This window comes from Haliotis cracherodii, unplaced genomic scaffold (assembly GCF_022045235.1).
Source record: "Haliotis cracherodii isolate W230 unplaced genomic scaffold, xgHalCrac1.p SCAF_7, whole genome shotgun sequence".
NCBI classification, from domain to species: Eukaryota; Metazoa; Mollusca; class Gastropoda; order Lepetellida; family Haliotidae; genus Haliotis; species Haliotis cracherodii.
In genome coordinates this window covers 41088276-41197553 of record NW_027266330.1, presented here as the reverse complement: position 1 = coordinate 41197553, position 109278 = coordinate 41088276, and the positions used below count along the sequence as shown (strand labels likewise).

General features: G+C 42.1%; 3 protein-coding genes across 4 annotated transcripts; 1 reads left to right on the top strand and 2 right to left on the bottom strand.

Annotated features, from left to right (window-relative positions):
• Positions 1 to 4832: 4832 nt before the first annotated feature.
• Positions 4833 to 16506, bottom strand: LOC139447849 (uncharacterized). 2 transcript variants are annotated; one of them, XM_071229326.1, is made up of 3 exons: positions 16334 to 16506; positions 6273 to 6364; positions 4833 to 5239 (listed from the first exon to the last, which is right to left on the bottom strand). In XM_071229326.1, exons 1-3 carry the CDS (start codon positions 16372 to 16374, stop codon positions 4851 to 4853), a joined length of 522 nt encoding a protein of 173 aa, XP_071085427.1. In that variant the 5' UTR covers positions 16375 to 16506; the 3' UTR covers positions 4833 to 4850. The 2 variants fall into 2 exon arrangements, with proteins under 2 accessions (XP_071085427.1, XP_071085426.1); XM_071229325.1 differs by lacking the exon at positions 16334 to 16506 and having other exon boundaries at positions 6273 to 6450.
• Positions 16507 to 27833: 11327 nt separating this feature from the next.
• Positions 27834 to 62660, bottom strand: LOC139447972 (integrator complex subunit 4-like). Its single transcript, XM_071229473.1, has 19 exons — positions 62425 to 62660; positions 61425 to 61737; positions 60328 to 60437; positions 56438 to 56611; positions 54962 to 55101; positions 52925 to 53048; positions 50804 to 50875; positions 50386 to 50560; positions 49803 to 50008; positions 46252 to 46394; positions 39614 to 39729; positions 38547 to 38680; positions 38110 to 38264; positions 36318 to 36411; positions 34970 to 35041; positions 33287 to 33474; positions 28802 to 29102; positions 28567 to 28687; positions 27834 to 28035 (listed from the first exon to the last, which is right to left on the bottom strand). The coding sequence occupies exons 1-19, from the start codon at positions 62476 to 62478 to the stop codon at positions 27902 to 27904; spliced, it is 2826 nt and encodes a 941-aa protein (XP_071085574.1). The 5' UTR covers positions 62479 to 62660; the 3' UTR covers positions 27834 to 27901.
• Positions 62661 to 62986: 326 nt separating this feature from the next.
• Positions 62987 to 91119, top strand: LOC139447450 (uncharacterized). The gene is made up of 7 exons (XM_071228798.1): positions 62987 to 63076; positions 69846 to 69986; positions 70344 to 70444; positions 74330 to 74438; positions 76455 to 76620; positions 88907 to 89104; positions 89745 to 91119. The coding sequence occupies exons 1-7, from the start codon at positions 63059 to 63061 to the stop codon at positions 90002 to 90004; spliced, it is 993 nt and encodes a 330-aa protein (XP_071084899.1). The 5' UTR covers positions 62987 to 63058; the 3' UTR covers positions 90005 to 91119.
• Positions 91120 to 109278: the final 18159 nt, after the last annotated feature.

Below are 109278 nucleotides of genomic sequence, written 5' to 3'. Positions count from 1 at the left end.
TTGAAATTTGATGATAAAAAAACGAAGCAGATGACAATAAAAACGATCGCCCAAACGCATCACGTCAACGGCCATGGTAACCCGATGCACGTGAGTTCCATGCAAATTGAAATGCACATGCGCTTCCCCATTTCTTGCCCTATACAAATTTCCCCAGATGGGATAACATTCATTCGTTATTGAATTGCTACCACGTGCCAAGATAGACAAGAAATCAGCGACACGTTATTCGGATGCTTGTGTTTTTGAGAGAGACTCGTTGCTTGGTCCGAGGATCATGGTGTGGGGTGGAATTGGTCTTGCACAGGGGGTCGGCCCTGTGGTCTTCCAGAACATCGGTCCAGGGAGAGGCAATGGTGTCACAGCAGCTCGGTACATTGATCAAGTCTTGAGACCACACGCCATACCTCGCCGCAGCTTGATATCGCCCATGCCCACACTGCGAGAGCAACAAGAGACTTCCTCCAGCAGAATGGCATCAGAACCATGCAGTGACCTGCCCTCAGTCCCGATTTAAACGCCATTGAGCACATGTGGGACGAGATTAAAAGACGGCTGAATGACGTCCGACTAAGGCCGACAACTGCAGCTGAACTGCGTCAGGCGTTCCCCAGAGTGTGGGCTCAAGTGCCTATGGCCTTCATCAACCGCCTCATCCATTCCATCTATCGACATTGAACGGCAGTCATCAATGCACATGGCGGACACACGCGTACGAGATACTGACTTGTGATGCAATTTTCTCAGAGACTAATGTTTCACTTTAAGAACATTTGACACCTTAATTTCAACCTTGATGATCAGTTTTACCAAGATTCATCTTTTGAATATGTCTCAAAGTATGTTTACAGTGTTTGGACAAGTAAGGGTTCTCACATATCTACCCATGGTGATGTTTTTTTTGCGGTTCAGTATAATTAATACAATAGATTACAAACATAAGGCTATATATATATACAATGATCACTTTTTATAAGGATATGTTGACAGGTTGTTTCCGGTGTATGTGCTCACGTCCATGTCTCTGTGTTGCATGGGGGAACACATCAAAACTCATTATGGCGTGTATCATGCCCCCGCCCCTCTACACAACTGTAATATTTCGGTGGAAAAGTGCTCACAATACACAATAGAAAATACTCTACACCTATTTTGAAGTCTCTATGGGTCCCCCGAGACATTTTTTTTAAATCCAGAGACTCGAAGATGCTCTTTATCCCCTTATAGGTACCCTTATCTGGTAGCGTGTGTAGCAAGTGTGATCATTCCGGGGGAGGCACGATGGTATCGCCACTGAAGCCACAATTTGGTGTTTTGTAACAAATATATTTTTTACAATAACCGACCGATTACATGTAGTTTTCACAGAAGATACCCAAAACAATTTTATTAAAATAAATTAGAAAAGATTAATCTGTGCCGATGTATATAATGCTCACAATTGAAACTCACAGTAAAGAAGATAAAACCGTTGTGTATTGCAGTAATGTTATAGATTGTTACATGCTGCTTGCATTGTTGTGGGTTGTTATTGAATATTTAATATCACAGCTGGCAGTAGCTATGTTATTGTCTATATGTGGTTATATGCAGTACAATAGTATTACACTGTTTTGTGGTGTAACTGGGAATCCTTCATCAAGGAAAGGAGCTACCACTTATCTGAGCAAGTAATTCTGAAGCAATGTCCAGGTCACGGCTGTTGATTTCCCAAACAATGTCAAGGACTGTAGGTAATCAGAGAGCAGCAATGCTGGGCAATGATAACGTACCGAGGAACTGAAGTCAAATCAACCCGCACAGAGAGCCCCCGACCAGCAGCGTGTGAGAAAAGTCCAGAGGAAGACACTCCATCCACCGTTGTGTCCTGGTGGAAGCATGCGCTGTATTCACTATGTTCAGTGTTCAAACTCATTAGACGAATAGTAGTGAGTCGTGTCCTGCCATGCGTGATGCTAGCATGGTGATACTGGCATGCGTGATACTGGCATTCATGATACTGGCATGCGTGATACTGGCTTGCATGATACTGGCAAGCTGATGCTGGCATGGTGATACTGGCATGCATGATACTGGCATGCGTGATACTGGCATGCGTGATACTGGCATGCATGATACTGGCATGCGTGATGCTGGCATGCGTGATGCTGGCATGCATGATACTGGCATGCGTGATACTGGCATGCATGATACTGGCATGCGTGATACTGGAATGCATGATACTGGCATGCATGATACTGGCTTGCATGATACTGGCTTGCATGATACTGGCATGCTGATGCTGGCATGGTGATACTGACATGCGTGATACTGGCATGCTGATGCTGGCATGCGTGATACTGACATGCATGATACTGGCATGGTGATACTGGCATGGTGATGCTGGCATGCGTGATACTGGCATGGTGATGCTGGCATGCGTGATGCTGGCATGGTGATGCTGGCATGCTGATGCTGGCATTCGTGATACTGGCATGCGTGATACTGGCATGCATGATGCTGGCATGCGTGATACTGGCATGGTGATGCTGGCATGGTGATACTGGCATGCGTGATACTGGCAAGCGTGATGCTGGCATGGTAATACTGGCATGGTGATGCTGGCATGGTGATGCTGGCATGGTGATACTGGCATGCGTGATGCTGGCATGGTGATACTGGCATGGTGATGCTGGCATACGTGATGCTGGCATGCTGATGCTGGCATGGTGATACTGGCATAGTGATACTGGCATGCGTGATGCTGGCATGCTGATACTGGCATGCGTGATGCTGGCATGGTCTTACTGGCATGGTGATACTGGCATGCGTGATGCTGGCATGGTCTTACTGGCATGCGTGATGCTGGTATGCGTGATGCTGGCATGCTGATACTGGCATGGTGATACTGGCATGCGTGATACTTGCATGCTGATGCTGGCATGGTGATACTGGCATGCGTGATTCTGGCATGGTGATACTGGCATGCGTGATTCTGGCATGGTGATACTGGCATGCGTGATACTGGCATGCATGATACTGGCATGCGTGATACTGGCATGCGTGATGCTGGCGTGCATGATACTGGCATGCGTGATACTTGCATGGTGATACTGGCATGCGTGATTCTGGCATGTGTGATTCTGGCATGCGCGATACTGACATGCGTGATGCATGGCATGGTGATACTGGCATGGTGATGCTGGCATGGTGATACTGGCATGCGTGATACTGGCATGCGTGATTCTGGCATGCGTGATGCTGGCATGGTGATACTGGAATGCTGATGCTGGCATGGTGATACTGGCATGCGTGATACTGGCATGATTCTGGCATGCGTGATTCTGGCATGCGTGATGCTGGCATGGTGATACTGGCATGCTGATACTGGCATGCGTGATGCTGGCATGGTGATACTGGCATGGTGATACTGGCATGCTGATAATGGCATGCGTGATACTAGAACTAAAGACTAGATTTATCCATTTGTGATGTGCACAATGTATGCCTTGCTCGATGTTGATGTAAACACTTATATAAGGTAGTGTTGCAATGCTTATTCATTGACGTTGATGGGTTAATGGATACAACTTGCCATAAAACGCTAATATATGTATTGCCCACGCTTACCAGTGAGATACTTATAGAAAACATGTTATAGTTAATTCGTACGCAAGGAAACACCAACAGGTACAGGAAATTTGTCTTACCCATACACAAGAGATTGCATAGTTACCATTGTGTCAGGACCAGGTATGTACACGTATGCGAGTGGGTGTCTCCAACAAACAACACATAACTTGGATCTCCTTCACCACTCACCTCACTCTTTGTTTCAGGCCTAACAGAGGATACCTTGGATGAGTTGTTATAAGAATACATTATATATATGGTGTGGTTTCCAAACATATATGTGTACAAATAATAGTAACCTAGTCTGTCTACCATTCGCGTTCAACAATTTACCATTGTTGTTCAATGTCCAATCTAATGGTACTGGTTGAATGAACACGTGTAAAGCCAATACTATGGTAATGATAAATGAGAAATGCATAACATGAATATAAAATCTTCTATTTATTTAATAAGAAATCATCTATTTATTTATGTAATAAGAAAATGCAAAAAGTGCTCAAAGATAAAACGTTTGAAAACTTTGAGAAATAACACAAATACGCACGAACGCACGCACGCATGCACGCACGCTCGCACGCTCGCACGCACTCACACACTTTTCATAAATTCTCAAAGGCTGACCTAAATATTCTGTCATGGTTAGGCTGGTATCTGCGCATGTGAAGGGCGAACTTTTACACTGGTAAGACGTCCAGCACCTGCATCGATACCTTCCTATCGCGCCTTACTCATCGAAGTGTGTTCGTTCTAGCGTGTCGGCATGTGTGTATGACTTGTCCATGACTGTATGAACCCATAAGGTCAAGGTAGTGCTGGGGCAGCGGCATGCACAGCACGCGGTACCGCCCTGGCGCCAGTTGGAGTCAAAAGGGTCGTATGCCCTCAGCTATGGCATGTCGGCGTGTAGTTTTATGCAATAATAGGAAGTATTCTTATGGTACGAGTTTTGTAATTTCCATAGTTTAAGATGGACTGTCGAAGGCTGCAGAACCGAACCAAGGTGGGGTCTTACTGCGGCGTAGCACCCCCAAAAACCACTTGGGCACCCACCCCCTTTGTTAGCATGGGTTCCTGGACTTGTTAGTTGACAATAATGTTGTGTCAAGAAGACCACATGGGTTAAGACTACTGGCATACCTATATCCCTAACTTCCACAGATGATCTGACTTCCATCGAAACTTTTATTACCATGTTCTCCAGTAACAGAGGCGGTACGAAAGGTATTAAAATTTAATCAAAAACGTGAAGATGTAAAAGGTGCAAGAATTATGAAACAAGTTGTGAAGACATATGGGGAAAACACAAGTGACTGTGATGCGGCGTTGATGTTAACATTGGTGCCGGAGAGGCAGCGTTTGTAGTAGAAGCCGTCCACCTCCAAACAATAGTGCATCTTATTACAACAGTCGGACGGTCTGCGGCACGTTCCCCAGTAGTTGGAGCAGCACTTGTTGTGCGAGCCACACTTGAGTCTGTCCTCGCATTGGTATGTGTAGAGACAAGGCTGGTGCAGCACGCTCTTGGTGCAGCGGGCGTCAGTGCCGGGGTGGCCTTGTTCGCACCTCCCACTGCAACACTCTTTGTCCGAGCTGCAGCCTTCGTTAGACCATTTGCACAGAAAGCCTAGAAAAAAACACATTTAGCGCCGAGTATTGTTCTGTTTCAAAATCACATCACATCACATCATTATGTATTATGTATAGGAGAAAACACGCTTACGAGGTTTTGGTAGACAGGGCATGCCCTGGGGGTCGGGAAAAACCGCGGATGCCCTGGGGAGAGGGAAAAACCAAGGGGGCAAAGCTCCCGCGGTTTTTTCCGACCCCCAGGGCTTGCTTTGTCCACCAAAACCGAGGGAAAGTGTTTTTCCATACTTATAAACCGAAAAAAGAAACTTAAAACAACATTTACCAACATTTTTATGTTTCGGATATACTTTCCATGAACCTTAGGAAACGCGCGTAAAATATCTGTTGCTGGCGTACGGATCTTGAAAAGGACATTCTAAAAACCAGTGTGGCACTCATGGTACACTCACTGGGCTTCAGATATGAAGGTTGCGAGTTGTTTGATTTTACATTTCATTACATGTTACAATCTGAACAGAAGTTACATTAATAAAATACCCAGGACATTATATAAAATCCCTGGGATATTATAGCAAATATGACTTGAATATCCTATAAAATCCCAGGGACATTACAACGTCCCTGTTTATGAGATTTAACCCGACTGGTAAGTAAAACCTCACAATAGGTTTTAATGCCTATAGAAAGAAGTCTCTTACTTAATAGAGATCCCAATGAATAGGTTTATAAGTAGTTGGCAGGATGAACATTCTGACTAGTGGAGATGACCGGACACTTTAGCCGATGAGGGAGACAGGGAAAAAGGACAACGGATCTCTGACGATATAACCCTTCTAATCTTTTGCAACACATTACACCATACAACGGATTAGACATATTAATCAAGTCACTCAGTTTGACATTTATTTTTACATTGTAAACCTACGCCATGGCCAAAGATAATTACCACGACTAGCTTTGTCCAGTACATATACTGTCACACAGTGACACGGTGTAATCTACCTTATTTGTTACTGCTGATGTCACATTTGGTTTTGATCGTATTACTACAATGATGAGTTATCTACCTTCTACTGGCAGGATGGTGAAGGCCAGAAACACTGTCACCTGCAATAGCACCGTGGACAGTCGCATCCTGGCAATCTGGCCTCCAGCATAGCTGTAACAAGACAATATCAAACATACTAAACAACTCCAGCATAGCTGTAACAAGACAATATCAAACATACTAAACAACTCCAGCATAGCTGTAACAAGACAATATCAAACATACTAAACAACTCCAGCATAGCTGTAACAAGACAATATCAAACATACTAAACAACTCCAGCATAGCTGTAACAAAACAATATCAAACATACTAAACAACTTCAGCATAGCTGTAACAAGACAATATCAAACATACTAAACAACTCCAGCATAGCTGTAACAAGACAATATCAAACATACTAAACAACGTAACGAGACAATCTTAATCACATTATACAGCTGGACACATAACACAGCTGTAACAATATTAAACACTTTACACAGTTTTAACAAGACAACATTTAAAGCATTAAATATCTGTAGCAAGACAATAAATGACACAATACATATTTGTACCATGACAATACTTAACACATTAGATATCTGTAGCAAGAAAATTGATGCCTTATATATGTGTAACAAGACCATAATTGACACATTACCTTGTATTTTAATATCCTGTAGCACAACAGTGGGCATAATGTAGGGTTGTAACGAGACAATAGTGGACACTGTGTAGAGTTGTAACGAGACAATAGTGGACACTGTGTAGAGTTGTAACGAGACAATAGTGGAGCCCGTGTAGAGTTGTAACGAGACAATAGTGGACCCCGTGTAGAGTTGTAACGAGACAATAGTGGACACCGTGAGGAGTTGTAACGAGACAATAGTGGACACTGTGTAGAGTTGTAACGAGACAATAGTGGAGCCCGTGTAGAGTTGTAACGAGACAATAGTGGAGCCCGTGTAGAGTTGTAACGAGACAATAGTGGACACTGTGTAGAGTTGTAACGAGAAAATAGTGGACACTGTGTAGAGTTGTAACGAGACAATAGTGGACACTGTGTAGAGTTGTAACAAGACAACGGTGGACCCCGTGTAGAGTTGTAACGAGACAATAGTGGACACTGTGTAGAGTTGTAACGAGACAATAGTGGACCCCGTGTAGAGTTGTAACGAGACAATAGTGGACACTGTGTAGAGTTGTAACGAGACAATAGTGGAGCCCGTGTAGAGTTGTAACGAGACAATAGTGGACCCTGTGTAGAGTTGTAACGAGACAATAGTGGACACCGTGAGGAGTTGTAACGAGACAATAGTGGACACTGTGTAGAGTTGTAACGAGACAATAGTGGAGCCCGTGTAGAGTTGTAACGAGACAACAGTGGACACCGCGTAGAGTTGTAACGAGACAATAGTGGACACTGTGTAGAGTTGTAACGAGACAATAGTGGACACTGTGTAGAGTTGTAACGAGACAATAGTGGACACTGTGTAGAGTTGTAACAAGACAACGGTGGACCCCGTGTAGAGTTGTAACGAGACAATAGTGGACCCCGTGTAGAGTTGTAACGAGACAATAGTGGACACTGTGTAGAGTTGTAACGAGACAATAGTGGAGCCCGTGTAGAGTTGTAACGAGACAATAGTGGAGCCCGTGTAGAGTTGTAACGAGACAATAGTGGAGCCCGTGTAGAGTTGTAACGAGACAATAGTGGAGCCCGTGTAGAGTTGTAACGAGACAATAGTGGAGCCCGTGTAGAGTTGTAACGAGACAAAAGGGGACACTGTGTAGAGTTGTAACGAGACAATAGTGGACACTGTGTAGAGTTGTAACGAGACAATAGTGTACCCCGTGTAGAGTTGTAACGAGACAATACTGGACACTGTGTAGAGTTGTAACGAGACAAAAGTGGACACTGTGTAGAGTTGCAACGAGACAATACTGGACACTGTGTAGAGTTGTAACGAGACAATAGTGGAGCCCGTGTAGAGTTGTAACGAGACAATAGTGGACCCCGTGTAGTGTTGTAACGAGACAATACTGGACACTGTGTAGAGTTGTAACGAGACAAAAGTGGACACTGTGTAGAGTTGCAACGAGACAAAAGTGGACACTGTTAAAACAAAAACAACAAAGTGAAATACCATGTTAATTCGTCTTGTCGTGTTAATACAGGCATCATGATGTACAGCGACCACTTACATATCCTGTAACCACTGCAACTAATATAAACCCAATATTTAGCATCACCGAGCAAGGCATGGGTGAAAGTGAAATGATGTTTAACGTCGCGTTTATTCTACTTATAATGCGCGCGCGCGCGTGTGTGTGTCTGTGTGTGAGTGAGTGAGTGTGTAAGTGCGTGCGTGCGTGCGTGCGTGCGTGCGTGTGTAGAGTAACAACAAGTACCATCTTTTGGATCGAACCCCTACTTTCTGCTTTCCGGGCGGACGCTCTACCACTAGGCGGTCGCAAGGCATGGGCCAGAACTGTCAGTAGATTACCATGTCTCAGAACAAAGGAATGCTTCTTTTTTCCTTAGACATCTCCCGCTCATACATAACAAAGCGGAAATTGAATTTTCACGCCGAATCCTTTGATGTGTTTTGCCATCTCCATGTCTTGGTCGGCCTGCATTCCCCAGCGTGTACACATCAGCTTTAGTGTACAACCGCCATGACCCACTGACCATGTTGCATGCTATTAAAGGTATTGAAGCTATGTTTAAGGCAGTCCAACATTATATGTGAACGACAAAAATATTTTTGTAAATAATGAAATTTGTTAATACCAGGGAGAGGGCAATCTAAGTTGGAAGAACCTGTCTCCCAATCCCGTTTACTTCTTGTTAATGTATTATGTTTAATATATAAAGAGAGTGATACAGACTAGTGTACATACAATCCTACATGTATCCCATTCGATACATACAACACACTGGTGTGCATGCAATCCTACATGTATCCCATTTGAGATATATACAACACACTGGTGTACATACAAGTCCACATATATCCCATTCGATATATACAACACACTGGTGTACATACAATGCCACATATATCCCATTCGATATATACAACACACTGGTGTACATACAATGCCACATATATCCCATTCGATATATACAACACACTGGTGTACATACAATGCCACATGTATCCCATTCGATATATACAACACACTGGTGTACATACAATGCCACATATATCCCATTTGTGATATACAACACACTGGTGTACATACAATGCCACATATATCCCATTCGATATATACAACACACTGGTGTACATACAATGCCACATATATCCCATTTGTGATATACAACACACTGGTGTACATACGGTCCTACATATATCCCAGATCGGATCGACGCGTTGTGCAAAAAGCAACAGATATAAAGATGGTAGCTAGAGTTAGTGTGAAGTACTGACAGCGATAAAGCCAGTTGGACCCTTTTTCCTGTGTATTAGGCATAATTACTAGCAGTGGCAGCAGCAGTCTGACATCTGACATGCAGTCGTTTTCACCTGAAACTATACAGCGGGAGTCACAATACAACACTACAGTTGGACAAGTCTAGATTATACCATGAACTGAATCAATCCATGCATATGGATGACGATGATGAGGGTGAATATCAGTGGCATAATTGGTCGATACCAGCATCACATTCCACCGAGATACCGAGTAAAGAGATAATTGAAGCTGTGTTGTGTGTCCCACATGGTTGACTGCAGCTTCAGCAGTCGGTCGATTGTGACGTAGGGCTGTTTTGTGGATATGAACATCCCAGGGACTCTCCACCATGACCACGTTGGAAACTAGAATACACTTACCGAGGTCGTCATCATTATCGGCTAAGGTTATCACGGTTTTATTGACAACTTGTGTGTTCCTTGGGGAATGGGTTTCCCACAAAGAGGACTGGCAATAGAGATAGATGGTGATGCTGTAGCAACATGACAGGGGCTGTAGAGAATCAAACAACCTCAGTCCTCGATCAATATCCATATGCTGCTGTAGGGAACAAACAGGTTTACGTCCAAGTCATTGAGGAACCTTCTGGTCCGCCACAGGGATTTGAATAAACACCTTCTCTCATTGGCGGCATGGCTGAGTGAAATCCTAACTCAAGATTAAAGCAATATCCAGCCTCTGACAATGAGGGCTCCGCTGAATCTCTGTCCACCCCGACCTTGGTGTAGGCAGGTTCTCGTCTAGACATTGGTTCATACATAATACAGACATATATAAAACAAATTGACATGTTGGCGTCTTGTTTGTATGTCTACATCATCGTTTTCAGTTATGTCATGTTGATGATAATGTGTTATTGGTCACAGGAAGATATAGAGATTACATCGTTTTCAGTTATGTCATGTTGATGATAATGTGTTATTGGTCACAGGAAGATATAGAGATTACAATATAATGAAAACAACATGGCATATTCAAAGTAGATGACATGGGACAAGCTAATTTTAACACCGGTCGCATGAGTCCGTTCCCCATTCTTGCAGAAACCTTCAAAACTGTCTGGATGTGTCATACAACAAACTGGCGTTGCCTGGAGATCACATGACCAGAACAGGAGTTTCCCAGATATATCGTGAATGACAAGATTGGCATGGTCTATAATGTCATTATATGACTACAGTACAGTACAGTACAGTACAGTACAGTACAGTACAGTACAGTACAGTTGACTCGTGCTCATGGAGCTGGTGAGATGTAGTCTGCTTACTGTCAATACCCAAGAGCCAGGCAGTCACACGACCCAGCTTCAGCAGCCATTGACAAGTCCTGGACCTGTCGATATGCGACGTACACTGTGATGACAGTGGCAGCGTCGACTCCTACCCACACCACGAGGAAGGCAGGATTCCTTAATCTCAAAGAGTCATTGTCAGATGTCACGCCACACAGTTTGAAATGCCCATGTATCGTTAACTCAATAACCAGTTGCTGGAGGCCCTGTACTTCTCTGACATTTCCTCAGTGAACAATGTACGGGACATTTTGGGCCAAACACGCATCTAGAAACAGTAGAGATTTGCAGCCAGCGAGCTTCAGTTTGTAGCAATGCTGTGTCACGCCCATTGATCAACTAAAACAAGATACGAATAAAACCAGCCATTACAAAAGCTATAGCGTAACTGTGTGTTCTCAAGATGTCAGCTAAACACATTCCTTCATCAATATATCACTAATATTTTTACACAACCGTTTCCCCCGTCTCAGTATCCCCGAACTCTGATCAAGCTGCAGTTGTCATGCGACGTTTCTGCATCGCCAATGTTATCGGTCTTGTTTTCTACACAACAAGCAATTAGAAGGAATGGTTTCTTTTAATAATTAATCTATTGAGCTACCTGTCAGCCAGTTTGCACGCAGGTGTGCAACAGCGACTGTTTAACGACATGTTCTCCACAAACACATGTAAACCTCTTTATATCTGTAGATAATATAGCATTTCCTTGTTTCAAACATACAAGTCAACCTAAATATAGCGTAAATCTACATATATGTTATCCCTTATATAGCATGCATCTCTAACTCAACCCTGTATAGCGAACGATCTATCGATCGTATAGTTATGTGTAAACCTGTATATATCGATCACCTCTTTACTTCAATATACTTGTAAAGCTGTATATATCGATCACCTCTTTACTTCAAATATACTTGTAAACCTGTATATATCGATCACCTCTTTACTTCAAATATACCTGTAAACCTGTATATATCGATCACCTCTTTACTTCAAATATACTTGTAAACCTGTATATATCGATCACCTCTTTACTTCAAATATACCTGTAAACCTGTATATATCGATCACCTCTTTACTTCACATATATGTGTAAACCTGTATATATCGATCACCTCTTTACTTCAATATACTTGTAAACCTGTTTATATCTATCACCTCTTTACTTCAAATATACTTGTAAACCTGTATATACTAGTATCAATCACCTCTTTACTTCAAATATACTTGTAAACCTGTATATATCGATCACCTCTTTACTTCAAATATACCTGTAAACCTGTATATATCGATCACCTCTTTACTTCAAATATACTTGTAAACCTGAATATATTGATCATCTCTTTACTTCAAATATACTTGTAAACCTGAATATATCGATCACCTCTTTACTTCAATATACTTGTAAACCTGTTTATATCTATCACCTCTTTACTTCAAATATACTTGTAAACCTGTATATACTAGTATCGATCACCTCTTTACTTCACATATACTTGTAAACCTGAAGAAACGATCACCTCTTTACTTCACATATATATACTTGTAAACCTGAATATATCAGTGGCCCGTTTACAAGAATAATACAGTACACCATCAATGAGATATCAGGCTGGTATATGTATAGGATATTGATAATCATTAAATTTTGATCACTCATTGAAAGCTCGTTGAATTTAAGGACATTATATAATCAAATATCCTGTTTAGACAGGAGTTGTTGCCTCACATTTAGGGCTTTATGGAGCAATAATTGTAACGCTTCAATAAGAGACATATTTTGTGAAAAACATAAGATTTACAAAGGAGTGTAAAGAACATTGTGCAATAATGTTTACAGGGAGTTGCTGTTCTCGAAGACTTTTATAAACTGGACAAATCATACCCAAAATAAATCCTCCAGCCAATTTTAAATCACACAGGACACATAGGCGCTTACTTTTAATGGCACCGGCATATTTTCGTTGCCCCACAGCTAACCTGACATACATATATGGAATTTTGCCAACAAGCGACGTTAGAATAAAGCAAGTGAGGAATCTATAAAATACCACTCAGGTTCTAACTTTGATTGCCCAGTATAAATCATATCTACCACTAGATCGTAGACTACTTAGCTGTTCTTGAGTTAAATATCTTTGTTAAGAATCAAACAGAAATACAGTAAAACTCAGAAAAGTAGAAAATGTAAGGACCCCGAAATAATCTCTATTTAGCGGGTTTTCTAGTTCACCAACTACAAGCTGCGTGTCATTACTGAATCATCTCATTGTGGACTAAGGATAAGAGGGCAATCAGTGTCGGGTGGGGATAAGCACTTCCAATTGTCAGTTAATTACTCAATTGAGTAGTGACGGCTTAGTCAGTAATGCGTTTGAAATCAAACTAACTATTATTATTCTTATCATGTGAAATTTACTGTTTAACTTCTCTCTGGGTACAAAGAGTGTATCTAGATAACAGATTGATTCTACTTAAAGGGTTCTACTTTAGAGATATAAAATAATAATAATTATATAGTGATAATGTCAGGACCAAAAGAAAGTATCTACATTAGAGGAGTTTCCACTTATAAGGTTCTACTTGGCGAGAATTCACTGTATTTCAACACTATCCACTTCGAGGAAGATCCAAGCAAAACCAAAAACACACATTCTTGACAGAAGTTGCCCACGGACGACAATTAGCTCAATCCAAGACAACGTGTTTCAAATGCCTTACGAGTACTGTTGAGTAGATCCTTATCCCAAAACTTAATACATCTCGGTAAAGAATTATAATATACTAGCGGAAAAAGTAACTTCATATACATAATATTTGGTCATTCGTCTGATCCATGTTTTATCATAAGACATTCATTGAGAAAACCCATACCTGGCAACAGGAGACAGAGCGACACGCCCTAAAGAGGGGTGGTGTAACACCTCAATGAACAATGTCAATATCGGGTGTGACTATTTGCGTTGATACAGGCAAGGAAGTGGAGGCGCATTGAAGGCCCCATATGATTGAAACAGCCCATTTACTCTTGTTCCAATTGACAACCAAAGGTTTGACAAACTGAGCTAGCTGGTTCCGGTCCTGTCGTAAGCGGCGCTCCATCTCATCCCAGACATGTTCTCTGGGGGAAAAGGTCTGGAGAAACAGCCTGCCATGGCAGTACGGCAATGTTTTGCTGCCTCAAAAAGTCTGTTACAACACATGTGACATGTGGCAGGGCATTATCCTGCTGCCACATGTTACGTGACTGCACTTGCACAAAAGGTAGAACATGATATCGATTGATGTCGCCCTGGTAGCGATTGCCATTCAAATGGCCATTAACAATGAGTTGTGTTCTCCCATGCATTGTGATGCCACCCAACACCATTACACGCCCACCCCCAAACGGACGACGTGTTGTAATGCAAGCGTCGCGAAAACGGTCTTCTGGACGCGTGTAAGTCCTTACATGACCATGAGACCTGTCTAGATGAAATGTGTCCCAGTCATGTCTTCTGAACCTCAGATGCTGTCTACACGAAGCTAGACGTGCCTGACGGTGAAAGCAAAATTGGACGTTAGGGTGATGTTGTGCTCCCTTGGTTGTGCGCGGTTCTGCCTCTGATTGGTCTCAACCCAGGAATTGTCTGAGCTGTATATGTGCCAATTTGGCATCGATTTCGTAGATGTACCAACCGAATATGGTTGTGTTCTTGTCATACACGTGGAAGACCGACACGAGTCATGAGTGCTGCCCTGCTGTTGATAACGCCTCCAAAGAGACAGAAACAGTATTGTGCTCGAAACACATTCAACAGGTTCATCTTCTGTGTGGGCCCATTTTTTGGAATGTGCATACATAACAATTTTAAAGTTGTGATTCCATGTTGGGAGGAAGCTGCTGATGATATTGTGGTCTATATCTGAATAACCGAGAAAGGTTGTTATTGTCAACAGCAGAGAAGTCCCATGTGATAATATGACCTTAAAGGGTGGTAGCAGTATGATGAGTCTGAGCAGCCACAGGTAGAGGAATGTACATCAGCAGCTGTCAAGTCAACGATTCTGCAACACGTTCCTATAGAACAATCCGGAGGAGATGGTGTTCCTACAGGAAAATGAATGTTACTTTTTTCCTTAAGTATGTACAGCGTATCTTCCACATTCTCAAAAACCATGGCATTTGGAGTAGTCTTATATATATTCAGAAAACGTTTGCAAGTAATATTATGTACCTTCTCTGTGCACTCCTGTCTTTGGTAGCCCCATATTTCTGAACAGAAGAGTACAATTGGCATTATTTGAGACAACGAAATGTTAAAGGAAACATTGAATGAGAACTTATCTTGGCAATATATTGCCCTTAGTACTTCAAATAGCAATACATTTTCCTTAGTACTTTAAATGGCAATATATTGTCCTTAGTTCTTTAAAAGACAATGCATTGTCCTTAGTACTTCCAGTGGTAATATATTGTCCTTAGTTCTTCAAATGGCAATGAACTGTCCTTAGTACTTCAAATAACGCTTTCTTGGAATTTGCTTGCAAGGTATCTTTAACTCTGAGAAAGACTTGTGACTACTATACGAAGATAATTATATAGATTCACAACTTCACAATTACAGATATGTCCATGTGTCCACTCGTGCTGCTCCCACCTCTCCTGAACACAATTAATTTAGGTTTTGACAAATCAAAGGACAAAGGACGGGATTTGCAATAATTGTACAATACATTTAACAGTTTCTATACTCAATATGCAATATTTGAAATCAGAACCACATATCCATGAAAACGTAATAGAAATAACTCCAATAAATCTGGCGATCACTGATACTGAACACATGGTTACAGCACTGAAAGTAGGTCACAGTGCTACTCAAGTGACAAGCGTGACGACGACTGTACAACTCGTTTGGTGGTGATTTGTGTGTTACCAATCCTGTCGCATGTACCAGCGAAAAGGCAGGCTAGACAGGACTTCATGTGTCTGCCACCAACAGGCTGTAAGCTGTCGGCGCAAAACATATCCAGCAAACCTATTAACACGTGGATCGAAAGCGAAATGTGCATAGTCAGGTACATGCCATTCGGTGTGCAGGATGGCGTGACGCGTGTGAACTGATAGTTTCAACGACTCCCTATACATGGTAAATATACTCAGGTCTGCAGGCCCCCGTACCACTACGACACTCGTAAGTCTATGTTAAAGTATGGGAGTTACGATCCTCTTAGCGCAACGATCGCTTGTGTGGAACGAGTTTCTGTTCTCTGGTAATATGACATATCCCTCCACGGCCCGCGCAACTCCCTCAACTACACATGGTGATGTGACTCACTTGGGTTGATGAAGTGAGCTACATAGCTTCAGTGCGACCATCACAGGCAGTCCAAGTTGTCTGGTCTTCTGTACAGGAGTGAGGACCGATCAGGTATCATGTAATCTACACCTGGGCGTTGGGATGCTTCTCGGTCAGCCAGTTCATGGAGCCCCTGCTGTGTGCTCTAGGCCTGGGATGTACAACGCTGGTGTTCACAGCTGTCACACACTGTCAGTTAATTACTCTCTAGGCAGCTACGCATAATCTACATACATGGCAGCGTAGATATTGTTTCTCCATTTATTTCTAATATAGAGGCAGTGTCGCATTTAGCATGATGAGATTGGCAATACGTTTTGGGCTCTGCGAGATGGCCATGTTCCTACTTGGTGAAGGTCTGATACTGTGATGTACGGCCGGAGCAGGAGATATCAACGCGGACGTAGTCACGACTGATTCCCGAACACGGCGACTACAGTGACAAAGTGACATATTTCTACTCAGTTGACAGGAACTCTGTTTAGCAGCAGCGGAAGTTTCCACATGGACCGATTACGGCATTGATCGTGTTCTGACAGCATTTCTAACATTGGAAGAAGGGAGACATATTTCATTGCGGAACGAACACCGCCTTACCTCAAATCAAATAAAAGTGATGGTTTGTTACCGGTCAATTCCACAGATCTTGTGTTTTACTCAATGATTTACAAGATATTGGCTTTACCTTTGACCAATCATGGCATTATTTGTGGACTGACTATTGTATACACTTTTAGAACATGTCATCGGGGGACATCAAATCGTGACATTTCCAATGTCAACAACTCGTGAGAAAAGCCAAGAGCCTTAACCCTACCTCAGTATGAAAGTTTAGTCCCTCTGGCCGTATAAATCCATGGTGTGTAGATGTTTTTCGACCAGGTGTAGGAGTAGGGCCAGCGACAGCGACTGCAGGAGGGTGAATGAATCAAGGGCGAACGGAGGACACGAGTGCCGCGAGATGTTTCCCGCCACCGACTGCAGTCTGGTGCCTACAACCAGGGAGTCAAGATGAGCGCACCATCGATCGATGCAGCCTCCACTGATATATTCAAATAGCATTCAGCTGGACTGGCATGGAAATCGGTGGAGAATAGGCCGTTGTCCACGCCGTGGTGACCTAACTGCTGTACTGGATTGCTTAAGCAGACTGATTGTGCTGACCTTATACACAAGGTCCCTAAAGGGCACTGCCGTCCCACCATAGAGATTGCTACCTGGCCTCCTGCCACAGAAGCACTTTGTATCGTTATCGTTTTATTACTTTAAGTAAAACGTGAAAACGTATCTGATAGTTTTCACTCTGGTCAGGGATATATTGGAATCTTAGAGGTGAGGTGAAATGGGCTTTAACGTCGCGTCCAAGATAATTGCACTTTTACAGCGACGTGCATGGACGTGTGTGTGTTTGTGTGGCTGCTTGTACTAGTCCGGATTGATGCCGATTTATAGTGCTAGCTCACTGAGATACCATGCCGCAGTTTAACATGAATACCCCACTCAGACACAGTATACTGACTCCGAGCCGACCAGTCCTAAAAGCCCCCTAATGCCGAGCGCCAGACAGGGTAACAACATGTACCATCTTTTAACGCCTTTTGGTATGACGCGGTCGGGGATCGAACCCCGGACCTTCCGCTCTCCGGGCGGACGCTCTACCACTAGACAAAGGAGGCGGTCTTGGAATCTTAGAGTGTTAGAATAGTTGAAAGTTACATGGGAATGTATTTTCTCGTTCAGGGAAACGAGTGGACACGCACAGACACTGGATGGTGATGGTCATAAATATTTTCTTATGTTCCCCGACCCGAAGTATGCATAACTATTACCCCGGCGTCACGTTTAAGAATGAATATTCTGTGAGTTTCCGGATATGAAGAGCGGCCACTGTTATAAACCGGTAGTGACACAGGCTGGTTTACATTGACACAACACAGTAGCAACTCCCAACAACACAGTAGCAACTCCCAACGTATCTGTTCTTGTCCTGCCGCCATATTGGTGGTTATGTTCTCCATTTGCTTGTTGACAACTTTATCAACGTTATACACCAGTGAAGTTAGTTAGTCCGTTTCATTTAACGCCGTTTTTAACAGTATTACAGTTATACCACGGCGTGTAAGCTTGATGCGGGAGGAAAGCCCGAAGTGATGCAGGTCGAAATCTATGATCGTGGATTCGAATCACGGTTCACCCCGATCATGTTTTTAGGTTTGTAAATGTCTAAGCACTAAGTCAAATCAAAGTCAGTGTAAAGCGCTGGACTTTTCTTCTTCTTAGGGTAAAGTCTCGTTCACGGTGTACAAGTTTGGTTATAGTTTTGCTGATTTAACATGTATCAGACATGGGCAGTGGTGGAGGCTGAGTGGCTAAAGCGGTGGCTCTTGGTCACTACGGCTATATCCTGCTAAAACCAATCATAACAGGTAGAGCTTGACATAACGGTATTTCTAGGATACGAGAGCTCCCAGCATAAGTCTACAACTTACACTACAACAACATAAGTCTACAACTTACACTACAACAACATAAGTCTACAACTTACACTACAACAACATAAGTCTACAACTTACACTACAACAACATAAGTCTACAACTTACACTACAACAACATAAGTCTACAACTTACACTACAACAACATAAGTCTACAACTTACACTACAACAACATAAGTCTACAACTTACACTACAACAACATAAGAGTGAGGCACAGGCACACTTACAAACGCAAATGTTGCGTTTTCAACTTGTTTCAGTATATAAGTAATGTATGCTTTGATTCTTTGCAGTTTAACTGTTATGGGCATGGAATTATAATATATATTTAGACAGTTAGTATGAAGTCGGGTCATTTATCCTCGTAATGTAGAGGAAATAGATTGCGAACAATACTAAGAGTGTTTAGAGGGAAATGGTCGAGCACATGGGAGTACGTGAGTGTATGGGTGGGACTCCGGCAAACGGGAATATAGCTTATCAGGATGAGGGTAATAAGGGATGAACACAGCACCCGAACTGTCAGAAATAGGCAATGTACGTGAGTGTATTATAGGTGGGACTCCGGCCAACGGGAATATCACCTATCAGGATGAGGGTAATAAGGGATCAAATCAGCAGAAATAGGGAATCTCTAGCCAGTGACCTTACAACGAATCAAACATAAATGTCCTGGTCCAAATTCCTGGAATCCACCTTACAGAGCGCCAAATAAGGGATCGGGGTAAGAACGACTAGAGGGGTGGAATAGTGTATTGCAAGGGTAAAAGGTTACCAACCAATGGTTAATCATAACGATAGTTGTGACGTAGGGACCTGGGTTTTTTAACGAAGAGCGCACCTCAAGTTAGTCAGTCTTGTGCCCGCCCGCTCTCGTCCTTCTGTCACTAACCCTCGCACTTAAAAACAGTCTCAAGGCACCAGACTTTCGACCGAGACTGCAGCTTTGCGCCCGAAGTCCCTTAATTAAGTGACAAGTAGAGTTGGTAGACCAGCGACACGAAGAGCGAATAAGAGCTGTTTAAAGGAGAACATCCCCTTGTGATTGCTGGGGGAACTACGGTAAACGTTCAAGGGCCCTCGGGTACTGACACCGTACCTCTCGCACATCCCAGATCGCCAGGCCCGAAGAACGGGGATATGCCATCGTTCAGGTGAACGAACTTGTCTCCAGGTGTTGGCTATGACTAAGTCAGAACACAAACAACCTCCCAATTACCGTTGATTAACATCCTTAAGCATCTTGGACAAAACTACTTCTAGACACGGAATAAACACAATGTGCTACTCTTTCATCTAAAACTGAAAACTTCGTAAGTTAGTACCCAAGTTAGTACGGTATTCAGTATACCGGCATGATACAATCTGTTATAATATTTAAATAGGGCGTGCTTACCTTAAAGTACACACCATACTCATTCCAAATGAAATAAACAAACACTGCGAGGAAAGCGGGAAAGTCCTGCACACATTTTTGTCACTGACCTGTAGGCTGGTCACACAGCGAGCATCGGAAGCTGACCAGTTTATGACAATGGGGGCAAAGTGGGGGCTCCGATCTGGACACAAAAGACGTGGACAGTAAAACAAAGGGAGAGGTGGCCGCGCTTTATACGGACAGTTCAGGTGAAGGGGTGGTCTCATTCCTATAAACGACACGCTATCAATATTGGAAATACACACGAATTCGATTTAAAGCATTTACATATGAAACCGTATGTGCGGCTGTACAACAAGTATACAAAATCTATCAATCTTACTATTTGCAGGGGGGCGGGGAGGAGGTGGCCCAGTGTTGCGTCCCTTGGGCACACCAGAAACCTATAATTGTGGGTTCGAATCCCGGTTAGCCCCGATTATGTTTCTAGGTGTGTCAGCACCATACCCCTGCTCTTCGGTTGAGAACGTCTGAGACCTGTATCACTTCGGGCTTTCCTCCCACATTAAGCTGACACGCCGTGATATAACTGGAATACTGTTAAAAGCGGCGTTAAACCCAACTCACTCACTACTATTAGCAGACGATGTAGCCATTGTAGCGGATTCGGCGATTCTTCTCCAGCGCAAAACTGATATCCAAAATGTCTGAAATGGGGATTAAAAATCAAAACGGGTAAGACCAGAATAATAGTCTTTAAAAATGGAGGTAGGGTATCAAAATGTGGAAAATGGTTTATCAATGCTAAGAGAATTATCATGTTAAACATATTTAGGTAGTGTATTTTCGCGTAGAAATATATTCACTAGAGCCGGTGAGACACTTGCCATGCAAGGTGACAGAGTTGTACACGTCATTACAAAGTTTAGATTTAGGGATAAAGATTTGCCAAATGCATCTTCATTCAAACTGTTTCATGGGAAAATCCAACCGATCCTGTTATATGTATCAGCACTGCGGGGTACAACAATTGAAAAAGTTCAAATAACATTCTGCAAGTTTTCACAACACAAAGCTGCAAAAAACAAAGGTTACCAAATTGCAAATGAAGTTGTATTAATGTGTGTCCGTCTATAAAAGTACCATCACACACGAAATGGAACTGTCTGTGCGTCTATACAAGTACCATCACACGAAATGGAACTGTACGTGCGTCTATACATGTACCATCACAATGTATAGAACTGTATGTGCGTCTATGCAAGTACCATCACAATGTATAGAACTGTATGTGTGTCTATGCAAGTACCATCACAAACGAAATGGAACTGTATGTGCGTCTATACATGTACCATCACACGAAATGGAACTGTACGTGCGTCTATACATGTACCATCACACGAAATGGAACTGTATGTGCGTCTATTCAAGTGCCATCACACGAAATGGAACTGTATGTGTGTCTATACGAGTACCATCACACGAAATGGAACTGTATGTGCGTCTATTCAAGTGCCATCACACGAAATGGAACTGTATCTGCGTCTATACGAGTACCATCACACGAAATGGAACTGTACGTGCGTCTATTCAAGTGCCATCACACGAAATGGAACTGTATGTGCGTCTATACGAGTACCATCACACGAAATGGAACTGTATGTGCGTCTATTCAAGTGCCATCACACGAAATGGAACTGTATGTGCGTCTATACGAGTACCATCACACGAAATGGAACTGTATGTGCGTCTATTCAAGTGCCATCACACGAAATGGAACTGTATGTGCGTCTATACAAGTACCATCACACGAAATGGAACTGTATCTGCGTCTATACGAGTACCATCACACGAAATGGAACTGTACGTGCGTCTATTCAAGTGCCATCACACGAAATGGAACTGTATGTGCGTCTATACGAGTACCATCACACGAAATGGAACTGTATGTGCGTCTATTCAAGTGCCATCACACGAAATGGAACTGTATGTGCGTCTATACGAGTACCATCACACGAAATGGAACTGTATGTGCGTCTATTCAAGTGCCATCACACGAAATGGAACTGTATGTGCGTCTATACAAGTACCATCACACGAAATGGAACTGTGTGTGCGTCTACACAAGTACCATCAAAATATATAGAACTGTATGTGCGTCTATACAAGTACCATCACAATATATAGAACTGTATGTGCGTCTATACATGTACCATCACACAAAATGGAACTGTGTGTGCGTCTAGTCAAGTACTATCACACACGAAATGGAACTGTATGTGCGTCTATACGAGTACCATCACACGAAATGGAACTGTATGTGCGTCTATTCAAGTGCCATCACACGAAATGGAACTGTATGTGCGTCTATACAAGTACCATTACACGAAATGGAACTGTATGTGCGTCTATACAAGTACCATCAAAATATATAGAACTGTATGTGCGTCTATACAAGTACCATCACAATATATAGAACTGTATGTGCGTCTATACATGTACCATCACACAAAATGGAACTGTACGTGCGTCTATACATGTACCATCACAATGTATAGAACTGTATGTGCGTCTATGCAAGTACCATCACAATGTATAGAACTGTATGTGTGTCTATGCAAGTACCATCACAAACGAAATGGAACTGTATGTGCGTCTATACATGTACCATCACACGAAATGGAACTGTACGTGCGTCTATACATGTACCATCACACGAAATGGAACTGTATGTGCGTCTATTCAAGTGCCATCACACGAAATGGAACTGTATGTGTGTCTATACGAGTACCATCACACGAAATGGAACTGTATGTGCGTCTATTCAAGTGCCATCACACGAAATGGAACTGTATCTGCGTCTATACGAGTACCATCACACGAAATGGAACTGTACGTGCGTCTATTCAAGTGCCATCACACGAAATGGAACTGTATGTGCGTCTATACGAGTACCATCACACGAAATGGAACTGTATCTGCGTCTATTCAAGTGCCATCACACGAAATGGAACTGTATGTGCGTCTATACAAGTACCATTACACGAAATGGAACTGTATGTGCGTCTATACAAGTACCATCAAAATATATAGAACTGTATGTGCGTCTATACAAGTACCATCACAATATATAGAACTGTATGTGCGTCTATACATGTACCATCACACAAAATGGAACTGTATGTGCGTCTACACAAGTACCATTACATGAAATGGAACAGTATGTGCATCTATACAAGTACCATCACACAAAATGGAACTGTGTGTGCGTCTACACAAGTACTATCACACACGAAATGGAACTGTATGTGCGTCTATACAAGTACCATTACACGAAATGGAACTGTATGTGCGTCTATACAAGTACCATCAAAATATATAGAACTGTATGTGCGTCTATACAAGTACCATCACAATATATAGAACTGTATGTGCGTCTATACATGTACCATCACACAAAATGGAACTGTATGTGCGTCTACACAAGTACCATCACATGAAATGGAACAGTATGTGCACCTATACAAGTACCATCACAATATATAGAACTGTATGTGCGTCTATACAAGTACTATCACACACGAAGTGGAACTGTATGTGCGTCTATACATGTACCATCACACGAAATGGAACTGTATGTGCGTCTTTACATGTACCATCACACGAAATGGAACTGTATGTGCGTCTATACAAGTACCATCACACGAAATGGAGCTGTACGTGCGTCTATACAAGTACCATCACACGAAATGGAACTGTATCTGCGTCTAAACGAGTACCATCACACGAAATGGATCTGTATGTGCGTCTATACTAGTACCATCACAATACATAAAACTGTATGTGCGTTTATACAAGTACTATCACACACGAAATGGAACCGTATGTACGTCTTTATATGTACCATCACAGAAAATGGAACTGTATGTGTGTCTATGCAAGGACCATCACACGAAATGGAACTGTATGTGTGTCTATGCAAGGACCATCACACGAAATGGAACTGTATGTGTGTCTATGCATGTACCATCACACGAAATGGAACTGTACGTGCGTCTATACATGTACCATCACAATGTATAGAACTGTAAGTGCGTCTATACATGTACCATCACACGAAATGGAACTGTATGTGCGTCTATACAAGTACCAGCACACAAAATGGAGCTCTGTGTGCGTCTACACAAGTACCATCACACGAAATGGAACTGTATGTGCGTCTATACAAGTACCAGCACAACATATAGAACTGTATGTGTGTCTACACAAGTACCATCACACGAAATCGAACTGTATGTGCGTCTATACAAGTACCATCACAATATATAGAACTGTATGTGCGCCTATACAAGTACCATCACAATATATAGAACTGTATGAGCGTCTATACATGTACCATCACAATATATAGAACTGTATGTGCGTCTATACAAGTACCATCACAATATATAGAACTGTATGTGCGCCTATACAAGTACCATCACAAGATATAGAACTGTATGAGCGTCTATACAAGTACCATCACAATATATAGAACTGTATGTGCGCCTATACAAGTACCATCACAAGATATAGAACTGTATGAGCGTCTATACATGTACCATCACAAGATATAGAACTGTATGTGCGTCTATACAAGTACCATCACAATATATAGAACTGTATGTGCGCCTATACAAGTACCATCACAAGATATAGAACTGTACGAGCGTCTATACAAGTACCATCACAATATATAGAACTGTATGTGCGCCTATACAAGTACCATCACAAGATATAGAACTGTATGAGCGTCTATACATGTACCATCACAATATATAGAACTGTATGTGCGCCTATACAAGTACCATCACAATATATAGAACTGTATGTGCGCCTATACAAGTACCATCACAAGATATAGAACTGTATGATCGTCTATACATGTGCCATCACAAGATATAGAACTGTATGTGCGTCTATACAAGTACCATCACAATATATAGAACTGTATGTGCGCCTATACAAGTACCATCACAAGATATAGAACTGTATGAGCGTCTATACAAGTACCATCACAATATATAGAACTGTATGTGCGCCTATACAAGTACCATCACAAGATATAGAACTGTATGAGCGTCTATACAAGTACCATCACAAGATATAGAACTGTATGTGAGTCTTTACAAGTACCATCACAATATATAGAACTGTATGAGCGTCTATACAAGTACCATCACAAGATATAGAACTGTATGAGCGTCTATACAAGTACCATCACAAGATATAGAACTGTATGTGAGTCTTTACAAGTACCATCACACACGAAATCGAACTGTATGTGCGTCTATACAAGTACCATCACAATATATAGAACTGTATGTGCGTCTATACAAGTACTACCACACAAAATGGAACTGTATGTGCGTCTATACAAGTACCATCACACGAAATGGAACTGTATGTGCGACTATACAAGAACCATCACAATATATAGAACTGTATGTGCGTCCATACAAGTACCATCAAAAATGAAATGGAACTGTATGTGCGTCTATACAAGTACCAGCACACAAAATGGAGCTCTGTGTGCGTCTACACAAGTACCATCACACGAAATGGAACTGTATGTGCGTCTATAAAAGTACCATCACAATATATAGAACTGTATGTGCGTCTACACAAGTACCATCACAAGAAATGGAACTGTATGTGCGTCTATACAAGTACCATCACAATATATAGAACTGTATGTGCGCCTATACAAGTACCATCACAATATATAGAACTGTATGTGCGTCTATACAAGTACCAGCACACAAAATGGAACTCTGTGTGCGTCTACACAAGTACCATCACACGAAATGGAACTGTATGTGCATCTATACAAGTACCATCACAATGTATAGAACTGTATGTGCGTCTATACAAGTACCAGCACACAAAATGGAACTCTGTGTGCGTCTACACAAGTACTATCACACACGAAATGGAACTGTATGTGCGTCTATACAAGTACCATTACATGAAATGGAACTGTATGTGCGTCTATACAAGTACCATCACAAGAAATGGAACTGTATGTGCGTCTATACAAGTACCATCACAAGATATAGAACTGTATGTGCGTCTATACAAGTACCATCACAATATATAGAACTGTATGTGCGCCTATACAAGTACCATCACAATATATAGAACTGTATGTGCGTCTATACAAGTACCATTACATGAAATGGAACTGTGTATGCCTCTATACAAGTACCATCACAATATATAGAACTGTATGTGCGTCTATACAAGTACCATTACACACGAAATGGAACTGTATGTGCGTCTATACAAGTACCATCAAACGAAATGGAACTGTATGTGCGTCTATACAAGTACCATCAAAATATATAGAACTGTATGTGCGTCTATACAAGTACCATCACAATATATAGAACTGTATGTGCGTCTATACATGTACCATCACACAAAATGGAACTGTATGTGCGTCTACACAAGTACCATCACATGAAATGGAACAGTATGTGCACCTATACAAGTACCATCACAATATATAGAACTGTATGTGCGTCTATACAAGTACTATCACACACGAAGTGGAACTGTATGTGCGTCTATACATGTACCATCACACGAAATGGAACTGTATGTGCGTCTTTACATGTACCATCACACGAAATGGAACTGTATGTTTGCCTATACAAGTACCATCACAATATATAGATGCTCTGTTTATTGTCTGGCCTTTTGGAAGATGGTCCACCACAGAGACACCCTAAGCATCCCAGAACACGGAGGCTATAACTTTTGCCGCTGATGGGACAGTCTTTGCCTTTTTGGGTGGTGTCATATTCTTCCACTGTTTTGATTGTTGTAAAGGCTAGAAATGGTGAGCCATGTTTTCATCCATAGTAACATATTGATGCAAGAACCTTTCTGGATCACCTTCAAACAGAGCAAGGTTATCACGAGATATGGTGTACATAATGCCATAGTGCTTTTTCTATCAGATGTCAAAAGCAATGGAACCCAAGGGCTGATACTTTCATTACCAAAGTGTCTGTGATAATGGAATGTACTGTCTCCACTGAACTATCATTTGCCAGTCGGTCATCACCACATGTAACCACATTCATTTCTGGTGTTGATGTGACTGGCCTTTCAGGACGCCTCTCTTTGACACTCATAAACTCTGCTGTTCATCTCTTTACAGTGGCATTGGTAAACGAATCCTTCCCTAGTGCTGAACTCATATTTTCATGGATGGCTTTGGTACTGGAAGTACTTGATCACGGCACATTCCTCAAGTTTATCCATTTTCCGAAGGACACAGACCCTTGCTTATTTTACTGACTTGTCACCGCAAAACAATATGCTCATCTGTTTTTTTTTATATACCTCATTATTATCAAATTCCTGGCCTAGTCTTGCTCAGAACTTATCAATCAACCATCATAAATTCAGTTTACAACACAATGCTGATTACTTAAAACAAAGCGAGTTTCAGTGGTCAAACAACTTCTCCCATGGTAACCTGCAGTGCCATAAGCCCACATGCCTCTAATACTGAAGGAACAAAATAATACTTATATTCAATTTCAAGGGTTTATTTATTTCATCTTATACATAAAAACTGCTTTGGGGACATGTTGGACATGTCTTGAGTGGTCATCTTTTGGTCATCTTTTGGCCGGCTTGGTAGAAACCAACACTTGGACTGGAGAACACAAGTCTACAAGATCCTGTTTCTTTGAAAAACGCTTCCCCTGGAGATTAGGCTCCAACACTAGGTTCAACTCAACACAACACGACTCTGAAAACAGAAGATGGAAATTGTGAAAAGCGGAGTCAGTGGGTGAAGCAGTGCCCATGTAATGGCAGCCACACTCCTATGGAAACTGCTGATGCCATGTCCATGTAAGGATAGCCACTTCCCGACTGAAACTAACACTGATGATGCTGTGCCCATGTAAGGATAGCCTCTCCCCTACTGAAACTAACACTGATGATGCTGTGCCCATGTAAAGATAGCCACACCCCTACAGAAACTAACACTGATGATGTTGTGCCCATGTAAAGACAGACCCTCCCCTACTGAAACTGTTACTGATGATGCTATGCCCATGAAAAGATCGCCACTCCCCTACTGAAACTGTTACTGATGATGTTATACCCAAGTAAAGATAGCCAGGGGGAGGGGAATACATTTTGCCACATTATCCCAGCATGTTCAGATAAAAATGAATACTGTGTTGTTCTGTAAAGCCTGATTACTTTTTCTAAACATTCCCAGTTCTCAACAGAATGTCAATATCAGTCCCGAAGGAGAAAAGGACATAGTTACCTGACCACAAGGCATGTGAAATGACCACCTGTGTCTGCAGCCTGTGTCGGAGTGGACTCAACTTCTTCCAGTCTGAGGCACACGGTGTCAGCAGCTGAACCTGCTGGTCCGGATAACGTACCTGCAACAGTCAACCCCATTATATAGCCTACTATGTGGCTAGATACAATAATAAAACTACTACTGATTAGCTGCAGAGATACTATTACAACAATGTACACAGGCTCAGTGTTACCTGTATCTTAAGTCTGTGAACATCAGGTAAGTTCTCAACAGTCACATCCAGGGGAATGGCTGCTGTGAGGCCTGCAGCAAACTTGACCGGAATGTCCGACACATTAGGCCCTGGTTCATGTATTACAACCTTGGCCTTGCGCACTTGTTGGGTGGTGGGAAAGGCCACCGGGCGAATCAGTGGAATTGCCGACTGAATGAGGTGGCGTACTGAGTTGAGCTTGGTCGGGTCGAGTGTGTTGAGGCTTGACAGAATCTGCTTTGTGAAACTGTCACCAGCAAGGCCATTGCATTCCAGGAACCTTGGAGAGAAGTAGAATTGTGAGTGTACCACTGATCATGTTGATGAGCTTCACACTCGGACGCAGGCGAGGTAGACACATCAGTGGGGTAACCATGGTACTATCCATTAGAATAAAACTTAGGATATTCATTTTTACTGTAGAACTGTTCATATTGGCATGATTTCCATCCCAAAAAATGTAGGAAGAACTTACAGCACTTCTATTACCACATTATGTTACATTCCAGTAAAGTGTTAAGTGTTAGTATAGTGATGGCATAATTCACAAGTCACCATTTTTGTATCATCTGCTGTAGTAGTGGAGAGAAATGATTCTCGTCACTCACAATATATTATGTTCAGCATTTGTAGGAAGTGAGGCAACATTACATAATCAGAGTATTATGTCTATTTTATATGCTTATCCTGCATTACATATTGCACATTATTCTTACTAATGAAGTCCTACCTAGAAATGCCGAGCTATAGTCTGGAAGGTCATTTAAGGTACCGACGTTTACTACAATATCTGAAAAACTATCGGACCTACTCCAGTCAAAGTTGGTATGAGATTATGAAACAGTCATACATAACTGGATATTATATTTAAAGACAATCGGTGCATGAATAAAAAGTCAGTCTATTTAGCTATCACTATATTTCATCAACAACTAGACCTGTTCGTCACGAGTGGAACGAGCATTCATTGTAACAGCCATCTGCATAATGCTACTACCCCTGCGTCACAGGGCCATATGACACAGTTGAACCAATCAACTCAACTCGAAAGGTTGCACGGGAATCACGCACGCACGAATACGGTGTTAGCGTTGGGCGTCTCAACATTAACGTGCGTGATTCCCGTGCACCCTTTCACAGTTAAACCAATCAACTCAACTCGAAAGGGAGCACGGGATTCACGCAGGTTGAGACCTATAGGTTGGGCTTGCCCGAAGTGGTTAGTCTCTGCTATGCCTTCTGCAGATGACCCAGGCATGAAGTTTGAACTGCTTGAGGGTCATGATGGAGGGGGTGGCTGTGAGGCTCCAGCTGTAGACTGGGCCACTCTGGAAGCCAAAAAGCTGGTTGGCCGGCAACATGTATAAGGGTCAGGGAACCAGGTATTGTGCCAAAAAAATAAGAAACAAGCTGCTGGTTGAGTTGATCTTTTGGATCACCTTATGCAGGAGTGCCGGAAGGGGAAACTTTTGTTGGTCCAGTTCCTCTAAGGCCTTCGTTTCCAGCAAGGTTTGATACTGGTGGCAAGTAGCTGGGCATGCTCTGGACTGTACTCCACTGACGCCAGCATGAATGTCAGTGGGTGGGTCCTCTATGAGAGTGAGTTACCTGTGTTTAAATATATTTACTACAAACATGTCCCCAAGGAGAGTCAAGTTCTGCCCTATCCAAGACAGTCTTCCCTCTACTCGTGAGGTGTGGACAGGTACAACTGGGCGGTGGAAGATCCCAGTCATGCCTGCCCTCTGGGAAGTCACATCTGTCACAACTGCCTCTCCACTTTTGGACCCAGCTCTGGGATAGACACCACGCTCCATTCAATGAAAGGAATCCTTGTTACATCTTATACTTAGGTATTTTGGTGAAATCCCGGCAAGACTGGTTGGCACCTGGACGGACGCTGAAATTGTCAATCATCGCCCTAAGGGTAGAAAAAGTGGCTTGTCTGTCCTGGATGCTCTCCACTTGCTCAGCCACTAGGACTATGGCGTTGTTCAATAGAGCTGATGATTTTCATAGTTGGTTAATCAACACTGGTTTAAAACTTTAGTAGAGTCAGTGATGCCAGCATGTGAAGAACGTGGTCCCTCAAGTTCCCCAACTGATTCAGCTGCCTGGACATTACAGACTGTAATTGCTGTTTCTTGTCAGTAGGGTATTCACCCAAACCCATGTCTATGGCTGCAGAGGACAATGCCAAAGCCGACAGGTGTGTAAGTATATCTTCTGTAATTCCCCATCTAGAGACAAGATCTGGGGATCTGTGATCTTGATGGATAAAACTCTGGAAGAGCCAGTCATTCTGGACAAGTCCTTGACCATTTACGGCGCCTTTTCTGCATACACCTGGCCATGTGCTGGTTGCTTCTTGGCATGCTTAGGAGGTTGGAAGGAAGTGGAATGACTGTCTAATGCCAAGAAATCATTGTCTAGGTTAACCAATGCCTCTTTGATGAGGCAGAGTAATGGTCTCCAGGCGCCTCCATGTAGCGTACCTTCTGGGAGTCTGCACCCTGTGTGGGTGATGCCGCTGCTGGTGAAAAGTCAGCTATCCATAGCATCTGAAAATCTGAGGCAGGCATCCGGTTCTTCTTTGTCTAGCTTTGAAGATGGTTCACTCTCTAGATTGGAGGACCCCGTCTTCCTAGAGTGTCTGGGGAGGTGTAACTGACCTCTGCCTTGTGGCTTGTCAGACTTTGAAGTCTTAGGCTCGGATTCGACCGTCCTATCATTACATTACGTTGAAGCAACAGAGAACAGGTCAGACATCCTGTGACAAGCCTGTTGTTGTTTCCTTTTGTTAACTACGCTTAAGATATGTAAACAACTCTGCGTCGGAAAGAGAGAAATGAAAACGGGACACTTGTTGGTTTGGAGAAGCAGTCCAGACAGTGGAGGTGAGGGTCCTTTCGCTAATTTCTTGCCTTTACAGAGATTGCAGTTGGCAGCAAACATCTGTAACATCGGAATACAAGGTAGACCCCATAATTATTCTAAAAGCCCACTAAAGTCTAAACATTTGTACTGTGATGTGACATCACAGTGAAAACATTTTGAGCAAGGTAAATCATATATCACTGGACAAAAAATAAGCTAAATAAAGTGATAATATGGAGGAACCTACAACAGGAGCGAAAAGATTAATAATTAAACAAGGGTCTCACCGATGAGAAACATTTGCGCCCAGTGGTAACTAGGGTAAAAATGGCGGTCAACACGAAACACCACGAGCCGCGGCAAGCGCATGGAAATTACTACCATGAATAGAAAACACAGAATACCAAAGTCTGCTGGATAACACACCCAACAAACTCAAAACAGTTTGACACACAAGCATCAAAGGATAGATTCTTCAGAAATCAGGTAAGTGATCGTCTCTCACATCCTTTGCGAAGAAGAGAATGATGACATTTAGGGGGGTGTCCCCCGACACCTGATGTCATGGTGGTCATGTTGGGCAAAAGAGTCCAGAAGATGCAACTAGATCGCCATTTCCAGGTGGCACTTCAGCAGTAAAAGCAATGTGCAATATGTAATGCAGGATAAGCATATAAAATAGACACTCTACTCTGATGATGTAATGTTGCCTCACTTCCTACAATTGCTGAACATAATATATTGTGAGTGACGAGGAGCAGGATAAGTTAAACATATGTATCCTTCAGGGCAAACATGAAATGCAGTGTTGGTCGTTCAAATGGTCTTTGAGTGAGTGAGTGAGTGAGGGAGTTTGGTTTTACGCTGCTTTTAGCAATATTCCAGCAATATCACGGCGGGGGACACCAGAAATGGGCTTCACACATTGTACCCATGTCGGGATTCGAACCTGAGTCTTCGGCGTGACGAGCGAACGCTTTAAACACTAGGCTACCCGACCGCCCCAAATGGTCTTTGAAAGCTGATAACCATGGATATTTTCTGTTGCAGACATCTGATTTTTTTACAAACATCACATTTTCATAATATTTCGACAAAATTATCAAGATAACAGAAACAGAGACACTATGATCATGTGATATGTTAGAGTTTCTGACGGATATTCTTATGGATATTCTGGCATTGAAGTTTTTATATCCACAATTGATATGCAGCTGTTTTCATGATTGCAGCATATTAGTTGCACATCCATGGACATTATCAAAATCAACAACCTGAACATTTAAAGCTACTCAATTTGATTTGCAAACTTAAAACACAAGTGATGCCAACAATTAACCCAATAACCTTCCAACCTGTCACCTTTGTCTTTCTGGGACTGCCGGACAGTTTCTCTGAACACAGTATATGATGTAAAAATGAAGTCATTACTTATTGTGTAGGCCAATACATATAATAACTGGACATTGCGTAAAAACTGATGTGATGTGATGTACAATGCCAAAGCTGTGGCACTAACAGTTTGGGATAACATGAGCATAACAGTAACTTACCTGTAGACCTCACTACCTGTAGTAAAGCACTTACATGTGAATTACTTGAAGATACTGCTTGTAGGCTTCTGTTGCCCTGAACTGTTCCACCAGTGAAGACTTGCTGAGGATGACCCTCAGCTGCAGTGTGATAGCCTTGAGTTCTGTCTGCTTGATGAGCCCAATCTCCGTGTTGCTCAGACCTAGAAACAAGGTCTGCAGGCAGGTTGTCAGCTCCAGCACCTGCAGCACAACACGACCTATGGCATGAGTGTACACAATACCTGCAGCACACATCTACTTACAACACTTGCAACACTTGCAACACAACATGTATACAGGGAACTTGATACACATGACTCTCCCTATACTCTATATATAAACCATGTACACAGAGAACTTGATACACATAACTCTCCTCATACTCTACATATAAACCATGTACACAGAGAACTTGATACACATAACTCTCCCCATACTCTACATATAAACCATGTACACAGAGAACTTGATACACATAACTCTCCCCATACTCTACATATAAACCATGTACACAGAAAACTTGATACACACGACTCTCCCCATACTCTATATATAAACCATGTACACAGAGAACTTGATACACATGACTCTCCCCATACTCTATATATAAACCATGTACAGAGAGAACTTGATACACATAACTCTCCCCATACTCTACATATAAACCATGTACACAGAGAACTTGATACACATAACTCTCCTCATACTCTACATATAAACCATGTACACAGAGAACTTGATACACATAACTCTCCCCATACTCTACATATAAACCATGTACACAGAGAACTTGATACACATAACTCTCCCCATACTCTACATATAAACCATGTACACAGAGAACTTGATACACATGACTCTCCCCATACTCTATATATAAACCATGTACACAGAAAACTTGATACACACGACTCTCCCCATACTCTATATATAAACCATGTACATAGAGAACTTGATACATGTGACTCTCCCCATACTCTATATATAAACCATGTACACAGAGAACTTGATACACACGACTCTCCCCATACTCTATATATAAACCATGTACACAGAGAACTTGATACACGTGACTCTCCCCATACTCTATATATAAACCATGTACAGAGAGAACTTGATACACATAACTCTCCTCATACTCTACATATAAACCATGTACACAGAGAACTTGATACACACGACTCTCCCCATACTCTATATATAAACCATGTACAGAGAGAACTTGATACACATGACTCTCCCCATACTCTATATATAAACCATGTACAGAGAGAACTTGATACACATGGCTCTCCCCATACTCTATATATAAACCATGTACACAGAGAACTTGATACACATGGCTCTCCCCATACTCTATATATAAACCATGTACACAGAGAACTTGATACACATGACTCTCCCCATACTCTACATATAAACCATGTACAGAGAGAACTTGATACACATAACTCTCCTCATACTCTACATATAAACCATGTACACAGAGAACTTGATACACATAACTCTCCCCATACTCTACATGTGCACAGAGCACCCTCAACATGAGACAACTCTTATTTTATCGAGCACCTTGTCACTGATACTGTGTTGAATTCCAAGTAAATGGAACATCCATATAGGTTTCTATGACAAGTATATAACATTTGACATAAGATAGTATATAGGACATGCCCATGGTTCCAGCACAGCTCACCTTGTCTATAGGAGCCAAGATGTTGTCGGAGGCTGTCAGACTCCCCACACATGCCTGCATCTGGGACATGATCTGGAAGCAGACCGCCAGCAATCAGGTCACAGCAAACAGAGCGCACAATGAACACATGAAACACAGTTTTCCTCACCTGATGAAGGGGCAAAAAGGAGTCCTGGAAAGTTTATTAAAAACAAAATGAAATTGTTATTCATAAATGTTTCATGTCTTCATGTTCTTCCACCTTCTAGTTCTAAATGCCCGTTTAAGACTTAAACCACACAATGTATTGAAGAACATAAAAGTTTCCCTGGATAATGAACATGTACAATCTGGCTGATAGACTTAATTGAAAAGCTCCTAATCTGTAATAGCTGATCACACAATCAGGCCCAATGATGTAATCAGCCATTTGGAGATTTCTTGTGGGCACTGCATCACACTCAGTCCAACCTTGTTCACACACACAGCTGTGTGCCTGCAGCTAATATACTGAACAAAACAAGTTAGGGATCCTGAATATATTTGGGGATATTTTATGAAACTGTGTGCTCAGTTTACACAATAAAAAATATCCCCAAAATATTCATGATCCCTAACCTTTTTGTACGGTATTTACTTTTTATGCCGTGAATGTTATGAAAGTGGTATCCGTACCACTGATAATAAGGTGAGGTGAAATAGGGTTTAACGTCGCATTCAATATTACTGCACTTACATAGCGATGTGCATGCACGTGTGTGTGTTTGTGTGGCTGCTTGTAGTAGTGCAGACTAACGCCAACTTTATAGTGCTAGCCCACTGAGATACCATGCCGCAGTTTAACATGAATACCCCTTCCAGACACAGTATACTGACTGCGAGCCGACCAGTCCTTGTTTTAGCCACTTAACGCTGAGCCCTAGACAGGGTGACAAGTACCATCTTTTAACACCTTTTGGTATGACGCCGCCGGGGACCCTATCCCGAACCCTCTGCTCTCCGGGCGGACTCCCTACCACGAGACCAACTGAATAAAATGTAGGTGTTATATAATTTGATGACTAGCCAGAGGGTAAAGGAATGTCCTGAGGGGCATTACCTGGGTCATGACGGAAGAAGAGTGAATGTCGTCGTGTGGGGTGTTAACTGGCTCGTGACAGAAGAAGAGAGTGAATGTCGTCGTGTGGGGTGTTAACTGGCTCATGGCAGAAGATGAGTGAATGTCGTGTTGGATGTTACCTACCTGTGTCATGACAGGATGAGTGAATGTCGTGTGGGGTGTTACCTGGGTCATAACAGGGCGAGTGAATGTTGTGTGGGGTGTTACCTGTGTCATGACAGGATGAGTAAATGTCGTGTGGGGTGTTACCTGGGTTATGATGAGCTGACTCTGCAGGAAGGTGCATGTGCACTCTGCAGATGCTGAGACCCGCTCGTCTAGATCTTTCATCCTCTCCAGATCCCTGACAACATAAAGCAGGCACATTCACTGATCAGGAAATACAGAAACATGTACATGAGGCTTGTGTGTACTTGACAGAGGTGATGGAGCCTTGTGTGTACCTGACAGAGGCAATGGAGCCTTGTGTGTACCTGACAGAGGCAATGGATGCTTGTGTGTACTTGACAGAGTGAGTGAGTGAGTGAGTGAGTGAGTGAGTGAGTGAGTATGGTTTTACGCCGCTTTTAGCAATATTCCAGCTATCACCCCCCCGGGGACACCAGAAATGGGCTTCACACATTGTACCCATGTCGGGAATCGAACCCGGGTCTTCGGCGTGACGAGCGAACGCTTTAACCACTAGGCTACCCGACCGCCCCTACTTGACAGAGGCAATTGAGGCTTGTTTATACTTGACAGAGGCAATGGAGGCTTGTGTATACCTGACAGAGGCAATGGAGGCTTGTGTGTACCTGAAAGAGGTGATGGAGGCTTGTGTGTACTTGACAGAGGTGATGGAGGCTTGTGTATACCTGACAGAGGCAATGGAGGCTTGTGTTTACTTGAAAGAGGTGATGGAGCCATGTGTGTACTTCACAGAGGCAATTGAGGCTTTTGTGTACTTGACAGAGGCAATGGAGGCTTGTGTATACCTGACAGAGGTGATGGAGACTTGTGTGTTCCTGACAGAGGTGATGGAGGGTTGTGTGTACTTGACAGAGGCAATGGAGGCTTGTGTGTACCTGACAGAGGCAATGGAGCCTTGTGTGTTCCTGACAGAGGTGATGGAGCCTTGTGTGTACCTGACAGAGGCAATGGAGCCTTGTTTGTACCTGACAGAGGTGATGGAGCCTTGTGTGTACCTGACAGAGGTGATGGAGCCTAGTGTGTACTTGACAGAGGCAATGGAGGCTTGTGTGTACCTGACAGAGGCAATGGAGCCTTGTGTGTACTTGACAGAGGTGATGGAGGCTTGTGTGTACCTGACAGAGGTGATGGAGCCTTGTGTGTACCTGACAGAGGTGATGGAGGCTTGTGTGTACCTGACAGAGGTGATGGAGCCTTGTGTGTACCTGACAGAGGCAATGGAGGGTTGTGTGTACCTGACAGAGGTGATGGAGCCTTGTGTGTACCTGACAGAGGTGATGGAGGCTTGTGTGTACCTGACAGAGGTGATGGAGGCTTGTGTGTACCTGACAGAGGTGATGGAGGCTTGTGTGTACCTGACAGAGGTGATGGAGGCTTGTGTGTACCTGACAGAGGTGATGGAGGCTTGTGTGTACCTGACAGAGGTGATGGAGCCTTGTGTGTACCTGACAGACGTGATGGAGGCTTGTGTGTACCTGACAGAGGTGATGGAGCCTTGTGTGTACCTGACAGAGGTGATGGAGGCTTGTGTGTACCTGACAGAGGTGATGGAGGCTTGTGTGTACTTGACAGAGGTGATGGAGCCTTGTGTGTACCTGACAGAGGTGATGGAGCCATGTGTGTACTTGACAGAGGCAATTGAGGCTTGTGTGTACCTGACAGAGGCAATGGAGCCTTGTGTGTACTTGGCAGAGGCAATTGAGGCTTGTGTGTACCTGACAGAGGCAATGGAGCCTTGTGTGTACTTGGCAGAGGCAATTGAGGCTTGTGTGTACCTGACAGAGGTGATGGAGCCTTGTTTGTACCTGACAGAGGTGATGGAGCCTTGTGTGTACCTGATAGAGGTGAGTACCTGACTGTTGTTGAGAGTAGCTGTGAGGCTGTGTCGTTGTCAAGGGCAGCCAGACTGGACAGTCTTCCCAAACACTCAGTACGGAAGGGGGCAGTGCTCACGTCAGTCTCCGCCATTCTAGCTGTCACATCACCAGGCTCAAGTCTTTCTATACCCTGTGAATACATCAATCGGCTGTCAATAGCCACACAAGACCAGTGACATCCTCCATATTATTTCTATCCATCAAATTTAGTCAGTTTGGGTTTAACACGGCTTTAGTCACTAGTTTAGTTATATCCCAGCTTGATGTGAGGAAAGCCCACAGTAATGCAGTTCACATGTTCAGCACTTTGGTGAAAGAAGGGGTTGAACCAGTAACTACATGGCAACTACCCATGCCTAATACCCTTGGTTCATCAAATGAATAAGCAACAGGTTGTATGAATGCATCGTACCGACAAGACTGGCACCAGGTGGGGCTGGCTGTCCCGCAGGTAGGTGTAGTGTCTCAGTGTGTGGTCTTGCAGCAGGGGGATCAGTGTGGGACAGTCCACACATGCATTGAACATCAGCACCAGGATAGCAATATCTGCTGGCATCAAGGAGAATGTACTCATGGCTCACTGTCGATCAACATCCAGATAGTTTTTGTATGTAAGGCCTCCAGGCCATGTATGGAGTTAAATAATACACTTCACAATGATAACCTTGATAGTCAGTGATAGTCAGTGGTTCCTTAAAGGTGACGTGCATGCACATGTGTGTGTGCGTGCGTGCGTGCGTGCGTGCGTGCGTGCGTGCGTGCGTGTGCGCTAGCTCTAGTCCAGCCTATTGCTGATTTTATGCCATGCCGCAGTTTAACATGAATACCCCACACAGACACAGTATACTGACTCTGAACTGACCTGTCCTTGTATTAGCCCCTTGATGTCAAGCGTCAGGCGACCTTAATGCCAAGCGTTAGTTTGACGTGGCCTGGGACCGAACCCCTGACCTTCCTCTCTCCGATTTAATGTCTGAAGTCAGGTGGTGTCTTTATTAGTTACGAATGTTTCCAGAATATACTACTTCCCCAACACCAAAATGCATCAATGCAAATAAACAATGTGTCAGACATCCACACAGGACAAACCCAAAATGTCTGATTGTGACATTTTTCTACCGAGGTTAGTGAAACAAAAGTTGTGAATATTCTTGCTCATAAATGAAGTTCTAAAATGACACAACCAACAACCATTTGTTGCTTGGCAGGAAATCTTACTCCGATCATTCATTGAATGAACTTTTCTCCAAAATTTGAATGAATTTATTCCCGCTATAACACAGCATTCCATAAATAATCAAGCCAGCAAATGAAACTAATTTAGTGACATTGTACGACAAGATATGGCGTGCTGTGGCCATATTCTGAGCCAGGTCCCTTCAGTCTTCTATATCAGTGACATACACATCAAGTTGAACATGCATCACATGAGCACAATACATTCTGCTAAGAGAGCTGACACTGTCAAACGAAGGATACAGGCTGGGTCGTCCATGTCCGGGACTGGTGTGTTGAAGTAGGGGTGAATACACAGCAGTTCTCGCGCCTGGGTGAGGCACAGCTGGGGGTGGTGCTTCCCCAGAAACATGGAGCATCTGCAACATGCCAGAGGCACAAATACAGCAATTTCTTGAAGGATGAAACGTTACTAAACAGACAGATCATTCTAAGACTGATGGTCATATCCACCATTATCAGTTGGGGACTGTGCACTGTCATCTCAGTAAAGATACATGTACACACGACCAACTATGTCTGAGCATACAAAAAACATCTTGCTGCTATGTCTTTATTACTTGAGTGTATCTCAATGAACTACTATCTCAAACTATCCTCCATGTTTCAGGCCATTGTATTAAAACAATGATTTCAATTGTGATGTGCATAACACACTAGTTCACTGTACTATGTGAATAACACTGGTTCACTGTACTATGTGAATAACACTGGTTCACTGTACTATGTGCATAACACTGGTTCACTGTACTATGTGAATAACACTGGTTCACTGTACTATGTGAAGAACAGATTGGTTCATTGTACTATGTGAATAACACTTGGTTCTCTGTACTATGTGAATAACACATTGGTTCTCTGTACTATGTGCATAACACTGGTTCACTGTACAAAGTGAATAACACTGGTTCACTGTACTATGTGCATAACACTGGTTCACTGTACTATGTGAATAACACTGGTTCACTGTACTATGTGCATAACACTGGTTCACTGTACTATGTGCATAACACTGGTTCACTGTACTATGTGCATAACACTGGTTCACTGTACAAAGTGAATAACACTGGTTCACTGTACTATGTGCATAACACTGGTTCACTGTACTATGTGAATAACACACTGATTGACTGTACTATGTGTATAACACATTGGTTCACTGTACTATGTGAATAACACTTTGGTTGACTGTACTATGTGAATAACACTTTTGTGCACTGTACAATGCGTTTAACACAAAGGTTCATTGTCCTACGTGAATAACACTTGGTTCACTGTACTATGTGAATAACACATTGGTTCACTGTACTATGTGAATAACACACTGATTCACTGTACTATGTGAATAACACATTGGTTCACTGTACTATGTGTATTATTGGTTTATTGTACAACACTTACAGCACACTGGTTTATTGTACAACACTTACAGCACACAAGTTTATTGTACAACATGTACAGCACACTGGTTTATTGTACAACACGTACAGCACACAGGTTTATTGAACAACATGTACAGCACACTGGTTTATTGTACAACACGTACAGCACACTGGTTTTGTTACAACACGTACAGCACACTGGTTTATTGTACAACACGTACAGCACACTGGTTTATTGTACAACACTTACAGCACACTGCTTTTGTTACAACATGTACAGCACACTGGTTTATTGTACAACACGTACAGCACACTGGTTTTGTTACAACATGTACAGCACACTGGTTTATTGTACAACACGTACAGCACACTGGTTTATTGTACAACACTTACAGCACACTGGTTTTGTTACAACATGTACAGCACACTGGTTTATTGTACAACACGTAGAGCACACTGGTTTTGTTACAACATGTACAGCACACTGGTTTATTGTACAACACGTACAGCACACTGGTTTTGTTACAACACTTACAGCACATTGGTTTTGTTACAACACGTACAGCACACTGGTTTATTGTACAACACGTACAGCACACTGGTTTTGTTACAACACGTACAGCACACTGGTTTATTGCACAACACTTACAGCACACTGGTTTATTGTACAACACTTACAGCACACTGGTCTATTGTACAACACGTACAGCACACTGGTTTTGTTACAACACGTACAGCACACTGGTTTATTGTACAACACGTACAGCACACTGGTTTATTGTACAACACGTACAGCACACTGGTTTATTGTACAACACTTACAGCACACTGGTTTACTGTACAACATGTACAGCACACTGGTTTATTGTACAACACGTACAGCACACTGGTTTATTGTACAACACGTACAGCACACTGGTTTATTGTACAACACGTACAGCACACTGGTTTATTGTACAACACTTACAGCACACAGGTTTATTGTACAACACGTACAGCACACTGGTTTATTGTACAACACGTACAGCACACTGGTTTATTGTACAACACGTACAGCACACTGGTTTATTGTACAACACGTACAGCACACTGGTTTATTGTACAACACATACAGCACACTGGTTTATTGTACAACACTTACAGCACACAGGTTTACTGTACAACATGTACAGCACACTGGTTTACTGTACAACACTTACAGCACACTGGTTTACTGTACAACACGTACAGCACACTGGTTTACTGTACAAGACTTACAGCACACAGGTTTATTGTACAACACGTACAGCACACTGGTTTATTGTACAACACGTACAGCACACTGGTTTATTGTACAACACGTACAGCACACTGGTTTATTGTACAACACGTACAGCACACTGGTTTATTGTACAACACGTACAGCACACTGGTTTATTGTACAACACGTACAGCACACTGGTTTATTGTACAACACTTACAGCACACAGGTTTACTGTACAACATGTACAGCACACTGGTTTACTGTACAACACGTACAGCACACTGGTTTACTGTACAACACTTACAGCACACTGGTTTACTGTACAACACGTACAGCACACTGGTTTACTGTACAACACTTACAGCACACAGGTTTACTGTACAACACGTACAGCACACTGGTTTACTGTACAAGACTTACAGCACACAGGTTTACTGTACAACACTTACAGCACACTGGTTTACTGTACAACACTTACAGCACACTGGTTTACTGTACAACACTTACAGCACACTGGTTTACTGTACAACACGTACAGCACACTGGTTTATTGTACAACACGTACAGCACACAGGTTTACTGTACAACACGTACAGCACACAGGTTTATTGTACAACACGTACAGCACACTGGTTTATTCTACAACACGTACAGCACACAGGTTTACTGTACAACACTTACAGCACACTGGTTTACTGTACAACACTTACAGCACACAGGTTTATTGTACAACACGTACAGCACACTGGTTTACTGTACAACACGTACAGCACACTGGTTTACTGTACAACACGTACAGCACACAGGTTTATTGTACAACACTTACAGCACACTGGTCTATTGTACAACACGTACAGCACACTGGTTTTGTTACAACACGTACAGCACACTGGTTTATTGTACAACACGTACAGCACACTGGTTTATTGTACAACACGTACAGCACACTGGTTTATTGTACAACACTTACAGCACACTGGTTTACTGTACAACATGTACAGCACACTGGTTTATTGTACAACACGTACAGCACACTGGTTTATTGTACAACACGTACAGCACACTGGTTTATTGTACAACACGTACAGCACACTGGTTTATTGTACAACACTTACAGCACACAGGTTTATTGTACAACACGTACAGCACACTGGTTTATTGTACAACACGTACAGCACACTGGTTTATTGTACAACACGTACAGCACACTGGTTTATTGTACAACACGTACAGCACACTGGTTTATTGTACAACACGTACAGCACACTGGTTTATTGTACAACACGTACAGCACACTGGTTTATTGTACAACACTTACAGCACACAGGTTTACTGTACAACATGTACAGCACACTGGTTTACTGTACAACACTTACAGCACACTGGTTTACTGTACAACACGTACAGCACACTGGTTTACTGTACAAGACTTACAGCACACAGGTTTACTGTACAACACTTACAGCACACTGGTTTACTGTACAACACTTACAGCACACTGGTTTACTGTACAACACTTACAGCACACTGGTTTACTGTACAACACGTACAGCACACTGGTTTACTGTACAACACGTACAGCACACTGGTTTATTGTACAACACGTACAGCACACTGGTTTACTGTACAACACTTACAGCACACAGGTTTATTGTACAACACGTACAGCACACTGGTTTACTGTACAACACGTACAGCACACTGGTTTACTGTACAACACGTACAGCACACAGGTTTATTGTACAACACTTACAGCACACTGGTTTATTGTACAACACGTACAGCACACAGGTTTATTGTACAACACGTACAGCACACTGGTTTATTGTACAACATGTACAGCACACAGGTTTATTGTACAACATGTACAGCACACTGGTTTATTGTACAACACTTACAGCACACTGGTTTATTGTACAACATGTACAGCACACAGGTTTATTGTACAACATGTACAGCACACTGGTTTATTGTACAACACTTACAGCACACTGGTTTATTGTACAACACTTACAGCTCACTGGTTTACTGTACAACACTTACAGCACACAGGTTTATTGTACAACACTTACAGCACACTGGTTTATTGTACAACACTTACAGCTCACTGGTTTACTGTACAACACTTACAGCACACAGGTTTATTGTACAACACTTACAGCACACTGGTTTACTGTACAACACTTACAGCACACTGGTTTATTGTACAACACTTACAGCACACAGGTTTATTGTACAACACGTACAGCACACTGGTTTATTGTACAACACGTACAGCACACTGGCTTATTGTACATGTACAGCACACTGGCTTATTGTACATGTACAGCACACTGGTTTACTGTACAACACTTACAGCACACTGGTTTATTGTACAACACGTACAGCACACAGGTTTATTGTACAACACGTACAGCACACAGGTTTATTGTACAACACGTACAGCACACAGGTTTATTGTACAACACGTACAGCACACTGGTTTATTGTACAACACGTACAGCACACAGGTTTATTGTACAACACGTACAGCACACAGGTTTATTGTACAACACTTACAGCACACAGGTTTACTGTACAACATGTACAGCACACTGGTTTACTGTACAACACTTACAGCACACTGGTTTATTGTACAACACGTACAGCACACAGGTTTATTGTACAACACGTACAGCACACAGGTTTATTGTACAACACGTACAGCACACAGGTTTATTGTACAACACGTACAGCACACTGGTTTATTGTACAACACTTACAGCACACTGGTTTATTGTACAACACTTACAGCACACAGGTTTACTGTACAACATGTACAGCACACTGGTTTACTGTACAACACTTACAGCACACAGGTTTACTGTACAACACGTACAGCACACTGGTTTACTGTACAACAGGTACAGCACACTGGTTTATTGTACAACACGTACAGCACACTGGTTTATTGTACAACACGTACAGCACACAGGTTTATTGTACAACACGTACAGCACACAGGTTTACTGTACAACACGTACAGCACACAGGTTTATTGTACAACACTTACAGCACACAGGTTTACTGTACAACACGTACAGCACACTGGTTTATTGTACAACACGTACAGCACACTGGTTTATTGTACAACACGTACAGCACACAGGTTTACTGTACAACACGTACAGCACACTGGTTTATTGTACATGTACAGCACACAGGTTTACTGTACAACACTTACAGCACACAGGTTTATTGTACAACATGTACAGCACACTGGTTTATTGTACAACATGTACAGCACACTGGTTTATTGTACAACCCTTACAGCACACTGGTTTATTGTACAACACGTACAGCACACTGGTTTATTGTACAACATGTACAGCACACTGGTTTACTGTACAACACTTACAGCACACAGGTTTATTGTACAACATGTACAGCACACTGGTTTATTGTACAACATGTACAGCACACTGGTTTATTGTACAACACTTACAGCACACTGGTTTATTGTACAACACGTACAGCACACTGGTTTATTGTACAACACTTACAGCACACAGGTTTATTGTACAACATGTACAGCACACTGGTTTACTGTACAACACGTACAGCACACTGGTTTATTGTACAACACGTACAGCACACAGGTTTATTGTACAACACTTACAGCACACTGGTTTATTGTACAACACTTACAGCACACTGGTTTATTGTACAACACGTACAGCACACTGGTTTATTGTACAACATGTACAGCACACTGGTTTATTGTACAACACTTACAGCACACTGGTTTATTGTACAACACGTACAGCACACTGGTTTATTGTACAACATGTACAGCACACTGGTTTATTGTACAACACTTACAGCACACTGGTTTATTGTACAACACTTACAGCACACTGGTTTATTGTACAACACGTACAGCACACTGGTTTACTGTACAACACTTACAGCACACTGGTTTTGTTACAACACGTACAGCACACTGGTTTATTGTACAACATGTACAGCACACTGGTTTACTGTACAACACTTACAGCACACTGGTTTATTGTACAACACGTACAGCACACTGGTTTATTGTACAACACGTAGAGCACACTGGTTTATTGTACAACATGTACAGCACACTGGTTTTGTTACAACACGTACAGCACACTGGCTTATTGTACATGTACAGCACATCGGTGTGTGGAACAGTGTATATGATATGTTGGTCGACTGTACTACGTGTATGGCAGGTTGGTGTGAGTACGTACTTCCAGACTGAGGTCCTGTCCTGGGGGTATCTGCGAAGGTTGTCTAACAGAGCCAGCACAGTGTCGTTTAGACACTCCTTGTTAGAAAGACGCATGTCACACAGCATATCTCGCAGGTCTGTACGTGTTCCTCCAGAAAAATCCTGTGAAAAGAAAGTAAAGTTGTGTTCCAGCTGCATTTACCGGCAAAGGAAAGAGATACGCCATATATTGGACCAGTGACAACTAGTTGTGAGTGATAAAGGATGACTTCTAACTATTTCAGCTTTTTGGTCACAGATCTGTGAACCTACCTACAAGACAGATCTGTGAACCTACCTACAAGGCAGATCTATGAATCCAAGAATAAGACCAATATGTGAACCTACCTACAAGGCAGATCTATGAATCTACGAATAAGACCAATATTTGAACCTACCTACAAGGCAGATCTGTGAACTTACCTACAAGGCAGATCTGTGAACCTACTAATAAGACCAATATGTGAACCTACCTACAAGGCGTATCTGCGAACCTACCTACAAGGTAGATCTATGAATCTACGAATAAGACCAATATGTGAACCTACCTACAAGGCAGATCTATGAACCTACGAATAAGACCAATATGTGAACCTACCTACAAGGCGTATCTGTGAACCTACCTACAAGGTAGCTCTATGAATCTACGAATACGACCAATATGTGAACCTACCTACAAGACAGATCTGTGAACCTACCTACAAGGCAGATCTGTGAACCTACCTACAAGACAGATCAGTGAACCTACTAATATGACAGATCTGTGAACCTACTAATATGACAGATCTGTGAACCTACTAATATGACAGATCAGTGAACCTCCTAATATGACAGATCTGTGAACCTACTAATATGACAGATCTGTGAACCTACTAATATGACAGATCAGTGAACCTCCTAATATGACAGATCTGTGAACCTACTAATACCGTATTCAACATAATTAGCGCCCCGCTCTAATAAGCGCCCACTGCGATATTTGCTAATATATTGGCAAGTGAACAATCCCAATTAGCATTCCCTTTTAGGTCCCTTCTGATTGATCAATGTACACAAGACTTATTTATTTGTGTATAATACGCACTCGTGCGTTATATGCACCCTTAATTATGGGCAATTAAATTCTGGAAAGATATATCTGTCGTATATAAAACAGTTCAGAACGTCAGCATAAACCACAAAATTTATCTTTCAACTCTGTTTTTTTCTGCCAAAATAATATTCTAATAAGAGACCCCTATTTCTAATTTTGAGAGCGCCCTGGGCGCTTATTACGTCGAATACGGTATGACAGATCTGTGAACCTACTAATATGACAGATCTGTGAACCCACTAATATGACAGATCTCTGAACCTACTAATATGACAGATCTCTGAACCTACTAATATGACAGATCTGTGAACCTACTAATATGACAGATCTGTGAACCTACTAATATGACAGATCTGTGAACCTACTAATATGACAGATTAGTGACCCTACTAATATGACAAATCAGTGACCCTACTAATATGACAGATCTGTGAACCTACTAATATGACAGATCAGTCAACCTCCTAATATGACAGATCTGTGAACCTACTAATATGACAGATCTGTGAACCTACTAATATGACAGATCTGTGAACCTACTAATATGACAGATCTGTGAACCTACTAATATGACAGATCTGTCAACCTCCTAATATGACAGATCTGTGAACCTACTAATATGACAGATCTGTGAACCTACTAATATGACAGATCAGTGAACCTACTATATGACAGATCTGTGAACCTACTAATATGACAGATCTGTGAACCTCCTAATATGACAGATCTGTGAACCTACTATATGACAGATCAGTGAACCTACTAATATGACAGATTAGTGACCCTACTAATATGACAAATCAGTCAACCTCCTAATATGACAGATCTGTGAACCTACTAATATGACAGATCTGTTAACCTCCTAATATGACAGATCAGTGAACCTACTAATATGACAGATCTGTGAACCTACTAATATGACAGATTAGTGACCCTACTAATATGACAGATCAGTGAACCTACTAATATGACAGATCTGTGAACCTACTAATATGACAGATTAGTGACCCTACTAATATGACAGATCAGTGAACCTACTAATATGACAGATCTGTGAACCTACTAATATGACAGATCTGTGAACCTACTAATATGACAGATCAGTGAACCTACTAATATGACAGATCAGTGAACCTACTAATATGACAGATCTGTGAACCTACTAATATGACAGATTAGTGACCCTACTAATATGACAGATCTGTGAACCTACTAATATGACAGATCTGTGAACCTACTAATATGACAGATCTGTGAACCTCCTAATATGACAGATCAGTGAACCTACTAATATGACAGATCTGTGAACCTCCTAATATGACAGATCAGTGAACCTACTAATATGACAGATCTGTGAACCTACTAATATGACAAATCAGTGACCCTACTAATATGACAGATCAGTGAACCTACTAATATGACAGATCTGTGAACCTACTAATATGACAAATCAGTGACCCTACTAATATGACAGATCAGTGAACCTACTAATATGACAGATCTGTGAACCTACTAATATGACAAATCAGTGACCCTACTAATATGACAGATCAGTGAACCTACTAATATGACAGATCTGTCAACCTCCTAATATGACAGATCAGTGAACCTACTAATATGACAGATCTGTGAACCTACTAATATGACAGATTAGTGACCCTACTAATATGACAGATCAGTGAACCTACTAATATGACAGATCTGTGAACCTACTAATATGACAGATCTGTGAACCTCCTAATATGACAGATCAGTGAACCTACTAATATGACAGATCTGTGAACCTACTAATATGACAGATCAGTGAACCTACTAATATGACAGATCTGTCAACCTCCTAATATGACAGATCAGTGAACCTACTAATATGACAGATCTGTGAACCTACTAATATGACAGATCTGTGAACCTACTAATATGACAGATCAGTGAACCTACTAATATGACAGATCAGTGAACCTACTAATATGACAGATCTGTGAACCTACTAATATGACAGATCAGTGAACCTACTAATATGACAGATCTGTGAACCTACTAATATGACAGATCAGTGAACCTACTAATATGACAGATCTGTGAACCTACTAATATGACAGGTCTGTGAACCTACTAATATGACAGATCTGTGAACCTACTAATATGACAGATCTGTGAACCTACTGATATGACAGATCTGTGAACCTACTAATATGACAGATTAGTGAACCTACTAATATGACAGATCTGTGAACCTACTAATATGACAGATCTGTGAACCTACTAATATGACAGATCTGTGAACCTACTAATATGACAGATCTGTGAACCTACTAATATGACAGATCTGTGAACCTACTAATATGACAGATCTGTGAACCTACTAATATGACAGATCTCTGAACCTACTAATATGACAGATCAGTGAACCTACTAATATGACAGATCTGTGAACCTACCTGGAGGACACCTAGGATGATCTCCAGCTGGTCTTGTCGGAGCACGATGTGGTGGGAGATTTTCCTCAAACTGTTGATGGCATTCAGACGCACGCTCTCAATCTCATCGTTGAACATGTCAATGATGCTATCCTGGGACAGGTTGGCAAACACCCTGGACTGAGCGGCCAGCTCACACAGTGAGTCAAGAGCTGCATTACGCACCTCTACAACACACCACATGTACGGTTTGTCACAAAAGGTTGCTCTGACAATACATTTTCAATTCACATATTGTATCAATTCAAGATTCAGGGGTATGTGTCATAAACTGCCATCAGAGGAATGGAGCCACAGTGTATGTCAGTGTTCACACTTTGAACTAGAACTACTGACTATAACGCAAGGTGTTGTTGGTGTACCATGCATCAGCATGATCCCTTCCATGCCTCATGTCTCTCCGTGTTCTGCAACAGGGACACCACCACAAACATAGCCACATCACATCCCTCAACAAACTGGACTTTTTTATCAGAAACAAGTTTCAAAGAAACAAAGTAGCCTTCTAGGATAAAATTCATACCTGGCTACCTTTGAAACTTACCATAAAACTCATCCTCAAGCCCATGTATGAAAGCTCCACATGCTCCAATGTTCATGAGGTTGATATTTTCCGGATCTATTTCTTCCTTGGGTGCATCATCAGCCCATTTCTGGCCAGTCGACCATTCCCCAGACTGGAAGTGCTCCTTGGCACGTTCATGTGCACTGTGCTTCCTCTATCAGCAACAAAACACAATGATTGCTTGAATCTAAACTCATCAAATCTTGTTTCTTGAAAAAGATCAAATGAAGAACATAGAAATAGGCAATAACCATTTATTCATAATTAACAAATCATAATGCTCTATGGATTTCTTTATGGAAAGTTCAAGTCCTAAGGTTAGCTCTATACCAGGACAAGACAAGGCAGGCAGTACAGTACAGGATTTTATTGACCAGGATTGAATGTCCCTACTTACCCTCATGTTAGACATGAGTTTTTTATCCAGGGTTTGTTCCAGGAATCGAGGACTGACTTGATGTAGAGAGCCCTTGAAATACCAAAACATGGAAAAATGTGTCTCGCAGTGACAGAAGGCTTGAATGGCAGAAAACATAACATATAGGCAAATACATTTTAAACAATTCATATACTGCTGAGGCCTCATACATGACTGAAATCATAAAACGGCACTAAAGTACTGTCGGAAATGCTAGAAAACTGCTTTTCTGGCTTCATGTAATAAATACGAGACATAGGACTATAAAAAGAGCATATATATCAAAATAACCGAATTGACCTAATCTAGCCTAATTGACATTGTGATTACCCTTAAAATGTACTTTTACAGGTAAAATGATGATAAAGTTAGAAAATATTTGTGTGTTGTCATGCATGTATGAAAAGTCCAATAACCTGAGGTAATTACCTAACACCTGTCCCGAGGTGATGACCTCACACCGGCCCGTGCATTCTCCCAGGTGCAAATGTCACCAGAGTTGGGGGTGGTCTCAAAATATTGCTGTTATTGTTCTTAATTGACATGCATTGATAGGGTAGCAATTAAGGATTTGTACTGCATTATATTTGCTTGGAAACATGATGGACTAGTTAAGAGCTATGAAATGGGATGAGTATTGGAAGTTTGCTTTTTTGGAATCAATAAGTATTTGTTATTCTACAGATGATTTCTTGAGGAAGCATCTATCCCTCCTGATGATGACTATGAATCTGTACTATCACCCAAAGGTATATATGATAACTGGTTCAACAAGGCTGATGTCTAGCAAAGACTGAGTTGATCCTCCCTTTGACATGTGTGAGCTTGAATGCTGTGTTATGTCTTGCCACAAACCACCCACAGTAATCGAGGATAGGCACAATAGGTTAGAGCTCACAATGTCTGACTGGCGTACTTAAGACAATATGACAGTGTTGTGCCGCAAGCACACGTCTTGTACTTTACTGGTTTCTTATTCAGCTGGTCTGAAGTCGACAATGTCATATATTCCTGTATGGTCGCCTTCAGACTAATCATGGTTTGTGTGACAGTATTTGATTCCCAAACATTATATAAACTGACATTATCCATGACAATGACACTAAGGTTGTTTAAAATGGAAATAGCTGATGTTGCAACCAGACAATGAACATATCTCCTCCTATAATCTCCTTATGAAAATCACCAGTTTTCTTTTTCAGTCTTGCGGTGTGCAAGACAATGCCATGATTACCTTGACCTGATGGTACCATAGGTGCTTTTTGTCCATCTGCCGATAGCCATGTGTAGTGAGTGGAATGATTCATCAAAGTAAATGATCTGGAAGCCCTGACTTCGATGAATGGTGAGGAGATAATGTGACCTCATCGACAGGATGGAATATTTTCCCATGAAAACTGCTCTCCATGTGCAGTGTATCGAAATTGGCAACATTTAGTGCAGTCCGAAAACATTAATTGTAACTTTAATTTCCTCCTGAATTTTACAAGTCGGGGATACCTTCTGCTCATAAGCTTGTACACTATATCCTTTTATGTCCAGGTTTCGTTTTTGAGACCACCCTTAAGTATTATGTAAGTATAATGTAACATGCATCATGGGAGGAGTGTTGACAAAACAAACGCAGCGTCATTTTGTTATTGTAGATGCACATCTAGAATTTTCTCAATATGATTTCTTTTGTGTGTATTAGATATTTTATGAAGACTAAATTATTATCATTATAACGTAGTCACATGCTCAAATTTCTATAGTCTGTTTTAGACTGCCAACATTGGACTTAAAATAAATGTGAACTTACTGTTTTTGTTCTACTTGTTCTCCTGTAAACTTGTCGATAGGATTCCTTGTGACTGAAATACTTCCAACCACATGTAGGTCGATTGGTAGTCACTCAATATTACAATAGCAAAAGACTATTTTTAACGGGAAAAAAGCATTTTCCCAGCATTTCCGAAGTACTTTAGGCCTGGTACCAGCATCAGATCTCAGATTTATTTTGCGAAATAAATGATTAGCCTTTATACAAATAGACAATGTCAGATTCATCTAAGGGAGTAACATCCCACGTTGTAACCATGGTAATTAGGGGAAACTTACCAGCAGAGAGGCAGCTTCTACCCGAACCTTCACAGAGATGTCGTTGATCATGTTACAGATTTTAGCGAAGCCATCATCCACTAGGCGCAGCTCCTCCATTGACGATTCACACACAGGCACCAGACTGAAACACAGACACGGGCACCAGACTGAAACACAGACACACACAGGCACCAGACTGAAACACACACACAGGCACCAGACTGAAACACAGACACACACAGGCACCAGACTGAAACACACACACAGGCACCAGACTGATACACAGATACACACAGGCACCAGACTGAATCACAGACACACACAGGCACCAGACTGAAACACAGACACAGGCACCAGACTGAAACACAGACACACACAGGCACCAGACTGAAACACAGACACAGGCACCAGACTGAAACACAGATACACACAGGCACCAGACTGAAACACACACACAGGCACCAGACTGAAACACAGACACACACAGGCACCAGACTGAAACACAGATACCGGCACCAGGTTGAAACACAGATACCGGCACCAGGTTGAAACACAGATACCGGCACCAGACTGAAACACAGACACACACAGGCACCAGACTGAAACACAGACACACACAGGCACCAGACTGAAACACAGACACCGGCACCAGACTGAAACACAGACACCGGCACCAGGTTGAAACACAGATACCGGCACCAGACTGAAACACAGATACCGGCACCAGGATGAACCACAGATACCGGCACCAGACTGAAACACAGACACAGGAACCAGGATGAACACGGATACAGGCACCAGGATGAACACAGACACACACAGGCACCAGACTGAATCACAGACACACACAGGCACTAGTACCAAGGGTTTAAATTATTTTTTCAAATATCATAAAATAACTTTAACAATTATTGAAAGACATTTTTTTATAAGTAATAGATTATATTTTGTCCGCCTGCCCTCTAGTTAGTTGAGGCTTAAGGGGAGAAACACATACAAAAAATATGGATGGCCTTATGCAAATGACATTTGGCATGCCAATCAACAGGGACCTGGATCACTTGGACCCACCAACTTTCACGGATCGAGTTACTTCGGCATGAGGAGCTTTGGCTTTTCTGACTTTGCCAAAACACATTGCTACTGGGCAATGAAAACAGGTCCCGAAAAAGACAAAAAACTACTTTCATCACTAGAAAATATTTTTGACCATTACCAGGTTTTGTTATACGATTGTTGTCATCCGGATTCTAGATGAAGGCAAGCCGAAAACAACAAAGAAAAACACTGTTGAAATCACTGATTGCCGTATATATTGTGAGAAATGCTATTCATAAAACTGCAGATATACCGTACACAACAGGATAACGATTGGTGCCCCAACACATATTATGTTTTTTTGTTCAATTTCACTGCTCTTATTCATCACGCCAAACATATTTTGTTCTCGTCCAGAGAACAGCTCAGAACTATAATTTGTGTGTTGGACTGTGTTGGATAAATCGTGGACATTCCAGTTTATCATTTTATGAAGAAGTGAAGACAAAAACCAAAGACTAATTGTTTGTTGAAAAGTCTTGGAAGTGTTTGATGGATATTTATTACCATTAAAACATACGTCCTTGTTGTCAAACGGCCCATGTGGGTGTTTACATGACGTCACACATTTACACATTAACCAAAGAAATTCGTGTGTTATCATGATGTCATAGTGACCTGTCAGATCACTCGTGTAAGCTCCGCCCACTAGAGTGCGGAAGTTCCTACCACAGATGGCCCTCTAAGACGATATGGATATCGACAACTGTGAGAAAAGTAATTCTGACAAAGAACCTTTGAAACCACAAGTGAAGAAAACTAAGGACTCAGAAACTAACAAAGAGATAAATTTAGGAAATCACACATCTCCTTGTCCATCTCTCTCTTGTCCAGCAGAGTACATGTCATCATAGTACAAATCTTAAAAAAGAATTGCCCTTATTAATTTATACTGCTTATCACTCCAAAAAACAACATGACAAAACAACAAAGACTTAATTTAGTAAGTGAGCTCACCTTTCTGGGTAGAGATGACATAGAACCCACACCACTTTGACTGCTGCCCTCCGCACATCCTCATAGTCATCTGTGAATGCCTGACATGCATGCTGGTGAATACTTAGGTCAAGCTGCAAGCCACGCTGGTGGAAACTCACCTGCAATAACACACGACATGAACAAACCTGCAATAACACACGACATGAACAAACCTGCAATAACACACGACATGAACAAACCAGCAACAACACACGACATGAACAAACCTGCAATAATACATGACATGAACAAACCTGCAATAACACACGACATGAACAAACCAGCAACAACACACGACATGAACAAATCTGCAATAACACACGACATGAACAAACCTGCAATAACACACGACATGAACAAACCTGCAATAACACACGACATGAACAAACCTGCAATAACACACGACATGAACAAACCTGCAATAACACACAACATGAACAAACCTGCAATAACACACGACATGAACAAACCTGCAATAACACACATGAACAAACCAGCAATAACACACGACATGAACAAACCTGCAATAACACACGACATGAACAAACCTGCAATAACACACGACATGAACAAACCTGCAATAACACACGACATGAACAAACCTGCAATAACACACGACATGAACAAACCTGCAATAACACACATGAACAAACCAGCAATAACACACGACATGAACAAACCTGCAACAACACACGACATGAACAAACTTGCAATAACACACGACATGAACAAACCTGCAATAACACACGACATGAACAAACCTGCAATAACACACGACATGAACAAACCTGCAATAACACACGACATGAACAAACCTGCAATAACACACGACATGAACAAACCTGCAATAACACACGACATGAACAAACCAGCAACAACACACGACATGAACAAACCAGCAACAACACACGACATGAACAAACCTGCAATAACACACGATATGAACAAACCAGCAACAACACACGACATGAACAAACCTGCAACAACACACGACATGAACAAACCAGCAACAACACACGACATGAACAAACCAGCAACAACACACGACATGAACAAACCTGCAATAACACACGACATGAACAAACCTGCAACAACACACGACATGAACAAACCTGCAATAACACACGACATGAACAAACCTGCAATAACACACGACATGAACAAACCTGCAATAACACACGGCATGAACAAACCTGCAATAACACATGACATGAACAAACCTGCAATAACACACGACATGAACAAATCTGCAATAACACACGACATGAACAAACCTGCAATAACACACGACATGAACAAACCTGCAATAACACACGACATGAACAAACCTGCAATAACACACATGAACAAACCTGCAATAACACACGACATGAACAAACCTGCAATGTTGACAGTTCATCCTGACTTTGTAATTACAATTTGTAATGTACCCGAAGGGTTGTTCAAATAACATACCATTGCTTGAAAAGCACTTGTTCTCACACGAGGATCTTGATCACTGAAGAATTTGGTTAGAAGTTTCTGCATATCAGTTTGATTTTCACCTTCATCTTTGGAATCAGTTGACCACAACACTCCAATCAGATCAAGGCAGCTGCTTCTCACACTATGGGCCGAGTCACACAGGTGCTGTAGGACAGAAGCAAGAACATGTACACATACAGTCACACAGGTGCTGTAGGACAGAAGCAAGAACATGTATACAGAGTCACACAGGTGCTGTAGGACAGAAGCAAGAACATGTATACATACAGAGTCACACAGGTGCTGTAGGACAGAAGCAAGAACATGTATACATACAGAGTCACACAGGTGCTGTAGGACAGAAGCAAGAACATGTACACATACAGTCACACGGGTGCTGTAGGACAGAAGCAAGAACATGTATAAAGAGTCAAACAGGTGCTGTAGGACAGAAGCAAGAACATGCATACAGAGTCACACAGATGCTGTAGGACAGAAGCAAGAACATGTATACAGAGTCACACAGGTGCTGTAGGACAGAAGCAAGAACATGTATACATACAGAGTCACACAGGTGCTGTAGGACAGAAGCAAGAACATGTATACAGAGTCACACAGGTGCTGTAGGACAGAAGCTAGATCATGTATACAGAGTCACACAGGTGCTGTAGGACAGAAGCAAGAACATGTATACAGAGTCATACCGGGTACTGTAGGACAGAAGCAAGAACATGTATACAGAGTCACACAGGTACTGTAGGACAGAAGCAAGAAGATGTATACAGAGTCACACAGGTGCTGTAGGACAGAAGCAAGAACATGTACACAGAGTCACACAGGTGCTGTAGGACAGAAGCAAGAACATGTATACATACAGAGTCACACAGGTGCTGTAGGACAGAAGCAAGAACATGTATACAGAGTCACACAGGTGCTGTAGGACAGAAGCAAGAAGATGTACACATACAGTCACACAGGTACTGTAGGACAGAAGCAAGAACATGTACACATACAGTCACACAGGTGCTGTAGGACAGAAGCAAGAACATGTACACATACAGTCACACAGGTGCTGTAGGACAGAAGCAAGAACATGTATACAGAGTCACACAGGTGCTGTAGGACAGAAGCAAGATCATGTATACAGAGTCACACAGGTGCTGTAGGACAGAAGCAAGAACATGTATACAGAGTCATACCGGGTACTGTAGGACAGAAGCAAGAACATGTATACAGAGTCACACAGGTACTGTAGGACAGAAGCAAGAAGATGTATACAGAGTCACACAGGTGCTGTAGGACAGAAGCAAGAACATGTATACATACAGAGTCACACAGGTGCTGTAGGACAGAAGCAAGAACATGTATACAGAGTCACACAGGTGCTGTAGGACAGAAGCAAGAAGATGTACACATACAGTCACACAGGTACTGTAGGACAGAAGCAAGAACATGTACACATACAGTCACACAGGTGCTGTAGGACAGAAGCAAGAACATGTATACAGAGTCACACAGGTGCTGTAGGACAGAAGCAAGAACATGTATACATACAGAGTCACACAGGTGCTGTAGGACAGAAGCAAGAACATGTATACATACAGAGTCACACAGGTGCTGTAGGACAGAAGCAAGAACATGTATACATACAGAGTCACACAGGTGCTGTAGGACAGAAGCAAGAACATGTATAAAGAGTCATACCGGTACTGTAGGACAGAAGCAAGAACATGTATACATACAGAGTCACACAGGTGCTGTAGGACAGAAGCAAGAACATGTATAAAGAGTCATACCGGTACTGTAGGACAGAAGCAAGAACATGTATACATACAGAGTCACACAGGTGCTGTAGGACAGAAGCAAGAACATGTATACATACAGAGTCACACAGGTGCTGTAGGACAGAAGCAAGAACATGTATACAGAGTCACACAGGTGCTGTAGGACAGAAGCAAGAAGATGTACACATACAGTCACACAGGTACTGTAGGACAAAAGCAAGAACATGTATACATACAGTCACACAGGTGCTGTAGGACAGAAGCAAGAACATGTATACAGAGTCACACAGGTGCTGTAGGACAAAAGCAAGAACATGTACACAGAGTCATACCGGTACTGTAGGACAGAAGCAAGAACATGTATACAGAGTCACACAGGTACTGTAGGACAGAAGCAAGAACATGTATACATACAGAGTCACACAGGTGCTGTAGGACAGAAGCAAGAACATGTATACAGAGTCACACAGGTGCTGTAGGACAGAAGCAAGAACATGTATACATACAGAGTCACACAGGTGCTGTAGGACAGAAGCAAGAACATGTATACAGAGTCATACCGGTACTGTAGGACAAAAGCAAGAACATGTATACAGAGTCACACAGGTGCTGTAGGACAGAAGCAAGAACATGTACACATACAGTCACACAGGTACTGTAGGACAAAAGCAAGAACATGTATACATACAGTCACACAGGTACTGTAGGACAAAAGCAAGAACATGTACACAGAGTCACACAGGTACTGTAGGACAAAAGCAAGAACATGTACACAGAGTCACACAGGTACTGTAGGACAAAAGCAAGAACATGTACACATACAGTCATACCGGTACTGTAGGACAAAAGCAAGAACATGTACACAGAGTCACACAGGTACTGTAGGACAAAAGCAAGAACATGTACACAGAGTCACACAGGTACTGTAGGACAAAAGCAAGAACATGTATACATACAGTCATACCGGTACTGTAGGACAAAAGCAAGAACATGTACACAGAGTCACACAGGTACTGTAGGACAAAAGCAAGAACATGTACACAGAGTCACACAGGTACTGTAGGACAAAAGCAAGAACATGTACACATACAGTCATACCGGTACTGTAGGACAAAAGCAAGAACATGTACACAGAGTCATACAGGTACTGTAGGACAAAAGCAAGAACATGTACACAGAGTCACACAGGTACTGTAGGACAAAAGCAAGAACATGTACACATACAGTCACACAGGTACTGTAGGACAAAAGCAAGAACATGTACACAGAGTCACACAGGTACTGTAGGACAAAAGCAAGAACATGTACACAGAGTCACACAGGTACTGTAGGACAAAAGCAAGAACATGTACACATACAGTCATACCGGTACTGTAGGACAAAAGCAAGAACATGTACACAGAGTCATACCGGTACTGTAGGACAGAAGCAAGAACATGTATACAGAGTCACACAGGTACTGTAGGACAGAATCAAGAACATGTATACAGAGTCACACAGGTACTGTAGGACAGAAGCAAGAAGATGTATACAGAGTCACACAGGTATTGTGGGACAGATACACTACTTGTAAAAGATTTTTGGGCATTTCACAAAGTACACCTAATGTCATGGTGAATGTGGAAGGTATCCATTTTTTAATGATTCTTTACTAAATTGTATTAAGTATTGGTTAACACTTATTCACATACTTCCTAAAAAAACCGATGACATGCTATACCTTTTAGATGTGAAAACCAGCTATCCTTAGGCAGCACGGGTCAAACAGTCATTATTTAAACTTCTGTTCGGTTATGTTTCGATCTACCAAAACGTAGGACTCAAAACTTGCTTTAGAAATGAAATAAAAATAGAACTTTGTAGCTGTGGTCATAGCGCAGGAAGTCATACATGAACCCAGAGTCCACCATTACCGCGAAAGATGACTGTACATGTACTTGTCGCAACAGGAAGCCACTTTATTACCGATGCTAAGCATCCATTGAGACCACTCCATTCCCATACTCACAAACATGAACTAGTAACTGGGACAAAAACTGCTGAATCTCAAAATATTTGTTCATGTTGTTACAGATAAGAAGGTTAAAGAACACTTACAGATTTAGCAGCCTGGAGTATCTGCACTTTGTAGCCGGCACAGCTGCTGGGGAGCTGCCGCCCCACTGATGACAGTGATTGAAGGATCTCGCGCAATGCTTTGTGGGATTCTGTAACATGAAGGTATAAAGGGTAGGAGGGCAAGAAGAGAGAAGAGGTGCAATGATTACTGTATGCAACATAGTAAGAGGATCAGGATGCACACTACTATCAAGCAGAATAACATGGTCAAAATAGTTTTTTAGTGCTCGAAGGGCACACTTACAAATCATTTTGAATAACAAAAATAGCTTGTGACACTGCTTATAATATGAAATCTGGGAAAAATGTACTTTGGAAACTAACTTGGACAAACACATTGACATTAATGACCATATAAACACTCATAATTCCCATAACAAACATGGGAAAAAATTGTGGATACCCAATCAGACTCAAACCCCTTGTTAAAATACCCAAACAACCAAAGCTTATCTAGACCTCTATCAGTGATAAGGGTATGGGCAATCTTTCTCAATTACCAATGCTATTTAAACTGCCTGAAAGATGACTCTAGGGCTGGGACAGGTAACTTGGGTACCCGGGTCGGGTGGGTACTGAGTAGGACCCGGGTACCTACATGACTACCCGTACCCGTGGTTAGTCATGTGATATATAGTTTAATGACAAAAATTATCTAGAACTCTATGGTTACACTACAAGTCACTAATGTTTGCATTTCTTTCTGACTATGCACCCATTCCTTCTGACTTTTCATATGGTTGAATATAGATATAACTTAGTCAACTTTAGTGTATGCATGACCAGATCGTTTAATACATGTATCTAAATACCTTTTGCAAGTGCTGTCCAAAATATGCAATTCTAACCGTGTAATGATATAGGACATATATGATGAATGTCTTGTATCATATTTATGAAATAACGAATGAGTCTTTATGCCGTTTGTATCTACAAAAGTCACTGCTCTGTCAAACACTGTTTCATTTTCTGTGAGTCTACCTTTTGTCACTTGTCACCATTGTGCCATCCCATGGAAACACCTCAGCATGTAGAATGAAACTAGATACCTGAAAAATCTGGATATGAGGGCTTACTTTCTGTGCTGAGTATGGCCAGGAGGTGATCAATGACGTTGTCTGGTGAGAAGCCAGGCAGTCGACACAGGTGCCCCAACATCTGTGCTATCTTGCTCCTCACTACTGCCTCTTTCTCCCGGTGGTAGTGGTCCATCAGCTCCCCGACTACATCCATAGCAGCTTCACCAGACACTGACTGCAGGCCTGCCTCAAAGTCCAGGAGCACCTGCAGGGCATCGTGGGAAGTGCTTGTATTCTGCAGATCGAGATGAAGGTCGGTTGCAGGAGGCTTGTGCTGGAGGCGGAGCTTCTTCACAGGCTTTGGCTCTTCCTGTATACCAGTAGATTGAGATTAAAGGCATATCTATGTTTTTGATGAAATTCTGACATGTTTAGCTTTCAAAATATATAATTCACCATGGTCAATATGAACCATAAATACAGTGAATGAGCTGGGTTTGACGTTGCTTGGAACAGTATTCCAGTTATAGCTTAATGTGATTATGACAAACCTAGAAACATAATCTGGGCGAACTAGTATTCAATCCCACTATCATAGGTTTCTGGCATGCCCATGGGACGCAACTCTGGACAGCAACTTGCGGCATCTTAAAAACTAGTGCCCCTAAATAGACAATTAAATCACACTTCTCATAACCATGACAACTCCCCCCCCCCCCCCCCCCCCCCCAAAAAAAAAGGCCAAGACATTTTCCTTTGTTTACTTGATTTTGTTGACGCCTTGACTACAAAGGCACTCAGATTGTTTCATCACTCCTTTATAAACACTTTTGAGTGGTTGATCTCATTGAAAGTAAGGAAAACTGTTAAATGTAATCATAGTGGTCTAGCAAAGTGTAATATTGTCAATTGGTCCTGTCAGGTACATAAAAAACGAATTTGAACCCTATTTCAGAAGGATTATTGTTTACAGAAACGCATTGTCATTCTCAACCGGGACCCCCGGGCTTCACTGCTGCAGATAGCAAGCCTGTCACCTGTGTTACACAATGTGTACCTGAATCACTTGGCTGTACTCCGCAAGAGCTCTCTTCTTTAAGAGGGCAGCCATCTTCTTCTGCCACAGATGGAACAAGTCAAACTCAACCTAGCCCTCAACCCTACAAGCAAAGTACCATACACTTTTCTTTTCTATTAGTATATTTTCCACAACGTGAGATTGATCTTATAATAAGCTTGTCGGAATCCATTCCAGTAGCAAACTCATGGTTTGACTGGTTCTTGTTATTTAAAGTCTTATTTGCTCGTGCGCAAGATGGAATCCAGTTCCTGTTTTTTCACTCAAACCGCAGTATGGTCAATGGGCAAATGCCAAAATCTTCCATATAATTTTTATGTGTCATTCAAATAAATATGTACAACAGACAAGCAAAATATCCTTCATTTGGGAAATTGACTTCATTTGGCTCCAATTCGTCCTGCTAAAACAACACCCAAGAACGACAAGTTATAAACTTGGCTCAGACTCTACACAATTTCAACACGGTAAGCGCAAAGAGGGCAGTCAGCTAGTTTAGAGCGGCCTTTACACACCAAGAGAAGATAACTCCTGTGGACTTCCTTGAGCAGCCACCACGATTGTTGTTGTGTCAAGTAGCCGTACCGTTACGTAAACAGATTGGCAGAACTTAATGATGAAGGCGACATCGGTAAAATGAATTATGATTGCAATAGATTTGTTTGCGCCTTTGGTGCTAACAGGTCCTTCATCAGATATCGGTGTGCGCTAATGTGAAAGAGGTGAAACGTAAGACAACAAAAGTCCGAACGTAACTTGAAATGGAGAATGTTACTACATACTAGACCTCACTGTTAGTCTGCACTACAAACTATTGGTAACAACGCAGTTTAGCTCAGCTTACTTTAGCGCTAATGTGGCTCTGGCTGCCGACTGTGGCTCACGCTTCACGGATTTCAAGTGCCTCCGTTTCTACGAGTTAGTTGTGTAAGGGTAGGATAAAATTACCCCCAACACTATATTCTTAGGCCTTTTATGCCCTTTACGATCATTAGGGGTAGGTACCTCATCAGCAAAAGGTAACCTTATGAGAGTAAAGGGAATCCAAGTGTAAAGTCTATAATATTTTAGTTTAGAAAAATAGAAATCCAATGCCCAATGGTGTTTAAAGGGGCACAGATATACAGCAATTCCCCGGGACTGGTTGTTGCCTTTGTTATTGAGTTTTCCCCGTGAGTACCTGGATAATATAGCAGAAATCTAGACAAGTTTGCGACCTGTGCTGCCCCATTCTTAAGCACATTTGTCGCTTTTATTGATAGTGTGAGGGCATATAGTCATATTGATCAACAAACTGAAATACAGTTTAGTCTTGAAAATAATATGGAAATGTAGGTGTCTTTGCATCGGTAATGGTGCCGAAGTTTTGATAAGTGGTATTGGTATTTGATTTGGTATGGTGCGATTTTTATTACACTATTTTGACTTGCAACACAAAGTAAATATTTCACCTGAGCATTGCTTATTTTATCGTGTGTATAAGTTATAGTCAAAATGTGTAACATTTTCACTGAGGCAATTTATTAAATGCCTAAATATTAAGTTATTTTACAAGTTGACTGAAAAATCTGTCCATTTTTGTTTTAATGCTTACAAATTCCAAACATTTTTATACTTTAATTTCATCACCCAGTGACTGAAAATGATAGGATTAAAATATAATTAAAATTCAAAGTACATTTCTATAGTTTTGGCTTCTAATCATAGCATAATTAGTCTATTGGGATGTTTTAAGCCCTTTTGAACCTCTTAATACCTGTTAGTCAATCTGTTGAATAAATGGACAGATGTTTTAGTCAGTTTTATGAAATACTGAAATATTTAGACATTTTATAATTTGCCTGAGTGAATCACACTTTATACATTGACTGTAACATATACATGCCTACAAATGAAAAGGCTTGTGGAAAAAACGTCTGTCTTGCATCGAAGAACTTCTCAACGAAAACATAGAGGAACAAGAATGATTCTATTTAATACTACAGCAAATGAATGAAAACGAAATGCAAATATCATAATTACAACCTACCAAAGTTATATGTATAAATTTAGGCAGCTACCTTGTTCGAGTAATGTATCCGTGAATATCCACATAGAGGAACAATATCCCATACCTCTGCAGCTGTACACATGAACTCTTTCGATGTCACGTGTCTCTGTAACAATCAAATATTCTAAAATATATATAGCGTTTGGGGATATTATAACCCACTTAGTTTGTTTCAGGTGTTTCACATAGGTGTCAAGTCTCAAAGGTCAGCTGAGACAGCCCACGTAACAACTATTTTCCTAATGTCCACGGTTCTTTCAAAAGCCATAGAGTTAGATAACAATGAACAATCAAGCAACGTATTATCAGCTAATCCTTTGAACAAAGTATGTTGTCTTTACATCGGCACTTCACGCCCAGATATGGGTTTATTCCATCTGCTTTAGTAAACCTACACATGTAAACACTTACTTTTGACAAATCCACTGTGCAAGATAACAGTGATTATTCAATCAACGTATTTTCTGTTGATCGTTTGATGGCTTGTCACGCTGAAGAGGCGGGTTCAATTCCTCTCATGGGTACAAAGTGTGAAGCCCATTTCTGGTGTCCCTCACCATGACTTTGCTGGAATATTGCTAAAAACGGAGTAAAACCATCCTCGCTCACTCCTCCCTCCACAAAGTGGATAGGTGATGCCTGCTTCAACTTAGACATTGCTTATTTTTGTGGCAGTCACCTATCCATCAGCGGCAATTCCACTCCAACAGTTAGGGTGTTGGTTCCAGTGATGGCTACACCTTTCTCAGCTATCTGGATACAGTCTACATCAGCACCACTAGTTGCATTTGACAACTATAGAGACTTTTAATCATTGGGCATCTCTTTGACACCAATGATGTCTAAGCAACATTCCAGAGATGCTACAGTGACTACAGTGCCTTTAGGCATCTAGAGATTCCATAGGATCTCTTCACACCAGGAAGCACTGATGAGATTTGATTTGAAGGCGACACTCTCTTGTCCTACTTATGCTGATTGATTATACAGTGTTGTTCAGTCATCAGCATACAAAGGAACAGTCAAGCTGGCACTTTTAGTAATGCTTCTCAAGGGAGATGAACAGTGGACGTCATTGTGGTCCCAGATCAGCCACTTCAGTTTATAGAAGGTCTGTTCAATAAAAAACTAAGATACAATCATTGAATCTGCAGGTTTCCAGTCAGGATATGTCGGTCTACAGCTGGCAGTGTCTACTATGATTGTTGACATCAGCACATACCAGATCAACACACTTCAGTCACAAATTTGGCAGCACATTCCAGGTCTACAGTTTGATAGACAGTGTGCCTGTTGAGGCCAAGGTTCGCCACATCCCAGGTGTTACAGATGTCGTTGCTGACCTCCTGTCAAGGCAACACCAGTCCACTCCAACAGAATGGCAACTTCATCCAGGTCTGCTTTGGTTGATGTGTCAACAGCTGACACACCCAGCTACGAGTGCTTTCAGTGTTCGCAGACCATTTTTTCGGGAAAATCTCCACCTTTCCACTGCCACCATGACTACCTAGAGTACTACTGAGGTTGAGGAGACTGTCATGTACCTTCCACCTTTGGAGAAGCAACTTGTCAATGCATGCTTCCTCAGGAGCAAATATAACCCGGAATTGGACCTTGAGGAATAATGTATTTGATCAAAGTGACCCCATCAACCAAGTCTTTTAAAGTGTCGTCATGTATGCGATAAGTAAAATTCAATGCAGCCCTCATATTCTCATCACAGGACGTGCTATTCTTAAGAAGACTAGCATTCTTACAAGTATCTCTAGGCAGAGTCGGATATTTAGAGATCTTGGGCAATTCAATAGCGAACGTATGATACCATGTCTGCTCATACGTTAAGAGTCTTCCAATGTGACTGAAGGTAGTACCCCAGTGAAGACAATAGATATCCGGAACGCATGTCGCCAATGGTACTGAGTTCCACATCACCAGTAGTGTCATCATCACCTTAAGTGCAAAGCCGAAGGGTCCTGTAGAACACAAATATCCAAGTAAACTCTCAGATTTGTAGATCTGATCTCAGTTTTTTCTATCCCTATGAAACCATAGCGTTCCTATTTGTAAAACAATATCCAACAATCCCAATTGATCGTCATCAATGTACCATACAACATATTAACTTCCCATAAATAATGTCTACCAACATTAAAGAAACCGCAGAACACAGCACTATCTCATACAGTTTCAATTCATGTGTCAACAATATGTTGTACTTGTGAGTCAGATGCATATTGATAGAGCAAAAGGCCTTGTCATGGAACTACCTTAATTCTAATGTCATTTCAGTCCCAATAATTAGTAGTCATATTTCATTTCTAACTCACATGGTTGAATCCTTGACAACCGTCTTTGCACAATACTGCATCCTATGTTTGAATCATTCACATCTCCTCTCCTCAACAGGAGGAACACAATAGCCTTCTGACTAGGCAAAACTTCCTGAACATATTACTGGTATGATTGGCCAATCATCTACACACCACGACCGATTTATAGGTCTTCACCCAGGCTACGAGACAATTGATCCTCTGTCCTTCGTCCTGAGTGAATTCATCTTAAGTCTTTCGACTGTCCTCAATATACTCAGCAACCTGAGGTAGAGACATATCTACCTCGATCACCACTAGAGACTGTCAGGCATCTCTAGACTTGATCTCTCAAGCTTTGAAACAGCATAGGCATTTCATCATCAATGTGTTTATGATATTCAATTAAACGTAGGCATGTTCATCTCATATCTGCGTAGGCATGTTACCTCTACGACTTTTTCAACTCCTATGGCCTATCTTAGTAACCATATTTTATTTGATGCATATCTCAATGCAGTGGGACTACAAATTACTTAGTGTATAAACTACTGTCCATTACTGGTGTGTTAACAACCTTACACTCCATAATACGTGACTAAGCACACGTCTGCTACTTCCATCATCTTCAAACCTATTGTTTACTTTTGTGTTCCCGCTTCGCTTTACCCGTCATCGTCCTCCTGATGTGGAAGTCCTCCACAACCTCTGATGGGAGAAATTCTCTTAGAACCCATTCCAAATTCAATTTAGCGGAGTTAAATCTACAGGTAACCTAGCTCTACATTGATAACACAGTATGTTTATCTCCTAATTGCCACAGTAGTTGACTGTTCTGCATCATGTATCACAAATGTGCTCATTCTCAGTCTATGTTTTATTGGGTGAGTAAAGATGTGTCAACAACACTCTAGATGTATTGTTGAGCTGTGTTTGAGATACAGTACGACTTGAGGCTGCACCTACAACACTCCTCAATGCTTTCACATTGAAACATTCAGATCCTCATTACAAGCTACTGCAGTCGGTTTACAAAATATTTCTTAGTGTCACATCAGATATTCTGAGGGTTTGCTGTGCTCTTGTTGCTATTTACTGCAACTTGAGTTTCAGGTCAACAGGGCATCGTATGTCTTTTGGCGTGTTAGGATGTCAAAACAAAAATTAAACAGGTACTGAAATAACAAATGTATCATCAGTATCATAAACTAATGTTTGTGAAACAGTGGGCCGCTGCCAGCATAGGCTATTTCAAGTAACATAGTATTGTTTTGTTGATGTATGTTGCAACCTAATTTTAAAAATTATGTCCTAGGTTATTGTCAAATGCTCCGACTTTGTGGTGTTACTGTTTGGCTGTTTGTTTAGTATTTCCGGTGGATGTTTAACTCTCCATGATTGATTGTAAATGCACGAGCAAGACAGCTTGCAGGTTGAGCTTTGGTTCTTGTGAAATTCAGTCACGATTGATTTAAGACATTTGGAGGCAATATTCGCAAATTTAATATTTGACAATCAGAAAGTTTGTTGTCCGTCATTACAAATGTGAACTTCCTTTAAGGTGGCACTTCCCACAAACCATGTGACTGTAATCATGAAGGTTTGTGTTAAATAAAGGAGATGTGTCATTTATCCAGTATACATGTGTCCTACCTTTGACTTCACTTCATGGATGTAAAGTAAAGCTCAAACAGACAAGACCCTTCTTCCAAACTGCAGCTCAGTTGAGATTCTTTAGTAGGATTCACTATTGAGCCAGGGCCTTGAACTGTGATCTGGCTAATACAGCCCTATCTCAAAACGGCTCCGACCCGTGAAGGTCCAGACTAGAATAGGTCTTCAGCAAGCCTTGCTTGCCATAAAAGGCGACTGTGCTTGTTGTAAGAGGCAACTAACAGGATTGGGTGGTCATGCTCGCTGACTTGGTTGATGCATGTCATCATATCCCAATTGAGTAGATCGATGCTCGTGATATTAATCGCTGGATTGTCTGGTTCAGACTCAATTATTTACAGACCACCTCCATATAGCTGGAATATTGCTGAGTGCGGCAATAAACAACTAACCAACCAACAACCAAATCAAAATGGCTCCATCATAGCTCTTCATTCGGGAAAACAAATCTTTCCATCAGAAATATCTTGAGTCTCATTCAGAAACATATTCATGATTCCTGTAGCCTAAATCTGGACAACAGAACTTCTCATTTCATGTGTTCGGTTGTGTATCCAGTAACGTGCACTATATATCTTCTGACTGGTGACCAGTTATCACATGTGTGTGTTATTTCTTACATAGATGTAAATAAAGGTACCACAAACTGCCATGTCTGTAGAATTTAGAGCAAAATCACACATTTTAGAATATACCGTCAAACTCTTTTAAAACAGTGATGAGAAGGAATGAAAGAGGTGGCAATTCAACTTTCTTGTCGACTTGAAATACAGCTTATCATCAAGACACATGCATTGGATCAAGTGCATGTCTTCAGTTGTATAAATTGTTTCATGCTGTTATAAGCTGTTGGTGTAAGAAAGTGCAAATAAGGGTTTGGCTAGTGCTTGAAGATGTGCTCTACGATTGCTGTGATGCTACAGTATTAGGTGGTTGGGTTATACATTGGATGTGAGGCAGTTAGCATGGTCAACATTGACTGAGAATATATATACATATATATATAATTTTTTTGCCACTTCTATCAACAAGTGTTGATATATTTGATATCAAAAGACACGAGGGTGAGATTTTATTTATCATCCAACATCATTCTTCCAACTTCTTCAATTTGTAGACAATAAGTAGCAGTGTCTTCAGTGTAAAAAGTACTGCTAACAGCTTCAGTAGCAGAGCCATTAGTGATGTCATTTGATTGTGACGTCATGGTAACCAGTGATGTCACAATGGTCTGCAAAGCTTTGTGATGTAATTTCATTGCAGCGATATCTACAGTGTAGATATCGCTTGATCTCATCCAAGCGATATCTCCTGTGGGAGCCAGTTTTGGATGATATATATATATATATTATTATAACATCTTGCAGGAGGAGACGCATTTGAAGAAGAGACTGCAGGTGTTTCTTGCCGAGATGCTGAAGCTGGGCACAGTCAAGGGCTTCAAGTACTTCGCTTCATACATGAGAGGGCGTGAGGAGATGGTCATCAGTGTCGTCAATGAACCACAGGTTGCAATCACCTTCCGTGCTTCTTCAGCCTTGACTGACCAACCTTTATCACTGGCAGAATATTGCAGCATGTCGTGTTGCATCAGATGGAAGGGCATTGGACCTCCATTTTGTGATTAAATTTTCAGGAATGGCTTTTTGTATTCAGCACTTGATTCTCTCGCTCTATATTCCTGTAACTAGCTCTAAGTGTGAGGGGATGCAGAGGGTGGTCTCACAAAGTGTTTTCTAGCCAGCTCCAAGTGTAGTCAAAGGTCTTAGGTCAATGAACATGGTGTCCACCGCAGATGAAAAGTTTCATTGTCCAAATCCCAGATATTGCATGTATTGCATGTGTGTGTGTATGTGTGATTGCAGACCCCCAACAACAGCTACAGCAGCGAGCCAGGCACTCCCCTGCACAACACAGAGTTTGCAGCAGGTTCCAGCTTCACCTCCAACAACCTCCCCTATGACAAGTAAGTGTGGTGCACTCAAAACAGCATGTATGTGTGTAGAACCCAACAGTTATCATACAGTTGTTGATTAGACCACAGTCAATAGGGAAATTTGATTAAACTTTCATCTAAAGATATTTTTATCTTTCATACATATCCAGTCATCTTATACCAGTTTGTTGTGTGTTGACCTTTCATGCATATCCAGTCATCTTATACCGGTATGTTGTGTGCTGACCTATCATGTATATCCAGTCATCTTATACCGGTATGTTGTGTGTTGACCTTTCATGTATATCCAGTCATCTAGTACCGGTATGTTGTGTGTTGACCTGGCATGCATATCCAGTCATCTTATACCAGTTTGTTGTGTGTTGACCTTTCATGCATATCCAGTCATCTTATACCGGTATGTTGTGTGTTGACCTTTCATGTATATCCAGTCATCTAGTACCGGTATGTTGTGTGCTGACCTGGCATGCATGTCCAGTCATCTAGTACAGGTATGTTGTGTGTTGACCTGGCATGCATATCCAGTCATCTAGTACCAGTATGTTGTGTGTTGACCTTGCATGCATATCCAGTCATCTAGTACCAGTATGTTGTGTGCTGACCTGGCATGCATATCCAGGCATCTAGTACCAGTTTGTTGGGTGCTGACCTTTCATGCATATCCAGGCATCTAGTACCGGTATGTTGTGTGCTGACCTTTCATGCATATCCAGTCATCTAGTACCGGTATGTTGTGTGTTGACCTTTCATGCATATCCAGGCATCTAGTACCAGTATGTTGTGTGTTGACCTTGCATGCATATCCAGTCATCTAGTACCGGTATGTTGTGTGCTGACCTTTCATGCATATCTAGTCATCTAGTACCAGTATGTTGTGTGTTGACCTTTCATGCATATCCAGTCATCTAGTGCCGGTATGTTGTGTGTTGACCTTTCATGTATATCCAGTCATCTAGTGCCGGTATGTTGTGTGTTGACCTTTCATGCATATCCAGGCATCTAGTACCAGTATGTTGTGTGTTGACCTGGCATGCATATCCAGTCATCTAGTACCGGTATGTTGTGTGTTGACTTGGCATGCATATCCAGGCATCTAGTACCAGTATGTTGTGTGTTGACCTGGCATGCATATCCAGTCATCTAGTACCAGTATGTTGTGTGTTGACCTTTCATGCATATCCAGTCATCTAGTACCGGTATGTTGTGTGTTGACCTTTCATGCATATCCAGGCATCTAGTACCGGTATGTTGTGTGTTGACCTTTCATGCATATCCAGTCATCTAGTGCCGGTATGTTGTGTGTTGACCTTTCATGCATATCCAGGCATCTAGTACCAGTATGTTGTGTGTTGACCTTTCATGCATATCCAGTCATCTAGTACCGGTATGTTGTGTGTTGACCTGGCATGCATAACCAGTAATCTAGTACCAGTATGTTGTGTGTTGACCTTTCATGTATATCCAGGCATCTAGTACCGGTATGTTGTGTGCTGACCTTTCATGCATATCCAGTCAGCTAGTACCAGTATGTTGTGTGTTGACCTTTCATGTATATCCAGTCATCTTTTACCAGTATGTTGTGTGTTGACCTGGCATGCATGGGTAGTCATCTAGTACCGATATGTTGTGTGCTGACCTTTCATGCATATCCAGTCATCTAGTACCGGTATGTTGTGTGTTGACCTTTCATGCATACCCAGTCATCTTATACCAGTATGTTGTGTGCTGACCTGGCATGCATATCCAGTCATCTAGTACCATTTTGTTGGGTGCTGACCTTTCATGCATATCCAGGCATCTAGTACCGGAATGTTGTGTGCTGACCTTTCATGCATATCCAGTCATCTAGTACCGGTATGTTGTGTGTTGACCTTTCATGCATATCCAGGCATCTAGTACCAGTATGTTGTGTGTTGACCTTGCATGCATATCCAGTCATCTAGTACCGGTATGTTGTGTGCTGACCTTTCATGCATATCTAGTCATCTAGTACCAGTATGTTGTGTGTTGACCTTTCATGCATATCCAGTCATCTAGTGCCGGTATGTTGTGTGTTGACCTTTCATGCATATCCAGGCATCTAGTACCAGTATGTTGTGTGTTGACCTTTCATGCATATCCAGTCATCTAGTACCGGTATGTTGTGTGTTGACTTGGCATGCATATCCAGTCATCTAGTACCGGTATGTTGTGTGTTGACCTTTCATGCATATCCAGTCATCTAGTGCCGGTATGTTGTGTGTTGACCTTTCATGTATATCCAGTCATCTTATACCAGTTTGTTGTGTGTTGACCTGGCATGCATGGGTAGTCAGCTAGTACCAGTATGTTGTGTGTTGACCTTTCATGCATATCCAGTCATCTAGTACCGGTATGTTGTGTGTTGACCTTTCATGTATATCCAGTCATCTTATACCAGTTTGTTGTGTGTTGACCTGGCATGCATGGGTAGTCATCTAGTACCGATATGTTGTGTGCTGACCTTTCATGCATATCCAGTCATCTAGTACCGGTATGTTGTGTGTTGACCTTTCATGCATACCCAGTCATCTTATACCAGTATGTTGTGTGCTGACCTGGCATGCATATCCAGTCATCTAGTACCAGTTTGTTGGGTGCTGACCTTTCATGCATATCCAGGCATCTAGTACCGGTATGTTGTGTGCTGACCTTTCATGCATATCCAGTCATCTAATACCGGTATGTTGTGTGTTGACCTTTCATGCATATCCAGGCATCTAGTACCAGTATGTTGTGTGTTGACCTTGCATGCATATCCAGTCATCTAGTACCGGTATGTTGTGTGCTGACCTTTCATGCATATCTAGTCATCTAGTACCAGTATGTTGTGTGTTGACCTTTCATGCATATCCAGTCATCTAGTGCCGGTATGTTGTGTGTTGACCTTTCATGCATGTCCAGTCATCTAGTGCCGGTATGTTGTGTGTTGACCTTTCATGCATATCCAGGCATCTAGTACCAGTATGTTGTGTGTTGACCTGGCATGCATATCCAGTCATCTAGTACCGGTATGTTGTGTGTTGACCTTTCATGCATATCCAGGCATCTAGTACCAGTATGTTGTGTGTTGACCTTGCATGCATATCCAGTCATCTAGTACCGGTATGTTGTGTGCTGACCTTTCATGCATATCTAGTCATCTAGTACCAGTATGTTGTGTGTTGACCTTTCATGCATATCCAGTCATCTAGTGCCGGTATGTTGTGTGTTGACCTTTCATGCATGTCCAGTCATCTAGTGCCGGTATGTTGTGTGTTGACCTTTCATGCATATCCAGTCATCTAGTGCCGGTATGTTGTGTGTTGACCTTTCATGCATATCCAGTCATCTAGTACCGGTATGTTGTGTGTTGACCTTTCATGCATATCCAGTCATCTAGTACCGGTATGTTGTGTGTTGACCTTTCATGCATATCCAGTCATCTAGTACCGGTATGTTGTGTGTTGACCTTTCATGCATATCCAGTCATCTAGTGCCGGTATGTTGTGTGTTGACCTTTCATGTATATCCAGTCATCTTATACCAGTTTGTTGTGTGTTGACCTGGCATGCATGGGTAGTCAGCTAGTACCAGTATGTTGTGTGTTGACCTTTCATGCATATCCAGTCATCTAGTACCGGTATGTTGTGTGCTGACCTTTCATGCATATCAAGGCATCTAGTACCAGTATGTTGTGTGTTGACCTTTCATGCATATCCAGTCATCTAGTACCGGTATGTTGTGTGTTGATCTTTCATGCATATCCAGTCATCTAGTACCAGTATTTTTTGTGTTGACAGTACATGCACCTTAATCATCACGAGTACTGGTGTCTTGTGTGTTGACTTGAAATGCATGTCTAATCATCATGAATATATTTTGTGTTGACTTCAGGAGGTCACTGATGCTGTCTCAGCGGACGCAGATGTCCCTGAGCGGCCTCGCGGACAAGGGTGTAGGTTTGCCTCCAGCCTCCCCAAGTGATGATGAGACACAGGCCATGGTATGTATCCATTATCACATTGTACTTGGATATTGCACAGATTATGATGCTGCTTACATTCACTGGGAACAATTATTTCCAGATATGTGAGTCACATGTTGATATCCACTTCCTAGATTTAGGACTCTGGGTTGGAGTAGACGCAGCAGATACTCTTCAGTCACTGTCATGCCACACACTGGTCCGGGATTAACAGCCGTATTACAAGAGGATGTTCTCATCTGCCAGAGAAACTATGCTGCAGGGTCTCACAGCCATTGCAAGAATAGGTGTAGACTCTACTGATCTGTGTCAAACAAGTTGACGGTTGGACTCTCCACTACTTTGACATACAAGAAAAATACCATGATACAGACTTCGATTTATTAGCAAGCGTGGCAACATATTTTGGGCAGAAAACCTCACTTAAAACAAGGATTAACTGAACCCTGAAATTTAGTAACATCAACAGGATGGACAATTGGTACCACACAAATTGTACTGTTATGTCTACCGCGTCACGATGCCTGAACTTTCTGTTTGTGGAACATTATGTTTTTAACTTACCCTGCTTTACTCCTTAATGCATTTACTGCTTGTTCTTGACAGAAAAAAGAGCTGTGTGAGGTCTTTCTGAATAAGAAGTTGTTAGAACTAGTTGTGTGGCTAATCCCATCACACAGCTCCTATGTGACCATGGAAGTGATGACATCACGTATCATCACATTACTGCTGTCACTCAGAGAGAATGGTCACCTATTTTGAGCTCTCAGCTTTATCCATTACAATCCTTTGCATGTTATTACAACCTTATTGTTTTATGTGAATTATATCCTTCCTATGGTTTGTGTCTTCATACTTTACATATGATTTTTACCATTGCATTAATATTGTTCTTCCAATGAGCCAATTTGAATTCACTTCGTAGTCACGATTTTTCTTGTCATATGTTTTGTATTCTTTGTGTTGCTTGGTTCTTCTTATGCATTGTTGTACCTATGCTTCCCTATGGTTATTAAAGTGTTTATTCACTTTTCTTTGCGTAATCTTATCCCTTAACCTCCATGTTCTGGGATTTAGAATGTTACATACACACACAGTCATGGTGATTATACCTTCTGCTTCATTAGACATTTGACAGAATCTTACCTTGTCTTCGCAAGTCAATACCTGAGTATCGTGGCCTTGGAAGATGTCGAAGGCATTCATAGTTTTGGCATTCTGGTCATAGCACTACAGGTCACCAGTCCTTGTTGCGACTAAGAAGCTCCTAAGATCAAGCCTTACCTGACTTGTGCAGTGTTAGCATGCCTGACATAGGGGTTACTCTGCTAACCAGCTGTTTGGCTTGGTAAATCAGTTTCTAGACTTAAGCACATGCTAATTTCTCTTGTTGCTTTTTGCTGGGACATCCACATAGTCTTGTAGCATCCACAGACAGGATTGGTCGAAGCAGGTAAAGATTTGCACAAGTGTGCTCAATGACTGTCATGAACTACTGCAGAATTTATGTCCCTGAGGACCACATCTGAAAGTATGCCCTCCACCGTACCGTCCTATAAAGATGCATTAAGGAGTAATGTAGGATAAGTTAAAATATCTAGTAAAATCTAGATATTTTTTTATATTTGTGTACTTATCCTGCATTACTTCGTCTAAAGTAGCCCACCTGTCTCAGAGCTGCCTATCCCACAAAGTCTTCAGATGTTACGATCTAGCAGTAATGTGATGATACGTGACGTCATCACTTCAATGTTCATGTTGTAGCTGTGTGATGGGATTAGCCACACAACCAATTGGAACAACTTCTTCTTCAAAAAGACCTCACACAGCTCTTCTTTCTGTCAGAACAAGCAGTAGATGCATTAAGGAGTAATATAGGATAAGTATACAAATATAAAACAACATCTAGATTTTACTAGTATTTGAATGTGCCTACCACTGCTCTGTCATGAAGAAAATAAAGATCTAATCAGATTCTATACTACTGGTAGAATACCTGTTTGAGTGACCAGGACAGTGTTGTTTGCCTGGCAGGATGATTCATCCACCGTGTTCCTGATCGCTGGCTACACCCGCTACTCCTGTCCCTATGTGTGGGTGCGCTCCAACCATGAACGCCTGGTCAGGCTAACTGGGGGAGACACTCAGGAGAAAGACAACCCTCTCAGACTCAAGTCCACAAACAAGTGGAAGGATAATGGTGAGTGTGAAAATGATAGATAGCACCCAGGTTAAGTGTCTGTTCCCGCCATATTCAATGAGTCTGATCATCATGGCGTTGATAATTGTTAGAAGGAAAACCTGTCACAGATGTATCAACCAAATAGTGACCATTGCCTTGTCAAAGTTGAAACCACTGTGCACGTGCCACACCACCCACCAAGTTGTCCGTGGCGAGCGTTGGTGCACTAGGATTTCTATCTGTCACTGGACACTGCAATGGGCAATCCCTGAATGCGCTGATGCTCTTCATGACATGTTCCTTCCACAGCGACATCATTTCATGTCAGGTCATGTATCCTATAGTGCCACTATCTCCATGAGCTGTCCATTTCATGGCTTGCAGTTACTGCAGTTGTGTGCGAATAAAATCACCTCTACTCACAATCATCAGCAGGACTATGTTTGTGTTTACATGTGTTAGCTTTGCCCTATAATGTACTTGTGGATTGTTAAGAGCCCATGAAATGGAACCACTATATATATATAAAGACATCACTTGACATCCTGTTTCTTGGTGTAAAAAACTATATTTTTGTCCTGAACTATTACAAACATCATTATCCTTATCCCATCAAAATTCACAGCTAACATATACTTTTTAAACTACACATGGGGGTAGTTCAAGGCTAAACTATACTTTATTACATTACACATGGAGATAGTTCAAGGCTAAACTATACTTTATTACACTACACATGGAGGTAGTTCAAGGCTAAACTATACTTTATTACATTACATATGGGGGTAGTTCAAGGCTAAACTATACTTTATTACACTACACATGGAGGTAGTTCAGGGCTAAACTATACTTTATTACATTACACATGGAGGTAGTTCAGGGCTAACCTATACTTTATTACATTACACATGGAGGTAGTTCAGGGCTAAACTATACTTTATTACACTACATATGAGCTAGTTCAGGGCTAAACTATACTTTATTACACTACATATGAGGTAGTTCAAGGCTAAACTATACTTTATTACATTACACATGGAGGTAGTTCAGGGCTAACCTATACTTTATTACATTACACATGGAGGTAGTTCAGGGCTAAACTATACTTTATTACACTACATATGAGCTAGTTCAGGGCTAAACTATACTTTATTACACTACATATGAGGTAGTTCAAGGCTAAACTTTACTTTATTACATTACACATGGAGGTAGTTCAAGGCTAAACTATACTTTATTACACTACACATGGGGGTAGTTCAGGGCTAAACTTTACTTTATTACACTACACATGGAGGTAGTTCAGGGCTAAACTTTACTTTATTACACTACACATGGGGGTAGTTCAGGGCTAAACTTTACTTTATTACACTACACATGGAGGTAGTTCAAGGCTAAACTATACTTTATTACATTACACATGGAGGTAGTTCAGGGCTAACCTATACTTTATTACATTACACATGGAGGTAGTTCAGGGCTAAACTTTACTTTATTACACTACACATGGAGGTAGTTCAGGGCTAAACTTTACTTTATTACACTACACATGGAGGTAGTTCAGGGCTAAACTTTACTTTATTACACTACACATGGAGGTAGTTCAAGGCTAAACTATACTTTATTACACTACACATGGAGGTAGTTCAGGGCTAACCTATACTTTATTACATTACACATGGAGGTAGTTCAGGGCTAAACTATACTTTATTACATTACACATGGGGGTAGTTCAAGGCTAAACTATACTTTATTACATTACACATGGAGGTAGTTCAGGGCTAACCTATACTTTATTACATTACACATGGGGGTAGTTCAAGGCTAAACTTTACTTTATTACACTACACATGGGGGTAGTTCAAGGCTAAACTTTACTTTATTACATTACACATGGAGGTAGTTCAAGGCTAAACTTTACTTTATTACACTACACATGGAGGTAGTTCAGGGCTAAACTTTACTTTATTACATTACATATGGGGGTAGTTCAAGGCTAAACTATACTTTATTACACTACACATGGAGGTAGTTCAGGGCTAAACTTTACTTTATTACATTACATATGGAGGTAGTTCAGGGCTAAACTTTACTTTATTACACTACACATGGAGGTAGTTCAGGGCTAAACTTTACTTTATTACACTACACATGGAAGTAGTTCAGGGCTAAACTTTACTTTATTACACTACACATGGGGGTAGTTCAAGGCTAAACTATACTTTATTACACTACACATGGGGATAGTTCAGGGCTAAACTATATTTTATTACACTACATATGAGGTAGTTCAGGGCTAAACTATACTTTATTACACTACACATGGAGGTAGTTCAGGGCTAAACTTTACTTTATTATATTACACATGGGGGTAGTTCAGGGTTAAACTTTACTTTATTACACTACACATGGAGGTAGTTCAGGGCTAAACTTTACTTTATTACACTACACATGGAGGTAGTTCAAGGCTAAACTATACTTTATTACATTACACATGGAGGTAGTTCAGGGCTAAACTATACTTTATTACATTACACATGGAGGTAGTTCAGGGCTAACCTATACTTTATTACATTACACATGGAGGTAGTTCAAGGCTAAACTTTACTTTATTACATTACACATGGAGGTAGTTCAGGGCTAAACTATACTTTATTACATTACACATGGAGGTAGTTCAGGGCTAACCTATACTTTATTACATTACACATGGAGGTAGTTCAGGGCTAAACTTTACTTTATTACACTACACATGGAGGTAGTTCAGGGCTAAACTTTACTTTATTACATTACACATGGGGGTAGTTCAGGGCTAAACTATACTTTATTACATTACATATGGGGGTAGTTCAAGGCTAAACTATACTTTATTACATTACACATGGAGGTAGTTCAGGGCTAACCTATACTTTATTACATTACACATGGGGGTAGTTCAAGGCTAAACTATACTTTATTACACTACACATGGAGGTAGTTCAGGGCTAAACTTTACTTTATTACATTACACATGGGGGTAGTTCAGGGCTAAACTATACTTTATTACATTACATATGGGGGTAGTTCAAGGCTAAACTATACTTTATTACACTACACATGGGGATAGTTCAGGGCTAAACTATACTTTATTACATTACACATGGGGGTAGTTCAAGGCTAAACTATACTTTATTACATTACACATGGAGGTAGTTCAGGGCTAAACTATACTTTATTACATCACACACTGAGGAAGTTCAAGGCTAAACTATACTTTATTACGTCACACATTGAGGAAATTAAAGGCTAAACTATACTTTATTACATCACACACTGAGGAAGTTTAAGGCTAAACTATACTTTATTACATTACACATTGAGGTAGTTCAGGGCTAAACTATACTTTATTACACTACACATGGAGGTAGTTCATAGCTAAACTATACTTTATTACACTACTCATGGAGGTAGTTCAAGGCTAAACTATACTTTATTACACTACACATGGAGGTAGTTCAAGGCTAAACTATACTTTATTACATCACACATTGAGGAAGTTCAAGGCTAAACTATACTTTATTACACTACACATGGAGGTAGTTCAAGGCTAAACTATACTTTATTACATCACACATTGAGGAAGTTCAAGGCTAAACTATACTTTATTACATTACACATTTAGGTAGTTCAAGGCTAAACTATTCTTTATTACACTACATATGGGGATAAGGTTCAAACTGTATTTCTTAAATGAGTATATTTTTTTCTTATCTTGCATTACTCCTGAATGATTCACTGCTTACCTTACTTCAGCAAAAGATGTTCTTAGGTAAAAACAAATGTTTCTGTTTTCAGCGGACCATTGACGCTATCATGTGACCTTGATGACAAGTCACCTTCCTCTCATCACTGCCTTTCACATAACAGCAAGGATGTCTCTCAGCTGAGCTCTTTAAATTGGATATTTTAGACCCTTAGGTTAGGCTATTACCCTAAATTATGTCTGCCACGTGGCTCATTGTTTCCTGCCATTTTTAATTTCTGGTTCATCTAAGGCCATACCTTAGTTGGTGGATGATAGAGTGGAATGTCTGCTTGTAGACACCTCCCTTCAGGGTTGGGGCACTCGTCTGCAAGGCCAGACAGCCGCAGGGCTGTGGTCCGGTGCTCATCAAGTGGCACATAAACAATTTGGAGTTGGAAGTGTTGATTCTGGCCATCTCACATTGGCAGAATCAACTACAGTCCTCCCAACTCGCAATATCCACAGACAATCAGGGGACAATGAACTCCCATTCCCTTCTTCAACAGACATTCAGGTTCTTTCATCTAGTGGAATGGCTGGAACTACAATTCATAGTTCAGCACATCCCCAGATGTCAGAACATATTGGCCGATGCCTTATCCCAACCAGACAGGGTGGCACCCACTGAGTGGAAACTTCACACAGAGGCATTTCAATTGCTGTTTCAGAGGTTCAGGCAACCAAACATTTAACTGTTTGCAACTTGCCAAATCCATTAACTTGTAACATATGTCTCCCTGTTACCGTATCCGCAGGCTTTGGCGGCGGATGCATTCAGCATCCCTTGGCAAGGGCTAAAAGCATACGCTTTTCTGCTACCTGTTCTACTTCCCAAGGTGATACATAAGATCAAAGAGACAAGAAATCTTGCTCTGACTTTGGTTGTGCCCTGGTGGCCATCAAAGGGCTGGTCGTTGAGCTCAGAAATCTAGCAGAAACGGATCCACTACTCCTCCCACACTGGTCAAACCTACTCATCCACCCTCACAGCAAATTGCCTCACCCAATGCTAGTCAGGTTTCGTCTGCCACGCGTAGTTCATCTTGAAAAGGTGGTAAGTGCAAAGGGTTTTTCGGCACAGGCAGATAAGGCTATCACTTTAGCTCATCGTTCCTCTACTAGAGGGTTATACAATGATAAGTGAGGATCATTTGAAACATTTGATCATTGGGACATCCCCCGGATCCTTTTTGAGCATGTTACGCACAGATGGTACATCTCGGGTGATGTTGGAATTTTATAGCAAAAAATCCAGCACCAGGGCAACCTGGTTGTTCCTTCACTATCCCACAAATATCTATGATTGTGGGAGTTAAAGATGAGGGTGAACTCCTCTTGTGCCCGGTTTTCATCTGCGCTCCAAAACTTAGCGTGGTTCAAGGAATGTCCACGACCGAAGTTAGTCGCAACACCATATCTCTGGTTACACACACTCATCCTTAAGGCTTATGAGATCACCAGACTTGATCCACCGAGAGCGAATAATTCTCACGAGATCAGGGCATTAGTCTCTACCATGGAGTTATGAAGAAACTGTTCTATTAAAATGATCATTGAAAGATGTTTTTGGAGGTCAGACACTGTTTTCGCTAGTCATTATCTTAGCGATGTGGCTCTTGAGGACGTCGAAGGCATGCACAGTTTTGGCCCTCTGGTAGTATCCCAGCAGGTAACCAACCTTCAACGCAAATAATGAACTCGCCCGATATGGACCTAGTCTACTTCCCACGCAGGTCGTATGAGACACACCCAGTGTAAGAAATGTAGACAAGCTTTCTAATCAAGCGTTGGCTCGGTGACACAGTAGGTAAAGATTTTAGCTTTTGCTATCATCCATTATTACCATGTGTGTACAGGGTGTTACCCTTTATTACATTAAGTAATACGTTACCACTGTTATACCAAGGCTGTTGTCCCCCACAACTGCTCTTATAGCGAAATCTTCCACAGAGATCTCAATCACCTCATGCAGCATGTGCGTAGCCACCTAGCTGCCATGTGACACCCTTCACTCTTGTCTCTTCGCTTGCCTTCGCAAGACGTGTATATCGACTGCTCTGCATTCTACCAGCCTCCTGCTATCCTTGATGATATTTATTACTGTTTCTTAGTCCTAAGTAAACTGTAATGTACGGGGCGTTCGCCTAAATTTTTCGCGCCTTTTTTTTCCACTACTAACGGGGGTGAGGCGTCGGCACTTTGTGTTTTCCGTCCACCTTTAGTGGTATATCGTGGGGTGTTTTTTGCATCACCTATTAATATATATATGTATATCTATAATATATGTATTTTATGTATTCGCTATTATCGTTTGTTTTTCTTCGGAAAATCTACGTTTGTGAATATGTTTGGTGTGTGTGTTGTAACCATGTTTTGCTTTTTGTTCAAAGAACAATGTCTGACATGGAGATGGATTTGTCCAGCACCCCGACTACTCCTGTTACCAGGCGCTGTGGCGCCTGTCAGAGTTTTTTGTCGTCCCTGGATCCCCACGATGGTGTGCCCGCGGTGCAGGGTCCCTTGCGAGGACACCTGATGCACCCTGTGCGATGGTCTGGGGCCGGAGGATTTTGCGCGATACAGGCGCTACGTGCGTTCTGCTATCACCCTTGACGTGGCCGGTTCGTCCGGTCGGGCGCCCATTGCGGGCACTACCTCCTCGGCGGCGGATCCCTTTGCAGCCCTTTGGCTGTCCGGAGATTCCGTCGCGGCTTTGTTGTCTAAACTGGTGGGCTCCAAACTGACGGCCTTATCTCAGGATAAGGACCTGGTTGTTCCGTCCCCGGCCCGTTCGGTTGCTGCGGGTTTGGACGCGGGGTCCACGGGTACGGCGGCTACCGTAGTCACCGGTCCTTCCCCCGAGCCGATACTCCCGTTATCGACTAAGGACCGTGTTGCCATGGTGTATAACCTCTTTGAGGACATACCATGGCCCCAGCCGGTACCCCAGGGAATCCACGGCTCGGTGGGTTCCTCTGAGGTTTTCTGAGGTTTGCCGGGGCTTCGGCCTTTCTTTCTGGTACGTGCCATTTCTTGAGGCGGCATGAGTACCTTACCGCCTCTGGTTTGGACACTGCCAACCAAGAGGTGTTACTTTCCCAGCCTTGGTCTGCGCAGACCCTGTTTAATAATCGGATCCCTGGTGTTCTAAAAGAACAGCAGTCTGCTTCGTCTGCCGCGGCTTCGCGGCATACGTTGGATCTGGTTGGGTCTCTGCACAGACGCCTGGGTGGTGCCCCTTAACGGGAGTGCCCCTCAGGATGCTGCGGCAACAAGGGAATTGGGAACAAGTGTTTGACGACCCGTGGGTGGTCAACACGATCCGGTACAGCTATCGGCTAGATCTCAAAGCGGATCCGCCGCTCACCGTCGCCCCGTTGGAAGGTTTCTATTCGGAAGCCGATCCTCTCATTCTCGCCGATGCCATTGCCAGGTTGGTGGAGAAGAGGGCGGTACGGGAGTTAGCTCTACCAGAAATAACACCGGGGTTTTACTCCAGGATATTTCTCGTTCCCAAGAAGGACAGTGCCGAAATCGTTCAACGAGTTTAACCTGCACAAGCCGCCCAAGTTCAGAATGTTGACCTTGGCGTACCTGAAAGCTCTGATCATGCTGGCCGACTGGCTCGCTTCGATCAACCTGAAGGATGCTTATTTGCATGTTCCGATTCACTCGGACCATCACAAGTATCTCATGTTTGTCTTTCAAGGCAGGCACTACGAGTGGGTTGTACTCCCATTAGGCCTTTCGTCCGCTCCCTGTCTGTTCACCCGGTTAACCACCCCCATAGTGGGGTTCCTCCACAGGAGGGGTGTCAGGTACTTCGCGTACCTGGACGACTCGCTAGTGGCCAATCGAATGAGGGACACCCTGTCACGCCAACTCGATTTCGCACTTCGGCTCTTGGAGCAATTGGGGTGGATTGTCAATCTCCCCAAGAGCGAGTTAACCCCCTCACAGAACTTGAAGTTCATCAGAAGTCAGTTCAACACGGTGACCCATCGCCTCTTTGTCCCCCCAGACCGGTGGCACAAGATTCAAGCGATGATTGCCAAAGTCTTAGCGGTGCAACAGACTGTTCACTTTTGGGAACAGCTGTTAGGGCTACTAGTGTCAGCCCAGGACTGCACCAATCGGGGTTGTCTCCAACTCCGCCCGCTGCAACGGTTTCTAATCCACTTGTTAGCACAGGAGGAGAACAGTGCGACCGTCGCCCTCCCGGATCGGCTCCGGACGCATCTGGAGTGGTGGACGGTCCCTGGCAACGTCTTATCAGGAGTCTCTATGCAGCCCTTCCGGGCCATGTTGAACCTGTATACAGACGCCTATCTAGTGGGCTGGGGAGCTCTAGGCTGTGGTGCGTAGACTAACTAGATCTTCACATCAATTGCCTCGAGTTCAAGGCAGTGATAATCGCAGTCAATCACTGGAAGCATCGTCTCATCGACACCCGGCTCATGCTGGCGACCGACAACACGACGGTAGTGTCCTATGTGAACAAACTGGGGGAACTCACAGTCACTCGCTACTCGATCTCACGTTCGAGTTTTACGCTCTGGTGGACAGTGTCACGTGCCAGGTACGCGCCCGTCACATCCCAGGTGTGCGGAACGTACTGGCCGATACTCTATTGAGGCCGAGGCCCCACGGAGCAGTCGCTAAACCCAGTAGTGTTTCAGTGGCTGTGCAAACGTTTGGGTCGTCCGATGGTCGACCTGTTCGCAACACGGTTCAACAATCAACTCCCGTTGTTTGTATCACCAGTCCCGGACCCCTGGGCCATCGATCACGATGCTCTCGTGTTACACTGGATGGGCATGGACGCTTATGCTTACCCGCTGACGGCGTTAATACCACTTATTCTAAGCCGGCTCCGAGGAGTTCGCTGTCGAATGTTACTGATCGCGCCCATGTGGCCGAACAGATCGTGGTACCCTGACTTGCTGGCCCAGGCCACGCAGTCGCCACTTCCACTGCCTGTGAGACCGGATCTCCTGATCCACCCTCACACCCGTCAGCTTCATCCAAACGCAGGGCAGTTCAATCTGCACACGTGGATGTTGTCACCAAGCGTCTGAGGAGTAAAGGTTTTTCTCGTCGGGCGTCTCGGGCATACGTTAGTATGCATCGTGATTCTACCCAGAAGGTGTATAATGCTTGTTGGGCTATTTTCACGAAGTGGTGTTGTAAACATCACATTCATTCGCCAGATAAGGTATCTGTGCAGGATATTGCTCGTTTCATGTCTCCCTTACGAGAGACCCGGAAACTCTCCGGGGGTTCCATTGCCAACTATGTCTCGTCCGTTGCTACGGTACGGGATGTTGCTATGGGTACCAGTCTCTCAAAAGAGCTGGTGATTCGGGGTATTATCAAGGGTTTCAAACAGCACGATCTTAAAAAGGGCCGCCTTGGGGCACCGTCCTGGGATCTCTCCTTGGTGTTGAAACCACTTACGGAGGCTCCATATGAACCCTTGGGTAGTGCTTCGTTCCGGCATGTGACTTGAAAAACAGAATTTCTCCTCTCCTTTGCCACGGCGGCACAAGTGTTGGAAATACACGCACTCAATGTCACCAAAGTACGATTCGATAGGGGCGACGAAGGAGCGGTCTGCCTGGGCCTACTCATGGGCTTTGTCGCTAAGAATAAGAAATTTGGCCAAACGGAGAGAGAATTCACTGTAAGATCACTCAAAGAAATCTTACATCCTGCTGATACCGAGGACAGATCGCTGTGTCAAGTTAGGGCCCTTAAGTATTATCTTAAGGCTTCGAATGAACGCAGGCAAGGGCGTGACCGTCTGTTCATATCGTGTAACCCTAATCAGACTGCTGACATAACTCTCAACTTGATTGCGTTATGGCCTCGTTCTGTCATCAATCTGGCGTACCGGTCTCGGGGGTTACCGGTAGCGGGGTCAAACCCGCACGAGATTAGGGCGCTAGCGGCAACATTTGCCCTACACTCCAATATATCTGTTCACAGAATATTGCGGGGTTGTTACTGGCGTTCTGACTCGGTTTTTGCCAATCATTACCTCAGAAAGGTCTCTGATGAAGACGTGGAGGGTATGCACCGTCTTTGGTCGCTTATTGGTCATCTAAGGGGTGTGCCCGGTGCAATTCCGTACACCTCCTCAGGCTTCAGACCTTGCACGGTGGTCAATCTGGGTCTACTCCCAACGTTCCTACAGCTGTGAGTACGGGAGAGGGGGTCCCACAAGCCAGCGCGCTCATCCACAGGTGAGTGCGGCTTTCTGTGTGTTTCTTTATTTTGAATTGACAATTATGCACTTAATTGTCTACTGTGTATTGCAACCTTGTAATGCATGCTTGCAAATATTGAATTTAGGTCACGTGCCTGTTACATACGCTTAAGTAGGCTTGTTCTTGGGATATACGGTCCGAATGAAATTAATTTCCCTCTTTTCGACTGTTTAACCTGATCTAAGATTCAGCTCACACAGATACTGTGTTCTCATCCACTGCGGCGATGAAATACCTATCCAGTGGGGCCGTTTGGAGTCACAAATCGTTTGGCAATAACGATTGAGCCTTACAGCTTGACAGTGCTTTGGTATCCCTATATGGTAACGCCAAGCTGGGAGCATGCACATCGAGTGCTTCCGCCTTGTTGTATACTTCCGCTGGTCGGAAGAAACACGAGCAGTCAGGTTTCGGGTTGTAGGTGCTCCCCACTGCCTACTGTGATAGTCAGCCTCGGTATAACAGTGGTAACGTATTACTTAATGTAATTTGTAGAATTTTCCTATTTGGAATATTCTGTAAGTAATACGTTACCACTGGGCCGCTGCCCGCCCGTCCGTCCCCCGAGCTCTTGCTCTCACAAGAGACAAGAGTCAAGGGTGTCACATGGCAGCTAGATTGCTACGCACATGCTGCATGAGGTGATTGAGATCTCTGTGGAAGATTTCGCTATAAGAGCAGTTGTGGGGGACAACAGCCTCGGTATAACAGTGGTAACATATTACTTATAGAATATTCCGAATAGGAAAATTCTACAAAATTCTTATGTTAACCCAAAAGTTAGGGCATTTTTTCTGTGCCTTTTCCGCCTCATGGATTATTGACAAAAGTGTGTTGTTTGGGGAGTTTGAATTATTGATGTTTTGAACATCTGAAGGTATATGCGCCTTTAAACCGTCCGATACAGATGCATTATGGAGTAATGCAGGATAAGTAAAAAGTATGGTGAAATCTAAATACTTTTTACATTTGTATACTTATACTGCATTACTAGCCATTCGTCGCAGACTTGCCTACCCACTTTGGCTTCTGAAACCTCAAAAGATTGTTTCTTAAGCTTGGGCGACAGGCAGTGATGTGAGGTGACTTGTCATCAAGGTCACATGACAGCAGCAATGGTCCATGACAAAACAGGTGTTGAAATCTGAACATCTTTTTTATCCCCCGCCCCAACGAAGTTGGCGGGGGATATAGAAATGGGTTCCGTCCGCGTGTGTGTGTGCGTGTGTGTGTGCGTGTGTGTGTGCGTGTGTGTGTGCGTGCGTGTTTGTGTGCGTGCGTGTGTGTGTGCGTCCCGAAATCGTTTCCGGAGCATAACTCAGAAACCATTAATTATTTCTCTATGAAACTTTGCATGTCTATCAGACTCATGCTGAACTGGTGTCTTTTGCTATTTAGGAATTTTATAAATTTTTGTTTTTTACGTTTCCATGGCAACAAGTTGGACTTGGGTTCTATAAGGGTGCTGTTTGTTTCCGCAGCGTTACTCAAAAACCATGAAATACTTTCTTACAAAACTTTGCATGTCTAATAGCCACATACTGCACTGGTGGCTTTTGCTATTCAGGAATGTTATAAATTTTTATTTTTTATGTTTCCATTGCAACAAGTTGGTTCTGTAAGGGTGGTGTTCGTTTCCGGAGCATAACTCAAAAACTGTTAAATCCTTTCTTACAAAACTTTGCATGTCTACTAGGCACATACTGAACTGGTGCCTTTTGATATATAGCACTTTTAGAAATTGTTATTGTTTATATTTCCATGACAACAAGTTGGATTTAGGTTCTGTGAGGGTAGGGTTCGTTTCCGGAGCATAACTCATAAACCGTTCAATATTTTTTCATCAAACTTTTTTTCATCATAGTATAACAAATAAACTGTTAAATATTTCCTTGCATGTCTATATATAAAGCGCATACTGAACTAGTGCCATTTGATATTAAGGAGTTTTAGAAATGTTAATTTAGAATTTCCTTTGCAGCTATTTTGACATGGGCTTAGAGCAATGTTGGGTCAGTTACCTGGTTTGGGGCCATAACGTGTTAAAATGGGCGGGGGATATAGATGACTTTGTCAACTATACGCTTGTTTACCCAAGACCATTGCTGAGCGCTGTCTTTTGTTATCATAAGGTATACAGTGAATGTGTTAAGGAGTAATGCAAGATAAGCATACAATTGTAATTTTTTTTAGATTTTACTAACCTGTCTCAAGTTTTACTACCAGCCCAACATTTTTCTCGCTGTTACAGACGTTTGTATATGGGACATCATCGCCGAGTTAGTCAAGCTATGCACGTATCCAGCTCCCCGCAACCCATTTGCCGTGGACATTCCATTCTTCTCAACTCTGCCACTCTCAGAGCAGGTGTTATCAACAGCAGCCATGGTGTCCTTCTTGCAGAAAGTGTTGATACATACACCTGATGACAGACCTTATGCTGCTAAAGGTAGGAGAAAGTGTTGATACATACACCTGATGACAGACCTTATGCTGCTAAAGGTAGGATAAAGTGTTGATACATACACCTGATGACAGACCTTATGCTGCTAAAGGTGAAGAAAGTGTTGATACACACACCTGATGACAGACCTTATACTGCTAAAGGTAGGAGAAAGTGTTGAAACACACACCTGATGACAGACCTTATGCTGCTAAAGTAGGATAAAGTGTTGATACACACACTTGATGACAGACCTTATGCTGCTAAAGGTAGGAGAAAGTGTTGATACACACACTTGATGACAGACCTCATGCTGCTAAAGGGTAAAAACACACAAACAATGCAAACGTAAAAATTGATTGAGTTTAAGTATGTTTTTTTTCATACTTTAATAATTTTCAATTACATGTTATCTTGAAAAAGAGTGGAAAGTGAATATTGGACATTCATCAAAAAGTAAATAAACATTTTACTCCCAAATGATCACTTTGACCCTTCTTCTCTTTGTATCAGTTTTTAAATTCCTACCCGGTAATGTGTGTAACACTTCATTGTAACAATAATAACAGGAAGGAGAATGCCATAATCAGGACAAGTTAGATTATTGTTCTATTTCCATTTCACAGTGTTGTGGATTTCTTTGCAGTGTTTGAGGATCTCCAGTTAGTGACAAAATGTCACTTCTCTGCTGTTCAGAAACTGGCTAAGGAGGGAGGGTTGCCCATTCTGCATCAACAGCAGCAACAACAGCAGCAGCAGCGCAGGAAGATGAGTGGCGGTCAGTCTCAGTTGTCATCACGGAAACGGTATCCAAGCAGCGGCAGTCAGTACCCGGCCCAGTATGGGCAGTACCAGCAGCCCACAGCAGGCTACAGCTACGGCAGTCACAATACTTCCAGCTACTGACTGACTGACTGACTCACACACACACACACACACACACAAACACACACACACACACAGACAGGGGGCATTGTCCTAGGGTCTAGTCACAGAACTGACCTTGAAGGTGGACATAGGACAATGCTCCTGGGGATGTTTGAAGACTATGTTGTCCTTTGTATGGACACAACTGGAGAGAGATTACAGTATATGTATAATAGACATTATATAACAGATCTGTTTTGCTCTTCTAGTTGCCATAATATGTATTGTCATGATCTGTGCTGCATTAGGGAAGAGTATATTGTCGAATATGTCAAATACAAGGAACAGCTGTGTGTGAACTTGATTCATTTTATTGATGACATGACATGATTAAACATAAAACAAGAAGAAAGAATAAACAATTTGATAGGAATCTTTCATACAGCAAATCATGCTTCGTTCTACTAAAAAACTGCTTCAAATTTGGTATTATTTATGAGGAATCCTTGTGTTGACCTCAAATACTACCAGAATATATTGTATGTCAGATGTGGGCAGGTACACATTCCACACATAGTGTAATGTAGCAACAACAGCCACCACTCACCTGTACACCTGTAGAGGTAATGGATGATGTATGGTCGATGGAAGTATTGGGTAATCTCCGTATGTGATGGCAAGAGATAATAGGAAAAACTACTTCATGTCATGTTAACCATGGATTTAGCTGAATAATGTTTGTCTTGTTTATTGTTTTGCTTTCGTCATTATAAAAAATGTCACCAAGCGACAGTTGCCAGTGTGTGTAAGATGGTAGTCAGTTGCAGGCGTTGTGTAAGCGGAGACATGAGAGATCTGTTTCATAAACTCATTGTGGGGTTTGGATCTCTTGGGTCTGTTCCCCAAAGTGACCATATTGGATCTTATCCTTCATTCAAACTTCTAACATAGACCCACACCAGTAGTAGTGCTACGGTGGCTTATTGGACAGAACCCAGGTCATCTGGCAGCAGTTGGCCACACTGTTGATCTGCATACACATCCGTGACACACTTGCTGTATTCCCTCTGTTGATGTTCTGGTATGGAGCCTACTATTTATAGTTGTATATATTTGAAAAGTAATAAATGTATCATCACCCACATATCATCACCCATATTTGTCATCTCATTACTGTATTCATCCCTCCAAGGGTTGTACTGTATATGTCCCATGTCTTAGTTGCATGTATGTAGAAGACTGAGAGAAGTAAGTATGATGAATATATTAGATAACAGAATCATGTCCAGAGACTAGTGTCACCAGATGCTAACATGGTGTTGGTGATGGTACTGAGACTGTTCCGTGACATCTGAACTAGAGGATGAAGAGGACACCAACATCTTGTCCCATGTCAGCTGATCAATCTGCAAATGACTGAGATATTGTATGATACACTCACTATATCTTATCTGTCTCTCTATGTCTGTCACTACATCCTGTTGGAATAATGGGTTGGCCTTGCTTGTAGCACAATCCGATGAACATAGAGTACAGTGACCAGTTTGTGTACTTTTCATGTCATCTACCACACTACTTGAAATTAGTGATACTGTTGTGAAGCCCTCATATGTCCTGCCTAGACTCAATTACTTACATGCAACCGTGAACCAATAGTAAAATACAGGTAGCGGTAAACACCTTGAATTGTTAACGAGTCAACCATGCACTTTTTAGCTTTCACATAAAATATAATTCCTACATGTGCATGTCAGCCAGCCAGAACACTGATTCAGTATTTTCAGAGGATAACCACAGCAATGAAGCCGAAGAAGGCACTGATTATATTTGCAGTAGTTGTTTGTCCCACTCTTAAAAGTCACTCCAGCAGGGATGAGTGAGCTATGTTTGGATTGACCTCTGCCCTGCTAACTTAATGTTGTCAATGGCGTTGGCTATGAAGGACGTGGGGTGAGCGTCCACACCTGGGACGTCTCCCCTGAACAAGGTTGTATGGTGAGAGTCTTTTTGCCTGCCTGGAGACATAGTCCACTGATTTTTTCATGTAAATATCTGTCCTGAAACAAGTCGAAGAAGATTATTTCAATCTGTGGCAATTGGAAACAAATATTAAAGGTTATTGACAAATGTGCTGTCACTTTTTCAATATTCGTTCTTGTGCTAGTTACACCGGAACGACTGTGTGGCAAGTGTCTACCTGAGTGTATGTCCAGCTTGATCCCTGCCGAAAGTTTAGCCAGACATTTCCGTCCTTGACGTAAGTGTCGACTCTCTTGGAAGACATTGAGTTCAAATTTCACTGATAATTTCATTATTTTAATATGTGGCAAAAAATGTAACGTAATTGACAAATGTGTTATCACTCTTTCAATATTCGCTCGTGCTCGTTACATATGAAAGACTGTGTGTGGCAAGTGTCTACCTGAGTGTATGTCCAGCTTGTTCCCTGTCGAAGGTTTAGCGAGACATTTCCGTCCTTGACGTATAGGTGTTGATGGTAGTTCCAGATCTGCCCATTGTCACGCATGCACCAAAACTGAAGGTAGAGACAGATGCAGAGGGTGTTGTTTACTTCGCACTCAAGCAATATTCCAGTTATAAGACGGCAGCCTGTATGTGATCGAGTATGGACCAGGAATCCAGTTATTTATATTATGAGCAACCATCCAGGGCTGTCGGGATGAGTTGACAAATGCCATCAATCAAGTCATGGAGCCGGTTCCCTGTTGGTTTCTAGGGACCAATCCTAACCGGGAATCCCTAAAGCTTCCGAATCTTACCACTAGCAATGGGGTGCTGCTGACACATTCGACCCCTGGTCACCACGGTTTACAGCATGAACACAGTGTAATAGTTTGGGCAGGACAGAACCACTTCGTGGGTTATATTTGTTAAGCTATAGTAAGAGTAACCTTGAACTAGGTCATGATAATATACTATTAAAAAAAAGTAGGGGATATTTCATTTTGCGATCATACTTGTAACAAATGCAAATGAATACAAGACAAAGTGATATAGATCCTTACAGAGGAAACATTTCCAGTGAAATTCGTCCCCCAAACACAACAATGGCAACCCCAGGATCTGCACGTGATGCTAGTAATGATCATGGGGGCTGAACACCAGATTTGCACGACTTTGAATTTGAAGGTTATACCCACCGTGGAAGGAAATTTGAAGGTGGAAACATCAGTTTGATTGTTTTGGAACTCAGTTACCAAACAGGTGACATGCGCCGACTTACACAAAATGAAAGGTTACGTGCCCTTGGCATGCTACAGGTTGGCACAACACAGACCGTTGTGGCACGGACGATGAACGTTTCACAGTCTGTCATCAGCAGATTATGGTCCAGATATCGTGCTACACATTCTGTTAATGATAGACGACGCTCGGGTCGACCAAGGGCGACAACTCATGCACAGAATCGATTTATCCGTACTGTAGCCTTGCGAAATCGTGTCATAACGGCTAATCAGATTAGAGCTCGACTACTAGCAGACACTGGTGTGAGAGTGAGTGCCCAGACGATCAGAAATGGACTGCACAGAGGTCATTTACACGCCCGACGTCCTCGCGTCATTCCATGTTTGAGAGATCATCACATAAGGGCAAGACGCCGTTGGTGTCGGGATCGTCAACACTGGGATAATCGACGTTGGAACAATGTAATATTTTCAGATGAGTCGAGGTTCACTGTGGACTTCCTGGACAGGCGTAGGAAGGTGTGGCGTCGACGAAACGAACGTTTCCATGATGTTAACGTCATTAGACATGATCAATTTGGGGATGGATCTGTAAAGGTCTGGGGAGGCACCACTGCTGCTGGAAGAACGGACTTACATGTTGTTGCCGGACGTGTCACAGGCCAGTACTACCGGGACAACATCTTGGCAGCCCATGCTGTGCCGTTTCCACGTCGTCATGGCCGCCGTTTCATCTTCCAGGATGACAATGCAAGATGTCACAGGGACAGGATTGTTACAGATTACCCCCAACAGCAGCATATCACCACATTACCATGGCCAGCGCTGAGTCCGGACCTGTCCCCCATCGAGCATGTCTGGGACATGCTTGGACAGCAGTTACGTCAACGTCAACAACGTCCTACCACTATCCAAGAACTTGGTGCTGCGTTGCAACAGGAGTGGAATAACCTTGACAAAAATGACTTGGGACGCCTCGTAAGGAGTATGCCACGTCGTATCCGTGCCTGTCTAGCCAACAGAGGGGGGTTTACCCGTTACTGACTTTGCTTTCATGTCATGGCAATTTTGCTGTTTGACCCTGGGTTTAGTTTTGCCCTTTGTATGGAAAATCTGTGCTTCACCGACAGTAACAAAGGTGTGGAATAAATTGACAAATGTTCCCTTAATGTCTTTTCGTTATTTGTTTCCTCTTTGGGTTCACAATTTCCGTGTCATAAATCTTGTAAATCCAATATCCCCTACTTTTTTTAATAGTATACTTTACTTCCAGTTACACCCCGACTAAGTGTGTACTGTAAAGGCATATGGTTCATAATGATCCTACCTGATTGTAACCCTTGCCCCCGCATGTATACATATACGGCAGCAGGGAGTGCCGCCCCATCGAGTCTATACAGTTATTGTAGGCAGCGTTCCGAATCTGAAAATGAAAACAACCTGGAATAACACAGCTTCCTCTTCAATGGTGAACAGCCATTATAGTAAGCATCCAGAGTTGGTCACGGTGTTTGATGGTAAATAGATTCGGTAATAAAAATAATATATTGCTAATGAACTCCCAAAGCTTGTTCATTTGTCCACCTCCCATTTTGTCCATCAGCATTTTCAAGCTTTAACCACGTCTGTGTTGTCCGACCGCCTGCAGAGCGGAATGAGACTTACATTCACTGGCCAGCTACAGTGAGAATACAGATGGTGAACACTCATACCTCTCCTACAGTCAGACAGTCTGTGGGCACTGGTAGTTCCGGGAGCACGTTCTTCAAGTACCACTCGAAGTTATGGCAGTTTAGGCTCCGCCGCAATTCTTGTCTTTCCCAGATATCTCCAACAACAACCTAAAGAGAAATGGTACACATAAGAAAAGCCCGAGTAAGTTGAGCAGATTCTGGCCAACGGGATATGTACCCTTTCCCAAAATGTAACAGATGTAATCCAAGAATGTGTGATATACACCTGTCTCTGACTTCACTATTTCTACCAATCATCAACCTTCTCAATATTTCAACCTGTCACCAACCTTCTCAGTATTTCTACCAATCACCGACCTTCTCAGTATTTCTACCTGTCTCCAGTCTTCTCAGTATTTCAACCTGTCACCAACCTTCTCAATACTTCAACCTGTCACCAACCTTCTCAGTATTTCTACCTGTCACCAACCTTCTCACTGTTCTCAGTAATTCAACCTGTTACCAACTTTCTCAGTATTTCAACCTGTCACCAACCTTCTCAGTATTTCAACCTGTCACCAACCTTCTCACTGTTCTCAGTAATTCAACCTGTCACCAACCTTCTCAGTATTTCTACCTGTCTCCAGTCTTCTCAGTATTTCAACCTGTCACCAACCTTCTCAGTATTTCAACCTGTCACCAACCTTCTCAGTATTTCTACCTGTCACCAACTTTCTCAGTATTTCAACCTGTCACCAACCTTCTCAGTATTTCTACCTGTCACCAACCTTCTCAGTATTTCAAGCTGTTACCAATCTTCTCAGTATTTCAACCTATCACCAACCTTCTCAGTATTTCTACCTGTCACCTACCTTCTCAGTACTTCTATTTTCTCAGTATTTCTACCTGTCACTTACCTTGTCAGATCCAGTAGTCTGATAGAAGAACTTCTTGTAGTCATCCATCCACACCTCGGCTACGCGAGCAGCGTTCCTCCTTACACTGCCGGGGATGGGCCAGTGGATGGGGTTGTTGTGGTGGAAGATGTGACCGACATGTGAGCAGGGCAGCAGCTCCACGCTGCCGTTACACATCCACACCTGCACCACAGACAGAGAGCAAGAACATACATGACGCAATGGATGCAGCCTCTGGCTAACTTGTTGACACGTTTATTTTATGTGACACAGCTCTACTAAAGAGTTATTGCCAACTATGTGATCTTGTGTACTGTGGTATTAAGGGTGATGTGAGATCCCTTTACAGTATGCATGCATACCATGGAGAATTTACCACGTTGGACTAAAGTGATTTGAAATCACACCTGCATGTATTTAGGTCAACATTTCCTTTAACCGTTACGCATAACTGATGGGTACTCCTTCAGCCAAACCTTGAAAGACAGTTCGATGTTCTCCCCTCCCCAATAGTCCAGCCCTGGGTCGTAGGCTCCCAGCAGAGTGAAATAGGCCCGGGATATCGCGAACAACCCACCAGGCATTGTGGCGGATCTGAAAATACACACGGACACAAGTTTTGGTTGGAACCATCTGAACATCCTGTAACAAAGACACATCTAACCATGTTAGTGATGACTGTAGCCATGTTGACTTACTTGATGGGTGCAGTTTGGGAACGGGCGGGTTTGCTGTGCAGTTCGTGGATGCCTATCCATCTGAAGATGAGATTTGTCCAGGAGAATGTCCCAACGCTGAGGGGAACATGGGGTTTGACAGACAACGTGTCCGGCTTGATAGACTCTATTGTTGGATATGGGACGGCATGAGGGTTCTCAGCAATCCGGTCCAGCAGGGGTTCGAGCCAACCTTACAAGAGATACCAAACCATTCATCATTGTCATGTTACGGTCTTGCATTACGGTATCTTTCCTTCATATGTAAATACAGAGACAGGTTACAACAACCACTATGATGATGCAACAATCCGAGTCTACCTGGGAAACACTCGATGTGTGAGTCGAGGAAGACGAGGACGGAGGCGGTGGCGTGTTTGTAGCCCAATAGCCTTGCTCTTGTCAGCCCCTCACGCTGACCTGTCCGCAGTATCTTCACTATGCTCAGCCCAGACATGTACTTCTCAAGGGCTGCGCCAAGATGGTCTGGACAAATATGATACACGGTTAATGTAAACCTGCATCGAGCTATCTTGATCGGTTACTCATAGTCGTTAATTCTTTTCACAAAGAGAAGTGTTGTCATATGAAGTAATTGGAGTCCGCGGTAGACGAGGTCGCGCATACCAAGGTTAGAGTGGCAGTGGTAGACGAGGTCGCGCCTACCAAGGTTAGAGTGGCAGTGGTAGACGAGGTTGTATGTACCTAGGTGAGAGTGGCGGTGGTAGACGAGGTTGTATGTACCTAGGTGTGAGTGGCGGTGGTAGACGAGGTTGTATGTACCTAGGTGAGAGTGGCAGTGGTAGACGAGGTTGTATGTACCTAGGTGTGAGTGGCGGTGGTAGACGAGGTTGTATGTACCTAGGTGTGAGTGGCGGTGGTAGACGAGGTTGTATGTACCTAGGTGTGAGTGGCGGTGGTAGACGAGGTTGTATGTACCTAGGTGTGAGCGGCGGTGGTAGACGAGGTTGTATGTACCTAGGTGTGAGTGGCGGTGGTAGACGAGGTTGTATGTACCTAGGTGTGAGCGGCGGTGGTAGACGAGGTTGTATGTACCTAGGTGTGAGTGGCGGTGGTAGACGAGGTTGTATGTACCTAGGTGTGAGTGGCGGTGGTAGACGAGGTTGTATGTACCTAGGTGAGAGAGGTGGTGGTAGACGAGGTTGTATGTACCTAGGTGAGAGTGGCAGTGGTAGACGAGGTTGTATGTACCTAGGTGAGAGTGGCAGTGGTAGACGAGGTTGTATGTACCTAGGTGTGAGTGGCGGTGGTAGACGAGGTTGTATGTACCTATGTGTGCGTGGTTGGTGGTAGACGACGTTTCACGTACCTAGGTCGGAGGCGTCGTCAACGAGGATAATCTCCTGGAGGAGGTGTGGTGGCGAGCGGTTGATGATACTGTGCACAGAGCGCAATAGGGTAGACCATGCCTCGTTGTGGAAACACATGATGACACTCGCCCTATGCCTGCTCTGATGACTCAATGACCGACATCTGCAACAGAGTATAAGCTATGGGCCGATTCACAGTGGAGGTCTTTTTTCAATAAATTCTCCACTGCTCATGAAACCTTGGTACACCTCTTGGTTTCCTGGGTTCCTGGGAACACAACCTGCAACACTTACTGTGGTGGACCTGGATCCGGAAGTCGGCGGGTCACGGAAACGATGTCACTAACAAACTGGTTGAAGCTGTTTTTCTTGAAGCCCTCATCAAACGTCTGCTTTGCTTCAGCAGAAAGGAGGTTTGGTAAGACAATCACTGGGCGCCCATACTCCCCTAGAGAATACAGATTCTATCTGAGACCAGCCAGCGAAAGACAAAAAGGTAGTCGACACATGTGATGTATCCGAGCTTAGTAAACGTCAAAGGTGAAAAGATTCGTTATGGTTAATGATGAGCTACACGTTTGGTAAACGTATGTCAATAACCATATCTGTTTCTGAAGATTGAAGAATGTTTAACATTTCAAGGGACCCTATCTGTCTCAGATGTCAACAGCCAAAAAAACATACCTCTTCCATAAGGGGGACTTTCAGCAACAAAAGGAGGATACATGACGTCATCTGGATCATTAGACCAGTTTCCCGTGTTCTTTAAGGGTTGATGCAGACCGCCAACACCCACCCCGTGAGGCCTTGTGACCGGGGACGCCGTCAAGTAGATAATCCCGAAACACAGACCAAACACGAACATCATTGGTCTCACCAGTCGACGTGGCCGGGGGAAGCGCAGCAGCACCATGTCAAATTTCCGTATCTTCATCATTCAACAGCCGGATCAACAACCACACAAACTGGGAATGAAGACATAGATTACTACTAATAATTCATTTTGAAGTAAAAACGTTACACACACAGACTAAAATCTTTATATGTGCATCTTGTGAACGTTTCTTGCTACCACTCTTTTACCCCAAGATAATTGTATCTGGTCCTAAACGGAAATAACTAAACAGTTTCAGTTCAAACTACGGCATTTGAGCAGTGTGGCCATAGAGAGGAATAGGTTTTTTTTCCATTGAAAGTAGTTTAATATATCAGAAGAATGAAGCTACATAGTCCAGATCTCTCGTCATGGCCTTTCTTGCACACTTACTCACCACGTTGGTATATCAGAATGAAGCTACATAGTCCAGATCTCTCGTCATGGCCTTTCTTGCACACTTACTCACCACGTTGGTATATCAGAATGAAGCTACATAGTCCAGATCTCTCGTCATGGCCTTTCTTGCACACTAACTCACCACGTTGGTATATCAGAATGAAGCTACTTAGTCCAGATCTCTCGTCATGGCCTTTCTTGCACACTTACTCACCACGTTGGTATATCAGAATGAAGCTACTTAGTCCAGATCTCTCGTCATGGCCTTTCTTGCACACTTACTCACCACGTTGATATATCAGAATGAAGCTACTTAGTCCAGATCTCTCGTCATGGCCTTTCTTGCACACTAACCTACCGCACTGTTGATCACCTGGAGTAGGCCTTTTGTGGTCAGCTGGCTCCGGTGTAATGTCCACTCACACAGGAGCGCCACTGGCCATAACACGTACATAAAACCACACTTATTTGACTGCAGTGTGTGTGTACTGCCCTCAAGTCTGATAAGAACTCTTAACGGAGGTGTTTCTGCACGTGGTGTTAGTTTATAACAGTTTGTGTAAATGCAGACAAACAAAACGTGTCGTAACTCACGCCTATATATACCTTTATAGGCCTACTATACCTTTACTAATGTTGAATTAAATATTTCATATATTATTTAATGCTGATAAATTGACGTAAGAGAGTGGCTGTGCTTGCCATCAATAATAAGACATTGCCTGACTCGGTGTGTGCTCTCTGTGCACAGTGTTCCGAACATCTCCGCATTCAACTTGAGAGTGTCATTCTTCAATGGGATTTCAGAGTTTTGGCCTGGTCGCTATTCGTCAATTTTCGCGTTGCTTGCATTTACGCTGTAAAACTACAAATCCGAAATGACGGTCTCCACTATTCGCCACGTTTCGTGCTGCTTGAAATTTAGCCGTAAAAATACAAATCGTGGAACAAGTTCAAAAGTGGGAGTTGCTTCCCTTGGGCACGCCAGAAACCTATGATTTTGGGTTCAAATCCCGGTTCGCCCCGATTACTTTCTAGTTTTGTCAGCACCATACCCGTGCTCGTGGATTTCACTGAAGTGGTAAACGCCTGAGACCTGTATCACTTCGGGCTTTCCTCCCACATTAAGCTGACACACCGTGATATAACTGGAATACTACTTTTAAAAGCGGCGTTTAACCAAATTCACTCACTCACTCACTCAAAAGTAAAGCATATTTTATATCTATATACGGAAATCTCACCTGTACCAGCATGTGTGTGAGACAACGGTGATATGTTTATCATATGTAATAGCTATATACGGAAATCTCACCTGTACCGGCATGTGTGTGAGACAACGGTGATATGTTTATCATATGTAATATCTATATACGGAACTCTCACTTGTAACGGCATGTGTGTGAGACAACGGTGATATGTTTATCATATGTAATATCTATATACGGAACTCTCACCTGTACCGGCATGTGTGTGAGACAAAGGTGATATGTTTATCATATGTTTATCTGCAGTTGGTAATTAATTGGAAGGTTTACTGTTCATATTATTACAGGACAGATGACTTTCATCTTATAGCTAGTCACTTATCGCTCAATTTGCGGAATTTATTTGGATAACTACCATTAGAGTGTCTCAAGGCGTTAGCGCCTGAATGGGGGAGCATCCTCGAGTGCCTGTTCTTCGAATGTTTATCTCCATGATACCACCGTCTGTTATTGATGTACAGTTTGTCAACTGTTAGGTTTGCTTTGAAGACTCGTCTCCGCGCCTCTTTAAAGATAGGAGGCAGTTCCTTACGCCTTTGAACGATTTCGGTTGGGAATTGTTCACTGATTCCATAAGGTGTGTCTCTGAGTGCGTGAGTACTAGTCAGAACTTGCCAACATTCGTCAGAATTAGCGAATTTCGCAACCAGTGTTCGAAGTCTGCTAGACAGACGGGGACCTGTCATGTGAGCGCGCACAAGGTGAATGTCTCTGTCGCACTTAAGATCGTGCTTTACAAACTTCTGAATTACATCAGGGGGATCTTCTCCTGGCATTTCAGGGATTCCATGAAAGAGTTAATTGTCCCTCATTGTGCGTACCTTAAGGTCAAGCACAGCTTCTTTCATGTCTCTCTGGTCTACTTCAGTCAGTTTCGTTGTACATATCCTCCATGTCTCTTGAGTGCCTGTCTCTTTCCTCACCACTATAGTTTTCAAAGTTTCTGAGGCGTTGTTTTAGGTTCTGATTTCCTTTATAATCTCATCACATATTTCACTATTACTTCTGACATGTACATCAAGGTTATCTACATGTTGGATCGTCCCTTTGATTGTCACTTCGAGTGTAGTGAGCTTATTGGCAATGCTAGTTAGTTTTGTGTCCAGCTTTCAACATGTTTTATCTGTTCCTGTGCAGCGTGAACCATGCCCAAGTCCTAATCCAGCTAGTGTTGATGTTAGTAGGGTCGAGACAACTGACCTGGCCTTGTGATCCATGGGCTTGTGCAGGTTTCGTCTGTCCGGTGTTTGGTATATTTTGAAACGGATCCTGTCCATACTACAGGTTAGGGTCACCGGGTGTAAAATCCTGTTGCATTGCATACTATTTTGGGGTGCTCAATTAACTGTTACGCCGCCTAAGCTGGAGGAGCCGACTCGTAATTGCCAAAGTTTTTTTGAGAGCGAGAGACAATACACACACGGGAATTCGAAAAATAAAGAATTAGGAAGACCGAATGCATAAAGGCGCATTGACAAAGATAAACTGATAGTTTAAGGATTTATTGACACTAAACAATGACAACCAAGCTAGTATACACAGCGATCATACACTAATAGTAACTTGTCAGTTCTTAAACAAAGCTGACCCCATCTAATGCTTGCACAGAGGGTATTACCAAGCTACCGGGGTCAATATTGCCACGATGCCAGTCTAAACAGATCAACATACATCAGATCAAATCACCATTACGCAATCCGTATGCACACCTGGACAGCTAGTCAGGTCCTTGAACTTTCGTCGGGGCACGACATTTCTATACGAACTGACGTTCGGGAGTATCTCTCAGAGGCTAATGATAATGGTGATGACGATGTCTTAAGGGCTATACACCTTTAAGCTTATACACGTAAGGGGCGACAAAACGCGGAGGTCAGATTAGGAAACACCCGCTCGGGTTCCCCAAGCAACAAACCAAGGCTATTGAGTGTGCTTAATGACAAACTTTAATATGATACTTGGGATGAGCATTTTAACTAACATAGATAATAAGACCATCATCACAAGGTGTAGCGTTTGTACTTGAAGATGATATTTTATATACACTAAAGGCCAATGTGGTGTATTAGTTACTGCTGAAAAGAGTAACCGATGGAGATAAAGATTTAATATACATAAGCAATAAAAATACAACGGGTGGTCCCTCAATCTGGATCTGCGACACATCGCTAGATCAAGTTGAACACCAAATGTTTGGTAGCACCCAGGTTAAGTGTCTGTTTCCGCCATATTCAATGAGTCTGATCATCATGGCGTTGATAATTGTAAGAAGGAAAACCTGTCACAGATGTATCAACCAAATTGTGACCATTGCCTTGTCAAAGTTGATACCACTGTGCACGTGCCACACCACCCACCAAGTTGTCAAGGCTAAACTATACTTTGTTACACTAAACATGAAGGTAGTTCAAGTCTAAACTATACTTTATTACACTACACATGGAGGTAGTTCAAGGCTAAACTATACTTTATTACATTGCACATGGAGGTAGTTTGAGGCTAAACTATACTTTTTTACACTACACACGGAGGTAGTTCAAGGCTAAACTATACTTTATTACACTAAACATGGAGGTAGTTCAAGGCTAAACTATATTTTATTACACTTCATATGTATGTAGTTCAGGGATAAACTATACTTTATTACACTACACATGGGGGTAGTTCAAGGCTAAAATATACTTTGTTACACTACACATGGAGGTAGTTCAGGGCTAAAATATACTTTATTCCTCTACACATGGAGGTAGTTCGAGGCTAAACTATACTATATTCCACTACACATGGGGGTAGTTCAGGGCTAAACTATACTTTATTACACTAAACATGGAGGTAGTTTGAGCCTAAACTATACTTTATTCCACTACACACGGAGGTAGTTCAAGGCTAAACTATACTTTATTACACTACACATGGGGGTAGTTCAGGGCTAAACTATACTTTATTACACTAAACATGGAGGTAGTTTGAGCCTAAACTATACTTTATTCCACTACACACGGAGGTAGTTCAAGGCTAAACTATACTTTATTACACTACACATGGAGGTAGTTCAAGGCTAAACTATACTTTATTACATTACACATGGAGGTAGTTCAGGGCTAACCTATACTTTATTACACTACAGATGGTGATAGTCCAAGGCTAAACTATACTTCATTCCACTACACATGGAGGTAGTTCAAAGCTACAGTATACTTTATTACACTACGCGTGGAGGTAGTTCAAGGCTAAACTATACTTTATTACACTATGCATGGGGGTAGTTCAGGGCTAACCTATACTTTATTACACTACAGATGGTGATAGTCCAAGGCTAAACTATACTTCATTCCACTACACATGGAGGTAGTTCAAAGCTACAGTATACTTTATTACACTACAAGTGGAGGTAGTTCAAGGCTAACCTATTCTTTATTACACTAAACATGGGGATAGTTCAAGGCTAACCTATACTTTATGACATTACACATGGAGGTAGTTCAAGGCTCAACTATACTTTGTTCCACTACATATGGAGGTAGTTCAAGGTTAAACTATTCTTTGTTATACTACACGTGGTGGTAGTTTAAGGCTAAACTATACTTTAGTATGCTACACATAAGGGTAGTTCGGGGCTAAACTATACTTTATTACATTACACATGGAGGTAGTTCAGGGTTAAACTATACTTTATTACACTACACATGGAGGTAGTTCAGGGCTAAACTATACTTTATGACATTACACGTGGTGGTAGTTCAGGGCTAAACTATACTTTATTACACTACACATGGAGGTAGTTCAGGGTTAAACTATACTTTATTACATTACACATGGAGGTAGTTCAAGACTAAACTATACTTTATTACATTACACATGGAGGTAGTTCAGGGCTAAACTATACTTTGTTACACTACACATGGAGGTAGTTCGAGGCTAAACTATACTTTATTACATTACACATGGAGGTAGTTTAAGGCTAAACTATACTTTAGTATGCTACACATAAGGGTAGTTCGGGGCTAAATAATACTTTATTACACTACACATGGGGGTAGTTCAAAGCTAAAGTATACTTTATTACACTACATGTGGAGGAAGTTCAAGGCTAAATTATACTAAAGCACTCGTTTCAAAATTATAATAAAGAGGTATCTTTTCTACAGTGATACTACATCAAATTTCAAAACACAGTAGGATTATCTGCATTCTACCATGACGGCAACAAAGCTTTGAAAATGGCACTCTCTTGCAACGGGTAATAACACAGGTGCACTGGTCTGCTATCTTAGATTATTCCGAAAAGTGGTCACAGGTATATATGTAATAATTATTACTTAAGTTCAAGATTAAAAACACCATGGTCGTGAGGAGTTCAAAATAAGTGTTCAAAACACATAGTTTTTCAAAAGAAGTTGACAAATAACACTCCAAACTTAGTCCAAATAGAGATGTTTTAATTTCTACCAAACTGTTGTACACTGTTGGACACCGTGGACTGACTGTCATTTCTCGGTATTTTGTGAGAGCGGTCATTTATTGGAAATCGAACATGCCATCATTTCTGTTGTAGGGGTGACGGGTAATAGAAAAAAAAGTTTAAAAATGCTAAACGAATATATTTCTACAGCAAACTTTATGAATAAACAAAGTTAACAATTACCCCCAGTAAACAATAATAAAATCAAAATAAATGCCTCTCCCCCCCGAACTTGGATGTGGCAGAACTTGACCTACATCTCGGTTACTCACACCTCACAGCTGTCAATGGCTGACAATCTGTGTTTACATTCTCCGTAACGAGTTATAGAATAAAGCAGGATGACAACCCCGATCTATGATGTGGTTCAACATTAACAGGTAGATTAGCTGGGATTGATCAGCCTGCTGGTACATCCGTATGATTACAAATGTGACTGAGCATGAGTGAACAGCCGCTTTTTAGGCTTCAGACGAACCGGATGTTTTGAAATGAGGAATCTGCATGGTGTGACCTATTAATTTCAAGATTTCACGGATCCAAAGCCAAAAAGTGTCATAACTTAGACATTTGAGTCCCAGAAATAGTGGATCGTGTATGATTTTCTTAATTGTGCGTGTTCTGAAATGAATTTCATCAAGTTTGATAAGCTGTCACTTCAGTTGGGACATTGTTTTCGTGGACTTTCGAAGGGGAGTGTTTTCTGATGGACTTTGAAATCCCCTCTTGCCAAATTCTAACGGTGGTGGTTGACGGGGATGGCAATGAATATCGATCAGATAAAGGTTTGTAAACAACATGTTGTCACGAATAAAGTTTTTCAAACAACTTTTATAATGTTATATTTTACTTTCATTGTCGGTTCTTTCAATGAGGAAATAGCTTGAATTGTTCCGAGTCTGGTCACCATAGAACATTTCTCTAACAGTTTCTAACTTTTGTATGCAAAGCATATGCCCTCGTTAACTCTTTTAATGTCATCATCAAAGCAGTCAGGGTTGCGGCCTAGAACGCCCCAAATATAAGATATCAAACTACCGTATTTCCTCTATTTGACGCTGCGCTGTCTGTTAATTTCGCGAGAGCCCTTGACTCGGCGTGTATTAGGGACCTGGCTGGTATTAGAGACCCAGCGTGTATTAGAGGAAATATAGATATGTTTTACAGTTCATATGGGGGTGATCCATCGGCAGCCATTTTCTATGAATCGATATGTAGGCTATATATGTATTCATACACACATATTTGTGTGAAAAGGCTTAATATATTTGAAATATATTTCCGTAGCAAAAAGGAAATCTCTTTTTAACCAATCATAATCAAGCATTCAACAATGTCTTGGTAGAATACACTACACATGGGGGCAGGTCGATGCTAAACTGTACTTTTTTACACTACACATGGAGGTAATTCAAGGCTAAACTATACTTTATTACACTATACATGGGGGTAGTTCAAGGCTAAACTATACTTTATTACACTACACATGGGGGTAGTTCAAGAGTAAACTATACTATGTTACACTACAGATGGTGATAGTTCAAGGCTAAACTGACATTAGTGGTGGAGGCGTACGTTTTAACGTGTACGACTGAAATCATCTAAACTCACGATCATCAGCAGAACTTCAATTGTGTTTACACGTGTTAGCTTTGCCCTTTTAATGTTCTTGTGGAATGATTAAACTGTAACACATTTATATAGAGACATACATTTCAATCCTGTTTCTTGCTGCACTGGAATTAGAATAATCATACTGTGTGCAGGTAATGAAATGTGACACATAACCCTATACTATCCACTTCCTGTTTTTTTATTATGTTTAAAACAGAGTTTGTCTCGTAACGCAAGGGAGCAGGCAAACTTGGTAGAACAACCTATCAGTAAGCCCTGTTTGAGGATTTTAAATTAACAGCGCCGCTTATAACATGTTTGATCTAAAAGTTCATCTCATTTAGAACGCGCTGTTGAACATAGTAGATGACAGACCATATGCAGCTAAAGGTAGGAGAAAGTTTGATATGCACAGCCGATGACATACCCTATGCACCTAAAGGGAAGGAGAAAGTGTTCATATGCACAGCCGATGACATATCCTATGCACCTAAAGGGAAGGAGAAAGTGTTCATATGCACAGCCGATGACATATCCTATGCAGCTGGAGGTAGGAGAAAATTCACACGATTGGAATTTATTTCATCTTGATACCATTCAAATATTTTCCATGAGTACATAATGCATTTTATTGTAACAGTATTCATATATATGATTTAAGGAGTAAAAAAAAAACGGTATCCAAGCAGCGGTAATCAGTACCCACAGCAGGCTACAGCTACGGCAGTCACAACACAACACAACACAACTCTCTCTCTCCCTCCCCCCCACCCCCACCCTCTTTCTCTCTCTCTCTCTCTCCCTCACACCCCCCCCCCCCCCCCGGAGAGGCTACAGTATATATGTAATAGACATTATATAACAGATCTGCTTTGCTCTTCTAGTCGCCATGATATGTGCTGCATTAGCGAAGAGTATATTGTCGAAGATGTCAAATACAAGGAACAGCTGTGTGTGAACTTGATTCATTTTATTGATGACATGACATGATTAAACATAAAACAAGAAAAAAGAATAAACAATGTAATAGGAATCTTTCATGCAGCAGATCATGCTTCGTTCTACAAAAAAACTACTTCAAATTTGATATGATTTATGATAAATCCTAGTGTTGACCTCAAATACTACAAGCATGTATTGTATGTCAAATGTGGGCAGGTACACATTCCACACATAGTGTAATGTAGCCACAACAGCCACCACTCACCTGTACACCTGTAGAGGTAATGGATGATGTATGGTCGGTGGAAGTATTGGGTAATCTCCGTATGTGATGGCAAGAGATAATAGGGTAAACTACTTCATGTCATGTTAACCATGGATTTAGCTGAATAATGTTTGTCTTGTTCATTTTTTTGCTTTCAAAATGTCATCATAAAAAAACATATTCAATCCTTCAATCCAACTTCTAACATAGACCCACACCTGTGGTAATGCTATGGTGGCTTATTGGACAGAACCCAGGTCATCTGACAGCAGTTGGCCACACTGTTAATCTGCATACACATCCGTGACACACTTGCTGCATTCCCTCTGTTGATGTTCTGGGATGGAACCTACTATTATTCTTGAAATATATATTTCAACTTGTTCATGTTTTAAAAAATAAAAAGTGGCTTTCTGAGCCGCTCCAACGTTACATCAACATGTGTGGCCCACGTCAACTGACTTTCCTACACTCGCCGATGTTGACTTATGATTGTTGACATGTATTTGGTAAAGTTGATGAATTAAATTCAAAAACACGTTTCTGTAATTTTGTATGTTGTTCTTGTACAAGTGTAGGTGATACAAATATGCTACAGTTGAATGGCAATAGCGAGCTATGTCACACAATCCGACATGAAAAGGTTTCTTGTTTACTGCTGCATAGGGATACATTTATTTTGGGTTACAGCCGCTTGGTGGTTAGAGATGGTATCTAGAGACGTTTGCAGGAAATTTGATTATGGGAACGAAATATTATAACCAACTCGGAACCCGGAATTACGGTTTATCTTTCCCTCACTCGCTTACTCGGTGTCTATAACATTAATTTCCACAGGAAAAATAAACTGTAGTTCGTCGTAGCTCGTTCCTTATTCTCAAAATATCTCGGAATTTTCTTGGTAGAGTCATGTTGACTATGGAAAGAAGGTTATAATTTTCTCACCGTTTACTAAAAGATGATAGCTGTACAGATGTAGGTGATTTTTAAGAGTGAATTATGGAAATGACAGTTTAATAAAGCATTTTAACTGATAAAAGACCAATGAGAATAACAGAGAGAACATGCCGTTATTTTGACACACCCAGTGACAACGCATGACCACGTCTCAAGGAGTTTTGGCTGTAGCCGAATGACATTCACTGGACGGATGGCTTGTTACATGCAGACTGAGCAAACGAAAGACAGGCCTAGGAGAAAACCTTACATACGTATCTTCAGTCTGAGGAATCGTTTTATCGCGGTCCAGAAGACTGCGTTTGTATAAGAGCTGACAACCGAACACTGCGACGATGCTGGCACAGAAACTGTTGACATGTTCACGGGAGAGGACAGATTCAAGCTTTTCAGAGTAAATGGAAGAGTTTGTGTCTACTGCCGACGAGTACGAAGGTCACGTTGTTGTCAATAAGTTCATGCCTCAATGTCAAAGATAATGGTTTTACTCATCAACTATTCTGTATTGATGAGGATGGCTATTTTGCGATCGTGACCTTTTATTGAGGCTGATTTTATGTCAACCAGATTGAGACTGAATGCTTTTTATTTAAAGAAAATTGAGATGTGTTTTATCTCTCCGCAGGGTACAGTATGTCATCTTATCTCATCCAGCCTTCCTTCAATGATACAAGGGGAAATTAACCTCT

Coding starts and splice junctions, on each gene's coding strand:
- LOC139447972 (XM_071229473.1), bottom strand. CDS start 62,478: ATGGCTGCCCTCTTAAAGAAGAGAGCTCTTGCGGAGTACAGCCAAGTG. Junction 53,049..54,961: donor TGTCATCTCTACCCAGAAAG/GTGAGCTCACTT, acceptor TCTGTGTTTCAG/TCTGGTGCCTGTGTGTGAAT. Junction 38,681..39,613: donor GGACATGGACGACCCAGCCT/GTATCCTTCGTT, acceptor TGATGCCAGCAG/ATATTGCTATCCTGGTGCTG.
- LOC139447450 (XM_071228798.1), top strand. Junction 70,445..74,329: donor AACAACCTCCCCTATGACAA/GTAAGTGTGGTG, acceptor TGTTGACTTCAG/GAGGTCACTGATGCTGTCTC. Junction 89,105..89,744: donor CAGACCTTATGCTGCTAAAG/GTAGGAGAAAGT, acceptor ATTTCTTTGCAG/TGTTTGAGGATCTCCAGTTA.
- LOC139447849 (XM_071229325.1), bottom strand. CDS start 6,450: ATGCTGGAGTTGTTTAGTATGTTTGATATTGTCTTGTTACAGCTATGC. Junction 5,240..6,272: donor CACCATCCTGCCAGTAGAAG/GTAGATAACTCA, acceptor GTTTTTTTCTAG/GCTTTCTGTGCAAATGGTCT.